Below are 144,179 nucleotides of genomic sequence, written 5' to 3'. Positions count from 1 at the left end.
TAGATATATAAACATGCATGTATATTTAGTATATATACATATTTAAAGCAATATGATAGTGTTTTATGGATATATATGCATATGTATATATGTACACATAGATCTATCTATCTATCTATCTATCTATCTATCTATCTATCTATCTATCTATCTATCTATCCATAGAGTGAATGAAAGTGCCAGATTCCAAGGACACCATGCTGACTCTTAGGTTGGACATTAACCTCTCATTGTACCAGGCAACTCTCTAAGACCAAGAGTTACATGTCTACATTGGAAAAGGAAGGTTTCTTTTTGTTAGTTCATTTTTAATACCTGAGACCAACCATTCATTGTATGACGTTGTTTCAGTCTTCTCACTATCCTCATGACCCCACTATGGATGTTCTTCCACTCACCCAGATGCCCTTCTAAAATGTGATACCTAGGTCTCAGCATGATAATACAGTTGTATTCTGATAGATCATTTTTTAAGTAACTGAAATAAAGATTTCAAACATGTGGACCACTTCCAAATGTAGCCTAAACCAAATTAAAATATAATTGGGAAATATTTAATAAAACAAGTGGTTTTTGCTTGCATGGCTCTCACTGAACTGTGCTCCTCTCCCATCTTGTCACAATAAACCTTTGCAATCTAGGTTGTCTTGGGCTGGAAATTTGTTCACTCTGTCTTTTTGTGGGTTCTGTTGCTCTAGAATTTGTTTAGAGCCATTTTTACAGGTATTTGGAGGGGTTTGGGGGAGAGTTCAAGCAGGTCACTGCTTTTACTCCACCATCTTGGCTCTGCCCCCTGTTCCCTCCTTTCTACTGGAATTGGACACGACTGCCCAATGCTAATGCAATCATATGCCCTAAACAAAGAAAAAAAATTGGCGAAGGTGCCTTTCTCCTCTGGAACCCAGAGATCTTTTGGGGGAGAATGGCAGAGAAATAGTAGAATTCTGCAATTAAATGTAACCTACGTTGTCCAACTCTTAAAATTTAAGTCTTATTCTCAGTATTATTTTATGTATTATATGGTCTCTGCTTAAAGACCTTTATGGAATTTATTACCTACTGATGTAGCTCATTTGATTTTGGGGTTTCTCAGTTAAGAAGTTTTCCCTTATATTGTCATGAAATCTGCTCCCTATAATTTCCACCTATTGATCCAAATCCTCCAGAGCCAACCGGAGTCCAATCTCTTGCTCTCTGACTACATTTCCACACCTCCATCACCATACCTCCATGTTCTCTCTAAATCTCTTCTTCAGAGAAAATATCCCCAATCTCTTCAACCATCCATTGTTTGACACTGTTTCAGTGATGAGCACACCATCCTCATCACCCCACTATGGATATTCTTCAGCTCACCTAGGTGTGCCCTCCTAAAATTGGTGCCTAGGTCTGGGCGTGATAATACAGATGTGTTCTGATTAATTGTGGATTAGCATACTAGTGAAATGGGCATTTGTTCCAGGTTCTCCAGAACTCTATTTGCAGTATATGTGTTTGTTTATGTACACATGAGAGTTCAATAAATTCTACTTCTGAATTTCCTTCCATTGAGCATTCCTCTTCTTTAACCTCCAGCTCACCCCTCTAATCCCTTTAGTCATTCTGAAAATGAGTATTGCTAAATTCTGCCTGCTTAGGTTCACTGTGTATAGCTCAAGTGCTTGCCTTGGTGAAGGTCCCCTTGGGGGACTATATTCTTAATGTTTCCTTTATCTAGTTAATTCCTTTTGAACAGGACACATTATCTCTTTGACTGAGTTCTGGGCAAGAGCTGTAGCCTCTAAGGGGAAGAAGGGAATCCTTTTGCTATGGAAAGTTTCATGCTTTTGGAAAGGAGTCCGGAATTTCAAATTGTTGATGTATTGGAAACTTTCATATAACCCAAGTTGAGTTATGGTAACTGACAAAATAATCCCTGTTTGCTACTCTCAGATGTGTTAATTCACAGGAAAATCAATGACACTTCCCAGTTTGTCTAGAGGGCAAATTTAAGTACAACCTATGGAACCTGACACTACTTAGATTCAGGAATCTTGAAAGAGTACTTTATAAAGCTAGGAATTAGAAGTATCAAAGAAAATTCTAGATTAGTTGGCTCTGAAAGGTGGGGAATAGATGAGTAAAGAAGTTGATCATGATTATTGACAACTATCAGAAAAGTTTAGACAGAGATGTCAAATGTGGTCAGCTGGCCTCATGGAGCTCACAACCCTGAGTGTGATCTGAACCAGATTAAAGTGTAGTTGCTATCTGATTTTAATTTATTCATGTATTCACAGAAAAAGAAAGACATAAACATCATCAATCAATATGTAGCCCACAAAGATCCTCATGCATGGTTTAGTGGTCCGTGTTTCTATTTGATTCTCACACCACTGGTTTAAATAATGTCTAAAAATTGCCACACTAAAGAGGTAAAAGAGCACAGACATGAGAACCAAGAGCAGCAATGGTTTGTGATACAAATTCATTTGTGAAACATTACGGGAGGGAATGATGGAAGACAATGCTAAATCGGGCTTAATATGACAGCTTCTTAGCCAGGGATGGAGTACTCAAAATTGGCTAAAATGATCTTGATTCAAAGAGTACTCTGATGACAATATCTTCTCTGTTTCATCCCTTATTGGTCTTCATTCAAGTGTTCTTCACCATGCTGTGCCCTCCTCCCATTTACTTAGATTTCCTCTCGTTTACTATAAAATGCTATGGCAGCCAGGTGGCAGAGTGAATAGAATGCTGGACCTGGCTTCAAGAAAACCTGAGTTTGAATTCTACCTTAGTCACTTAATAGTTGTGTGACCCTAAACAAATCACTAAACCGCTCTCAGCCTCAGTTTTATCATCTGTGGAATGGGAATCATAATAGCACCAACCTCATGGTACTGATGTGATAAAATAGGATTATATGTATATATGTCCATATGTATGTATATGTATACATATATATTCTAAATAGATGTTAGCACTTGTAATTCTGCTCCTAATTTTTAATTATATTGTTCTGTTTAGATGAAGTATACATTTCAGAGTTATATTCAGTCATTCTTCTTTTATCCAAGTCTCCATGATACCCATGAGTTCAAATTGGCCTCTTTGAATCTAGTTCATCTTACTTCTTAACCCACTTTGTGCATGTGAATATAGACATCTCAGACTATAGACTTTATTATTGGGTTCTTTCTTGGATTGTGTATCTTGTGAAATTTTGGATGTGTAAACTGCTGTTAATCTTCTTATACGATAGCTATTCTGTATATTATTTGCCTTTGCCAGTATGCATTTTATATACATATTATATGTACACAAGCATACATACATAAATGCTAATGTTTTTTTTCTTCTTTCAAGAATTCAAAGCAAACGCAAAGAATTCTTCATGGATCTTTCCTACCTTTTCAGGCTTCTTACAACTTAATCCCTCCCATATCCCCATTACTCTTCTTCGTTCCAGTCACACTGATCTCCTTATTTCTCAAACAAGACACATCATCTCTCTGTGCATTTCCACTCTCTGTCCCCCATGGATGGAATTATCTATCTCTTCATCATTATGTGTGGTTTACCTGACTTCTTTCAGAAGCTAAAACTGAATATGATGCATGAAATCTTTCTCAATCTGTCTCAATGGTAGTGCCTTCCCTCTAAGATTATCTCCAATTTATCTTGTATATATCTTGTTTGTGCATGGTTCTTTATATGCTATTCCTTCCATTAGACCTTGAACTCCTTGACAGTAGGAACTATCTTTCTTTGGCAAAGTAAGTGCTTAATAAATGCTTAATAAATTGACTTGGCTTTTCATTTATATTTTTTAATCATTGTGTAGATTATTTTCCTGGTTCTGTTTATTTCACTCCATATCAATTCATGTAAGTCTTCTCATGTTTCCCCAAGTTTCTCAAATTATAACTAAATAAATGAAAAAAAAGCATTTATTAAGTGTTTGCTATTTATTGTGTGCTAAGCACCCAGGATACAAATACAAGAATATAGGGAGTCCCTTTCTTGAGGAGCTTAGATTTTAATGGGGGAAATGATGTACATAGGGAAGCAGTGACCTAGGAGGAAAAAACAAACAAACAACAACTTTGTTCTGGAAAGTTACAGGGATGAGGAGTGCTTATTATTTTTCATGGTCAATAACATCATATTACTTTTGTATACCACAATTGTGGTCAAACATTTCTGCTGAGCATTCTGAATGGCCCTGTTCCCCTTAAATTTAATTTTATGCAAAGAAATTTTATATCTAAAGTGAGTCAGCTTCAGACCATTAAAAAACCCAAATGAACCTAATTATACCCATAAACTGAGTCCCAGGCTAATGTACTAGTGTATTAAATATTTTATATAGGGATTGAACTCTATTCCCAAGAGATGTGAGTGTGGCTTGAGAAAGACAGAAGCTTGTTCAAGTGACTGAAAACAATCTCAAGAATTAGAAAGAATACCAGGGCCCCTTGGCATTCTCTATTGCTTTGGTGATTTTAAGAATGACACTTTTGGTCAGGAATGCCTAGTCAATCACTTATAGATGGAATGAGGATATCAGCAGAGAAGAAAAGAAATGTTACTCCTTTTCAGAAGTGACACATTGACCTAAGAATCCACCCCCCCAACTTTGTCCTTTCTTTTTTTTTTTTTTAGGCAATTGGGGTTAAGTGACTTGCCCAGGGTCACACAGCTAGTAAATGTCAAGTGTTTGGTCTGAGGTCAGATTTGAACTCAGGTCCTCCTGACTTCAGGGCCAGTGCTCTAGCCACTGCGCAACCTAGCTGCCCCTGTCCTTTCTGATATGATGATATAACTTCATCATCAGGAAATTTGTCACCCTGCAAGATTTCATCGGCTAACCATCTTTTCATTTCCCACCTGGCTATACTAATTTGTACTTTTCCATTATATCCCTGAGCTGGGTATCTTTCTGCTCAGTCCCCCTTTCCAGTTTCCTTTTTTGTGTTGTTTCCCCTCATTAGATTGTAAGCTCCTTAGAGGCAGGGACTTTCTTTTTTTCTTATTTTATTCCCAAGACTTAGCACAGGACCTGGCACATAGTAGGAACATAATTAATGTTTATTGACTGAGTGTAGATTTTTCATGAAGCTTGACTTCTCATCTCTATTCTCACCTCCACATTACCCTCTTGTGTTAGCTTTTCACTACTGAAACAGAATACAGTTGAGGGGGAACATTTGTGAAGCTGGGACCAGGGTCTGTCAAAATTAATTCCCTCTGAGAATAACAAGGCTGGCTTGGTAAGAGATGATAGAATAATTTTTACTTGTCACCTATAATGAAAGAAAGGAGTGACTGATATGAAATGCATCTTGAAGAACTTCTCAATCTATTAGGTAGGGATTTGAAGGTCAGCCTGAGGTCTTTGTCCATCAGATTAAACTCCTGTTTGAAAGCTGTGTTAATAATGCTTCCTGACTACAACTAATCACCAACTTTTCCTTAAGTTAAACATTATTATTTCATATTTTTGAAGAACTAGTTTTTCTATCATTATTTTCCTATTTTCCACAGAAGAGAAGGGCAAAAGAGATCTGTTTTCTGCTAAAATTCAAATAACTTTTTGAATAGGTCATCTAAATAGGAGCAGGAGATAGAGATTGATTTCATAGAGGTCTTAATCTGATATTAAAGGAGGGGAGAGGGAAGGACAGATTGAGTCCTTCAAGATTCAGAATCACTGAATTCCAAAGCTGGAAGGGACCTTCTAGTACAAACCATACTTATGAAAGAATTTATTCTAAAACATACCTGACAAATAGTTATCCAGCTTCTGCTGGATGTGTAAGGAGATTAATATCTTCTGATATAACCTTTCCATTTCTGGCTAGCTGTAATTATTAGAAAATTTTTCCTTATGCCCCTTCCTAAATCATCTTTCTTAAACTTCTAACTATGACAACAGCTATCTCCTCTTGGGAGCCCTCCTTAACCAAGGCATTCTCCTCCCTCTCCTTCTCTTTACCAAAGTAAGTACTGTTACCCCCATTCTAATTACCTTTAGTGAGTCATTTTTTTCTTCATCTACATCTATTTCTCAGTAAACTCATTCACCATCAAGTTTCACCCATCACCCTTATAGAGATCAATGCCAATTTTCACTCCTTGTGCAGCCTTCCCATGTTGTCATTCTTCCATAACATGGGAGTTGGGATACCATCTATTATGTGTTGGGGGACTTCTTGATCTAATAGACACAAGAAAATAGGCTTCCTAGAAGGGGCTTCAGAAGAAATCCAACAATGATTGTATTCCTATCTCCAAATGGAAAACATTTATTGACTGAATTAAATCAGCTCGTATTTCTTCCAGATATGATTGTGCTTTTAGAAATGATGGGGATGGCTTCAGAGAAACCTGGGAAGATCAGTAAATACTGATACAGAATGACATAAACCAAAACGGCAGAACAATTTTTAAAATAACAGAAACATCATAAAACAAACTTTGAAAGATTTAAGAAATCTATTCAACATAAGGACAAACTATGATTCCAGAGAACTGATAATAAAGAATTCCACTCACCTCCTGAGAGGGAGAGGATGGGCTCAGATCTGTAACTTCTGGACATGGCCAATGTGGGCATTTGATTTGCTTGATTATGAATATTTTACAAAGTTCCCTTTTTCATTTTTTTCCAATGGGGAAGAAAGAAGTAGAAGAGAAAAAATTATTTTGCATTATTGACAAATCAAATTTACATTAAAAAATCTTTCCCACTCCCTTGATGTCCTAAAAGGTTTTTACATTTCACATTTCACTGCTTTTCTCCAAGGTTGAGACAAGAGTTTTTTTTTCCTTTTATTGTCTTGTTTCTCTCCTCCTGTTTATTTAAAATTCAGCTGAAAATTCAACTTTTTTTTGCCTCCACATCTTTGGATTTTCCCTGTTATGAATTGCTGCATTTAACTTTTCATTATTTATAGAAGAATGAAGGCATAAGTCACTGGCAGAAAGGAATTTCTATAAGTTGATGCCATAAAGAATTATATTTCTCCATAAAATTCTGGGTCTGAGTGGTGATAGCAAGTTAAACAAAAAACATGGGAAAATGTGTGGCTGCTCTTTTCTCTGGACCTTTCCCCCAAAATGGCATTTTCTCTTGGTGTTTCTAGACCTCTGTCCTTTTATCAAAGAATTAATAAGCAAGCATTCATTAAGCACTAACTCTGTTCCAGGTCTTCTTCTAGATACTTGATGAACATTTGAATGCAATTAGGTCAAATATATATTTGTAACTAGTGCTTTCTAGAGTGAGAGCTGTGCCTCATTCCTCATTCTCAAAAGCTGCTAGAAAATCTCCTTATTCAAAATACATCACAGAAAGAAGAGCTTCTTTTCCCAAGATGATTTCCATCAACGGTGTCACTCAAATGAGAAAATGGGCCCTTAAGCCACATAGAAGGATTCTTGTGCCATGTATTGTCTTAGTTTTCAAATGTAGTAGTATCTATATTTATTATATTTTTATTTATTTTATTAAATATTTCCCAGTATGGTTCAAGCAGTTCTGTATTTGACATTTCTGATTTAGATGCAGGCAGGAGAGTGGACTGGAAAATCTCTCAGGGATTTTTCCTACTTCATGCTCTTATAGCTGAAATGCTTTAAGAAAAATAAACATAAAGAAACATATCTAAGCCCAGAGATAAAATAAATATACTCTAGAACTTCTGTGGCAAATCTAATTGTCCATTTCAAGAGGAGACATCTGTCAGAGAGCTCAGCAGCTGCAAAGCTTCTCATAAAGGAATCATGGCCTTAATGGCCAGAGGCTACACCCAAATCAGAGCTAGATGACTTTCTCAGCCTGCTCTCTTTTCATGGAAAGCACATTTGATTTGGCAAATTATTCTCGAGGGGATGGGACTAAGGAAGAAAAGAGGTGGTCTTTAAAAAGATAATATAGTCATTTATCTCTGGGATGGGAGAAATGAAGACATAAAACCAGGAAAAGGAGACATGGCAGTACATTGGAAAAAATATTGACTCTGGAATTAGATATTATTGTTTAGTTATTTTTCAGTCATATCTGACTCCTCATGACCTGATTTGGGGTTTTCTTGGCAAAAAATACTGGAGTGGTTTGTTGTTCCTTCTTCAGTTCATTTTACAGATAAGGAAACTGAGGCAAACAGGGTTAAGTGATTTGCCCAGGGTCACATAGCTAGTAAATGTCTGAGGCCAGATTTGAACTCACAAAGATGAGTCTTCCTGACTTCTGGCTCAGCACTTTATCGATTGTGCCAACTAGCTGCTCTGGAGTCAGATGACCTGGGTTCAGATCTTGCTTCTGATAAATAATACCTGTGTGACCTTTGGCAAATCAGTCATTTAATCACAGGCTTCAAATTCTTTATTTATAAAATAAAGAGGTTAGATTACATGACTTATGAGGTCCCTCCCAATTCTAAATCTATGATGCTCACTTTCCTCATATCCTTACAGCTCCATAATTAACACAAATGCAAAAATGAAGGATAGAAAGATCCAATGGCCCATAGAATGGCAGATCAGTGTGTAACCCAGGACTTGAGCCTGGTTCATTTGTATGACTCTTCTCATTGGTGAAGAGAATGATTACTCAATGCTAAATGCCTATGTGAACTTGACAAAAATCATTCTCTCCATCAATGAGGAGATTATTATGTAAATTCACCACTTAAGTCTAGTTACAAGGGAATACACATAAAATTTCTAGTTATGATACGACTGCTTTTTACATTGATCTTGTCCAATATGCAAAGTTACTACTATAACCAAATCTTGTTTGTTTGTTTGTTTAAGATGAGGTGCCAGTAAATATTGAACAGAATAGGAATATGACATATATTGTGGCTGGAAGTGAGATATTGAATCTCAGAAAGGATTGAGAGTTTTCAACATAAGCTGAAACATTCTTTGTCCTTTCATAGTCTCTATTTTACTAACATTTTCTCTCAAGAATATAGAAAGTTTAACGAATCCTATTGACTCGCAGGTATAGGCTTACCTAAAGTTTCAGTGTTTGTCAATAGACTCAGGAGCTGAGATATATTCTTATTTAGTTCATTTCCATGTGTTTGGGGTCAATTTTTGTCATTTGAAAGGAACATTCTTTAAACTAATTGTAATGGATTTATCAGGGCAGCTAGGTGGCACAGTGGATAGAGAGTTGAGCCTAGAGTCAGGAAGACTTGAGTCCAAATCTGGCCTTAGATATTTACTAGCTGGCTGTATGATCCTGGGCAAGTCATTTCACCCTGTTTACCTCAGTTTCTTCATCTGTAAAATAAGCTGGGGAAGGAAATGGCAAACCACTTTAGTATCTCTAAGAAAACCCCAAATGGGGTCATGAAGAGTCGGGTACAACTAAAAAATGACTAAACAACAATGAATTTTTAACACAAAGGCAAAGCACCACATAACTGCAAATCAGCACACCCTTTGATAAATATTTTCCATGGGGTTTCTCCTGAGCCATCCTAAAGACATTCATTCTCCCCCACCCCACTTGTGAGGAGAAGTATGGCATAGTCGATGGAGGAATATGCCTTAAGTAAGTGCAATCAGAATTAGAGTTCTGATTTAGACACTTACTAGTTGTGTGGCCCTAGGCAAGTCATTAACTTCTCTCAATCTCAGTTTACTCATCCATAAAATGGGGATAAATAACGGTCCCAGGGATGTTGTGAAGATCAAATGAGAAAGTATATGCAAAAATTTTTTGCAAATCTTAAAAGGTTATATAAATGTTAGCTATCATCATTGTTGTCATTGTTGTCATCACCATTGTAACCCCTGGGATCTGGTTCTGCAATTCATCTGACTCTGAGTACTTTGTTGGAACCTGTTAGCCCATTGTGATAGACAGAGCCAGCACTTCCAAAAAGTCTCTTCTGAAGGACCTAGTGTACCTCATTTATTACAAATGAGGACAGACAGCACACAAATGGATTTTTCTGGTGAAAAATTACAGCTAGGTCAAAATCTGTCCAGACAACAAAGGATATAAGTGGAACTCGCGTAGTGAGTGTTGAGGAAATGAACCTACCTATAGGAAATTTAATGGAATTTGGGAAAAAATAATTCTGCAGAGTAATGTACAGAAGCTAACGTACAGAAGACCTTTATACCAGCAGTATTGTATATCCTTCCCAAATCAGGAGAGAACAGAGCCCATTTTTTCCATTTTTGATGCACTGAATATATTCTGCTATTTATTTCACATCATATACATATATGTATATATATATTACATTTGAATATCTTTATAAGAAAAGTGTCCACCAGATTGATTGCTGCTCCATGTAAACTATATGTTATTGAAGAAATCTGGTTACCTTCAGGAACACAGTGAAATTGGATAATATCCACTGAACTACACATTTTTGCCTTTGGCTCCATAATTTATCCATTGAGCATAAAGAATTATCTACAGCCAAACTAGGGACTCAATTTACATGTCTGTGTGATGTGAGGAAGACAGTTGATTACAGGGAATGCTGAGATTAAATAATATTCCCACTAAATGAATGAATGAATATGACTCTCTTCAACTTTGCTCAACAACTAGCCCAAACAACAAGCCCTATATAAAAATCAGCTCTGGGCAAAAACAAAACAAAACAAAACAAAACAAAACAAAAACCACCATGAGATGGCAGGCAGATAGGCAGAGAATGAAGGAAACTACTACAACAGAGCTAGTGTGGTATAGTGAGAAGTGAGAAGGGTTTGAAGTTATATGACATGGGATTCAATTCTGGCTTTGTCACTTAGAGACTCAGTTTCTTCCTCTGTAAAAGAGTTCAATTAGGTAGGCTCTAAGTTTCCTTCTAGCTTTAGAGTCTGGAAGAGAATTTTAAGATGATAATAAAATAGAACTAAACATGTAGATATACAATGAGACCAGAAAACTCACCTATTATCATCAAGACTGAAGTGGGTAGAAATGCCTTTTTGTATTTTTGACATGCACCCTGAAGACTACATATTGGATAGGAGGTAGTTATATTTAGTGGATAGATTCCTGGAGATAGAATTGGCCAGGATTTAAGTTACCACTGTGACCATGACAAACCCTCTAAATTTCAGAGAATAATAATATTTGCACTGATATCAGATAAATACAGAATGAGAGAGAGAGAAGAACTATTGGAAAGCCAATGTAATCCATTGGCATCCAAACAATGTCATGAGAATGAGAGGATGACTGTCAGCACATTGGGTGGATTCTGTGTGGTAGATTTGTTGGAGGGCAACAACAGGCAAACAGATGTTTAAATGCCTCCTATCAGGTATCAGGCACTAGGTATCAGGCACTGTGCTAAGCCCTGGGGATACAAATACAAGCAAAAAAAAGTCCCTACCCTCAAGAAGCTTACATTCTGATGGCGGGAAACAACATATAAAAGGAAGCTGAAAAGAAGGAGAGAAGAGGTACCCATGTGGGGGGAGCATCTTCCAGGGTAAAGTGGATATATTTCTGTCAGCTTCACCCCAAATAAAATGAGAGACCTTTTGCACTACACAACTTTAATCTTTGGCCTGCCTGTCTCAGGACAATTTCCGTGAAGTTAGTAGGCACAATTTCATGGGGCATACCCACCAGAAATACCTCTATGCAAACTGCTCCTTAACACAACCAAGAGACTGCATGGCTTTCAAAACTTGGAGGTTGGGTACATTCCTGCCTGCCAACTCAGGATGCTTTGGCATTCTAAAGTGTTTAGGAAGTGGTTTGGTGACTAACTACCCATCAGCAAAGGTGTGAATTAGGTGATCTTTGAAGATTCACTCCAGCTTCCTTCTCTCCAAAGCACCAGGTTTGGATTATATGATTTCCAAGACCTCTTTCAAATCTGGAACCTCTGATAGCCTATGAGAAGATCCCTTGCTCCCTGAAACAAACAATTGGGTTGCACTCCCTATTCCACTTTCTCACATTTTCCATCACATTTTCACTTTGCCTTATGAATTATATTAGAATTCCTCTTTCCAAAGGATATGGGACAGCTAGGAGGTGCAGTAGATAGAATACTGGACCTAGAATCAGGAAAACTCATCTTCCTGAGTTCAAATATGGTCTCAGACACTTACCAATTGTGTGACTCCAGGCAAATCACTTAAACCTGGTTGCCTCATTTCCTCATTTGTAAAATGAACTGGAGAAGGAAATGGCAAACCAACCCTTCCATTATCTTTGCCAAGAAAACCCCAAATAGAGTCACAAAGAGTCAAAAACAACTGAAAAACAACAACTTCAGAAGGATAAGCGGAGATAAATTACCATTATTATTATCCTCCTGAAAGCTCCCATGGCACAAAACTGTTTCATCTGGCTGCTGTTTTTGAGGAGGAGTCTAGGGTCATTGTGGGATTAAATAGGCTTAAGGGTCTTATTGGTCACTACAATGGGGTTGTCAGTTTCACAGGACAGATCCACAACCAAAGATCATTATCTGCATTCTTGATTTTTAATGTGTTTGGAGATTTGTATTCAAGAAAATCCAACAAACATTTTAGGAACTTTTTAGGGCCATTTGGATCTTTATTGTATTTATATTTTATTCTAATTTTTGCATATTTGTAAGCCCAATTTTTGGGGGGGGGATTGGGCAATGGGGTTAAGTGACTTGCCCAGGGTCACACAGCTAGTAAGTGTTATGTGTCCGAGGCTGGATTTGAACTCAGATCCTCCTGACTCCAAGGCCGGAGCTCTATCCATTGCACCACCTAGCTGCCCCCCCTTTTTTTGGAAGCCCAATTTCTAAAAAAAATAATAATAAGCTCTTTGAAGACAGGTGCCATTTCTCTGTTATAACAGTAACAAAAGCTGGCATCTATATAAGGCTTTAAGGTTTGCAATCTCTTTGAATCCTTACAAAAACCTTATGAGGTAAGTGCTATTATTCTCACTTTACAGATGAGAAAACTGAGGCTATAAGGTGGTAATTGACTTGCCCAGTGTTGCAGCCTAGCAATGACAACTGGAAGCTTGCAGTGTAGCTAGTGTTTGAGGAAAGATTAGAATTCAGATCTTCCTGACTATAGCATTCTATCTACTGTGACACCTAGCACAGTTTTTTTTAAATCCCCCATGATGCCTGGGAGAGGGCTGGGCATATAAGATTAATTGATTAATGCTTGTTAACTTAAATCATCTTTCTGTATATACATTAGAAATCCACAAAACATTCTTTTATTATGAAATGGACTGCTTTATTAATTGTCATTCATTCAGCAAATGTGTTATTAAGTATCTGTGCTAGGTACTACGGGAAATACAAGGGCATAGGAGAAGCCCTCTAGGATTTTAAAAGCTAGGGTCACAAGTCTAATTACATATATATATATATATATACACACATATATATATATACATAGATAGATAGATAGATAGATAGATAGATAGATAGATAGATGGAGATAGGTCTGTAGATATAGATATATAGACCTTGATATCTTGTGTGGGTGCATAAAAACATCACAACAATTTTATGGTATAATAGATAGTCTTCACAGGTTATTGTAAGGAAAAATTTATCACCCTGTGGTCAAGTGATGGGCCTTTCTGAACATAATTAGATAATGACATCACTCTGCCTAAGCCTTTCCTTCTTGGCAGCACGTACCAGACAATTCATTCCCTTGACATAGTCTTGACATAGCCTCCATAATGAGGCATCAGAGTAAGACTTTGTTAAAGGACCAGTATCTACAGTAAATATTTATCTAGATATCTAGATATATCGGTCCATGTGTGTATACCACATACAAATGTAACTATGTATATGTAAATTCATATTATATATATTTATGTATGTGCGAGTTTGCATATAATATATGTGTATATGTGTGTAATGTTCTACCTTTGAGGTCCTTAACACCAGCCTACATATGTAAAATGCTTCACAAATTTTAAATTGTTAGATAAAGGCCAGTTATCATTATAGTTGTGGTGTTTGTTATCATTACTACTAAACTGTCAAAATATATAGAAATAGGTAAAACCATTCTGAATGATCCTCTCATCATTGTGTGATATATATAGCGAAAAGGAATGAAAGTAAGAGAAATTGGGACTTGAAAAACAGGGCAAATATTAAATTCACAGAGGGGCCAGGCCATCAGAAGAGTGAGAAACCATACAAGTCAACACACATCAATAAGACATGGTAAGGAACAAGACAAGCATTAGAATGGACAAGATAGTAAGTCCTCTGCAGCCAGGAAATGCACCAGAGCTGGGGAGCAGGGACAAATCAGAGTAGAGAATAGTCAGAGCACCAGCACTGAGAAAAGGACCCATCCTAAGACAGTTTGCTGTCTCTGTTGCCTTTATTTTCCTTTAATTTTGGTAGAAGTCAGTACTGCTAGAACCTGGTCTGAAGATCTGGAGGTGGTGGGAATTGAAAATAGTTAACTGTGTAGGAAGTAAGAAGAGGGAGTAGAGAGTTTTCTAACAGAGGGAGTTTCCTGACAGTTTCATCAAAAACACATCCAAAAGAGGGCCATGAGCTATTTGTGTGGTTCTAAAAAAAATTAATTCAGCGATTCATATTAACAGAGGTTTTGAGGGTCTGAAAAAAGCCTCTAAAAAAACTGTTCAGAGCAATAGAAATTAGTCTTGGTTAGAAATTCTCCCTGATTTCATCTGCTCGTCCTCCCTCCTTTATTATCTGTCTCAATCTACCACCACTATCCCAACCTCCAAGTCTTACTTTTTCTAACACAACCCACTGATCTCTCTTCTGTGAACTCCTGTTACACACAGTCAACACATTTTAGTAGGATCTAAAGCTGGAAAGGACCCTAAAGATGATCTAGTACATTTTACAAGTGAAGAAACTGAGGATCAGAGAAGGAAAATTACTTTTCTAGGGTCATACAGATGAAGGAGCAGGGCTGGGATTTGAACCTAGTCCTCTGATAACTGAAAATACTAAGTTGTTTTCCAGTCATTTCCTGTGTATAAGTCTTACCTGCTCAACTACAATGAGCAAATCTTGAGTATAGGGCTTATACCTGATACTTCCTCTGTATGCCAATTAGTATTTATCTTAGTGCTGCGCACAGATGATTTCCAAAAGATAATTATTAATTACTCACTAACTTTGCTCTTTTGTCTGTTGCACAATGAGCCCTCATTTTGTTGATACTCTTGGTCTCTGGAGGAGGAAAGATACTTTCTCTGAGAGTCCCTGTTATGCCCCTACATTCTTTGACTTTGCTAGGCACTCAGAAAAAGGGGATGCCTCAGAAAGCATTATCAAAGACAATGTTTTACTGGCTTGTAACAGGCTCATTGTTGGCATGGCCCCTTATTTTTCTCTGTGCCCAGGATTCCAGAGAGTTTCAGCATTGTAAAGTCATACAAAAGATATTACCCAGGAACACCAGACCTGTTTTATCATGACAAGTTTCCACCTGTGGTCTATTCCTTCTCATCATTCTTCCTTTCTTCTCCTCTTCATTCTTTCTCTTCTTTGCTTCCTTCTTCTTCATCTTCCTCTTCATTATTCCTTCCTTGTTTCCTTCTTTCTTTCTGTCCTTCCTCCCTTCCTTTTTTCCCCTTCTTATTCCTGCTTCCATCCTTCTTTAGAATCCTCTGCTTTCTTTCCATCTTCTCCTCATCATTCTCTTTCTCTTCTTTCTTCTTCTTCTTTGCCATTTCTTCTGCCTTCTACTCTCCCCCCTCCAAGGAAAAACTTTGTACTGATTTGACCAATCTTAAAACACCATCAAAAAGACTCATGTTTTCATGCTTTTCTGAGCAGGTGTCTAGTAGCCCCACTCTGGGTAACAGGCAGGTAAATCCACAAGGTTTTCACCTGTAAGTGCTGTCTTTTTGTCCCATCAAATCAACTGCCCTGCATTTCTTCTCATGATGACATTGTTGGTCCTGAAGTATATTTAGGGATTTTTGCTGACTTTGGCCTTGTAGAGTTTACTGCTTCTTATATCAAAAGCCATTTCATGACATTATCTAGTTCCCTGGATAGGGATAGAATAATTAGACCAGGAAAGAACTCGCTTAACTGAGCAGTTGATCTAAGATCTGCCTGAGGCTATGGGGGCCACAGAAAGTGGAAAGTTAATGAGGTCGAGAAAGATGTGCCAATGACTTTGACTGAGATTTGGGACCAGAAAAAGAGAGGGCTGAGCTTTAGAAGTAACTTTCATTTTCATTAAAGCTTTCTCAGGGAGATGCTTGACATCTTTCCCTGGAGTTTAAAAATGATACATTTTTAAAAGAAGATAAAGGTGTAAAATAGAGTAGTGGTGAAAAGGAGAGGCAGTAAGAAGGCTAGGCTTCAAAGGGCCAGGAACAGGGAGGCTCAAGGCAAGTATTCAAATCAGATACATTATTGTGACTTGGAAGATGTCAAGTTTTCTAATTAATCTGATTGATAATTAGATACTGTCAAATTTCACTCAAGGAAATAGTTCTGATTCATATATACGTGAATTCAACAAACGGCTGCTATTAAATTTACTTAGAAGTAGAATATTATAATATTCCATAGAAGATAGAAAAGTTTCAGGTACTATATATTAGAATATTTCCACCGGCAGCATCAAAACTGCCTTCAAGTTTACAGTTTTTATTGGTCTCCACACATCTACAGGTAAAGAGAAGCAGGACCGAAGATGAGAGGTCTCTAAACCTGAGAGGTCTCTAAACCTTTGGTGTTGGCAGTATCTCTTCTTCCTCTTCTTCCCCCTCCCAGTGGTATCCCATCCCTAATTTTAGGCCCCCAGTCAAGCGCTGTTTCTAGTCCTTTGCTCCATCAACATCAAACCAGGAAGGACTGGATATCATTATTTAGGCTTTACTAGGCAAGGTTTAATAGGAAGCCTCTAGCATTACTGTGTTAACTCTCCCAAACAGCTGCATTTTCCTGTCTTCAATGTCTAACTATGAACAGAATTTGTTGTTTTATGTTAAAGGAATTTCAGACAAGAGAGGATGACAGGAAAAATCTGGGTAGTGAATTTATTCCTGGTGAATGAGACATCCTCCTTACTTCTGAAACTATAGACTCTATAGGTAATCCTCTTTTGTAGTATTTTTAAAAGCTGAATGAGGAAAACCCCCCTGTCCCTAAAAAATAAATGAATGAATGAATGAATGAATGAATGTTTTTTTTTCCTGCCCATCGTATGGAAAACAACAAAACCAAAAGATGTGCATAGTTAAGAAAAACAAGTTCCTGCATTGACCTTGGCCAAAAAAGTATGTCTCTTTCTAATCTTACCACCCTCTTCTTTTAATGCTCCCTCTCTCTACCTTTAATGCTGGCAAATCTAGAATCCATTCTCAATATGGTCTGTACCAATTCCCCTGGGCCTGAGTTTCCCTCAGGAAGTTCATGGCCTCGTAACCCAGAGTTTCTGCCATCTTACGACCTCTAGCACTGGGGTCACTGGAAAAAAGAAAGGAACAGGGAACAACTTTTCAAAGACTCCTAAGAAAGTATATACAATGGTAAGTGTATGTGGTGGGGTTGAGGAAATTAAAAAGAATGAAAGTACCTGGAAACTTTAATCTAAGAGTGTGGTAAAAGAGAGATATTTGAAGGTGATAGTATCCTAATTGTTGAGAAGTAAGATAGAATACTTTTCTCTTTTAAAATGAAATGAAAGAGGAGGGTAGAACTGGTCAATGAGTCCAGTCCTTATAAACATGTACAGCAAGCTTGAATGATGGAATCTCCACATAGGTCTTGGAAGATGCACAGATATTTTGTTAATTTCTTCTGTTCTGATAACCACATGATGAAGAGGAGGCTTTTTGATTGGCTTTGAATCCAGGTGCATTCAAAAGGGACTAACTCACTCAATTCTCATTCCCACCACAGTATTTTCTGGAGAAAGGCCAATACTTCTTGAAAATTTCCATAGATATAAAGATCTGAGTACTTTCTCTCCCTAACAGGGATACACTGACCCTTTCTTGCCTCACTGATTTTTCAAAAAGAAGAATGAGTTCATGATAGCCTGGAGAAGGGACTTCAGGCTTTTCCTTACCTAGAAATATAATGAAGCTAAGAGTACATGGCCCTGCTATTCCTTTTTTTTTTGTTGTGCCATTTTTTTCCTTATTATATATGGAATATTGGTGATATTTATGACACTGTGAACTTTTAAAAGCCAGGAGAAAAAGTGCCCAGAGGTTAAGGAGCTGGAGTCTATCCCAGAATTTGCTGGAAGCCAGATGGTTATGAGCAAAGTCCCAAATGACCCTGCTTAAACGTTAATTTGGTTGTACAAATACAATATAGAAACTATGTGAGGTTTGAACCCACTCTATCCCCAGGACCTGAGGTGGTATAGAAGAGAGTGTGCCCCGAGGTATCAGGGAAAATGAATGTGCCTTCAATCTTTGCTATATCTTTGCAGTAAATATTCCTTTGTAAAAGTTAAATGATATTAATTGCCTGAGTAAAACAGGATGCTTATAATTAATAGTGGTGGGTAACACACAGAAATGGGGTCTTGGACCAAAACCATTCTCCGAGGAACCCTAGAACAATGAAGGGAAAATGTAGGTGGCCTTGCTCTGGGGAATTGAGTCCAGAACACACTACTATAGATAGATATAGATATGTATTTTTAAAAATATTTTTATTTAGCGTTTTGTGTTCTAAATTCTATTCCTCCCTCTCTCTCTCTCCCCTTCCCCTCCCCCATCTCTGAGATGGCAAGCAATCAGATATAGGTTATACATGTGCAATTATGTAAAACATTTCCATATTAGTCATTTGTACAAGAAGACTCAAATAAGAGAAAAAAATGAAAGGAAGTAAAAAACAGTATGCTTAGATACAGATATAGGTATGGTATAAATAAAGATAAATTATATTATGTATGATGATATATAATATAGGACTATTTTATACAATGATAGTCATATTAATAACAGTGTAGCATAAGGGTTGACAACATATAATAATTATGTATGATGATATATAACATAGGACTATTTTATATAATGATAGTCATATTAATAACAGTGTAGCATAAAGGTTGGCAAACTAGTATGGTGGAACCAGATCCAGCCAACAGCCACATTTGGTGGCTGAGGTAAGAATATTTTATACATTTATAGATAAAATTGTTTGTTCTATGTTGTTTGCTTGTTTATTTTTGTGTTTATAAATTAGAAAACATTCTTATCAATGCCAGGTATAATACCTCCTCAGGGCTCATTTCCCCAATTTTCAAACCCTACACTTACAACAGTAATATACAAAACTTTCCTCACAACAACCCTGTGAGATAGATAATGCTACTAATATTATTTCCATTTTACAGATTGGGCAATTGATATTCAGGGAAGCAAAGTGTATTGCCCATAGTCATATAGCTATAAGTAGCATAGCCTACTCTTCCTTTTCCTTTCCTTTTAGTCTTCTTTCCCTTCAATTGTATAAGCATATGACCCCATGCAGACGATGATGATGAGGTGGATGAAGATGAGGATGATGAAGAGATCCAATCCACCATGCACTTATTAAACACCTACTATATTCCATGTGTAATTTTAGATGCTAAGAATACAAAGACAAAGTTAAAACCATTTGATGTCCCCAAGGAATTTATGTGCTACTTGGTCTAGGTGGTTGGTAGAACTACATACAAGCAGTTAATTTCATATATGATATTTTGATTTTGTTTATGATATGATATATGATAAATGATACATCATTTTATAAATGATAATTTGAGAAGAAAAGAACTACCATAAGAATGAGAGAAGACTTCCTTTAGGAGGTAGCTCATGAACTGACACCTTAATGGAAAATCGAGATTCTAGGAGGCTGGTGTGAGGAGGCAGTGTATTCTATGCATGAAGGGGGAAACAAAGGGAAAACTTGTGAAAGATCCCAACGGCCAAGATGAAATGGCAAGTTCAAAGAAAAACTAGCAAGCAGTCAGGATGAAATGTCTATTATATGAAGAGGGATACTATGTAACAAAATGGATTAGAACCAGATTATAAAAGGATATAAATACCAATCTGATGAGATTGCAATTTAACCAATAGGCAATAGGGAGTCACTGGGGTTCCTGAGCAAAAGCAAAGATAATAGTGACACTGATAGATGACAGAGATAGTGATTTGGAAAACTAAAAATTAGAGAAATCAGATCTTATTTGCCTACATAAAAATAATATGAGCAAAGTTCATATATTAGATCATAGATCTGGAAGTCACTTTAAAGATATTTCAGTGTAAACCTTCATTTTACAAAGGAGGAAACTAAGGCCAGAAAGTTTAAGTGGTTTGCTTAAGATCATACACATAGTGATTCGTAAATAAAAAAAAATAATACTAACATAATGTACAAATCTTTTTAGTTATAATTCAATTTTGAAAATGGCCATTGGAACTAGAATTGTCAACATCACCCAGCCATCCCAATAGAACACAAAGGCCTACTCAGCATGGGCATCATGCCATCTTCATGGTTGCCACAAACCCTAAGTTAATTAACGTAGCTTTGTAACTTGTCTTGAGGATGAGCTATCTCTACTTAAAGTCAAATCCATTTAATCCAGCTACCCAAGCAGGACACCAGGACTTAGACAGTAAAAGCTTCTTGCCATCAACTTGGATGCAGCCCAGTGTGCCCTGCACCCTTCCACCTGTCCTCCACTTGCTCATGGAACAAGGAATAACAAATCAGTTCTGCGACTGGGAATGGCACGATAATCTACTGGTCTATGGATTTCCCCATTTGGAATCACAATGATTCAGAATCCTAGGCTGCTGAGACAAAACTCACTTCTCTAGTCTCAATTCTTCATACCCTCATAACCATCCATTTTAGCCTGATGCCTTCCTGTCAATTCTGCTTATGAAACCTTTGTTCTAATCTTAACAAATTGCTCTTTGTATTAGATTTTATTATTATTGCTTGAGCAAGAGGGCAGATTTAGGTCTCTAGACCACAACTCAAAATTCACATACCTAAGGTTTAACACAAGCTTCCTTTCTAGGAAGGGATTTGGTGCTAGTGGATCAAAAAGAACTAGAGTCAATTCTGAGGATGCAGGAGACTGGCCCTTGAGACTCTGGACCATTTTGGGGTTGGTAGTCACATAACTGTTTGGATTGTAAATGGTCAAACTGGGTCCATTTACTTCTGTAGTTAAGACAACTGGATTCTCCAGACAATCCAGTTGCAATGACAGGCAGAAATAACTGATCTGAACTGAAAGTGGTTGAAGTAGAGCTTTAGTGAAGAGAGAGCCTTTGTTTCTAATTTCAGTTCAATCATTTTTTTTTCTTGGAAATCCTTAGGCTGGTCACTTGACCTGACTTGGCTTCACTCCTATTTGTAAAATAAGAGCATTTGACAGTTTTCTAATTCTCTGATGCTAAGTGCTCTGAGTGCAGTAGGGAGAAGAGGGATGAAGAAACAAAGCATATGTAATGGAAATCCCAGATATCACAAAAATTAAAACAATAACAGCAGTGACATTCACTCATATTTCTTTCCTAATAACAATAATTGAGGGGCAGTGTGGTACAGTGTGGTTCAAAAAATGACTTTGGAGTGAGGAAGACCAGGGTTCAAGTCCTGCCTCTGACACAGACTCCACCTCAGGCAGTCCTCGATGACAATTGGTGACAGACCAATTATATAACTACATTGGTGGAGAGTGGTCCCCATGCCAATGAATTAAGCAGAAAAACAATTAATCAATCAATAAACATTTTAGAAGCTTATTACACAGCAGCACTATGATAGGCACAAGTTTATAATAGGTAACATTTATATAGTGCTTCAAGGCTTGCCAATCTTACTACATTATCTCAATTGGTCCTGATAACAATTCTGTCAAGTGGTTGTTATTATTATCATCATTTTAAATATGAAGAAACTGAAACTGGATCTTTTATATCAAATTGTCCATTGAGTTCTGGTCTTTTTGTGAAAAGAAAAAAGAAATTTAAATGATAACTTTATTATGTATTTAAAAGGAATAGCAAGTTGGACACAATAGATTTGCAGTTTCATGTGCAATCATTTTTTATGTTATGTTGTGGAAATGTTTATTTTATTCCATAAATTAAAAATAAAAGAAATTTTTAAAATTACAAAAAGAAAAGAAAAGAAACTGAGGCTGGGAAAGCTTAAGTGACTTGCTCAGAGTCACAAATCTAGTAAACGTCTAAGGTGGGATTTCATCTCTGGTCTTTTTGATATCAAGTCCAGTTTTCAGTCTATCCACTATACCAAGCAAACTCTTAATAAACCAAGCTGCATCTTGGGCAAATCACTTAACATTCCTGTGCCTTAGTTTCCTCATCTATAAAATTATAAAATGAGCAGATTGGACTAGATGGTCTCTGAGATTCCTTTCATGTCTTTATCTATAATCCTATGATTCTGTGACCATGCTGACTAGGTCCACTATAAATTTATGTCACATAACCTCAACTGGGCCCCTCACTGCTTCAAGGCAATTATTTTACACCAGTTCCTCCTAGCCCTACCCTCTTGGCTAACAACATTGCCCCATATTTCACTGCAAAAATTGAAACTGAGGGTTTTCTTCTCTTCATCTCACATCACCCAGATGCCTTCTACCACTATTTTCTGCTTTGCTCATCTTGCATAATGACGTGGCCTTTGTACTTGCCAAGGCAAACACTTCTGTCTTCACAAACAAGCCATTGCAGCATGTCTTCTCCAGAAGATTTGTCCCATTATGATTCCTCATTCTCTCATTTATCTTTCCTCTCTTCCTGTTTACTGACTGCTTCCCTGCTACCTACAAACATGCCCATGTGTAACCCACCCCCCCAAAAAAAACAAAACTTTGATTGATCCTTCTATCTTTGATAACCATTGTCATATATATAAACATATATATACATATATATGGATAGATATATGTAGATAGATATAGATATAGATATATACTCCTCCCTTTTGTAGCTAAACTCCTTGAAAAAGTGGTCTACACAGGGACCTCCACTTCCTTTCTTCTCATTCTCTTCTTAACTCTCTGGCTTCTGACCTCATCATTCAACAAAAACCACTCTCAAGCTACTAAAACTCTCTTAATTACCAAATCTAATGGTCTTTTCTCAATCTTCATTCTTTTTTTTATCTCTCTCTGTGCCCTTTAACACTATTGATCACCCTTTCTCCTTGATGCTTTCTGTTCTCTAATTTTTTTCTTGATATTACACTTTCCTGGTTCTCCTACCTGACAATTCCTTAATCAGGCTCCTTTGTTGGATCTTAATCCATTTCATGCCCATTAACTGTAATCAGGCTCTGTCCTGGGCCCTCTTCTCTATACTAATCCAACTCCCACAGATTCAACTGTCATCTCTGGGCTGATGATTCTCAAAACTACTCATCCAGCCCTAACATCTGTGTTGACTCCCACTCTCACATCTCCAATTGCATATTGGATAACGCCAACGGGACATCTTATAGATGTGTTAAACTCAACGTTATAGAACTGAAATCCTATCTTTTCCATAAGCCCTGACCTCTACCTAATTCCTTATTACCATCCTCCCAATAACAGGCTTATAACCTAGGTGTCACTCACCTCCAATATCCAATCTGTTGCCAGTGTGTCAATTTTATATTTTTAATATCTCTTGAGTACACTCCCTTCTCCAGTCCCAGCTAAAACCCTACCTTCTATAGGTAGCTTTTTTCCAATCTTTCTTAATCCTAGGAGAGTGCCTTCCTCTCTTTTGATTACTTTTGATTACTTTTAATTTATCTTACATATGGCTTATTTTCACATACTTCTTTGCATATTGTCTCCCCCATTAAAAACATGAACTCGTTGAAGGCAGGGACTTTTGTCTTTTGTTTTTCTTTGTATCCTCAGTGCTTAGCACAGTGTCTGGCACATAGAATACACTTATTGTTGTCATTATTGTTCAGTGGTTTCAGTTGTATCTGACTCTTCACAACTCCATTTAGGGTTTTCTTGGCAAATATACCGGAGTGGTTTGCCACTTCCTTCTCCAGCTCATTTTACAAATGAGAAATTGAGATAAACAGGGTTAAGTGATTTGCTCAGGATCTCATAGCTAGCAAGTATCTGGGTATGGTTTGAATTCAGGTCCTCCTATCTCTGGAGCTAGGCATTCTATCCACTGTACCATCTAACTGCCCCTGAAGGCACTTATTAAATGCTTATTGACCAACTGTGATTATTGAGCAAGTTTTTTTTGTTTGTTTGTTTAGGTTTTTTATTTTTTTAATTTAATTTAATTTTTTTTTTTTTGGTGTGTGTATTGGGGGTATTACCACACTACCCACAGAGCACTATTGAGACACAATGAATGCTATGGTCCATTCCACTTATAAATCTACAACCCTGTCCAAAGCATAACCAGGAGCATTATGACTGAGTTTCTCATTTAAAGGAGAAGCTCTTTTGATATGAGAGACTCCAGGAGAGACTATGCTATGCTATAAAATTTAGAAGTACAAATATCAGCTATGACATGGGCTCTGACATTGAAAAAGAAAATAGAAAGGAGTGGAGTGGGAATTATTGATAGACCCTTTTCCCTAGCTCTGAAATGACTTTTAGACATCAAATGTCACTCAAAACATTAGCAAGGAAAGAAGAAACTTATTCTGAAAGAAAATGAGCCCTAGAGTGTCTCTAAAATATGCCATATTTTCAAAAGTTAATTATTCACCAGGTGAAAATATGATGTACCAAAGGATTGCTCTAAAATTGGATTTATAAGTAGCTTCAGTATCGATTTATATCAGTTCTAAAGGTCAAATTATTCCCTATGATCTTTATAGAAGAGTAATTTTTATATTTTGGAACTGTACCTTATACAGTCAGAGAAACCAGCATACACACATATATTCATATTTCAGTGTGATCTACATTAAACATTAAAAAAAAGAATTGTTCAGACTGCTAGGAACCTAAGCAAGAAAACACTGGTCTGAACTCTGATTTGACATGTGGAAATATTCTGTAGATTATGTATTTGTGCATGTGAATAGAGAAACTTTTATCTACTTTGTCTGACTTGAGGGGGTCTAAAAGGTTCTCTTGTTCCTAAATGTCTTACCCATTGGTGCCACTAGACTGAAGTTCCCCACACAAGACACTCAAAGGATTATTTCTTGAGAGATGGTAGGGAACTCAGAGGTCATATAGTTCAACCCTCTAATTTTGCAGATGAGGAAACTGAGCCCCAGAAAAGTGAAGAGACTTAGCCAAAATCACACAAGTCATTCCTTTGGTTCAAATCTTTCTCTACAGAAAGCTACCATTAAAATGAAAACATATTACTCACAAGGAGCTAATGTCTTAGCTCCTCAATATCCAGAAATAGATTACCATTAATTCATTAAGGTGGAATCCCTTTAAAATGAATATCATTGATGGCCCTTGCTCAAGGAACTTTAGGGGTTCTGGTCCCTGTGGGAAAAAATACAAATTACTATTTTGTAGTTAAAGCTCTTCACATTTAAGTCCCAACTCATATTACCAGAGATATTTTCCATTTCTATCCCACACACACTTTGTACTCCAAGCAACCAAATCTCCTTGCTATTAACCCTGCATGACATTTTGTCTTCTGATTTCATGCCTTTTTTCAGGCGTCCCCTGAATGGAATGTTTCTTTTTCTCCTTGGATTCCTTATTTCCCTTCAGGGCTCAAATCAGGTGCTTCCTCTTTTATGAAATCTTTTCTTATTCCTCCATTTGTGAGTTTATTCATTTGAAATTACTTTGTCTCAGGGACACCTAGGTGGCGCAGTGGATAGAGTACCAGCCCTGAAGTCAGGAGGACCTGAGTTCAAATCTGGCCTCAGACCAAACACTTGACACTTACTAGTTGTGTGACCCTGGGCAAGTCACCTAACCCCAATTGCCTAAAATGAAAAAAAACAAAAAAAAAGAAATTACTTTGTCTTCATGTTTTATGTTATTTCTATTTACTTATTTGTGTATACTCCTCCTCTTAAATGAAGTAGAATGTAAGTTTCATGAGGACAACTACTGTTTCATTTTTTATTATAATTATTCTTTGAATGAATGAACACCAATTTAATATAACAATGTAAGCCTATATTCAAGCTCAGACTCATAAACCTTATTTACAACATTTTGCAGATATTGTTCTGTCTTTTTAATCCTGTCTGACTCTTCATGACCCCTTTTTGGGATTTTCTTTGCAAAGATACTGGAGTGGTTTGCCATTTCCTTCTCCAGTTCATTTTACAGATGTGGAAACTGAGGCAAACAGGGTTAAGTGACTTTCCAGGGTTACACAGCTAGTAAGTGTCTGAAGTCAGACTTGGATAAAGGTCTTCCTGATTCCAGGCCTGGCACTTTATCCAGGGCACAACTTAGCTGTCCCCATTTTGCAGATATAGATACAACCAATTCTGTGAAATCAAAAATCCTGTATAGTATATGTCTTTCAATCCTATTATAGAGTGGATAGTCTACTTAATAAAGACAAAGCAATTTGTCTAGTCAATGAGAGGATTTAAACTAAGTGTGGAACTTGCACTGGAGTGATTTGCACAGAATTATGTTCCAATAGAGGAAACCAGGACATGCCCATAAATTATCAAGCTAGTTAAAACTGGAGCCATTTTAGAAATTGGAGTGGCTATGGTATTCTAGCTAATGTCTGTGAAGAGGACACAAGGAAGTGGGGAATAAAGAGGTCTTAGCCTCTGTCTTTGCTAAAGTTCGCTCCCACACACTTTGCCAGAGGAGGATCTTGTAAAGCTTTGAAAGCCCTAGAGGGTTTTGGGCTTCCCATCATCCTACTGGTATCTTAGCGGCATCCCTGAAGAGGCTGACAGCAGCACCTACGTTGGGAGCCAAACACAGACTGGATATAGTCTCATAGCTCCACAAAGATGCTAGCAAAGAAACTACCCCCTGCCTAAAGAAAACTTCTTAAGGACTCCATGAATGTGGAAAAAAAAAATGACATGCAGCAACCAGGAGCTGACTCTGTCACTAAAGAGAATGTTTTGTACCAACTTTTAAAATTTTATCACCCTCTTTCTAAATAACCCTTGAGGCTGGTTGACTAAATTGATTCTCAACTGTTGATCTTGGGAAGAAGAACCTTGGTGAGGGGTATTAAAGAATTACCCCTTGACTCTTTAAAGATAGCTGTAGTTTCCTGAGAGAGAGATATACCTTTACTCTTGGACCTGGATTCTGCAAAAATGGGAGTTGGAAAAAGGAACTGATGCAAACACAGTTAAGGAACTTGCCCAGAGTCATACAGCTAGTAAGTCTCTAAGGCTACATTTGACCTTACTAAGAGGAGTCTTCTTGACTCTAAGACTGGCACTCTGTCCATTATACCACCTAGCTGCCCTACTACAGTTTATATAGAATATATTTATTTTGGTTGCTCAGAGGTCTTTTTTGTCTACTTACTTATTCTTTGCACATATTTGTATATATTATTTAGGTACATGCTGTTTCCCCTAATAAAGTATAAGTTTCTAGAGAACAGGTACTGGTAAATTTCTGTCCTGGTATATCTAATGCCTTGCATGTAGTAGACACTAATTCAATGCTTAGTTGATTTCTAGTTCTGAAGGCTGAGTTGATAAATAGCTGACTTCCAGATAGTTGAGGTTTTACTCTAACAAATGTTTTACCTCTTCCTTATTGAGTAAAAAGAAATGACGTGACTGGATCAACGAATATTTAGAGTATAACATTCCAAAAGAACTCCAAGACCTAAGCCTTATCCACAAGGAACTTACAGAATCAGAGTTGAAGGGACTTCAGAGTGTATCTAGTCCAACCTGTTCCTAAACAAGAATGCCCTCGACTGCATTGTTAGGAAGTGGTCATTCCTCTTTAGTGAAGGGGAACTCACTGACTCCTGAAACAGCCAATTCTACTTTGGGATAACTGTGTCAGGAAGTTTTTTTTCTTTACATTGAGCTGTGATCTATGTTGTTTTTGCAACTTCTACCCATTACTTCTAAGGCTATCTTCTTGAGTTAAGCAAAGCGAGTCTGACTCCTCCTTCACTGGACATCCCTTCAAATGCTTGAAGACAGCAGATTTCCAGCTCCTCCCTGCACTTTGTACATCTTCTCTTCTCCAGAGTCAACATCCCCAGTTCTTTCAACTCCTCTTCATGTGGAATGACCTTGATAACCTTCACTGTCTTGACTGTTCTCTTTCCTTCAGTTTAGCAATGTCTGTCCTGAAATGTGGCATCCAGAATTGAACACAATCAATACTCCAGATGTGATCTGACCAGGGCAAAGCACAGTGGGGCATTCATCTCCCTAGTCCTGGACACAATGCTTCTCTCAATGAAGACGAAAATGGAATTAACATTTTTGACTCTCAAAGCCTACAGTTGACTCATATTGAACTTGCAATTCAAGAGGACCTCCAGAACTTTCCCATATGAGCTATTGTTTAGCTCTCTGGATTATGCTTCTGAGGCACATATATTCACCCTGAGTATAAAACTATACATTAACCTCTATTAAATTTTATCTCACTAGATTCAGCCAAATAGTCTAGCATGTTAAGATATTTTTCAATCCTGATTTAGTCATTCATCATAACAGCTATTCTGCCTAGATTATTGCCATGTATAATTCTGATGAGTATACCTTTTATGCCTTTATTTAGGAACCTGATAAAATTGTGGTTTTATTTATTTATTTATTTTGATTTATCAACAATCATTTCCATAAGCTTTTGAGTTTTAACATTTTCTCCCCCTCCTTCCCCACGATGGCACACAATCCGATATAGGCCATACATATACATTCCTATTAAACATATTTTCACATTAGTGATGTTGTAAGGAAGAATTAGAACCAATAGGAGGAACCACAAGAAAGAGAAAACAAAACAAAACAGAAGAAAAAAACAGAAAATAGTATGCTTTGGTCTGCATTCAAACTCTACAATTCTTTCTTTGGATGTGGATAGCATTTTCCATCAGGAGACATTTGGAGATGTCTTAGATCCTTGCATTGCTGAGAAGGGTTAAGTCTCCTATTTTGTTGAATGTCCATCTCCTCCCCTGAAAGATTATACTTTTTTTCACTGAGTAGTTGATCCTTGGTTGTAATCCAAGCTCCTTTGCCTTCCATGCCCCATGATCTTTTAATGTAAAAGCTGCAAGGTCCTGTGTAATCCTGACTGTGATTCCATGATATTTAAATTGTTTCTTTCTGGCTGCTTGCAGTATTTTCACTTTGACCTGGTAATTTTGGAATTTGGCCACCATATTCCTTGGTGTTTTCAATTTGGGATCTCTCTCAGAAAATGATGGGTGGATTCTTTCTCTGGGTATTTTACCCTCTGGTTCTAGGACCTCAGGGCAGTTTTCCTTGATGATTTCCTGAAAGATGCTGTCCAGGCTCTTTTTTCATTGTGATTTTCAGGTAGACAAATAACTCTCCTGGTTCTATTATCCATTCTAATTTTTAACAAATTGTTTTCTTCTATTAGATTTTGTACCTCCTTTTCCATTTGACCCATTTTATTTTTTAAGGAACTCTTTTCAGTGAGTTTTTGTGTCTCCTTTTCTGTTTGGCTAATTATGCTTTTTAAGGAGTTGTTTTCTTAGTTAATTTTTGTCCTGCCTTTTCCAAGCTATTGACTCTCTCTTTCATATATCTCATTTCTCTTCGCAATTTTTCTTCTACATCTCTTATTTGACCTTTAAAGTCCTTCTTTGGGCTTCAGACCAGTTCATAATCCCTTTTGAGATTCCAGGTGTGGGTTTGTTGACAATGTTGTCCACTTCAGAATTTCTACCTTGATCTTCATTGTTCCCATAATAAGAATCTATAGTACGTTTCTTTTTGCTCATGGTGTTTGCTTATTTCCTGGCTTTTAAAAAGATTGAACTCTCCTGCTGGGGAGTGGGGGGCACTAACCCAAACTTCTTGTGTTGGTCTAGTCACTGGCTTTGTGTACTGGGGCCTCTGATGCTGGGAGTTGGAAGCTGTAGAGTTCTGGCAGTTTACCTGGTGTTGGGATGGAATCAGCAACACTGGAACCCTAGGGGTAGGATTGGGTAGTCTGGCCCCTGGAGGTTGCCTGCTCACCCAGGGCTTTCCTTTCACTTTCTTTGGTTCCTTTCAGATGGATGTTTCTCTGCCTGGGGCTTTCCACATTGGAGTACTTCCCAGAGTTTTGCTGAGGCACTAGGAGATTTGAATACCCCTGAACGTGGTAGTTTTCTGAGCTGGTTTCCACTGGTTCCCCTGCCTGTACTGAGGCACTTGGGGATCCTGGTGTTGGTGCTTGTCTGCTTCACCAACTGGGGTTCAGGTTCTCTCCCTGGTATGCTGAGGTGGGGCTTTCTGCTAGCTTCCTGGGATGTGTCCTCTTGCTCCCCTATGCCCAAGGCAAGTGGAACCTTTCCTGTTAATCCCGTTAATCCTTACATTTCCCGGGCTGCAGGACTGCTGCACTTCATCTTTCTGCTGGTTCAGCTGTTCCAGGGTTTTCCCTGGAGTTATACTTTCTGGGCTTTCAGAGGTTAATAAGTGTAGGTGAGAGCAACTTACTTCTTATTCCACCATCTTGACTCCCGGAAGCCTATTTTCCCTGATAAAAATTGTTAAGTACATTACTATTCTGTCATGTCTGACTCTTCATGATCCCATTTGGCAAAGATGTTGGAGTGATTTGCTTTTTCCTTCTCATTTTACAGATGAGGAACTGAGACAGACAGGGTGAAATGATTTGCCCATGGTCACACAGGTCGTAAGTATCTGAGGCTAGATTTGAACTCATGAAGATGAGTCTTCCTACCACCAGTTCCAGTATTCCACACACTTTGCCACCTAACTGCTCCATAAAAATATGTTAAGTAACACAGGGATAAACAATAATGCCTGTGGCACTCCACTAGAGAGATCCTTCTATGTTGACATCAAACTGTTAAAGGTTACTTTGTGGTTTGGCTATTCAAACAGTTCTGAACTTACCTGACTGTAATTTCATTAAGCCAACATCTCTCCATCTTGTCCAGAAGAATAGTATGAGAGATTTCATCAAATGCTTTGCTAAAATCTAAGCAAACTATATCCACATTATTCCCATTATCCACTAGCCTAATAATCTTGCCAAAAATAGTAAATCTGGTATGTCTTGCATGACCATCCTTTTAATAGGAAGTTCTAAATGCTTATCAGGTATTGAAGTCAAATTTATTGATTGTAGACTCTACTCTTCATTTTTTGGAAAAAATTAGGGGTAGGATTGGGTAGTCTGGCCCCTGGAGGTTGCTTGCTCACCCAGGGCTTTCCTTTCACTTCCTTTGGTTCCTTTCAGATGGATGTTTCTCTGCCTGGGGCTTTCCACTTTGGAGCACTTCCCAGAGTTTTGCTGAGGCACTAGGAGATTTGAATACCCCTGAACGTGGTAGTTTTCTGAGCTGGTTTCCACTGGTTCCCCTGCCTGTACTGAGGCACTTGGGGATCCAATTTGTTATTTTCTTTCCCAATCCTTTAGTCTCCCTCCTGCTCTCCATGCCCTTTCAAAGATCTGTCACAATGATTCAACAATTCCATCTAACAGATCTTTTAATTTTCTTTTTTAAAATTTATTTATTTTGATTTATCAACAATCACTTCCATAAGCTTTTGAGTTTTAAACTTTTCTCCCCCTCTCTTTCCACCTCCCTCCCCAAGATGGCATGCAATCTGGTATGGGGTATACATATACATTTCTACTAAACATATTTTCACATTAGTCATGTTGTAAGGAAGAATTAGAACCGATAGGAGGAGCTACAAGGAAGAGAAAACAAAATAAAACAGAAGACAAAAAATAACAAATGGTATGCTTCAATCTGCATTCAAACTCCATAGTTCTTTCTTTGGATGGGGATAGCATTTTCCATCATGAGAACTTTGGATATGTCTTAGATCCTTGCATTGCTGAGAAGGGCTAAGTCTATCAACATCAGTCATTGCACAACGTGGCTGTTCTTGTGTACAGCATTCTCCTGGTTCTGTTCACTTCACTCAGCATCACTCCATGCAAGTCTTTCCAGTTTTTTTCTGAAGTCCATCTGCTCATCATTTCTTATAGCACAATAGTATTCCATTCCATTCATATTCAACTTGTTCAGCCATTCCCCAATTGATGGGCATACTCTCAATTTCCAATTCTTTGCCACCACAAAAAGAGCTGCTATAAATATTTTTGTACATGTGGGTATTTTTTTCCCACTTTTATGATCTCTTTGGAATACAGCCCTGGAAGTGCTATTGCTGGGTCAAAGGATCATATTTTTATAACCCTTTGGGCATAGTTCCAAATTGCTCTCCAAAATGGTTGGATCATTTCACAACTCCACCAACAATGCATTAGTGTTCCAATTTTCCAACATCTTCTCCAACATTTATCATTTTCCTGTTTTGTCATGTTGGCCAATCTGATAGGTGTGATGTGGTACCTCATAGTTGTTTTGATTTGCATTTCTCTAATCAATAGTGATTTAGAGCATTTTTTCATATGACTATAGGTGGCTTTAGTTTCTTCATCTGATAACTGCCTGTTCATATCCTTTGACCATTTATCAATTGGGGAATGACTTGTATTCCTATAAATTTGACTTAATTCTCTGTATATTTTAGAAACGAGGCCCTTATCAGAGACAGTGGCTGTAAAAATTCTTTTTCAGTTTTCTACTTCCCTCCTAATCATGGTTGCATTGGCTTTGTTTGTGCAAAACCTTTTCAATTTAATGTAATCAAAATTATCTATTTTGCATTTTGTAATGTTCTCTATCTCTTGTTTGGTCATGAATTCTGTTCTCCATAAGTCTGACAGGTAAATTATTCCTTGCTCTCTCAGTTTGCTTATAGTATCAGCATTTATATCTAAATCATGAACCCATTTTGACTTTATTTTCATATGTGGTCTGAGATTTTTGTCTATGCCTAGTTTCTGCCATAGTCTTTTCCAGTTTTCCCATAAGTTTTTGTCAAATAGTGAATTCTTATCCCAGAAGCTAGGGTCTTCGGGTTTATCAAATAGTAGATTACTATAGTCATTAACTACTGTGTCTTGCATACCTAACCTATTCCACTGATCGACCACTCTATTTCTTAGGCAGTACCAAGCAGTTTTGAGGAGTGCTACTTTGTAATACAATTTAAAGATCTTTTAATTTTCAAGAAGGAAGTTTAACTGGGTCTAGTGACATGAACTCATCAATAGCAACTGGAATTCTCTCTTACTATGTTCTTGTTCTGGATTTCAACTCCGTATTAGTCATTTCTAGTCCAACAGTCACTCTTTTCTCTTTTTAAAAAATTTTTTTTGGTTATATTTTAATTTCTGAACTGTCTCCCTCCCTACCACACCACCCCACACTAGAGAAGGCCAATTTTACGCACACACACACACACACACACACACACACACAAATATACACATATACATATCTAAAACCATACTATGCATGCTTCTGTTTATCAGTTCTTTATCTGGAAGTGCATAGGATGTCCCTTCATTAGTCCTTTATAATTGATTTGAATATTTATAATATTCAAAATAGCTTAGTCATTCACAGCTATTCTTTAAACAATATTGTTGTTACTGTATATAGTATTGTCTTGGTTCTGCTCATTTCATTTTTCATTATTTCATGCAAATCTTTCCATGTTTTTTTAAAGTCAACCTGCTTATCATTTCTTGCAGCACAGTAGTATTCCATCATAATCATATACCACAACTGTTTAGCCATTCTCCAGTTGATGGACATCCCCTCAGTTTCCAATTCTTTGTCACCACAAAGAGGACTGCTATAAATATTTTGGAACATATAGGTTCTTTTCCTTTTTCTCTGATCACCTTGGGAAACAGACCCAATTGTGGTATTACTGAGTCAAGTCAAGTAACCCTGCACAGTTTTATAACTATCTGAGCATAATTCCAGACTGCTCTCCAAAATGGTTGTATCAGTTCACATTTCCACCAATAGTGTATTAGTATTCCAATTTTTCTATATCCCTTCCAACATTTGTCATTTTCCCCTTCTATCATTTTAGCCAATTTGTTGGGTGTGAGATTATATCTCAAAATTGTTTTAATTTGCATTTCTTTGATCAGTAATGATCTAGAGCATTTTATATGACTAAATATTGCTTTGATTTCTTCATCCCCAAACTGCCTATTAACATTCTTTGACCATTTCTCAGTTGGAGGATGACTCATTCTTATAAATTTGACAAAGTTTTTTTATATATTTGAGATATGAGACCTTTATTTCAAAAACTGTCTATAAATTTTTTTTTCTAATCTTGGCTACATTTGTTTTACTTGTATAAAACTTTTTAAATTTAATGTAATCAAACATATCCATTTTATATCTCACAATATTCTCTATATCTTGTTTATGAATAAATTCTTCTCCTATCTATAATATTATTAGCAATATATTCCATATTCTTCTGATTTACTTATGATATTTCCTTTTTTATCTAGGTCATTTATCCATTTTGACCTTATCTTGGCAAATGGTATAAGATATTGGTATATATTTGGTTCCTGCCAGATTGCTTTCTAGTTTTCCCAACAATGTTTTTTTTTTCTTTTACCAAATAGTGAATTCTTATCCACAAAGCATAGATCTTTGCATTTGTCAAATACAAGGTTACTATAATCATTTATTACTGTGTATTGTACGTCTACTCTATTCCACTGATCCACCTTTTTATTTCTTAGCCAGTACCAGATAGTTTTGATAACTGAGTCCCCTCTTTTATTCTATCCCCTCACTCTATTTCTTTGTAAGTTAAGAAGATTTTATAACCTTCTATGTGTATATGTCATTCCCTCTTTAACCCAGTTCTGATGAGAATAAGATTCTGGCACTACCAATCCTCCCACCATCCTGTCCCCCACTGGAACAGTTTTCCCATTTGTGCCTCATTTGTATAAGATAAATGCTCCATTTTACCTCTTCCTATCCAATTTTATTTTTTAGGATCATCTCATCATACTCAACTCAACCCTAAGCCTTCTACCTATGTATGCTCTTTCAAACTACTCTAATAATGATAATACTCTTAAGATGTTTTCCCACATAAGAAATAAACAGTTTGACCTTATTATATCTCTTATAATTGGTCTTTCATTTTTATCTTCTTATGTTTCTCCTGATTTTTGTAGGTTAGATATTCTGTTCAGTTCTGATCTTTTCCCTAAGAACACCTCAAAGTCCTTTAATTCATTAGATATCCATTTTTTTTCCTTGCATGATTACACTCAGCTTTGCTGGGTAAGTTATTCTTGGTTGCAAACCCATTTCCTTCGGTCTTCATAATATCATGTTCCATACCCTTAATGCAGAAACTACTAAGTCTTTGGTTATCCTGATTGCAGCTACACAGTAATTGTTTAAATTGTTTCTTTCTAGTCTCTTGTAGTATTTTCTCCTTGAACTTGGAGCTTCAAAACTTAGCTACACTGTTCCTATGAGTTTTCAAAAATCATTCTTCTAAGCAAAGAAAATAGAGGTCAAAGCCAGATTGAATACTTCTGCCTTCAATTTATCATCTGTTACTATTATTCAATCTACATCAATTAGTGGTCTTTTATCCTTCTCTTTTCATCCCCAATGCAAATTTTAAAAATACAGTTAAAAGTTAATGCCTTCATTCCTTCCTGATATCTTGTTTTTCTTCTAAAATCATTTATAAGGTGTCTACCATATGCAAAATACCCTAGTGGACACTATGGGAGATGTAAAGGTAACTAAGACATGGTTCCTACCCTTATGCAATTCACAATTAATTTAATTGAGACAAACCACAATCAGAAGTCAAATATACACAATTGTATATGGATGGAAGTGTTTTACAACCATAAGAAAATTAGGGAACAATATTGTCTGAGATTCACAGAGGTACCCTTGACACTTAACCCCTGACTATTAGAATATGAGGTAGTGGTCTAGGATATTAGAGGGCTTGCTTTCTACTCAAGTGTAGATTAGTTGTGATAAAGAGCTAGGGAGAAGTAAAAATAATAATGGTGGAAGATTGGGCTTTGTCATGCACTGAAGAAGGTGGTGGTCCATAATGGCTTAGGTTCAACTGATGGATAGTATACCTGAAGAGTAACAGGCTGGATTCATGGACTTAACAAATGGTCTGGCTGATTTTTCCAGGCTATGGAATATCAGTACTCCACCAGTTATCCATGAGACCCAGTAAATTCTATAAACATACCCTGGGTTTCATAGGGTATGCTCTGTAGCCATCACATGGCACATGAAGCCTGGAGTACACCAACTGGTTGGAATTTGGGTCTCAGGATTTTCTAAGCATCGGATGTGTTTAGAAAGACATAATTTTAGCAGTTCATGAATAATAAGATTAAGAAAGGAATCACAAAATTCCCTACATTTTTAACCCATAAGTATTCATGACAAAAAAGCCTTGTAATATCCAACAATCAAAGCTGAACTGAGAAATTTGGGCCAACTTTCCAACCTGACCCTATTGTTCTATACTCAATATGTCATTTCATTTATATGTAACAAATATTTGGGGTTTTTTTTGTCCTAGGAAAAACTGCTAAAAAGACAAAGTTTAGCTTCTACCCTGCCTCTCTGAGATTTCTCACCCTGCCAGAAGAATAAAATGCACTCATGGTGCCTCCTGTATAACAGCTTAAAGTGTTATTATTGCCTACATAATTTTCATTTTACTGGAAATCAAAGTCAAATAGAAGAACTTCAGACATTATTTCCCAGTAATCTTGAAATCACATAACATAATAGATTATATACTATGTGTAAGGCTAGCCCTGAAGCCAATATCACTTCTCCAATGGCAATATTTTAACATCAAATTCTTCTCTTGGTCCTCACTTACTAAAATCACTGATATAACTTAAGATTTTAATGTAACCTGACTCATTTGCCTTTCTACAAGGCTCTCAGTATGGTAGACAAAGTATTTGTAAATGACTGGGAAGGGGAGAAGATGTAGAATAGGACAAGTATAATGAATCCTGATTTGCTTGGGAAGAAATAGCTCAGTATATTTAATGAAAAAGTTGACACATACATCAATGGGTTATATAAAAATAAATTAGCTAGACAGGAAAGAAGGCCCATAATCAGGTCCTCCTTAACTCTAAGATTGGTTCTTTATAAACTGTACTAAACAATCTCTCTATAGTATTATCTATATGTAACAATAATAACCCTCCTGTGTCCAGGTAGGCAAATATAATCTCCCTATCTACTAAAAATCCCTTCTCACCTTTGGATCTGTACACTGTGTTTTCGATCCCAGGGGAGCATGGGCTCTAATGAGAGGTGTTAGGCTCTTTATTGAACTCTAGATTTTTATAACTCTTCCTCCCTAGAGCCACAGGGAAAATCACTCAGAGCTTAGGTTTGGCCTATGACTAAGATCTCCTCAAAAAGAGGGGTGAGGAGTAGAAAGATACTCAATGTCTAATAGAAAATCAGGTAAAGAAAAGCTATTTGTTTCCTCTATAAAAGGGAATATTAAACCCAAAAGACTTACAAGCCCATATTAACAGCAATACTTAAACTAGCAGCAATAACGTTTAGCTATTATTATCCCAGGAGGTTGAAACTTAAATATCAGAATATGACACAGTTTTAAGGACTACTGAATTGGTATTTCATCTTGGCTCTATGAAACATAATTTCCTCCAAGTCCATATCTTCTGGCAGGTCAGTCCAGGAATTGGGCTCATCTTCATATGGGTGATCATCCTCTCCAATGTGGAAATGCCTCTAGATGACAGTCAGCTTCAACTGAGTGATCAAGGAGCTGACATATCTTAGCTGGCTCCAAGACTGGAAATGTCCATATCAGGATCACTGTTTAGTCACCTATGCTCAGATAAGAAATACAAAGAAGAAAAGGCAGTTAGGGGCATAAAGCCTAGGCTTAGCTCTCCTAGTTGAGTCTTGGTTATAACCATTAATGTGCTCATACAGGTCACATAGCCAGGCAGGAGAGAAGTGTGCTGTCTCTCCCTAGCCCCTCATTTGAATCCAGAAAGCCCAAAGAGGAACTTGCTACACATTCAAAAGAAAGGAAGAAAAAAGTTGTCTGGAAGACCTATCTCCTTTCCAATTGACATAGCATCCCAGTTTCCTGATGCTGACGTGGAGCAGGGAAAAAATCAAGAAATCAACCAATGCTTGCTGGTCAGACCACATGTTTCTGAGCTGATCAGGGCATCTACTCAAACCCCTCACCCCACCCCCACTGCCATTACATATAAAACAAGTATGCTTGCTGTTGCCCACACATACTTTCCTACTTCTGTTCATTTGCTAATTTCATTCTCACTGCTCGGAATGCAATAGGAGAGGAATTAAATTTGTTTTGTTTGGCCCCAGAGGACAGAATGGAGGGCAATGGATGGAAGTTACTCAATATAAGGAAAAACTTCCCAAGAACCTAAAAATGGAATAAGCTGCCTAAGGAGGTAGTGGATTTCCATCTTAGGAGGTCATCTATCAGGGATTATTAGGTTAATTGTAGAGTCCATTTCTGTTTAGGTACAGTTTGGACTGAATGACCTCTGAAGTCCTGTCTTACCCTACTATTCTATTCTTAAGTGAGGCTTGACTCTCTCACCTGTTGTTCTAACTAGTATGTAGGCCTAATCTGGCCAGTTAGGCAGTAACCTGAGTCCCCTACTCATTGGCAGAGCTGAACTATTGCTCATATCCTGGGCCCAATGGGTACTCAGATGATCCAGCTCATCAATACCAATCATTTCCCCAGGTTAGCTTTTAAGACTCCTCCTCAGGTGTCTTACCTGCTAAGGGCAATGGTTCTTTTGACAATTCAGATTCACAATAGAAAACATCTTACACATATGAGAATAATAAAAGGCAATTCTCGTCACGCAATAGGAAGGGTCATTTTATCACAATGACTACTGAACATAAGTGTTCATTTCTATAACTTTTATGATCCATGCTTCTATTCACAATGGAGTTGCAGGCTCATGTACTATATGTTGGAGGTCTCAGCCTTCCTGTAAAAAAAATGGAAAACCATCCTTCATTATTCCAAAGGGTATTACGACTCTAAAAATTTGACACAGCACATTCACCCCTCCAAGAATGAATCTAAAGCAGACAGAGGAACATTGGATAAGAATGTTTTTCAAGCATTTAAGCAACACAGGGAAATAGAACTATTTTTGCACATAAATCCTCCTCTCTGGTGATTTATGGCTGGGCAGATTTGGAAGGGCTTTGTGCAGCGGTAAAGAATGTGGTATGGAGAAGGAAGGCGGCTGCTTCTTAAATATTGAACTCTTGTTTCTGCCAATTGGGAATAAGCTAGGATTCTAGGATCACAATTCTGAGTCAAAATCTTCATTAACCTCAGTGGGAGAGGAGCTTTTGGATCAGGTCCAGAGTGAATTTGAATATAGGTCTGGAAATATTATAAGATTGACCTCCCATTTTCTCCTTGACACTTATCGTCTCTTTCTTCTTTGTTCATTAATAGCCTTCTTTACATAGTTTCAGCAATGTGAGCATTATGAACAGTAATATTACAAGTTACATTCAGAAGGAAGAAAAAGAAATCTTCATTCTATGAATATAATTGCAAGGCATCAAGGTGTAGGGGACAGAGGACTGGTCTGGAAGTGAGGGACATCAGGGTTCAATTTTTGTATCTAACTCATAATAGCTGTGGGACCATGGGCAAATTGCTAACAATCTTAGTCACTCAAGCAAATCTTTGAGACTTTGAGACAAATAGGTCACAAATAGGTTGTAATCTGCTAGGAAGTAAGATTTTTCACACCAAGAATTTTCCTGACTTATGAAATCACACACACACACACACATGCACTCGTACATATACACATACAAAAATATAAATGTTCATACATTATGCAGATATACATAATGTCTATTTATATATGAATAAGAATGAATATCTATAGATATATGCACATATGCATTATCTACATAATATATGTATATATAATCATAGTTGTATGCATATATGTATATATGTACATATTATATATATAATATACACCTATAATATATATTGGATTACATAGCCTCTGAGGACCTTTCCAGCTCTAGCTTTAGATCTATGATATTAATGGTGATGCAGACATTTAAACATGTGAATATGAATAACACATACTGGCTATGTAACATCTCTTAACTTCTTAATGCTTCCAGGCAATACTCTTGAGGAAGAGACAGAGAACAGAGATAGTGGCAAAGAAACAGAGACAAAAAAGAGACAGAGAGGCAGAGACAGAGAGAGAAAGAGACAAACCCATACACAGACAGAGGACAGAAAAAGACATAATGACAGAATCAGAGGAATGGAATATATATGTATAATATACACATATATGACATATGTGTGCATAAAATTCCTACCTACATATTTCTATGAAGCAAAAAAAAAATAGCGATCACATCCATGTATCTAAACTCCTCAGGATGAAATTGAAAGGAAGCATAAATAAGGTTCATTATCTGTCTACTACTGGTTATGCACAGAAAGAGACATAAGTAAGTTCTGAAGAGTTTCTGAAAGGAAATCAGGGGAGGTTTCAAGAAAATGTCAGTATCTGAACTGGATCTTGAAGGATGGGAAGTATTTGCACAGGAAATAGGCAGAGATTGTGGGAATATTAGAGAGGAGGAGAGACAACTTGCACATTCCAGACATAGGGATGAGTATAAGCAAAAGATTCCTAAGGAAGTTCAAGATGTAAGCAAGAAAGTATGGAATGTTTGTGGGAGAACTGTTTATCTTGGTTTTATTTCCATGATGCATGGTGACTGTGGAACATTGTTAAATGTTTGCTGGTATCAGTGACACTTCTGAAGTTTATTTATTTTGGGGAAAAACCCTTAATTTTCTTTTCATTTCACTTTAACTTTAAATAAATCATGCAACCAAAAGCAGTTGTATGTTGGTTAAGAAAAAAAACAAACTCAGGATGGTGGGAAAGTTGATGTCTTATCCAATCTTTTTTAATTACTTGGCTTAAGGATGTTCAGCACTTCTCTTGTAAAGGGCTCACAGGACCAGAGTCTCTATTATAATGCCATTACTAGGAGGTAGATAGGGATCAGGGAGGGTCATGTGAGACTACTTGGCATCCACCAATCACTTTTCCCTACACATTATATGCTTCCTCCTTAAGTATGGGACTTCTTTAGGAATCCTTTCCTGAAGTAGACTGTTCTATACTCCTGAAAAGCCCTCTCCTGGCTCCATCTCTGCTTGTTCAAACCTTTACCTTCCATCAAGATCCAGCTCAACTGTTACTTCTTTCTTGAAACCTCCACAAATTTCATGTGCCAGAATTTTCTGTTCTTTCCCAGAACTCTTTTTTCCTCTCTTATGCTGTGCCATCTTCCATACTACTACTAACAACTCACCTAAGAACTTAAGTTCCATAAGGGAATAGAGACATATTGCTACCTGGGCTACAAAGTTGTGGGAAAACCACAGTGATTTTTGCAAATAAGGATTTTTCTCTGAGCTGTAACTACCAGTTTTTTTTCTTTAAAGAGGGTGTCTGGGGGAGTAAACCTATGGTAAAGATGCTTCAGGGTATGATGGGTGGAGTAGGTCTTGGAGATAGTCACTGAAGGGAGAAGGTATGTTTCAGAATACCAGAAAGATTGATGGTACTGAAGGACTGGTCACTGCATGCAAATGAATAAGGGGATAGGAATAGCGAGCTTGACCCAGGGGAAGAAAGCATACCTCCCCACTCCCACCTATAACTTAATCATGACTGCCAGATACTGGTCAGTAAGGAGAGAGTTTGTCTGTATTTTTAGCCATTGAAAAGAAGTGTGCTAGGGGAAAATGCTTGCTATGGGAAGGTCCTATTGCTGCCCTCTAAATATTCTGCCATGGGGAAAAGCTCCAATAGCTCTGCCCTAGTTAAGGCTTCAGTTTTTGTTTCTATTGTTAGCTCTCAGTACCCCTGCCATGACCCTTACCTTCTCCTCTTTAATTAGGACTCCTGGGGTACAAGTTAACCTTAACCCTTCATGATATAAGAATTTGGTACAGGCCTATTCACCACTCTGTGACCCTATTATTGATTACTTTGAATTCATTGATATAACTGTTCATGTATGCTTAATGGAAAAGAAATGTATGTTTATATATACATATGTATATATGTATGTGTGTATATTTATATATGTGTATATATGTTTGTATGTGTATATATGTGTGTGTACATATATATATATCTAATCTATATTTATATCTCTCTCTCTCTGTGTATATGTGTGTGTGTGTGTGTGTGTGTGTATATATATATGTATGTATGTATATATATGTATATATATATGTCCCCCTGAGGGGAAAGAAGCCAAATTTGAGAAACAGAAGAAAGAGGCAAAGTGAAGACTGTGAAGGACAGATGAGAGATCTCCTCAGAGCTGTAGACATGTGGGGAAATTGGATACCCTAACATGTCCTTGATTCTCAGTGCCTGAAGTCCTAGAGACTGCTAAGAATGAACCACCTGAGAGATCATTCTTTTGGTTTAATTAAGATTTTTATCTTGTTTCTGAGTCGAAGAGTTCCCTCATTTTTGTGTGTTCTATCATCCAATAATAAACTGTACAACCTTCCTCTTACTGTTTAACTGCTTGTTTTGATAATTTTTCTCTATTCATGACTGCCTTTTGCATGATAAACATTCAGTAGGAAGAAGCTAAACTGGTTGAAAGTAAGTTAGCTGTTGCCTTTTCTTTGCAGCAACCAGAGAAGATGGCTTTTATCTTGAACACCTGTATGAGCATCATTTCCCTAGACTACAAATAGCTGAAGTGTGGTAGTAGAAGATTCTTGCCTGATACAACTCTTAGAGTGTGGAGAGAGAAGTGAGCATCCACCTGCAACTGTCCACCTACTCTCCAGAAAGGTGGAAATCCCTCTTCTAGGAGACTTGGGGGTTGGCTAGATCTCAGATCAGATATTTATTTAGATAAATCTCTGTTATATAGCCATTCTAGATCCCTGTGGCCCAGTACATTTGAGTCCACTAGCAGTCAACTGCCTACTTTTCCACTATAACATGACCTTTTTGGGTTGCTTAGTTCATATGTCACATGAATCCATAATATTAATATGCTAGATGCAGGCTGTTTCCTGTAACAAGAATATGTTAAGGAAGTCTTCTATGTTAGACACCATAGTTTTGTTTTGTTTTGTTTTTTTAATTTATAAAAGACAAAATTGGATCAATTCATTCATATAAAAATAGAAAGTTTTTATAAAACCAAAAACAAAAGGCCCAGTATAAGAAAGGGAAGAATATTTGCATTGAATATTTTTGATAAAAATTGACATTCAAAATCTATAAGGAAATGACCCATAAAAGCTATTCTTTAATAGATAAATGGTCAAGAGAAATGAACAGAGTTCTTGAAAGCAGAAACAAGGTAGCAACAACTATTTGAAAATGTGTTCAAATTGCTAACAATGAAGGAAAAACAATTTAAAATAATTCTAAGATATCTATCACTTTATACCCATCAAATTACCAAAGAAAATGAAATTCAGTGTTTGTATGGATATGGGAAAATTTTAGGCTAATCCGCCACATGGAGCTGCGAAATTGTCATACTGCTGTGGAAAGCAATGTGTATTATGTAAGAAAAGTCATGAACTTATTTATAACTTCTAACACAGTGATCCCTACTAGGTTTATACTCTTAGGATTTAGAGTGTTCAGAGGGTGACCTATTTATACAGAAACATTCCTTGTAGTGCTATTTATAAAACTACACAACAGAAACAAATTTTGTGCCCAACTTTTGGGAATGGTTAAACAAATGATGGTATATGGATGTCATTATACAGGGAGAAATCACAAATATGCAAAATTCAAACAATATAAGAAGAGACATGCAGTAAAGCAGAAAAAATAAAAAAAAAACAGAAGAGCAAAAATATAAATTGATCACAATATTCGTTTCCTACCCAGCTATGATCCTTTGGACTGGATTCCATCATGATCATCCCCTCTAGAATCTCATCATTAAGAAATTCATCATGTGGCAAGATTACATCATCCTCAGTACTCACACCTCATCATTACTCTCAATATTCTCTGCCCTTCTAATTGGAAAGTGGAGCAAAACTGCTCACAAAATCTCCATTTAAAATGGGCTCCAGACCAGGGAACTCTTCATTTTCCAACCACCTGTGTTCATTTGGACTGGACTTCATCATGACCATACCCCTATCCCATGAGTAATTCTCTCACTCTCCCTCCCTCAATTTCACCCCACTTCACCCTTTTCAACTTCCTTTTGTGTATTGTCTTCCCCCCATCCCACCCCGCAAGACTGTGAGCTCCTTGAGGACAGGGACTGTCTTTCTTTTTCATGTTTGTATCCTCAACACTTAGCACAGTGCCTGGAACATATGAGATGCTTAATAAATGTTTATTGATTGACTGACTGACAATGGTGTAAATAACATAAATCAACAACAAAATTCATGTTAAATACATTAGACAAATTTGGGACTATTTTGTTAAAATTAACATAAATATTTTTGTTCCTTTTGACAATCATAAAATAATAGATGTATAGTTATATGTAAAATGATTTATGATCCCTTTTTAATTTCTTTTTATAGCTATTTTGTTTTTGTGCTTTCTTTTCTCATTCATATATTTAAATGATTATACCTATGTATTTAAAATCAAAACATTTATTAATGTAAATCTTTGATATTTTGATAGATCTTTGGTCTCATAAATGTATTGTCTTTCCTATGGGGCAAGTTTCAGCCTTAGCTTGATTTTTCATCCTGTATAATTTTTATCCAGATCCTCCCTAAATCCTTCACAGAGGGTCTATACAGAGTGCGGGAGACTTTCCTTTCGATCAGGAGCTTTTATTTTATTTTTTAAAATAGCATTTTACTTTTTCCAATTATATGTAAAGACAATTTTTAACATTCATTTAAAAATATTGAGTTCTAAATTTTCTTCCTTTCTCCCCTCCCCCTCCCTAAAAAGGTAAGAATTTTAAATAGGTTATATATATGCAATCATGTAAAACATATTTCCATATTAGTCATACTGTGAAAGAAGAAACAGACCAAAAGGAAAAAAAAAACATGAAAAAGATAAAACAAGTGAAAATACTAGGCTTTGATCTGCATTCAGATCCCAACAGTTCTTTTTCTGGAGGTGGTATCATTTTCCATGATGAGTTCTTTGGAATTATCTTAGATCTTTGTATTGCTGAGAAGAGCTAAGTTGTTCATAGTTGATCATTGCACAACATTGCTGTTATTGGGTACAATGTTCTCCTGGTTCTGCTTACTTCTCTTTGCATCAGTTCACATAAGTTTTTCCAGATTTTTCTGAAATGCACCTGGTGTCATTTCTTATAACACAATAGTATTCCATTACATTCACATACCATAACTTGTTCAGCCATTTCTCAATAGATGGGCATCTCCTCAACTTCCAATTCTTTGATACCACAAAAAAAGCTGCTTGGAGAAAACCATATGCCACCTGCAATCAGGGGCATATAGAGATCCTTACTATCTAAAGGGAATCTCTCATTCATTCAAATTCCATTTTGGATACCAATACTACTTGTTTAAGTGTTTAAATATTAGCATTTATTTTCTCTGGATAATATTTAAACAGGAAACTTTAAAGGTTTTAATGTCCAGAGACTACTAGGTAGCATAATGGATGGAGCATGAGACTTGGAGTCAGAAAGACCTAGGTCAAAATCCTTCCTCAAATGCTTACCAGCTGTGTGACCTTAGGCAAGTCAATTACTCTTTCCATGCATCATTCCTTATCTAAAAGTCACAGAGGTAATGTGAGAGGTCAAATGAGTTAACACATGTAAATCACTTAGGAAACCTAAAGCATTATATAAATGGTAGCTATTAATATTTTTTCCTTGAGTGATCAAGTTTTGAAATCATTAAAACCATTCAAAAGAATACAGGTTCTGAATGAAATTTAAAAGGGGGAATTCAAAATGTTTTGAACAATCAAATTATTCTTGGAATAAATGTTTAGGTTCCTAAGGTGACATTGAAGGAACAATGAGAATTTGTTTATATCAGAGCTGATATATTTATATAAAACATATTTCTTTTCCAATGAGGTATTTTACATTTTCTTCTATTTTTTCATTCTTTTGATTTTGCTTAACTGATTCTTGATGTCTCATAGAGTCATTAGCTTCCACTTGCCCAATTCTAATTGTTAACAGATTGTTTACTTCAATTAGCTTTTGTACGTCCTTTTCTATTTGGCCCATTTTACTTCTTAAGGAATTGTTTTCTTTGGTGTATTTTTTTTTCCATTTGGCTAATTGTGTTTTTTAAGGAATTATTTTCTACAATCAATTTTTTTACATTTCTTTTCCAAGCTGTTGACCCTCTCTTGAATATCTCTCATTTCTTTTCCCAATTTTTCTTCTACCTCTCTTATATGACTTTTAAAATCCTTTTTGAGCTCTTCCAAGAGGGCTTTTTGGGCTTGAGACCAGTTCATATTTTTCTTTGAGGTTTTGGATGTGGGTATATTGACAATGTTACCCTCTTCTGAATTTGTGTTTTGATCTTCCCTGTCCCCATAGTAAGAATCTATGGTCATTGTCTATTTCTGCTTTTTGCTCATGGTGTTTGCCTATTTCGGGGCTTTTTAAGTTGAGCTCTTCTGCTGGAGCACAAGAGGCACTGGCCCAAGCTTCTTGTGCTGGGGGCTAGGGACCTGGTCCCTGGCTTTGTGTCTCAGGTGCTGGCAGCTGGAATCTGTAGGGTTCTGGCAGCTTACCTGGTGCTGAGCTGGGGTCAGTAACACTGAAGTTCTTGGGGTAAGTGGGTGGGATCTGGCCCCTGAAGGACGTCTGCATACCCAGGCTACTTTGAAGCACTGGGAAGTTTGGCTTCTGGAAGATGTCTCTCTGCCTGCAGTTTTGCTTTCGGCAGTAGTGCTGAAGCACAGGGAGGTTTGGCTTTTGGAGTCTACCAGTTCCCCTGCCTGTCCCAAGGCACTCAGAGGGTCCTGGTGTTGGTACTTGCCTGCTCTACCACCTTGGGACTCAGTGTCAGGCTCAGGATCTCATGCTATTTTGATGAGCTGAGGCTTGCCACTGGCTTGCTGGGATGCCTCCTGTCCTGTACTACTCCCCTTCCACCAGAGTGAGAGGAAACTTTCCTGTTAATCCCCCAGCTTCCTAGGCTAAAAGACTGCTGCACCCCATCTTTCTGTTGGCTCAGCTGTTTCAGAGTTTTTCCTGGTGTGATATTTTCTGGGTTTTTAGAGGTCAATAAGGGAGAGTGAGAGCAACTTAGTTCTTACTCTGCCATCTTGGCTCCTGGAAGTACTTTCTTAAAGCGTATTTCTTTATATTCACTCAATGGAAACAAGGTCTAATTTTCCATTATAGTAATTCATTAATTCTTATGGAGTTTATTTTAATCTAATGTTGTAAACTAAATAAACCACAATGAAGCCTACATTTATTCAAGAGTTTTGTACAATTAAGTGGATTTTCATTATGCTTAATAAATACACCCTCAATAGGAATGTAGCTCAGAAATAGTCTATTTATTAAAGTGTTTATCTTTTTTGTGCAAATGTTTAATTTGTCGTAAGTTTGGAAAGTTGTTTAGCTGGAAAAAAATCATACAGGTATCTTTTGGTTCTACCCTGGGGCTGAAGAAAAGAAACTCTGCACGGGTCTCAGGCCTTATTTACAAAAGAAAACGTTGTCATCTCTTTCCTGAGTATAATAGTCACCTTATAAATAGCCACTCACTCACTCTTTCAGGGTAAATCATAATTTATTGTCAAGTGAGCAACAAAGAGGTTGATTTCACTTATTATCCTTTGAGTGTATCATCAGGGGAGAGTAAAATGTTTCTGACAAGTATATTTGGGGCATATATTTAAGCTAGGCAACACAAAGAAAGACAACTACCACACTATTATGAAACATGACCCAGCAAGTTCCTTCTTCATTTACAAGACTAATTTCTATACCTGTGCCTGTGAGCACATGATCCCAGTTTTCTTCAAACTCCTCTCTAATGACTCCTTAAACCTGCATACAAAGATACACCTAACTTCCCCATCTTAGGAAAACATTTCACTTGACCCCCTCTCACTCCTCTGAATACTATTTTGTTTCTTTTTTCCTCCTTTCTTTCATTTCCCAACTTCTTGAATAAGAAATCTATAGCTACAGCACACATTTCCTTACCCAAGTCCCTTCAGTTACCTGCAATTTGATTTCCCACTCTACTAATGTCATTAAAGCATTCAAACAAAAGCGACTAATGATATTCTTATTACTAAATCCAAAGGCTTTTTTTCAGTCTCATCCTTGACATCTTTGCAACCTTCAACACTGCTACAAGTCCTACTGCATTTCCTGAAATTCATTTTTCCCTCGGATACCATAAAAATGTATTATCCAGGTTCAAAATGAAGTCACTTCAACCAACTATAGAGAGCCAGAAGAATTTTGTAGTGCTCTGCATAAAGTGGTGAATGTATATATTTCTTACAGGGATTAGTAATTGTTTCTTTACTGTACAGGCTGTTCTCTCTTTTTAAAGAGAGGAGAAAGGGGTTCAAAAATGTCTCTCCAATCCTTTTCAGGGACAATTACATGTTTTTCTTTTTAAAAAATGAAAGGGCTACAATGTGAAAATAATTTAGGAAAAAAAGATCTGAGAAGTCATAGGGAAATGTTGACTTATCAGATGACTGGAAGCTAGATGAATTTCATAAAAGGGAAAATGGAAAGAAAGGTCATACAGCATTTAGAACTAAGCAACATATGGGAACCTCTTCCTGAATAATAAGGAATGGATCCTCTAAAGGGTAAGAAGTTATTTGTATAATTTATGGAAATGATAATAGAGACCAGTTACCATCAGGTGAGAGATCATCACTTAAAGGTCAAAATAAGAAGAGATGAATAGTAGAGCATGGCAACTTTGCTGAGGAGTAATGAGGCAGCTAATTATTGAACTTGTAATGACAATTCAAGAGCTCTGCAATCTTCCCAGGGCATGTACCCAGGTCATGGAAGAGAGATCCATATGGCTTATCAAATCAGATGACTATGACCTACCCTGCATTCATTAGAGTATCTGCCTAGAAGAAATGTAGGCCTGGAACTCTGGCCTATGGAAGGTAAGAAAGAAAGAAGGAAGGAATGAAAGAAGGAAAGAAGGAAGGAAGGAAGAAAGGAAGGATGGAAGATGGAAGGAAGGAAGCATTTATTAAGCACTAGTGATGGTTGTGGATACCTTATTTCAAAGAAACAGGATATTTTTGAGATTTGAGTTGGAATAGCATTGTATGTTAAGAAAATATACTTATTTAAGGTAAGCCAGGAATCAGAAGAGAAAGTGGGGATGATCAAGTGATGATCACTGGTGGCAGAAACAAAAGTAATTTTATCGTTTGGATGTGCTACAGACTACTTAAACAGAAAGAAGAAGTAGGTAAGTAATTTGGGAAATGTTGCCGGTCTGGCATATAGTCCCAATATAATACTGATGGAGATTATTGATTATTTTGCCATTATTTCTCTCTGTCTCTGTCTCTGTCTCTCTCTCTCTCTTTCTTTCTCACCCCAGAAAGTAACTAACATGTCTTGACTTGATAATTTCATCCTTCAAAAGGCAGAGGAATCCATGAGGGAAATTGCTATTCTGGATCTTGCTCTCACCAATAAGGAAAAATGAACTGCCAGTAAAACTTTAGGGGAGAAATGACTATTCCATCTTAGAACTGGTGATAGATAAAGAAACAAAAGCTGAGCACAGCATGACACATGCCCTGCGTTTTTGGTAGAGAATATTTAAAAAAGGTACAGAGAGAATAGGTAGAATGCTATTTCTGAAATGATAAAGGGAGATTTAGTTCAGGAAGGATGAGAAATTTTAAGAAGGAAATGGTAACAATACAAAAACAATTCAATGTGGAGGGAAAAGAGAAGTAGCTTAAAGAGATCAATGTGAGGGCTTAAGGAATTCACCAATGAACTTAAATTTTAAAGTGACATGTACCAAAGATAGAAACAGGGGCAGGCAACAGAGGATGAATATGAAAACACTGCATGGTTCAGTAAGAATAGCGTAAGGAATACTAAAGCTCAGGATGAGTCAAAACTGGCAAGAATATTAAGGACAACAGAGAAGGAATTTTTTTTATTGTTTCTTAGTTATACTAGGAAAAAGAGAGGGATCAGACTGCTCCTTGGGGAGCATAGAACAACATTAATTGATATGGATAGAAGAGAGAATTGCTCAACTTTTATTTTGTTTATTATTTCTGCAAAGGAAAATAATCTTTGGACTACAAAGAACAGAACAACAATAGCTAACAGGGAGTGTACAAGATGAATATGGAGATAATAAGTGACTGCCTCACTGCCCTTTATGAGTTCAAGTCCCTAGACTCTAATGAACTGCATTCTTGGGTACAAAAAAATTGATGGCTATGACTACTGAAACTATTGTCAGTGACCTTTGGAAGATTTTGGAGACTAGGAGGCATGTACAGAACTAGAAGAACTCATGTGTCATCACCATTAAAAAAATACAGAATGGACAGCAATTAATACACCAGTGATATTGACTTCAGTTTTGTTTTGTAAGGAGGGTAGAAATCAAGAACAAATTATCAAAAGAATTGTTAGTGAAATCAAGAGAGGGAGGAGGTAGTTGCAAATGGCTAGCATATTTCTATCAACAAATCTTACTAGAGTAACATGATTTCATTTTTTGATAGGGTTATTAGAATGGTAGATCTGAGAAATGCTATAGATGTCTTTTAATTAGATTTAATTAGATTACCAGTGTTTCTTTATATTATGTAAGTCCTTACCCTGATGCTTAGCACATTGCCATTCACAAAGTAGGCATTCAATATTTTTAATGAATGAATGACTGAATAGTCAAATATGGTCTTCCCCATAGAATGTTTCTTATAATCTTCAATCAATCAATAAGTGATTGCTAAAAGCTTGCTATGTGCGAAGTTCTGGGCTAGCTGAGATTATACAGACAAAAATGGAATAGCCCCTTCTCTCAAACAGTTAATATTTGATTAGAGGAGATAACATGTACCCATTTAAGTGTATAAGAAATCTATAAAAAATAAAATGAGTAATTTTGGGAGGAAGAGCACTAGCAATTAAGAGATCAAGAAAGACTTAATACAGAGAATTATGCTTGAGTTGAATTTTGAAGGAAACAAAGCATTCAAAGAGGTGGTGATGAGGAAGTACATTCCAGGTAAAAGGAGAAGTTGGTAAAAGAACAGAAAAATGGGTGATGAAATATCATATGTAAGAAATAGAACAACCAATTTAGCTCTGCCAAAGACTGTGGGAAGTCTGGTAATATATAACAAGGCTAGAAAGATATATTGGGACCAGGTTTTGAAGGGCATTAAATGTTAGTCAAAAGAGTTTTTATTCACCCCTATAAATAATAGGGAGTCATTGGAATTTTACAGTGGGGGAGTGATGTGGTTAGATCTATGCTTTAGAAAAATCACTTTGGCAAGTATGTTGAGGGTAGATTAGAGTGAGGAGAAACTTGAGACCAGAAGACCAGAAGTCTATTGCACTTCCAAGTCAAATGACAAACAAGATAAAGAACCAGACATTTTATCTAATCCCTACTACACCTCAAACCTCACCAGAATAGGAGTTATGTGTGAAATAGCAGCAGTTTCAGCTGTTTCCGTGATCTGGGACACCAAGAATCCAAACAAAATAAAAACTCAATGAACTAATAGCAGAGAAGTAAAAAAAATGCTGAACTCCTACTTGTGAATTCATTCTGTGTACCTTCCACCATTGTCCACTTCGCTCCCAGAAACAAGGCCACACAGATGAACCCAACAACTTGTAATAGAACTCAATTCTATACCTTGGCCACACCAAGTTTCTTCTTGGTACCATGAAGATTGAAATGATAGAAATTTACTCAGGATATGAAAGCAGAGTGGCAGGGTTCTGTGCTACAACAGAGCTCATGTCAATATCAAAGGAAAGGAAGGAATTAGGCAGGACACATATCCAAATTTGCAACGGAATTTAACTCTACACCTTGACACTACCCCCTTCTAATGCCTTAGAGATTAAAACTCCAAACTGCAGAAAAGTGCTCAAGCTGTGATAGCAGCTTGTAGGTGTTCTGTGTTGCTGAGACAGAGAACTGAGGGAAAGGGTTAGACAGGTATATGGCTGTGGGGCATACTGGTTCTGCACCCCCATGTCACTTGGGACAGTCAGCAAGACTGTGAGATTAGAGGAGATAACAGTCCCCAGGGACATCATCATAAAAAGGGAGTGAGTCAGAAAGTGAGTAACATGAGAAAATAGGGGAAAAGACTGTAATTGCCACTAACACCTAGAGGAATAGGTGGATCCAGAGAATTGTGGGGTCCATGGAAGAAATTTTGAAGCAAATGCAAAAAAAATTACTAAGGAGAGGGGAAAGATCAATAAGGAAATCCAAAAGCAGAATAATGGGAAGATTTCTGCTATGTGGAAACATCCTCTCTATTTTTTTTTTAATTTTAGGCAATTGGGGTTGAGTGACTTGCCCTGGGTCCCACAACTAGTAAGTGTCAAGTGTTTGGTCTGAGGCCATATTTGAACTCAGGACCTCCTGGCTTTAGGGCCGGTGCTCTATCCATTGTGCTCCCTACCTGCCCCCCCATCCTCTCTATTACCAGTAAGAATTGGTCTTTCTAAGTATGAGGTACAACAGAAAGAAGGGAGAGTCCTGGGAGAATATTTACAAAGTATTGAAAGAAACTGTTTAGAAGAGGGAACCCAAAATAAGTACCTCAAATATTTTCATTCCATGAGGAATACAGAAATAAAAGAAGTATTAAATACATTTAATGACCATGAATCAAAAAATAAAAGTTTAGGATAGAGAAAAAGGAAAGATAAATAATGAAGAGAATGAGGAAATAAAATGCTTTTTTTAAAGAAAAAGATGCCAAAATTTAATTTAAAAAAATAAAAGAAGTTGAAAGGGAGAAGAGGAAGAGAATTCTATTTAACTACTTAACAGAGGAAAAATAAATACTTAGATAAAAGCAATAAAAAAAGTAAATAATAAATAAAACTTCAAAGCCAGAGTAAGAGGTAACAAATGGGTGGGCATCATGTCTCAAGGCTGAGGGGAAGAGAACTAGTAGGAATGTGGCTGCCTTTATATAGATTAAACTAAAACAACTAAAGAGATACAGCACTGTCTTAACAGAGGAAGAGGAAAATAAACACAATTTGGGGAAAAATTACATTAGAGATAAATGGAGGAAACTGTAAACCCAATTCTCATAACTTTAAATGTAAATGGATTAAACAATCAAATAAAACAAAGTTGTTGTTCAGTCATGTCTGACTCTTCATGACCTCATTTGGGGTTTTCTTGGCAAAGATATTGGAGTGGTCTGCCAATTCCTTTTCCACCTCATTTTACAGATAAGGAACTGAGACAGACAGAGTTAAGTGACTTGCCCAGGATCATACAGCTAATAAGTATCTGAGGCTAGATTTAAACTTATGAAGGTGAGTATTACTGATTCCAAGCCCAGTGCTCTATTAACTGTGCCACCTAGCTGCCCTGACAAAACAAACACAAAAAAGAGTAACAAACTGGATAAGAACACAAAGTACCACAATATTGCTTACAAGAAACACTTCTAATTCAAAAAGACATAGTGATAAATAAATAATAAAATGAAGGTCTGGATTTTTTTTTTATCATGCAGCTAATGTGTCAAAACTTAGGAGTTGAAATCATGCTATCAGGCAAATAAAAAGCAAGCATTCAAAACATTAAAAGGGGGTGGGAGATAAACATGGTAACCATAATATGTTGAAAGGAACAATGGAGAGCACAATTAATACTAAACTTACATGCTTCAGATGCCTTAACACCTAAATTCATAAAGAAAACAGGACTACAAGTAGTCATAGACTTTAATGCAGTAATAGCAAGAAACTCCAAAGCCCGTCTCTTAGTTTTGGATAAGAATAACAGGAAGATAAACAAACAAACAAAAAAAAAAACCCAGAACTGATCAAATTGCTGAAGAAACTAGAGATAAAGGCTTCTTCAAAATGGGACTACAAAAGGATATACATATTTCTCTTCACTATACGGAATTTTTTATAAATTAACTATTTATTGGGAGCACAGAGATACTGCAAATAAATATTAAAAAGACAAAAAGAGAAACTATATTATTTTTGAAAGAAATAAATTTTATTGGTATTCAATTTAACAGCTATTAAAAAAATGCTGAAATAACTCATCAAAAGGACTATCCTTGTTAAATGGACAAATGCAGTATAAGACTTAAAAATTTTTAAAAATTAGGTTATACTCTTCATTTATTTGGTCTCAGAGAAATGAAGTTTCTCATGTTAATTTTCTGGGTAATTAAAGTTCACCATGCAAAGTATCAATTTAAAAAATTTAACCATTTTAGATAGAAGTTTTTCTGTAACTGTATCCAGTATTTCCCTAACCTCTTAAACAGAGTACTTAATTCTTTCTTTGACTTAGGGCAATAATGATGCACAATCGTTTATTAGTACTAGGACTGGAGGAAAAATATCAGCACAATCAGTGAGGTTTGCAAGATTATTTATCTTTAATTAAATGGTAATGCTTTTTTCAGTTATTTTGCCTGCTTTTTACATAATCTGTGCGGCTGGTGGGGTTGGTCACATTCACCCTGCAGGGTCCCCCAGGGTGATCTCAATTGACTTCTCCCCAAGGCACAGGTCCAGCGGGGAGTCCATCCTCAGAAGCTGCAGGCAGTATGGGAGGCAGTGAGTGAATCTGCTAGTTCATCAGGGCCTTGTTGCCACCATTACGACTAGCTTCAAACCTCTCCCCCCCCCCCACCCCGCTTTCCCTCCTAGGAAATATAATCTTTACTAACCACAAAACAATGAAAGTAGAAATTGGTTTAGGGACCACAAGGAAAAGATGCAACCTCAATTAGAGACTCCTTAATGAAATCTTTATTTAGGGCTCAAATCCTAAATAATGAGCTTGTCGAAGAACAAATCATTGAAACCATAATTGTGTGAAAAAAAATAATAATGATGAAACAACATAACATAATTTATTGAATGTAGTTAAAGCAAAGCTGAGGGGCAAAAAATCTAATTAACAAATATGCATTAACAAAATAGAAAAAGAAAGAATTAATGAACTGAATTAAAATTTAAAAATATTGGAAAGGTGGAGAGAGGATTCTGGAAAAGATAACAGAGTAAGTAAGAAAACTTTCAGCTCTCCTAATTTCCTCCACAAAAAAAAAAGACAGAACATCCTCCCAGAATAGCAGAATTAAACACAGGATAAAGCACTTGTTCTCCTAAGACAATTTGAGAAGACCCTAGGAAAGACTCAACCTCCAGGGGCAGACTTTGTCCAGAGTGAAATGCAAACAACCTCTAGGCTATTTCTGCAGAATCAATAAACAGTAAGTTCTGGGGGAATCTGGGTTCAGAGTCAGTCTCAGCCTTAGAAATTTTCATCTCAAAGACACTGTAGGGGTCTGAAGGCTGAGCACTAGAAGATTAAAGGACCTGCCATCAAGGGATTCTAAGGTCCCAGGCTATAGCTGAGGAGAGAAGGAACTGGTGAGTGCGATAGAAAAGGGACAGGGAACTGGCTGGCTATGGATACTTGCAAGAGAGCAGACTCCCTGGTTTCACTTCCAGGACAGAGAGGATAGCTATAGTTTGCTGTCACCTAAGGGACTGCAGGGAGCAAGATCACTTACAGTACAGGGTAGCTGCGGGAATTAGCCATGGTTTAGGAGTGGAAAGGAGAACCCAAGGTTGGGCCCTGGGACAGACCTCAGAAAATAACAGTAAAAAGGACCTGAGGCTTGAAATATAATTTCTCCTATCTCAGGACTAGAACATGATTAGGCTAATAGCTACTAAAACCAAAATAAAACAAATAAATAAAATGAGTAAGCAAAGGAAACCAAACGAAATAACCCAACCACAGATCGCTACTATGGGGATAGAGAAGATCTGGGTTAATATTTAGAAGAAGATAATTAAACTAAAAAAGCCACTCATTTTTCAATGAGAAACATCAAATGGTCCCAAGCACAAAACGAGTTCTTGGAAAAACTTAAAAAGAACTCTAAAAATCAAATAAGAGAGATCAAGGAAAAATTAGAAAAATAAATAAGAGCAATTCAAGAAAATTATGAAAAATGTCAACCAATTAGAAATAGAGAACCAAAAACTTAAGGAAGAAAATATCTCCTTGAAAATAGAATTTGGCAAGAGTAAGCTGATAACATTCTAAGACAACAAGAAATCATAAAAGAAAATCAAAAGAATGAAAAAATTAGAAAAAGTGAAGCATCTCATCAGAAAAACAACTGCTCTAGAATACAGATTAAGGAGAAATAATGTAAGAATAGTTGGACTACCTGAAAATCATGATAAAAAGAATAAAAAAGAACAATAGTACAAGAAATTACAAAAGAAAATTGCCCTGAGATTCTAGAACAATAAGGCAAAGCAGAAATTAAAAAAAAATCCACTGATCACCACCTGAAAGAGATCCCAGGAGGAAAACTTACAGGAATATTATAGCCAAGTTTCAAAGCTCCCAGGTTAAGGAGAAAATACTGGAAGCAACAAGAAAAAAAACAATTTAAATATCATGGAGCTACAATAAGGATTACCCAAGACCTAGCAATTACTGCTCTGAAAGACCAGAGGTATTGGAATACTATCTTTCATAGATCAAAAGAGCTGAGGTTACAGCAAAACTTTGCTCAGCAAAGTATAATCCTAAATGGGAAAAAAAAGGACATTTAACTAACTGAAAGATTTTCAGGTTTTTTGTAACAAAAACTCGAGAACTTAAGGGAAAATTTGACATAAAACATCCAAGAGAAATATAAAGTAAACATTAAAGACCAATTATAAGGTATATATGAAAATATTAGCAGTATTCTTATAATTGTCATCATTATTTGGGTAGTTTGAAAGAAAGGTGTGGGCTGAGTGAAGTATGATGAGGTGATTCTAAAAAATAAACTAATAGGGAGAGATAAAAAGGAATAATTATCTCATACAAATGAGGCATAAAAGGAACAATTGATATAGAAGAAGCTAGTGGAGGGAAGGGTGGGTAGTGCTGGTATCTCACTCTCATTGGGAATGGATTAAAGAGGGGACAACACATGCACATATTATATATATATATATACGCACATGTGTATATGTGCATAAAAGTCTTCTAAATTCAGAAAGAAATGAGGGCAAGGGCATAGTGTGGAGGGAGAAGATAAGGGAGAAACTCTTGGAGGGGTGAGTAGGTTAAGGAGTAGGAGAGCAAGGTAGGTAGAAATAAAGCAGAGGAGTGAGGAAGGATAGGGTAAATAGGATGAGGAGAATAGTGAGGAAAAATACAGTATAAGCAACTGTAACTTAGAATGTGAATTGACATGAATTTACCCAAGAAACAGAACTAAATAGTAGATTAAAATTTGAATTCAACAACATGTTGCTTTCAGTAAACATAACAAAGAGAGAGACAAACAAAAATAAAATGAAAGGCAGGAGTAGAATTTAATGTCTAAAAAAAACCAGGGGTTGTAATCATAATCTTTGACAAAGTTAAAGTTAAAATAGATTTAATCAAAAGAGAAAAATAGAGAAACTGCTCTACCTGTCAGCAATATTATTCAATATTGTTTTAAGCCATTTAAAATAACTAGACAGTATAAAAACCTGAGCAGATACCTGTCAAAACAGACACAGAAACAATATGAACATAATTATAAAGCACTTTTTATACAAATAAAGTCAGATCAAAATAATAGAAGTAATATTTATTGTTCATGGGTAGGTAAAGCCAATATAATTTTTAAAATGATAATTTTACCTAACTAATCTACTTATTCAATGTCATTCCAATTAAATTATTGAAAAAAAGTCTTACTGAGTGAGAAAAAATAATAATAAAGCTCATTTGGATGAGCAAAAGGTCAGGAACTACAAAGGGAAAAAGGATGTAAAAGAAATAGATTCATCAATATCGTATCTTAAACTACATTATAAGATGAGGTCATTGTTGAAGTATAAAATAGATGATTTTGATTATTTTAAATTAAAATTTTCCTGTGCAAATAAAACCTATGTAGGCGAGAATAGAAAGAATACAAAAAATTGGGGGAAAAACTTTCATAGACAATTTCTCAGATAGAATGTGATTGAGATGGAATATTGCTATGCAAGTGTAGGAAATGATGGACTGGTTGATTTAGAAAAAAATTAAAATACTTAGACTTATGAAGGAAGATATTATCTGCCTTCAGAGAAAGAGATGACAAGTAGAAATAAGCATAGTAAGATCTTACATATATGTATATGAGTGTGTATGTGTATGTATGTGTATCTATGTTGATATCTATATCGATGGATACATATCCCCACTTAATTGTGGCCTTTTTTAGAGTGGGTGGAAGGGGGGAAGGAAAAAATAAAGCAATAAGTGCACAACAGAGAACAAAAGAAAACCTACAAGGAAGCAAAGAAAAACTGGTCAGTTTTGAAAACAATGTGTAGTATTTATTATATAGGTTTTTTTAAAATGGAAATTTATTCTTTTATATCTTATCCTCTCATGTTCAGCTGTTTACATGGCAATGTTTTTCTTTTTCTCTTCTCATTTTGTATTTGTTTAAAACAAATAAAAATTTACAAAAAATAAAAAAGATTATAATTGAAAAAAATATTGGAAAGGTAACAAATTTAAAATAATCACAAAACAGGAGATACTGAAATTAGAGGAAAAATACCTGAACTAGTAACCAAAAATTATAGAAATGATAAAATGAAAAGCTGATTCTTTGAAAAGACTATTAAAATTGAAAAACCTTTAGACAATCTGATTAAAAAGAAGAGGGCAAAAAATTGTTGTTGTTGTTGTTGTTGTGTTTGTCCTTTGTTCTCAAAGAGGATCATGACATCATAGAGGTGATGATATGACTTGAAATTGACTTTGTTTTGAGTATGGGAGGGCTATACAATGTCACCAGCCTCACTTTTTCTTCCAGAGCCATCTGAGTCCAGTGACCTGATATTCAAGATTATGGTAGATAGCTGTGGATGCAATGGGAGACCCTGGCCCTTCTAAGCTAAGGTCTTTTCAGGTTCTCACTTTGAGTAAGGCAACGCCTATTTAGTGAAAAGGCCTCTCTAAGAAGTGAGTCAAGTGATGATCCCTTTAATGAAAAAAAAAATCAGATTGAGAGGGGAAGACCTTCACAGTTGGTGGCCAAAAGAGAAACAGTTACTGTTTCATTCGCTCTGAGTCAAGATGGCCCAAAAAATAGCCATTAAGTGGTACTTAGGCAGGGACCTTTTGTTGTCTAATCTATGAACTTCTGAGTAAATTGGGTTTAAAGTTTGGTCTTTGAGAGAGAAATCTAGATAGTAAACCCTAGGTTAAATAGGCAGCTTTTGGCCACCAAAATGTACCTTCCTTTGGGCAAAAATAACAAATCAGCAAATTAATAAAAGAGCAAGATGAAATCACAAAAACACACTAAAAGAAAAAAAAATAATCAGAAACTATCATACACAGTTATATGCTAGGAAAACAGAAAACAAAAGGAATGAAGGAATGTATTCAGAAATAGCAATACCTGAATTGACAGAAAACCAAATAAAGATGTTAAATAATCCAATCTCAGAAGAGGAAATAGAACTATCAATAATGGAACTACCAAAATAAAAAATTTCTGGTCCTAATGGACTCACAAGAGAGTTCTACAAAACTTTTAAGGAATAGCAAACATCCATTCTATGTAAACTATTCTCAAAAACTGAAAAAAAATCACTTCATGCTTTTTAAAAATAGTCTTTACTTAAAATTATGAATTTAAAATTATCTTAATGAATTATTTTATTAAAATCATTTTATGAGAAAAACATTGTCCTAATATCTAAATCAGGGAAGCATAAATCATAGGAGAACTATAAACTAATATGATTAACAAATGTTGATTTAAAAATTTTAAATACAATTGTTTCAAATAGACAATAGTAATTTATTCAAGAAATATTCATATGATAAAGTTGAATTTGTTTCAAGGCCATAAGAATTGTTCAACAATAGGAAACCACAAATATATTTAATCATATTAAAAACAAAGACATCCAAAATCAGATGATTATTTCAATAGATGAAGCAAAAGCCTTTATGAAGTATGATATTCATTTATACTAAAATCCCTACAAAGGATAGGCATAAAGGAATTTTTTAATATCACAAAAAAATCTACAACTGAAAGTAAGCAATGTATACAATTGAGACAAACTAGAACTTTTTCCAATAAATATGGATATAAGTAAGGATGCCTACAATCCCATCATTTTATATAGTCCTGGAAATTCTATTAATGACAGTAAGATGAGAGGAAGAAATTAAAGGTATAAAGAGAAATAAAGAGAAGGTAAAACTATCCCTATTTGCTGATAATATGGTGGTATACTTAGAAAAACTTTGTGAATCAGCAAAGATATTAATCAAGACAATGGATAGTTTTAGCAAATTTCCAGGCTACAAAATAAACCCTCAAAGATAAATTGCATCTTTAAATAATGATGATGATGATGATGATGATGATGATGATGATGATGATAAAAATCCAAGTGACAATAGTCAGGGGAAAGGAATGGCAATAAGCATTTTATATGGTACCAGGCATTGTGGTAAAAGCTTTACAAATAGTATCTCATTTTATTCTCACAGGAACCCAGTGAAGTAGTTGCTATTATCCTCAATTTTACAGTTGAGGAAACTGAGGCTGACAGAGATTATACCCAAGGTCACACAGCTGTACGTGTTTGAGGCCATACTTGAATTTTGGTCTCCTTGATTCTAGGCCCAGAGTTCTATTCACTGCCTTACCTAGCTGCCTCAAAATAGAAAGGGAAGTTCCACCCCAAATTACTACAAAATACATAAAGTATCTGAGGAATCAATATACCAAAGCACACAAAAGACTTATATAGATCAATTACAAAATACTCCTCACAGCAATAAAGAAGAAAATAAATAGCTAAGAAAATATTCAGGTAACTAGGTGACATGGTAGATAGAGGGCTAGCCCTGGAGTAAGGAAGACCTGAGTTCATATTTAGACTCAGAAACTTAATAGCTATATTACTCCGGGCAAGTAACTTCTGTTTGCCTCAGTTTCTTCAACTGTAAAATAGGGATAATAACAGCACCGATCTCACGGGGATGTTGTGAGGATTGAATGAAGTATTTGTGAAGAACTTAGCACAGTGCCTAGCACACAATAGATGCTATATAAATGCTTATTCTTTTTATGCCCTCCCCCCTACAACAGACATACCCAGGCCATGTTAATATAATAAAGAGGACGATACAACTAAAGTTAATTTACACTTTTAATGCCGTACCCATTAAATTATCAAAGAGATACTTTACAGAACTTGCTAAAATAATAACAATTGATTTGGAAAAAAAATTAAAGATCTAGAATATCAAAAACAATAATGATAAGTGATAGGAACAATGGGGGAATAGCACTTCCCAACCTCAAACTGTATCATAAAGCAACACTGATCAAAATCTTTTGTAATTTGTTTAAAAATAGAGAGGTAGATTAAAGGAACAGGCAAGACAAAGGAGAATCAGAAAAAATGGAAAGCAATAATTCAATATGTGATGAAGCAGATATTATAAATTGCTTAGGAAAGAACCTTATTTGATCAAAAAACTGCTAGGAAAACTGGAAAGCAGTCTGGCAGAAATTAGATTTTAATAAACACTTCACATTATATCCTACCATACATTTTAAAGGCATATGCAACTTTAATATTAGATATCCAATTAAAAATTAGAAAAGAAACATTATATACGTATGTACATATATGATAACTATGAGCAAGAGATGCACTTTAATGAAATAAGGGATAGCAATTATTAATGATAAAAGAGATAACTTTGATTACATGAAAATAAAAAGCTTCTACACAGACAAAAACAAGGTACTTAGTATATTAAGGGAAATGATGTAATGAAAAATATTTTTATATGAAATTTCTCTGGCAAGGGTTTTGTATCCAAGATATATAAACAATGAACAGAGATGATATAGATATAAATGGTCAAAAGCCATCCTCCAAAGGATAAGGGGTCAAAGGATATGAACAAACAGTTCTCAAAAAATAAAGAATTGCTCAGTATTAACAATCATATGGAAGAATGTTCTATATCAATAATAATAATAAGATAAATGTTAGTGAAAAGAACCCTAAGGTTTCACCTCATCCCCTATACATTGGCCAAGATCACACAAGATAGCAATAGTTAATGTTGGAAGGATTAGGAAAAGATAGGTACAGTGGTGCATTATTGCTGCACAATTGTTGGTTTATCAATCATGAATCAGTGTTAACCATTTTGGAAAACAATTAGAAATTATGCAAATAAAATGACTAAAATGTCCATAGTTTTTGACCATAAATTACATTGCTGAGCTTATACCCCAAGGAAGTTATAGATAAGACAAAAGTCGTTATATATACCAAAATATTTAAAGCAGTGTTTTTTATGATAGCAAAGAATTAGAAACCAATTAGATACCTATTAAAGGGGAAAAGGCTAAAAAATTGTGATACCTAAATGTAATGAAGTACTACTGTTCTGTAAGAAATGATGAATTTGATGCATACAGAGAAGCATGGAAAGATTTTCAGATGCAGAGTGAAGTAAGTAGAGCCAAGAAAACAACATACAAATGTGACAGAAAGGAGAAGCACACATACAAAATTATCAAGAATAAACATGGCTTGAAAGTAAAAAAACGAAACTTTATTCCCACTTTACCTCTTTGTAGAACTGGGAGGTTCACAAGTGTTGTACATTGCATATATATTCAGGCATTTTTGGCAGGTTTCATTATGGGATTTCTTTCAGGAGTCAACTTTTGGATTCTTTCTAATTTCACATTGCCCTCTTGTTCTAATATTTCTGGACAATTATTTTTTAGTGATTTCTTGAAATCCAATAGGCAGACTTGGGTGTGGTTTTTGTTTATTGTTTGTTTTGGTCACGCATTTTAGGTAATCTTATGATTCAGTGTTTATCAGTGATCTTGATCAATAATCTTTCTCTGTATTTGATTCTTCTCTGGTATAAGTATCAGAAGCAGACTAGTTCCATAAAATGAATTAGTAGGATGCCTGTTTCCTCATTTTTTTCAAGCAACTGGTGTAATATTTGAACTAATTGTTCTTTGAATGTTTGATAGAATTTATAAATCCATCTGGTCTCAGAGTTGTTTCCTTTTGGAAGCTAATTTATGGTTTTTTAAACTACTTTTTTCAAAGATGGGGTTATTTAAAATTTCCATTTCTTGTTATGTTAAATTGGACATTTGATATTTCTATGCATTTGTTGTGAATTTTACTTTTAATTTTTTTAGTATTTTATTTTTCCCAATTACATGTCAAGATAACTTTTAGCATTCATTTTAGGACATTTTGGATAATAAACTTTTTCTGCCTCCCTTCCTCCCTCTCCTCCCTTTTCCCCAAAATGGTAGGCAATTTGATATAGGTTATCCATGTGCTATCATGTAAAACATATTTTCTTATTAGTCATAGTCATGAAAGAAGAAACAAATCAACAGGGACAAAACACAAAAAAAGAATAAATGGAAAAAAATATGCTTTGCACTGCATTCAGACTCAATCAGTTCTTTATTTGGATGTGGATAACATTTTCCTTCATGAGTCCTTTGTACTTGTCTTGGATCACTTGGTTGCCCTTTGGGCATAGTTCCAAACTGCTCTCCAAAATGGTTGGATCAGTACATAATCACATGAACAATTCATTAGTGTCGCCATTTTCCCACATCTTCTCCAACATTTGTCATTTTCCTTTTTTGTCATTTTGCAGACAATCTGTATTGGTATGAGGTGGTACCTCAGAGTTGTTTTAATTCATATTTCTCTGATCAAAAGTGATTTAGAGCACTTCTTTATATGCCTATAGATAGCATATATAGATATCCTTTGACCATTTATCAGTTGGGGAATATCTTGTATTCTTATAAATTTGACTCATTTCTCTATGTATTTGAGAAATGAGACCTTTATCAGAAACAATTGATATAGAGATTGTTTCCCAACTTTCTGCTTTCCTTCTAATCTTGGTTATGTTGATTTTATTTGTACAAAAACTTTTTATTTAATATAATCAAAATTATCTATTTTACATTTTGTAATACTCTTTATTTCTTCTTTGCTCATGAATTCCTCCCTTCCTCATAGATCTGACAAGTAGACTGTTCCTCGCTTTTCTAGTTTGCTTATGGTGTCACCCTTTAGGTCTAAATCATGCACCCATTTCGAACTTATCTTGGTATATGGTGTGAGATGTTGGCCTATACCTAGTTTGTGTCTTATTGTTTTTCCAGATTTCCTAGCAGTTTTTGTCAAGTCGTGAGATCTTATCCCAAAGGCTGGGGTCTTTGGGTTTATTAAACAGTAGATAAATTCCACTGATCCACCATTCTATTTCTTAACCAGTACCAGATAGTTTTGATGATTACTGCTTTATAATATAGTTTGAGATCTAGTATTGCTAGATAACCTTCTTTTGTCTCTGTCCCCTTACCTTTACTTTGTGTGTGTTTCTCTGCTTCAACTTAGTTTCTTATAAACAACCTATTGTAGGATTTTGGTTTTTGATCCACTCTGCTATGTGCTTCCATTTTATGGGAGAGTTCATCCCACTCACATTCACAGTTGTAATTACTGACTGTGTATTTCCTTCCACCCTGTCTTCTCCTGTTTGTCCTCTCTCCTCTCACCTTTTCCCTCCTCACCAGTGTTTTGCTTCTATCTACCACCTCCCCTGATCTGCCCTCCCTTCTGTCAGTCCCTCCTGCCCCTTTACTTAATCTTCTCCCTTCCTACTTCCTTGCCAGGTAAGATGGATTTCTATTTCCAAATGATTGTGTATATTATTCCCTCTCTGACCCAATACTGATGAGAGTAAGGTTCAAGCAATGTCCATAACCCACCCTCTTACCTTTTCCTCCACTGTAATACCTTTTGCACCTCTTCACATGAAATAATTTACCCTGTTCTACCTACCTCTCCCTTCCTTCTGAACTCAGTATACTCCTTTTTCTCATCTCTTAATTATTTTTATGTCATTCCCTCAAATTCACCCATACCCTGTCTATGTGTATTCCTTCTAGATGTACTATTAGCGATACAATTTTTAAGAATTACAAGAATCATCTTCCCACGTAGGAATGTAAACAGTTTAGCTCTATTGAATCCTTTATGTTTTCTTTTCCCTTTTAAACTCTTTGTGCTTCTCTTAGGTCTTGATATTAGAAACCAAATTTTTGGCTTAATTCTGGTCTTCTTCTGAAAGCTTAAAATACTTCTATTTCATTGAATGACCATTTTTTCCCTTGATGTATTATGCTTAGTTTAGCTGGGTACATGATTCTAGGACCTAGCTCTTTTGTTTTCCGGAATATCATGTCCCATGTTTTGATCTTTTAATGTTGTAGCTGCTAAGTCCTGTGTAATCCTAATTGTGGTTCCCTGATATTTGAATTCATTGTTTTTGGCCACTTCCAGTATTTTCTCCTTGACCTGATAGTTCTGAAATTTGGCTATAATATTCGTTGGAGTTTTTATTTTGGGATCTCTTTCCTGGGGTTATCAGTGAATTCTTTCAATGCCTATTTTGCCTTCTCTTTCCAGGATATCAGGGCAGTTTTCCTTGATAATTTCTTGAAAGATGCTATCCAGGTCCTCTTTTTGATTATGGCTTTCAAGTAGCCCAATGACTCTGACATTGTCTCTCCTGGATCTATTTTTAAGGTCAGTTGTTTTTTCCCATGAGGTATTTTATATTTTGTTCTATTTTTTCAGTCTTTTGAATTTGTTTGATTCTTGATATTTCATAGAGTCATTAGCTTCCCCTTGCCCAATTCTAACTATTAAATAGTTGTTTTCCTTTATTAGTTTTTGTACTTTCTTTTCCATTTGGCCAATTGTACTTTTGAAGGAGTTGCTTTCTTCAGTGGATTTTTTTTATCTCCTTTTCCATTTGTCCAAATCTACTTTTTTAAGAATATTTTTCCAAACTGTTGACTCTTTTTTCATAATTTTCTTGTTTCACTCTTATTTTTTTTCCCAGTTTTTCTTCTACCCCTCATACAATTTTTAAGTTCCTTTCTGAGCTCTTCTACAAGTTCTCTGGGGGAAAATTTCCAATTTTTCTTTGGGATTTTGCCCATAGGTGCTTTGACATTGTTGTCCTCTTCTAAATTTGTGTCTTGATCTTCCCTGTCACCACAATAACTTTCTATGGTCAGATTCTATTTTTTTTTTTGTTTTTTGCTCATCTTTGTTGGCCTTTTCCCTTTCTTTTAAAATAGAGCTCTGCTCTGGGGGTGGAAGGGATACTGTATCAGGCTTCTTGTGCCGGCTGTAGGCCCTATTTATTCAGCTGGTGCTTAATGTTGCCTTGAGGCCCATGGGAGACCCTCATGTCTGGGGCTGTGCTGAGATGGGGTGGGAGTGGCTGGCACTGCTGGAGGCCTTAGGGGTCTGGCAGCTTACTTGGTGCTGAGCTAGGTCCCAGTGTCGTCTCTGGCATGTGCTGAGACCAGTCAGTGTTCCCCAGGGACACATTGAAGCACATGGAGGTCTGGCCCTGAGGTTGCCTGTTTGCCTGGGGCTAAGCTAAAGCACTTGGTGGTTCTCACAGCTGGAGTCTGCCTGTTGTCCTGACAATGCTGAGGCACTTTGAGGGTCCTGGTGTTAGCATTTGTCTGCTCCACTACACTGGGACTCAGGATCTACCATTGGTTTGCTGAGGTGGGGCTTGTTGCTGGCTTGCTGGGATGTTTCCTGTCCTGGACTATGTTCCCCTTTTACACAAGTGAGACAGAAATTTTCTGCAAATCTTCCAAGTTTCTTGGGCTCAAAGATTGTTTCACCCTGTCTTTTTGCTGGTTTTGCTGTTTCAGGATTTGTTCTTGGGCTCTACTTTATGGTTGTTTGGAATTGAATATGTGAGAGTTATGGCAATTTACTACTTCCGCTGTCATCTTAGCTCCCAAGAAGGGAGAATCCTACTTTTAAATTTTTGATACTAGTAATTTGGTTTTCCTCTTTCTTTTTTCTAAAATCAAATTATCTAATAGTTTAACTACTTTGTTTATTTAAAATAGCTGAGTAACCTGAGGCACAGAGGCTGATAAAAAGAACACATTCTAAGCTAGGAGAAGAGCTAAAGATTGATATTAGGTTTGATTCCTTCCCAAAGGCAGAGCATCACTTACTACTACACATCTATTGCATGGTGTTCTCTCAGTATGAGGTGTTCAGGTAAAGATGAAAGTGGAGTCCTTACAAGTGTTTTCCAAATAATGGGGATTTCTAGTGAAAAATTCTTTGCTGTTTTGAACCATTAATATGTGCTGTGATGTAAAGACATAATATATTTCAATCTGACTTTCAAATGCATACTAAGATTTATAGGGTAGAATGTGCTAACAATTAAACAATATTCCCTTTTCTTCTCTCCGTGAATGGGGTAAATCCACAACCTAGAGAGGCTTGATGAGGTTTATCAGACTTAATCCAACTCCTCCAGTATGGAAATAGACTAATTCTTTAGATTTTATTGTAACCTATGTTTTCTTTTCTATTTATTTAAAATTTTATTTTTCCCCAATTACATGTAAAATATCTTTTAATATTTGTTTCTTACAACTTTGAGTTCCAAATTATCTTTCTTCCTCCCTTCCCTCACCCCTCATTGAGAAGACAAGCAATTTAACATAGGTTATATATGTGCAGTCATGCAAAACATATTTCTATATTAGCCATACTGTGGAAGAAAACACAGACCCCCAAAAAGAGAAAATAAAAAGAAAGAATGAAAGAAATGAAAGAAAGAAAGAAAAAGAAAGAAAGAAGGAAAGAAAGAAAGAAGGAAAGAAAGAAATAAAGAAAGAAAGAAAAAAAGAAAGAAAGAAAGAAAGAAAGAAAGAAAGAAAGAAAGAAAGAAAGAAAGAAAGAAAGAAAGAAAGAAAAAAAACAGTCTCCAATCTGCATTCAGACTCCATCAGTTATTTCTCTGGAGGTGAATATCATTTTTTTATCATCTGCCCTTAGGAAATGTCTTGTATCATTGTATTGCTGAGAATAGATAAGTCATTCACAACACATCAAACAATACTTCTGTTATTGTTCTCTTGGTTCTGCTCATTTCACTTTGCATCAGTTCACTTAAGTCTTTTCAGGTTTTTCTGAGAGCTTCCTGTTCATCATTTCTTATAGCATAATAGTTTTCCATTAAAATAATATATCACAACTTGGTCAGTCATTTCTAAATTGATGGATATCCCTTCAATTTCCAATTCTTTGCTACCACTAAAAATGCTGCTACAAATAGCCCTCCCCTTTTTTTTTCATTTCATTGGGATACATACTTAGTGGTGGTATTATTTGGTCAAAGGGTATGCATGGTTTTATAGCTCTTTGGGCATAGTTCCAAATTGTTCTACAGAATGGTTGAATCAGTAGACAACTTCACCAACAGTGCATTAGTGACTTAATTTTCCCATATCCCTTCCAATATATGTCATTTTCATTTTCTGACATATTGGCAAATCTGATATGTGTGGGATGGTAGCTCAGTGTGGTTTTAATTTGCATTTCTCTAATCAGTAGTAATTTAGAGCATTTTTTATATGATTATGGATAGCTTTGATTACTTCATCAGATAACTGTACATTCATATTTTTTGATCACTTATCAATTGGAGAATGGCTCTTATTTTTACAAATTTGACTCAGTTCTCTATATGTTTAAGAAAATGAGGACTTTATCAGAAATATTTGCTGTAAATTTATTTTGCAGTTATGATCATTATGTATTTCCCTCCATCTTCTTCCCCCATTTATATTACTACTGCTGCTGCTACTCCTGCTGCTGTTGCTGCTGCTGCTGCTACTACTACTACTACTACTACTACTACTACTACTACTACTACTTCTCTCCTTTCTCTCTCTTGTTCTCTCTTTCCCCCTCTCCCCCCTCTCATTTCACCCTGCCAATCCTCAAAAGTGTTTTACTTCTTACTATCATTTTTCCCAGTCTGCCCTTTCTTCTATTAGATTCCGCCCCATCCCATTTACCTTCTGTAGGGAAGATAGATTTCTATACTCAATTGAGTGTATATGTTATTCCCCCTTTGAGCCAATTCCAATAAGAGTAAGGTTTAAGTGCTCCCACCTACCTCCCTCATCTTTCCTTCCATTGTAAAAGTTCTTTTGTGCCATTTTTATGTGAGATAATTTACATTCTACCTGTCCCTCCCCTCTTCTCCTAGTGTATTTCTCTATCACCCTTTAATTTTATTTTTTAGCTATCATCCCATCATATTCAACTCATATCCATGCCCTCTGTTTAACTGCCCAAATAATTAGAAAATTCTTAGTTCTAGGTATCATCTTCCTATGTAAGAATGTAAACAGTTTAACCTTATTAAATTCCTTATGTTTTATCTTTCCTGTTTACCTTTCTATGCTCCTCTTGAGTCTTGTATTTGAAAGTCAAATTTCCTATTCAGCTCTGATTTTTTTCATCAGGAACACTTGAAAGTCCTCTGCTTCATTGAATAAACATTTCCTCCCCAAAGGATCATATTCAGTTTTGCTGGGTAGGTGAATCTTGGTTGTAATTCTATCTCTTTTGTCCTCTGGAATATCATATACCAAGCCTTCTGATCTTTCATTGTAGAGGCTGGCAAATCATGTGTTACCCTTGCTATGGATCCATGATATTTGAATTGTTTCTTTCTAGCTGCTTGTAATATTTTCTCCTTGACCTGGGAGTTCTGGAATCTGGCTTTAATATTTCTGGTGGTTTTATTTTCATGAGGTAATCTGTGGATTTTTTTCCATTTCTATATTACTTTCTGGTTCCAGAATATCAGAGTAGTTTTCCTTCATAATTTTTGAAAGATATCTATGCTTTTTTTTTAAACATGACTTTCAGGTAGTTCAATAATTCTTAAATTATCTCTCCTAGATCTATTTTCCAAATCAATTGTTTTTTTTCAATGAGATATTTAACATTTTCTTCTATTTTTTCATTCTTTTGGTTTTGTTTTGTTGCTACTTTTTTAGATGATGTTAATACATGTTTCTTCTTTCATTTAGTATTGTATCGGGGCAGCTAGGTGGTGCAGTGGATAGAGCACCAGCCCTGAAGTCAGGAGTACCTGAATTCAAATCCAGCCTCAGGCCAAACACTTGACACTTACTAGCTGTGTGACCCTGGGCAAGTCGCTTACCCCCAATCACCTTTAAAAAAACAAGGCATCATTTAGTATTGTATCTTTCCCAGTTACATATAAAAATAATTTTAACATCTGTTTTTAAAACTTTGAATTCCAAATTCTCTCCCTACACCCCTCATGGAGAAGGCAAGCAATTCAATATAGGTTATACATGTGAAGTCATGCAAAACGTATCTGTAATAGTCATATTGTAAAAGAAATCATAGACAAAAAAACTCAAGAAAAATAAAGTAAAAAAAAGTATGCTTCAATCTGTGTTCAGGCATCATTGTTTCTTTCTCTGGGGATGGATAGCATTTTTATCATAAGTCCTTAAGGGTCGTCTTGGATCATTATATTGCTGAGAATATTTAAGTCATTCACAGCTGGTCATCTTACAATATTGCTGTTACTTTGTACACAGTATATTTCACTTTGCATCAGCCCATGCAAATCTTTTCAGGTTTTTCTGAGAACATCCTCCTCATCATTTCTTACAGTACAATAGTATTCCATCATAATCACATACCACAACTTGTTCATCCATTCCCTGATTGATGAGGATCCCCTCAATTTCTAATTTTTTGCCCCCAGAAAAGAGCTGCTATTTTTTGTATATATAGGTCCTTTTTTTTATCTCTTTAGGGATACAGGTCTAGTGGCATTGCTAGGTCAAAGGGTATGCATGGTTTTATAGCCCTTTCAGCATAGTTCCAAATTGCTCTACAGAACGGTTGAATCAGTTCACAACTCCACCAATAGTTCATTAACGTCTCATTTTTCCCACAGGCCCTTCAACATTTGTCATTTACCTTTTCTGTCCTATTAGCCAATCTGATAGGTATGACATAGAGCCTCAGAATTATTTTAATTTACATTTTTCCAATCAATTGTTTTATTGCTTCTTGATGTCTCATGGACTCCTTGGCTTTCACTTGCCCAATTCTAACTTTTAAAGAATTATTTTCTTCATTGAGTTTCTGTACCTTCTTTCCCATTCCATTTGGAAATTCTGCTTTTTAATATATTCTTCTTTTCATTGGATTGTTGTGTCTCTTTTAACTTTTTGCCTATTCTGTTTTTTAAGGTGTTATTTTCTTCAGTGTTTTTTGTGCCTCTGTTAGCAAGTGATTGGCTCTTTTTAAAAATTATTTTCTTGTATCACTGTCATTTCTTTTCTTATTTTTCCTCTACCTTTCATGTTTGATTTTTCTAATCCTTTTTGAGCTCTTCCAGGACCTGAAACCAGTTCAGATTTTTCTTTGAGTCTTTGAATATACCAGCTTTGATTTTGTTCTTTACTTCTGAGTTTGTATTTTCATTTTCCCTGTCACTACAGTAATTTTCTATGGTCAGGAACTTTGTTGTTGTTGTTGTTTGCTCATCTTCCCACCACATTTCTTGACTTTTTGCTTTACCTTAGAGTTGGTCTCTGTTCCCATGGTGGCTTGGGCACGATTCCAAACTTCGGGTTTTTTGTGCTGCTGTTTTCAGAGCTAGTTCTAGGGGTCTGTAAGCTTTCAGTTCTTCCAAGGTGGTATGTTCTACATTGTCCTGGCCTGTGCTCTGGACGGTAAGCAACCACAGGTTCTTTTTTCCAACTTGAAACTCTGACCAGGGTTCTCATTCCCCTGAAATAGCAAGCTCTGGTATTATAGGGCTCCTCTTCACCCAGGAACTGAGACCCAGGGCTGCAACACAGATCTGAGGATGGTAAATGCAATAGAGTCTTGTTCCCATTGACAGCAGAGGGATCCTTGTAATCTTCTAACCCTTTTACCCTCCATCTTCTGAGAGCTCTGGAAGCAGCTGTTGTCTGCCACTGATTCGGTCACCCCAAGGCCTGCTGCTGGTTTCCTCCGGCATAGCCTGTACTGGTTCAACCTATGCTGCAGTGTACTCCACTCGACTACAACAGCTTCTTCTGCTGATCTTTTAGTTTGTCTTGGGCTGGAAAATTCTTTCACCTTCTCCTTTTGTGGGTTCTGTCATTCCAAAATTTGTTTTGAGGCATTACTTAAAGATGTTTAGAGGGGAATTCAGAAGACCTCATCTGAGAGCCCCTGCCTTTTGCTCACTGTCTTGGCTCTGCCAAACGATCTGTGTTTCTTATCATAATACTTTTTAAAAATTCAAACTTGTATCAGGACCAGAAACATGATTTTGAGCTAAACTTTTCCTGCAACTTTCTGTAAAGAGGTCAGAGAGAGAAATCAAACTGTTACAGGTTGCTTGGAAGAAGTGTAATCAAGGTCAACATCACTTCAGGTTGTAGATAATATAGCCATTACTACTTGCATAGACCAGTGGAGCTTGTGGGAGGAGATTAAAACATTTAAAGTACTCTAGTGTCTTTCAATTCCTTTGAATGGTAGAAACACATACCTTAGGAGATTTATTTCAGCCATATGGTTTGATAAGAGCTAAGAAATGGGTCTCTGACTATAAGTTAGATAATAGTTGAACTGGGAGGAAGTTAGAGGATAATGCAGTTAACAGAAGAATTTTAGAAAATTTTTCAAAGTGTAGTCGAATTCATCCTTGTCCTCTATACCTTCTGGTGCAGTTTGGTATAGAGGATCGGCTTGGTAGCTCCTGGCTAAGGGAAATGACAGGGGAGAGGATAGAGGATGAGGCCAAGATGGAAGAGAAAAGCCAGGAAGTTGCCTGAGCTCTTCCCAGTTTCCCTCAGAAACAATGTTAAATCAAGCCTCTAACAGAATTCCGGTTCTTCTAGGAGCCAAAATGATAAAGTAAGTAGTAAACTATTGTCTGTCTCCCATATTTACCTCTAGAACAGCCATAAAATAGCACCCCAGAACAAATCCTGGAACAGTGGAGCCTGCAAAAAGACAGGGTGAAGCAATATTTTAGCCCAGGAAACTTGGAGGATCAGCAAAAAAAGGTCCATCTAACTCAGGTAAAACGGCAGCACATTCCAGGACAGGAAGCATCCCAGAAAGCCTGCAGAAAGACCCACCTCAGAAAACTAGCTGGTGATCCTGAGCTCCAGGGTGGGAGAGCAGGCAAATACCAACACCAGAAACCCCCACATGCCTTAACATACCCAGGGAACTGCCAGACTCCAGTTCTAAGAACCACCACATGCTTCAGCACAGCCCAGAACAGATGGGCATCCTACAGCTGCTGGACTTCCCCATGCTCCCTGGCAGCCCTGGTTGGGCAGGTGTCCTGTGGTGGTCAAATCTCCAAGTCTGAAAGCAGATCAAAGCACACTATTTTCACTTTTTGTTGCTTTTCCCTTTGTTCTGTTTCTTCTTTCACAACATGACTAATATGGAAATATGTTTACATGATTGTACATGTATAACCTATATGACATTACTTGCTGTCTTGGTGAGGCAGGATGGCAGGGAGGCAGAAAAAAAAATGAAACTTAAAAAATATTTTTACATATAATTGGGAAAAAATGAAATACTATTTGTGTATGTGTGTGTGTGTGTGTGTGTGGCAGGGGAGGGAGGGAGGGAGGTTACAGGGAAGGCTACAGAGAGCTTTATAGACTGTGTCTGAGATAACTGACTCAGAAAGCTGAAGATATCTTCATAACTGACTTAGAGAGCTGAAGAAAGTTTTATAATTATTGGCTAAAAATGCTGATAGAAGATAGCTTTCTCTTTCAGAGAAAAATCTGACTAATCACTCCAGCTTTAATAGATAAGGTAGAGATTTGCAAGGGTCAGTGAAAATAACACTTTGGCTGAGGGCTATAATGGAGGCATAGAGGTGGGGAAAACAAAACAAAATAAAAAAATAAAATAACAAAATAAAAACAGCCCAACAGCATAGGCCAGAAAAGCTATAGGTCCTTCTCTGCTGAGGAGATATTTATTCACACACATTTCCCTTCCATTCTCTGCCTTGCCCCCAATAAATGGTGGTGGAGGTGGCTGGAATATCTAGTTAACAGATGAGCTGGAGAAAAGATGTGATGTCTGTTGGGAGTAGCAGATATGCCCAAAGAGGAGCAGCTGAGTCACAAGGCCTGTTGAGAATCAGTGTAGTACAAAACCTGGTTAAGAAGAGCAGAAATCCAGTGTCTGAAGGGAGACAGGGAAGACCAAGTCTTGGTGGGAGCAGATCTTGCAGAGATCAATTATGACAATATCATCAGTTTAACAGTGCCAATGGTATGAGTTGACCCTCCAAGCACGTGCCCTGAATGTGTATCTCCTTACACCAATGTCCTAGATGATAGGTTTCCCATATGTGAATGTTCCACACATAATCCTTTAAAAGGTCCATTCTTCCTTAGGAGTTGAGTATGTGTTTGTGGGAGGATGCCCTCAAAGTTAAGAGGAGGAAAATTGTTGTTATTGTTTATTTCTATTTTTAAATGCCTTTTTGTGAATTATTTGTCATATGGCTAATTGACAAAAGTAAAACACATGTATGAGGGCTCATGATGGAACGGATTCTAGTGGATTAGAGTGGAGGCAGCTATGTGGCATGGTGCTAGAGCTGGTGTCAGGAAGACATGAGTTCAAATCTGCTTTTAGATATTTACTAGCTGTCTGACCCTGGGCAAGCGACAATTTCTATTTGTCTCAGCTTTCTCAATTGCAAAATGAGACGATAACAGCATCTACCTGGCAGGATTGTTTTGAAGACCAAATGGGATACTTAGCATAGTACATGAAATATTTTATATCAGTGCTTATTCCCTTTCTTTCCTTTCCTCATCTTACCCACAAAACATCTAGACATGGGGTTGCTAACTGGGGAACCTAAAAGAGAAGATTTCTTTGAATTACATGTTTGTTCTCAGATCTCAAAACTATCAATTAAAAAGATGTGCTTCAGGGAAGAATGAACTGACCTAGAAGAAGCATTTAATAATGGAAATGGGCAGAAATTACAATTAGGAGACCTGAGTTCTAGACACAGCCCTGCTAACAATTACTCATGTGATCTGTTTGCCTTTTTTGTTTGTTTGTCTTACAGTATATTGAATTGACTTAGAGTGTGTAGTGCAAAGAGCATTGAACTTGGTGTTTCAAAGAGGAATTCAAATCCAGGCTCTTTCACTTACTACCTGCCTGACCTTGGATAAATGACCTCACCTTTCTAGTCCTCACTTCATATATAAAAGGAGATTATTGGACTGGGTGAACTTTAATTTGCTATTTGGCTCTATGATCTACTGACATAGAGGCAGCATGGTATTTTCTAAGAAGTACTAAACTAGTAAACTTAAGATGACTTCAGTTCTTACCTTTGCTACTTACTACCTCTGGGGCATAGAATAAATCCTTTAATTTCTTGGAGTTTCATTTCCTAGTCTACAAAATTATAATCCTTGTACTCCCTACCTACAAGGAAATTGACTTGTAAATTTTAAAATGTTTTTTTTTTCAATTATCAAGCATTTATTTTTCTCTTCAATCTCACCCTACCTTCTGGAAAGAACAAGAGAAAGAAAAAAAGAATGAAAAAGAAAGAAAGAAAGACAGAGAGAGAGAGGAAGGAAGAAATGAAAGAAGGAAGAAAGGAAGGAAAGAAGGAAGGAAAGAAGAAGGAAGGAAGGAGGGAGGGAGGGAAAAGGAAGAAGAGGAGGAGGAAGAGGAGGAAAAAGAAGAAGAAGAAGACAAAGAATACTTGTGTTATAGAAACATAGACAAAAGAAAGTCCCACATTGGCCAACTCCACAAATGTATTTCTCATTCTTCATTTTCTTTCTGAGGTAGGCATTGTTCTTCATCATCAGTCCTCTGGAATCATAGTTGATCATTGTATTGATCAGAGTTTTTAAGCCTTTCTGAATTGCTTGTTTTTTATAATATCGATGTTATAATGTAAATCATTGTCTAGGTTCTGTTCATTTCAATCTATATTTGTCCATGAATCTTCCCAGGTCTCTCTGAAACTGTCTATGTGTTCATTTCTTACAACACAATAACATTATCTATTACATTTACATACCATAATTTGTTATATACCTGTGAAACTGAAACAATGCTTTAAAAGATTTTGTAATTTCATTGGTTTGGGTGCTTTCTATAATAACGTAGATTGTAACCTCTCCATTCCTTAGTGCATGGTTTTATGAGTTGTTATGGCCAAAAAATTCATGCTATTCAGCCTTCTGATCTGAGTACAATAGGGAGTTAATGATTGACAGAAATCCAAGCAATTGTTACAAAAATGTAAATTTAAAAAATGAAATACCAAAATGCCTCTTACAATCAAAATTATTTCTACTAGCCTTTGGCATTAAACAAAACATGATATGGTTATTAATAGTCAAAAGAGCAAATGTGGTTTGCAAAAGATAAAGAAGAAAACTTTTTTGAGGAGTTTAGGCAATAAGGCAACTGACTTAAAAGCATTATTAATTCATTTGCTGGAATTAAGAAAATGAGACCCATTCATGAACTTTTTCTTGAAGTAGTTATTGTAGGCAATTGGAGACTTCGGGTCCTGTGAAGGTGAGCCCTTCTTCCATTCAAAGTGCTAATCCCTTGTGTATAAAATACCTAGGTCCATAATCAATACAGAACTTCCACTTTCTTCAAACAAGGAGGAGCTTCCTTTGGGATTGGGCAGCAACTGTGGCTACAACTGAGGAACAGATTGTCAAAAATAGAAGCGCAGTCAGCTGTTTGTGCTCCATATGGAGTTCTGAAACAGGAACATATGTTGGTGTTTGGGATTCAGTCAGCCTACAGCAATATGGCAACATTCCGGCTCTGGGCTTCAATGAAACAGAGGCTGCTATCATTGTTTACACAGGTAGAGCCAGGAAAATTGAAGGCTCTTTCAAACTTCAGCCATCTATTCCTTTATCCTTCTCCTAAAGGCAGAAGGGAAATGGTATCAATGAAGTTGGTGCCAGAGGACTCATAACTTTATTTCATCTGGTTCCCTGATATCTTCTGGACATTTCTGCTACTTTCCCCATCTCTAACTCCTCCACACCTCATCTTTTCTCCTCTTTTCCCCAACTTTTTTCCCTTTCCACAAAATAAATAAAACTCTATTTTTTTACTCAATATGTTTTTATTTTATTTTTTTAATTTTTAATTAATTTATTTTGAATTATCAACAATCACTTCCACAAGCTTTTGAGTTTTAAATTTTTCTCCCTCTCCCTCCCCACCTTCCTCCCCAAGATGGCACACAATCTGATATAGGCTATACATATATATACATTCCTATTAAACATATTTTTACATTAGTGATGTTGTAGGTAAGAATTAGAACCAATAGGAGAAATCACTAGAAAGAGGAAACAAAACTCAACAGAAGAAAAAAATAGCAAATAGTATGCTTCAATCTGTATTGAAACTCCATAATTCTTTCTTTGGATACGGATACCATTTTCCAACATGAGGCTTTTGCAGATATCTTAGAACCTTGCATTGGTGAAAAGGGCTAAGTCTATCAATGTTAGTCATTGCACAACAAGGCTGTTACTGTGTACAATGTTCTCTTGGTTCTGCTCACTTCACTCAGTATCAGACCATACAAGTCTTTCCAGGTTTTTCTGAAGTCTGCCTGCTCATCATTTCTTATAGCACAATAATATTCCATTACATTCATATACCACAACTTGTTCATCCATTCCCCAATTGATGGGCATCCTCTCAATTTCCAATTCTTTGCCACCACAAAAAGAGCTGTTATAAATATTTTTGTACATGTGGGTCCTTTTCCCATTTGTATAATCTCTTTGGGATATAGCCCTAGAAGTGCTATTGCTGGGTCAAAGGGTACTGCTCCCTTCCCCCAGGGCAAGAGGGGGTCTTTCCCATTAATCCCTCCAGCTACCTGGGCTACAGGACTGCTGCATCCCATCTTTCATCTGGTTCAGCTGTTCCAGGGTTTTTCCTGGGGTGATATTTTCTAGGTTTTCAGAGATTATTACAAAAGAGTAAGAGCAACTTACCTCTTACTTCGCCATCTTGGCTCCCACTCTATTTTGAAAATATATTTGGAAAACAACCCCCTCTTCCATTTCATCTCCACATCAGAGAGTAGAAATAACCTGGGGTTTTCAAGGGTCATGTTAAAGGCCTGACAAGCTCAGTCAGGTTCTACTAAGTTGGAAAGGCTTTGAAGTTGGGCCTGGTCCAATTGTGCTTCTGTCATTTAAGGAAAAGACTCCATAACTGCAACAGTGCTCATCAACAGAGTCATCAAGTGACGATTTTTTTTCATACATAGCAAATCATGAAATTGTTTACTAAGGCGAAGAAGGGATTATAATTTTTGTTGGTAAAGGATTTGTTAAGCTATGAGTAAATGCCTAGATGATACATTTATTACTCTGGATTTTCTTTTGCCGCATGGCATCACCCACATCAACAACAATAACTAACACTTATATAGCACTTTGGATAGCTAGATGGCACAGTGGATTGAGTGCTGGGCCTAAAGTCAGGATGATTCATCTTCCAGTGTTCAAATCTGTTTTTGTTTTGTTTTGCTAGGCAATGGGGTTAAGTAACTTGCCCAGGGTCACACAGCTAGTAAGTGTTATATATCTGAGGCCAGATTTGAATTCAGGTCCTCATGACTCCAGGGCCGGTGCTTTATCCACTGTGCCACCCAACTGCCCCACATTGTTCAAATCTGGCTTCAGACACATACTAACTATGTGACCTTTGGCAAGCAATTTAACCCTCTCTGCCTCAGTTCCTTATCTGTACAAATGAGCTGGAGAAGGAAATGTCAAACCACTCCAGCATCTTTGCCAAGAAAACTCCAAAAGGGGTAACAAACAGCTGGACACAACTAAAAAAAAAATTAAATGACTACAAAATACAGCGCTTTGAAGTTTGCAAAGCACTTTACATATTTTACATCATCTTTAACTAGAAGAGACTGTTACTGATTCCACTTAAAGTATAATGTGACATTGGTAACCCGCATTTGGTCAAGTTCCTTAACTTCTCAGAGTATCATTTTGTTTTCATCTTCAAAAGGAGAGTGTTAAACTAGATAATTCTTACTCCAAAATTCTATAATTTTCTTTTTAAACACTACTCCTTGAGGGAGGAGATGGTAATTTTCCCATGTGCTAACTATAATACTTAAATGTATCTGAATTCAACAGTGAATTTCAACACTGGCCAAAGTACTCAACAAAATCCAAATGCATTCATTAGGCATCTAGTCTGTGCAATGTGCTATGCTAGGTTCAGGGGTAGATGAAAGATAAATGAGGCCCAGTTCCTGTCTTCAAGGACCTTACATAGGAGATAAGATTTATATAAACATATGAAGCAGACTGTGAAAAGTGCTATCAGAAAAGAATGTGCAAAATGCTAGAGGAGCACAGGAAAAGAAAAAAAAAACTTCTCTTTGGTGAGATCACGGATGACTTTGCAAAAATAGATGGAGATGAAGGAAGAATATTCAGACACAGAAAAGAAATAAAAGTGAGATGGTATCAAGGAAGAGGGATGGCATTTTTAGCACAAGAAACAGCATGAAGAAAGATATACATGTACAAGATCATGAGACTTACAGAGATCACAGTCTAGAGGACTTAACTCAAGTTTGGAACAGATGATTAATCTGCCCTGCCATATGCCATGCCATCCAATCTCCACCTCCCAACACCTTCCATCACCTCCTCTGTAATAGGTAATAGGTATTGGACCCACAAGTTTGACTACCTATTCAGTTCTGGATCTTCTCTGTACTGAGAAATTATGACTTGCCCAAGGTAATACAGCCAAAATGCATTAAAGGTAGGATTGGAACACAGGTCTTCCTGGCTACAAGGCCAGCTCTCTATCTACTACCTTACAACACTTCCTCTGAAAGACATAAACAAATCAACACTGCCATTGTTACTTCTGGAAATGGTGTGTATGGGTATAAGTGTGTTTGTGTGTCTGTGTGTATGTGTGTGTGTGTGTCACAGAAACAGAGACAGACAGACAGACAGACAGAGGTGGTGGTGAGGAAAAAAGATAAAGCATAAAATGCTGCTTATCTGTCAACAGGTATTTATTAAACACCTAATATGTTCTTGGCATTGTCCTAGTTGCTGGGGATATAATTCAACATGAGACAGTGCCTGCCCTGTGGGAGTTTACATTCTGAAAGGGTGATAGGAAGAAGGGAGGAAGCAAGCATTTATTAAGTGATTACTGTGGGCCAGACACAATGATAAGCACTATATAAATGGTTAGTTGGTTGTTTCCTTCATTCTCGAAGAGGACCAAAATTACATCACTACGTTAGAGTCAAGTTACAGGGTGTCTGACTGTGGCTGATTAGACCAATACAAGCTCAGAATGCTCTACCACAGGTTGGGCACAAATAGTCCATGTGAACATTTGGGGCAGATTCTCTAAATTTGTGCATCTTGTGTTTCTCTTGAGCTATTTCAGTTCTGTTTTGCTCATAGAGCACAGCACCTTCTCTGATGTGGGCACACCATGCTGAGCGGTCCTGTGTCAGTGTCTCCCATGTCACACAATCAATTCCTAAGTCATTAACAGAAACCTTGAGAGTATCTTTGTATCGCTTCTTCTGACCACCATGTGAACACTTGCCCTGTGTGACTTCTCTATAAAATAGTCTTTTTGGCAAGAGTACATTATGAATTCAAACAACGTGGCCAGCTGATTGGAGTTGCACTCTCTGAAGCAGAGTTTAGATGCTTGCAAATTTAGTTCAAGAAAGGACCTCAGTGTTTGGTATCTTATCCTGCTGGGACATCTTCAGAATCTTCCTAAGACAATTCAAATAGAAGAGATTCAGTTTCTTGGCATGGCACTGGTATACTGTCCAGATTTCAAAGGGAATACAACAATATACATAGGCATAAAACTACATATAGGCATGCAACTATATATATATATATATATATATATATATAATCTCATTCAATCTTCACAATATCCCTGGGAAGTATATGCCATTATATCTACATTATACAGGTGAGGAAACTATGGAAGAGAGAGATTAAGTATCTTGCCCAGTGTCACATAGCTACTAAGTGTCTAAGGCTGGATTTGAACTCAGGTCTTTCTGGCTCTAGGTCCACCATTTTATCCAGTACAACATCTAGATATAAGGCAATGAGAACCAAGGAAGGAATTTTTGATGTAGGCAGAGAGATACAGGGATGTGATAGAGCCACAGGGTAGCACATTGTCATTTATTTTTATGTTGTTAGTTACTATCATTTCACCTCACTCATAAAATCTCCCTACATAGAATCATAATTGCTCTAGCCCACCATATGTGTTTCCAGATGAACGCTTGGCTTTCTCTTTGGTGCTTAACATGTGTCTTAAAGGCAGATACTGGCTTTTGTATCATAAAAGTTTCATTACTCAAGTGGGAGTGCGGCATAGCAGAAAGTGTTACAACCTGGGATCCAATCCCTCTTCTGCCAGCTATGAATTGTATATGTATATATGTATATATGTGTATATATATATATATACACACACACACACACACACATACATATATATACATACATACATACATACATATATATATATATATATATATATATATGAGTAAATAACTTGAGCAAGTAATTTACCTACCTCTCTGGGTCTCAGTTTCCTCTCTTTTACAAAATGAGAGGGCTGTACCATATGATCTCCGAGGACTCTTTTGGCTCTAGATCTGTAGTTCTCTGATTGTGATATCCAACATCAAACACAGTGTTTAGCAAGTATTTGCAGCTGTTACTGAAGTAAATAACAGATCACTTCAATCTCTACTTTAGTGACTATTTTTAATTCCCTAACTCACCTAGTCAATCCATCAATAAATTGATAAACATTTATTAAGTGACTACTATGTCACAGGCACTGTGCTAGGTGCTAGAGATACAAAAGGAGGCAAAAAACAGTCTGTGCCCTCAAGGAGCTTACAATCTGAATGGGGGTAGACAACACATAAACAAATATACACTAAGAAAATTATACACAGGATAAATAGGAAAGAGGGAATTAAGAGAGGTTGGAACATGCTTCCTGTAAAAAGTACGATTTTACTTGGGACTTAAAGAATGTTATGGAAGTCAATAGGTCTAGTAGAGGAGGGAGACCATTCCAGGCATGGAGAACAGCTAGAAAAAAATGCATAGAACCTAGAGATGGAGTGTCTTGCTCATGGAACAGTCAGAAGACATGTGTCATAGTATTAAAGAGTACATTTTGGGGTATAAGGTCTTCACAAGAGCAGATAATGAGCAGCACAGCCAGATTTCAATGGCTTTCCATAGAAATACTAATGAAGAGTGTAATGTATAAGTAGTGGAGCAATGTCATCAAAGGGAGAAATAAGGTACATGAATTATAGAAAGGTGGATGAAGGATTGGTGTGTTTCTGAACAAAGATTTGAAATTCCCTCTCTTTTAAAATACAAACCTTCAAAATGAGCATCCTTTATCTGACGTCTTTGAATTTGTTTTTTTAATATTTTGGTAACTTTCATTTTTTATTAATTATTAGGTTTCCTTTGTAATCTTATGTACTTTATGCATTGAAAACATTATTCTGAGAAGTTCACCATAGCTTTCAGCCAGACAGCCAAAACAGCCCAAGACACAAGAAAGGTTAGGAATCTTGAGGATACAGTACTCAGAGAGTAGAGGCATGGGAGTCAGAAGACCTGCCTTCACTTCCTGGCTTTGCTGCTCACTAGCTTCATTACCCTGGGTAAGTCACTTTCCCTCTCTGACATTTTTCCTTCTATGTAGAATGGAAGGGTTTGGACTACCCATTCTAAATGTATTTTCCAACTCTTGATTTATATTTCTGTCTACATTAATAAAATACTATGGTTTCTGTGAGAAACATCCCCATTAATCTGTTGTACATCAACATCCATTTCTTTGGGCTGTTTGATTGTGGTGTTCACTAGACTTTGGAAGCTCAAAGCCTGCTAAAGAATGTCAACATTCAAAAACTTTTAAGGGTGTCCTTTCACCACATTTAGGTCCACCCCCCTTTCATCTGGGCTGTTCACACAAATAGCGATTGTGTCAAATTGGCAAATATATTTATTCCTGGGGCTGTGCTATGGTAACTAAATGGGTGAGGGTAAATGACAGGAGGATCTAAAAGAACAAATGTTAGCATATTCCTGGATTTTCATATTAACAACCTTTCCTTTCCCTTTCATGCTAAAACCACATCTAAACTATTCCCTTCTCCTTAATGTACCTGGAACATCCCTTCACACTTTCTTAGCAAGTTTTCCAGGGGTCACGAACTATTTACAGCATATATTTGGGGCATGTAACTCATCTAATGGCTAATAAAAATGAAAACAGCACCTGATGCTAACACAGCAGTTTTATGTCTTAAAATAGGACTCCCACTTGTCTTAGCTTATTGGATATTTACAAAAATCTTATGAGGGCAGAGAGTATTACACAACAATTCCTATTCCTAGCATGATATAGTGGAGAGACTGATGGAATTATCGTCAGATTAATGCAACAGAGTTCAAACCCTAGCTCCCCTACTTATGTGACCTGGGAGAAGTTGCTTATTTCTATCTCATTTTCTTCATCAGTAAAAGCAGGAGGTTAAACTAGATCAGAGGTGTCAAACTGGAAGCCCAGGGCAGCCAGAATCAGATTAAAATGTAACTGGAAAATACTTAATACTCACATGCACACACACAAGTAATACAACATAGATAATGTTAATTTGTGGTTTTCTAAGTCAATATGAGACCCATAGGGATTTGTTTCTATTTGAGTTTGATATCACTGGACCTCCAGAAGACCTCTTAGATTGCTTCTAACCCTAAATCTTTTAAACTTTTATGTGATGGACTTGGACCCAAACCTCTTTATCCTGACTTTAAATCCAATGCTCATCCCCTGTACTGTGTAGCACTGGGAGAAAAGAAAGAATGAAAGCATTACTGGTACTGAGTCCAATTTACCAAAATCTGTTTCAGTCTACTTCAGTCTATCCTGATGCCTAAGTGGACCTATCACTAAAAGTGAAAGATATTCATTCTTATTGGAGACATACACATAAACATACATACATTATTGGAGTCATATATATAACAGTAATACATATGTATTATACACAATACATATACAGACACAATATATATTACATATAATATTTAAAATATTTCACATTATATATTTTAAATGTTTGCTTCAAATATTATATATAACATATACATATATCTGTGTGCTTTTTGTCAAGAAATGTCAAAATATGCAAATTTGCTGATCTTTGATAGGCATTTAGACTAACACACACTGACAGCTTTGGGGCTAGTGCTTCTTAAATGACTGCATAATTCAAGGAAAATGTTAAATTCAGGATAGTCCCTCAATGAGGACAGTATCTATAACACTTATCCCAGTCTTGTTCTATGTCTTTGGTAAATCAGCTTGACCTCTCTAGGAGCGATGGCCATCTTACTAGTAAGATTCATGACTCATCTCCCAGCAGCTCCTTTGGTGAAGCATATCCAATAACTGACTGTAAAACCTATCAAAAATGTTGTTAATGTGAAGACTGAGCTGGAAGGAAACTTCAGTGAGTCGGTGGAGTTTCTATTTTTTGTTTTTCCATTTTAGGCTTTAGAAGTAAAACCATATTGTAAAAAAAAAAAGGGGGGGGGCTTTTTCAGGAAAGTTGGAGGTTCTGATTAGCCTATCTTCAATCTATCTTCATGCCCAAGTTAAGCTGCCACTAAAAGTGAAAGATACTCATTATGATTAGAGTTACATTTTTTAAATGCATGTGGTTTTCTATTCAGCATCTATATCTCCTAGATAGCTTCATTCAATAGCATTTACAATCATTTGTAATTCTACAATCCTATACAATTTGCTTTGTCCTTAGCTGGCTTTTCACTCTCTGATTTCTTGGTTGGCAACATTTTTGCCAACTCTGACATGGGAGTGTGTGAGACAAATATATCCCTCCTGCCTGTGAAAGCTGGGAGTTTTGTGGTCACTTCTGGATTGGTGCTAAATAAAAATGTCACATAAGTTACCAGCTAAATAGAAGCAATTCACACAATACAATGGATTTAATTCCAGAGGCATTTGTCAGAATAATACTGTTCTCTGTGCAGATCAGGAATTGAGGGGAGATAGCTTCATTTCAGAAATGATTCTTCATGGTTTCATGAGGATGTGTCTAGGGGAAAGAAATAGGATTGATTGCTCAGGTGAATATGGATTCTAGACGTGAAGGATCTAAAAGGGCTACAATTTGATAGTGTGAAGTTGAAAATCAATGTTCTCTTTCTGAAGACATTGTTAAGCAGAGATCCATTTCTTGTCAGTTATTCCTTGACTTTGCAAGCTTGTGGGGTTATTTGGGCTGCGGGAAAGAATTCTTTGCAGGACGTGATCCTTTATTTAGTTGGTTGGCATTCCATCTGTAGGCTGGTGGCTCAGAATATATTTTGCACCAAAGTCACAGCTTTCAAGAACTTAGAAAAGGAAAAATACAGCAAAAAGAGCTCACATTCCAGTTCTCCAATGAGAAAGATGCAATTCGCCAAACACTGATTGGCTCCCAGTATGTGTCAGGCACTGTGCCAGGCACTGAAGATACAAAAATGAAAAATAACACAATTCTTGTCCTCAAGAAGCTTAAAAACTAGCAGCAAGGACATGACAATGTGGAAATAATGTAAATTCCTTGAGGTCAAGGGTCGTTTTGTGTTTGTCTTTGCATCCAACTATCTAGTGCCTTGACATATAGTAGGCACTTAATTACTAGACATATATATGAATCAAAAAGCATTTAGTAAATGCTCTATGCCAAGCACAGTGCTGAGTTCAGGGGATGCAAATACAAAGATGAAGACAGTCAGTTGCTCCTTCAAGAAGCTTACAATCAAATAGAGGAAATAATACTTATAGAGGACTGATCACCAGAGAGGGGTATTTTGGTTTATAATCTTACAAGGATGCTGAGTGGGACCATGGGGCACAATCTTTCCAGTAGCAATGGTAGTGTAGATTTGATTGTATTTCCAAAACTGAAAATTGTGGAGTTGGGGGAAAGGATCAGAGCAGGGAGGCCCAGCTATAGCTATTGAAAAAATGGCTTGGAAATGGTATGACTGGAGGCTACCTAGATAGAGTGAGACCCATGAGATTCTCACCAATCAGGCTACTGGGAACTAGGATATGAAGTCTGAAACTAAAAGGATTTAGTACTCCAGGGCATGTTCTCTGGTCCAGGTTTATTGAATTGTATTGGATTGAACTGATTGTCCCTGGGCATCGGGATTATAGTCAAAGGAAGGTGACACACACTTAGCCAAATTAAAGCTGTATAAACATTCATCAGCCATCTCTAGTCTCTCACAGCTGGTTGCTGTAGAACAGCTGGGGACAGTAGTGGAACTGGGAATGGTTCTATGCATGAATAAAAGCAGAAGAATGGCAATGCCTCTAGGAACCAATACAAGAAACTCTTCCATTCTGATAATGAAGAATTGGGCCAGCTTCTAGTCATTAAAGAGTAAGGCAGGGGCCAGAGCCAAGATGGGAGAGTAAAGGCAGGGACTCTCCTGAGCTCTCCCCCAAAACCCTCCAAATATCTTTTAAAATTACTCTAAGCAAATTTTAGAGCAGCAGAACCCACAAAAAGACAGAGTGAAACACATTTCCAGCCCAAGACAACATGGAAGGTTGACAGGAAAGGTCTGTTGCACCAGGCTGAGAGAGGAGCACAGGGCAGTGCAGGCTGCACCAGCACAGACCAGGCCCCAGCAAGCCCAGAGCAGGCCTCAGGGGATTGAATCACTGGCAGCAGTGGTGGTTTCCAGACTTCTCAACCCACAGATGCCAAAGACAGCTTAGGAGGCCAGCAGAAAAGGTCTGCTGATCTGGGTGAGAGAGGAGCACAGCCTAGAGCAGGCCGTGCCAGCACAGCCCCTGCCCCACCAAACTAGGAGCAGGCCTTGGGAGTGACTGAATCAGCAGTGGCAGTGGCAGTGGCTGCTTCTGGAGCTCTCAGCCCACAGACAGTAAGGGGATCGAACAACTGGTCAGAAGGAGATTACGGGGTAATATGTGGTAATGGCACTGAGGCAGGACTATGTTGCTTTGCTTATACTTGGATCCAGGTCGTAGTCCTGGGGCGAGGAGAAGCACTAGCACAACAGAGCTTGCAGCAGTAGTGGAGGAAGGACCCTCCTCACAGTTCCAGGGCAGAAAAGAGTGCTTGTGGTTACTCACAGAGCAGTAGAGGAGTAATCACCTCCCCTTAGTTCATAGTTCATGGAAGAACTGAAAACTTACAGGTCCCTAGACCTGTATCTCTGAAAAAGCTGCACAAAACCCTGAAGCTTGGGACAATTTATCTTCCACATTGGAAACAAGGCCCCAGAGCCCTGCCTTAACAAAGAGTTAAAAAGTCAAGTAATATTCTGAGAAAGTGAGCAAACAATGGAAAAAAACTCTGACTATTGAAACTTACTTTGGTGATAAGGAAGATCAAAACATACACTCAGAAGACAACAACAAAGTCAAAGCTCCTACATCCAAAGCCTCCAAGAAAAATATGAACTGGTCTCAGGCCATGGAAGAGCTCAAAAAGGATTTCGAAAATCAAGTAAGAGAGATAGAGGAAAAATTGGGAAGAGAAATGAGAGTGATGCAAGAAAATCATGAAAAACCAGTCAACAGCTTACTAAAAAAAATGCTGAAGAAAATAACACCTTAAAAAATAGACTAGACCAAATGGCAAAAGAGGCCCCAAAAGCCAATGAAGAGAATGCCTTAAAAAGCAGAATTGGCCAAATGGAAAAGGAGATACAAAAACTCACTGAAGAAAATAAATCCTTAACAATTAGAATGGAGGGGCAGCTGGGTGGTGCAGTAGATAGAGCTCTAGCTTTGGAGTCAGAAGGACCTGAGTTCAAATCCATCCTTAGACACTTGACACTTACTAGCTGTGTGACCTTGGGCAAGTCACTTAACCCTGATTGCCTCACCAAAAAGCAAAACATAAAAAAAAAATGGAATGGAGCAAATGGAAGCTAATGACTTTATGAAAAATCAAAAAAAATTATAAACCAAAATCAAAAGAGTGAAAAAATAGAAGAAAATGTGAAATATCTCATTGGAAAAACAACTGACCTGGAAAACAGATTCAGGAGAGAGAATTTAAAATTGTTGGACTACCTGAAAATCATGATTAAAAAAAGAGCCTAGACATCATCTTTCAAAAAATTATCAAAGAAAACTGCCCTGATATTCTAGAATCAGAGGGTAAAATAGAAATGGAAAGAATCCACTGAGCACCTCCTGAAAGTGAGCTCCAAAGGAAAACTCCCAGGAATATTATAGCCAAATTCCAGGGTTCCCAGGTCAAGTAGAAAGTATTACAAGCAGCCAGAAAGAAACAATTCAAGTGTTGTGGAGCTGCAATCAGGATAACACAAGATTTAGCAGCTTCTACATTAAAGGATCAGAGGGCTTAGAATATGATATTTTGGAGGGCAAAGGAGTTAGGATTACAGTCAAGAATCACCTACCCAGAAAAACTGAGTATAATCCATGATGGGAAAAAATGGACATGAATTCTTAAGAAAAGACCAGAGCTAAAAAGAAAATTTGACTTTCAAATACAAGACTCAAGAGAAGTATGAAAAGGTAAACAGTAAAGAGAAATCATAAGGGTCTTATTAAAGTTAAACTGTTTACATTCCTACATGGAATGTAACAAGTATTTCTAACTCACAAGACCTCTCTCGTTATTAGGGTAGTTAGAAGGAGTATACATAGACAGAGGACACAGGTGTGAGTTGAATATGAAGGGATGATATGTAAAAAGTACAATTAAGGGGGGAGAGAGAGGAATGTATGGGGAGAAAGAGAAAGGGAGAGGTAGAATGGGGTAAATTTTCTCACATAAAAGAGGCAAAAAAAAACTTTTACAGTGGAGGCGAAGAAGAGGAAGGTGAGGGGAATGAGTGAGCCTTACTCTCCTCAGAATTAACTCAACAAGGGAATAACATACACACTCAACTGGGTATCAAAATCTATCTTACCCTATAGGAAAGTAGGAGGGAAGGGGATAAGAGAAGAGGAGGATGATAGAAGGGAGGGTGGATTGGGGGAGAGGGTAGTCAAAATCAAAACACTTTTGAGGAGGGACATGGTGAAAGGAGGGAGAGAATAGAATGAATGGGGTGGAAATAGGATGGAGGAAATATAGTTTTTCACAACATGACTATCATGGAAATGTTTGGCATGACTACACATGTATAACATATATTGAATTCCTTGCCTTCTCAATGGAGAGGGGGTAGGGAGGGAGGAAGGGAGAGAATTTGAAGCTCAAAGTTTTAAAAATGAATGTTAAAATTGTTTTTACATGTAACTGGGGGAAAATAAAATACTAAATAAAAATTTTTAAAAAGTAAGACAGAGATGTTTCTCTGAGAGACAAACCACAAGTGAGACTCTGTTGTGGAATTATGCCTTGCAATCTCTAGTGGCTAGGTCCTTTTCCTCTACTTGTTATGAATCTGCATGTTTCCTTCTGGGCCAGTGGCTCAGTTTTATTTTTTGTTTGTTTGTTTTATTTTGAGAGGATGGATCTGATTCTTTATTTCTCAACAAGAAGGCACTTTGTAGATCTATGATTGTGTGTGTATCCATTAATTATTTGAGGTCAATTAATTAGATCTTCCTGATTCCAAGACCAGCACTCTATCTATGACACCGTGACAGCCCTCAAGTTGTGCCATCTGGATCTAAGAGGAACACGTCCAATCCCTGTTCTATATACAATCCTTTAAATATTTGAAAACATATATCATGTTCTATCCAAGTAAGACATCCCTAATTCCTTTAATGACTTATATTGCATGACTTTAGATTCTGTCATGTTCTTTCAGAAACATTTTAGCTTCTTAATATATGTTCACAATAGTATGTATGTGGTCTGACCAAGACCACAGAGTACAGTAGGACTATAGTCTTCCATGTCCCAGACATCATACTTCCATTAATGCATACAAAGAAGGGCAATATCACATTTTTAACCATATCAAGTGAACACTCCACTAAAATTACCATGTCATTCTCACATGAACTGTTGCCTAGCATATTTCTTCCATTATGTATGTAGGTAGTTAATTTTTGGAACCAAGCAATGTCAAGTAATCAATTCATTTATTAAGCACTGATGGTATGCCAAGTACCGTGCTAGTCACTGAGAATACAAAACCAAAAATGAAATAATTATCCCCTTCAAAAAGTTGTATTCATAGAAGACATATGCTACTTTATCTCTATTATATTCATCTTGTTAGCATCAAATCACCTTTTTAACCTTTAGGGAACATTTTAGATATTGTTTCTGTCACTTAATGTAGTAACAAGTCTTTTTGCTTTGTCATCCACAAAGTCTTTAATTATGTCATTTATGCATCTACCTAAGCAATTGATAAAATGTTGAAAAGAACATAGTTAAGGATAAAGTTTTGAGGTCCTCTATTACAGACTCTCCCTCTCACCTCCAGGTTCATAGTGACCTATTAATCAATACTCTTTGAGGTAGTTGCCCTTCTAGAGATCTAGGGCTTCAACCAATTTTGAATCAACCTAATTCAGTTGTCCTGTAGCCTGTATCTCTCCATCTTAATAATGTACTTTTTCAAATGACCTGTTGAAGTCTTGAGCATGTCATGAAGTCAATGACCATGGCATTTTCTGATAGACCAGAATAAGTAATGGTGAGTGAAGTTTGTTGTGTTTTGTTCTTAATGAACCCATGATGGCTCAAAATCATCTTTTTGATACTGCATTTTAGAATTCTTGTCAGAAATCAAAGCCAAATCCACCATTCTATAATCTGAAGCATTCACCTTCTTTTTTTTGTAAAATCAAGACCATGTTTACTTGTAAGTTTTTCAACTCACTATATTCATTATTTCTTAGAGCACATTAATATTCTTTCACATTCATGTACCACAGTCACTGTTCTTTTCAAATGATACCTAATGGTAACATAGGAACAACATATGTGTGTTCTTTTACCACTTTGGGATGTGACTTGAACATCTGGTGACTTGAAATTTTTAAAGGTAGCTCAGTGGTCTTACTCTTTTTTCATTTGCTTTGGAGTTCAATTTCTTTCTTAAACATTTTTCTTCTAACTATCCCATTATTTTTTTCCTTCTAATTATCCTAATGTTCCTTGAAAGAAAAAAAACAGCATTCAAAAGATAAGATATCCTTCTCTTCATCATGAATTATTATGTTATGAACCTTTCTACATTTAGCAAAATGCCAATGCATTTCTATATCTTCCTTTTCCCCAACATAGCTTTGTTTTGGGCTTTAGCCTTTATGACATGAAGGACTTTAGGACTATGTCACTCTTTTTGCATTAGTCCTCAGACTTTGATGATGTATCTTCTATACTTTTAATATTTGAATTCATTATTTAGACCCTAAGACTATTTTTTCTTACTTACATTTATATAATTTATGTGAATGTTTTTATTTTATTTTACTTATTTATATTTACAGAATATTTATATTCTTTAGACAGCTTCTCTTTTTCTTACTCATCAGAATCACTTACATTTGTGTCATTAGAATTTTTCTTGAGAATTTCTCATCCCACGTGAACCATTTTTTCCCTTAGAAACTATTGGACCTTGAACCCTTGTCAAACTTTTCTCTGATTTCTTTGATATCTATTCTTCCTGTGTCTTTGAGACATTTCAGACTGTGCCTGGACTTCTCTTTTTTGTGTCTATCAGGAACGCCAATAACAAGAGTTCTTAATCTCATGTTTGTAAACTTATTTAATTGACAATATTTTGATAACTCTATTTTCCACATAATTGATTTCCTTTGTAATGCTAGTATTTTATTTTAAGCATTTAAAAACATTGTTCTGAGAGGGGTTACAAAGTTTCACCAGCCTGCAAAAGAGGTCCATCACTCATAAAATAAAGTTAAGAACTCTGTCTAAAATAAAGTTTCTTCCCAAGGTTCCTGCCATTTTTATCACAGTAACCAGTCCATGGTTATTGGTAAGAATCATAGAATCTGAGTTGGAAGAATCCTCAGAGGCCATTTTGGCAAATTTGTACAAGAAAAGAATCCCTTTTGCAATCTTCCTGCAATCAAGTTCTTCTTGAAAACTCCCAAGGAAAGAGGATTCATTGCTTTCTATGGCAAATCATCCCATTTTTGGATAACTCTAATCGTGGACTTGACTGAGCAACAATAGGAGACCCTGTTCAGCTTCAGACTCCATTCCTGCCTCACAATATGAGACTTAGAATGGGCTGCACCTGCCATCCTCTATTTATTCAGGAAGCTTGGATGAAGAAAGGAAGAGATCTCAGTTATGAGGAAGACTGAGACCAGGAGATCTTTTGAGCAAAGGAATGCTGAGCTGCAGTGGGCTATTCTGTGATTGTCCTCACTAAGTTTAGCATTAATATGGTGAGGCCCATGAAATTGTATGCTATTAGATTACATAAAGGGTGGGGGAAGGAATTTTAAAATTGAGCAAGTCGAAGTTCCTTTGCTGATCAGAGTGGTACTGGGCCCATAAACAGCCCCTGCACTTCCACCCTGGGAAGGACAGAGAGATCCAAAGAAAGAGAGAAGAAAGAGACAGAAACAGAGTGAAAGTCAGACAGAGAGAGACATACAGAAATGGAAAAGAAAGAAGGAAGGAAGGGAATGAGGGAGGAAAGAAGGAACTAAAAAGGAAAGAAGGAAGGAAAGAAGGAAGAAAAAAGGAAAGAAGGAAGGAAGGAAAGAAGGAAGAAAAAAAGGAAAGAAATCCCCACTTGATAAATGGTCAAAGGATATGAACAGGAAGTTCTCAAATGAAGAAATTAAAGCCATCTATAGTCATATGAAAAAATGCTCTAAATCACTATTGATTAGAGAAATGCAAACCAAAACAACCCTGAGGTACCACATCACACCTATCAGATTGGCCAAGATGACAAAAGAAGAAAATGATGGATGTTGGAGAAGATGTGGGTAAAGTTGGAACACTAATGCAGTGTTGGTGGAGTTGTGAAATGATACAACCATTTTGCAGAGCAATTAGGAACTACACCCAAAGGGCTATAAAAATATGCATACCCTTTGACCTAGCAATAGCACTTCTAGGGCTACAAAGAGATTATACAAATGGGAAAAGGACCCACATGTACAAAAATATTTATAGCAGCTCTTTTTGTGGTGGTAAAGAGTTGGAAATTGAGAAGATGCCCATCAATTGCGGAATGGCTGAACAAGTTGTGGTATATGAATGTAATGGAATACTATTGTGCTATAAGAAATGATGAACAAGCTGACTTCAGAAAAACCTGGAAAGACTTGTATGGTCTGATACTGAGTGAAGTGAGCAGAACCAGGAGAACGTTGTACACAATAACAGTCATGTTGTGCGATGACTAATATTGATAAACTTAACCCTTCCCAGAAATACAAAGATCTAAGACATCTCCAAAGGCCTCACGATGGAAAATGCTAACCACATCCAAAGAAAGAACTATGGCGTTTGAATGCAGATCGAAGCATGCTATTTGCTATTTTTTTTCTTCTGTTTTGTTCTGTTTCCTCTTTCTGGTGGTTCCTCCTATTGGTTCTAATTCTTACTTACAACATCACTAATGTGAAAATATGTTTAATAGGAATGTATATGTATAGCCTATATCAGATTGTGTGCCCTCTTGGGGAGGGTAGTGGGGAGGAAGGGGGAGAAAAATTAAAATTTTAATTAAAATTTAATTAAAATTAAAAATTTTAAACTCAAAAGCATATGGAAGTGATTGTTGATAAATCAAAATAAATTAATAAAAAAAAAGGAAAGAAGGAAGGAAGGAAGGAAGGAAGGACAATTTTCTCAGGGAACAGATGGTTTTGGTTAAGGTTGAGAGATAGAATAACCACTGTGTATTTCTGTGTCTACACTATACATTTTTGGTTGTTAATTCCTAAAAAGCAGAGATATATGTCTCCATAACTCCTTCATGTATCTTACCATAGTAGTATTGCAATCTGGCACTTTAGGACTGCTGTTTTATGGGGGAAATGCCAAATGAAATGTTGGCAGTCATATTTAGGAGGAAATACAAAGAACTATTATTTGTACTGAGAACTCAAGTAAGTAGTTGTAGTAATCAGGGGTCTCCCAATCTGCTCTAAAGCTCACTTCATTGAAACATGAATGGAACTATACTTGATTCCCCTGGTCACTTCTGATGATATATATATGGCTCAACACTAAAGGACTTGCATTTTGAGATGATGAAGAACCCTTTATTAGTTCTTTAGTCCCCATGACAGTGGCAAAGTATGCCTGTGTTAAAGGGTCATGGAAACTAGGTCAGGTAAAAAAAATCCTGTCCTCTCAATAGATTTAATGCGAGGGAAAACATGCACCTTGGCTTTCTTCTTCCTCTCTCTTCATATGTGGCATGGGACTCAAGACTTCCCACTAGTTAGGGGTGTGCTTCTCCCCCTGGAATCAACATGGGCTCCTCCTCATGCCAATTACAGTATGCATTGCTTAAGCAACTACTATCTTCTGTTTTGTGTGTGTTTTACCTCAAGCATAAGTGACCAACAAAATGGGTTCATGATTCAGATATAAAGGCTGATACTATAAGCAAACTGGGAGAGCAAGGAATAGTTTACCTGTCAGATTTATGGAGAACAGAAGAATTCACGGCCAAACAGGAGACAGAGAACATTACAAAATGCAAAATGGATTATTTTGATTACATTAAATTGAAAAGTTTTTACACAAACAAAGCCAATGCAACCAAGATTAGGAGTGAAGTAGAAAACTGGGAAAGAATTTTTCCAACCAGTGTCTCTGATAAGGGCCTCATTTCTAAAATATATACAGAATTAAGTCAAATTTATAAGAATACAAGTCACTCCTCGATTGCTCTACATCACTATTGATTAGAGAAATGCAAATCAAAACAACTCTGAGGTACCACATCACACCTATCAGATTGGCCAACATGACAAAACTGGAAAATGATAAATGTTGGAGATGTGGGAAAATTGGAATACTAATGCATTGTTGGTGGAGTTGTGAAATGATCCAACCATTTTGAAGAGCAATTTGGAACTATGCCCAAAGGGCTATAAAAATGTGCATACCCTTTGACCCATTACATGATCCTTCCCAGGGCTCTGGGGTAGAAATATAAAGAATTAGAGAAATGAGAACAGAGCCTAATACTTCTTTATAGAGCCAGTATCTCCCAGCACTGAACTTCGTCATCATGAGCCCATAGATATAGGTGCCCTTTAGGGGCAGAAGGTAAGAACTCCAATCCCCTGTTGGGCCAGTGGGCCTCTTACACAAAGAACAGGATATAATAATCCAGGCTTGGTATGCCCAGGGATATATTACAGATCATAATTTTTTATAGCTGGAAGGAATCTCAACAATCTTGGTACCATGGAAAGATTAATTGATTTGAAGTTTGAGTATCTGGATTCAAATTCTAACTCTTCAACTTATTACTTGTGTGACCTTGGGCAAGTCACTTAGCTCTTTGGGTCCCAGTTTCCTCAACCGTAAAATGATAGAGTTGGACTTAATGACATCAAAGTTTCCTTTGAATCCTAAAACTTTGCTTCTATAGTTATCTAGTCAAACCTTCTCACTTTAATCAATCAATAAATCAATCGACAAATATTTATTAATCACATGCCACATGCCAAGTACTGTGCTAACCTCTGGACATACAAATGCTAAAAAAAAGTTAAAATTAAAACAAGCCTTATTCTTTTTTTCTTTTTTTAAATTTATTGTGATTTATCAATAATCACTTCCATATGCTTTTGAGTTTAAAATTTTTCTCCCCCTTCTTCCCTACCACCCTCTCCAAGACGGCGCACAATCTGATATAAGCTATACATTTACATTCATGTTAAACATATTTTCATGTTAGTGATGTTGTAAGTAGAAATTAAAACCAATAGGAGGAACCATCAGAAAGAGGAAACAAAACTCAACAGAAGAGAAAAAAAGTAACAATTCGGCTTCCATAGTTCTTTCTTTGGATGTGGATAGCATTTTCCATCACAAGGCCTCTGGAGAACAAGCCTTATTCTTAAGGAAGATACATTCAATTAGGAGAGATGTCATGTGCATATAAAAGTATACACAATGAATACAAAGTATTTTATTTAACAATATGTGTGTGGAGAACAGAAAAAAAGTCAATTGGACTGCACTATGCGGTGAGAAAAGGGAAGTATTATATATTGGTGCTAGAAAGATAAGTTGGGAACAAGTTATGAATGGCTTTAAAAGCCAAACATAGGGATTTACATTTTATTCTACAGGTAATAGGGAGCCACTGAAGATTATTGAGTAGGGAAGTGAAATGGTGAGATCTGGACTTAGAGAAAATCATTTTATAAATGAAGAATCTGAGGTCCATAGAAATTAAATGACTTGGTCAGGCTGATGAACTAGCTATTTAGAGATAAAGGTGGAATTAGAACCCCGGTCTCTATTTCCTAGGCCAGCACTCTTCCTGTAACACCATTCTGCCATCCCTCCAAATATAGAAATCTCCCTTCTAAACAACCCCAACTTTTTGCTTAATATACCCTCTTATTATAAACCTTTGTTTACTATACATCTTCACTCTTTTCCCTTCAGCATAACTGATCTTCGAGATTAACTCATGTCAAACAATCAAGAAGAGGATTCTTGTGTATATCCTTTCAGATTTTGTGTAGCAAAGAAAGTCATCCTTTGCTTCATTCTCTCCACCCCCGCCCCCACACCCCACCAACCTTACAACTTTCATTTACTAGTCTGGAGATTGGAAATTTCAAGGTTTATTTAACTCAGTGCTTGTGTCTGGAATTTTGTGCTACTCAATAGTCTTGATTTGTATTCTGAACACATCAGCAGCCAGCAGATAATGAATGAAAACTTTCTGAATAGATTTAGTAGGGATAATGCTGTGTTCAGGTCAGAACACAGGATGAGGGCTAAGGATATCTTGCATTCTCCCTTGGCCACTGATTGACTATGTAAACTTGGGCGTTATATTTAGCCTTCTAAATCTCAGTGTCCTCCCATGCAAAACAACGATAATAATAGTGTATTTGATTGTGAAGTGCTTTGGCAACCTTGTAGGGAAAACACTGCAAGTGTACAGATTTATTATTCATGAGATTTATGAGATGTTTCAACTGCAGCTGGGTTGTTTTTATATAAAAAGATTATAACACAAATGAAGCCATTGATATTGTGTTACTGAAAAAATCCCAGTGAAGCTTTGCTGATGGACTAAATAAGCTTAAAAGCACACACTAACTTTTTCATTATTGTTGCTGCTCTCAACATCGATCTCTCAACATCTCTCAATGTTGCTCTCAACATTGCTTTCACAGTGATCATCAAAACATGGGCCACGTCTATAAAAATTGCAGCACTAATTTGACTTGATCTTCCAGAAGGATGAGGCACCCAACAAACAAACAAAATCAGCAAACAGGTATTTCAGTCATCTCCATAACCACAATAAACAGATGCAGCCCAGATATATTGACTCTTGACATAACTAGATTGGATTAAACTTTGGGAGGTTGCCCCGTTGTTTGGCAATTAATTTACAAATCATCCATTTGAGCCATTACATAGATTTCCACAATGTTGATAAAATAGAATCCTAGAGTTGAGAGAGACCTCAGACCTCAGAGCTCATACAACAGTACCTCCTCAGGCAGTGTTCTGTAGACAATCTGGAGTCAGTCAATCAATAAATATTTAGTAAGTGCCTACTATGCACCAGGCACTGTGCTAAGCACTAAGGATAGAACTAGAGGCAAAAGACAGATCCTGCCCTCAAGGAGTTTATAATCTGATGGAGGAGAAACATGAAAACAAATATTTTCAAAGCAAGCTATATACAAGATAGACAGGAAATAATTAACAAAAGGAGAGAATTAAAACTGGAGTTTGTATCTTACTTCAGACACTTATTTACAGTGTGACCATGATGTCTCAGACTCAGTATACTCATCTGTAAATAGAGATAAAAAGAACACCAACCTCATATGATTCTTGTGAGGCTCAAATGAAGTAACGTATAAAATGTGACCATAAATCTTGAACAATGATACAGTTATTATTATTATTTCAAATGAGAAAACTGAGGCACAGAGAGGTTAAGTAATTTGCCCAAGATCGCACAGCTATCTGACAACAGAGCCAGAACTAAAATCTAGTTCTCTTGATCCTAAATTCAGGTGGCATTCCACTGAACTATGCTCTTTATTTATTTATCTTACCAAACAGTTCACCATTTCACCTTTCTTCCATTTATCATAATATAAATTAATTTGAAAATTGAAGGTAGCATAGTCCAGTAGAAGGACCTAAATTCTGGAGTCAGAAGTGGTTTTTGTTGTCATTCAGGCATTTCTAACTCTCTGTGACCCCATTTGGGGTTTTCTTGGCAAAGATACTGGAGTGGTTTGCCACTTCCCTTTCCAGCTCATATTACAGATAAGGAAACTGAGACAAACAGGGTTAAGTAACTTCCCTAGGATCACATAGCAAGTAAGTACCTGAGGTCAAATTTAAGCTCATGAAGATGACTTGAGGTCCAACACTCTATCAACTGCACTACCTAGCTGCAATATTCAAATCCCACCTCTTATTCTTAACATCTATGTGACCTTGAGACAGTCACAACTTCCCAGGCCCTCAGTTTTCTCACATGTAAAATGATGGGGGACGGGCTCTAGATCATAAGAACTTCCATCTAACTTCCTCTGAAAATCGTGGACACACCTCATCCTTTAAGAAAAATAGGTTTTCTGTTCAGTGAAATATATCTGTTGTGGGATTAAATGCTAAACTTACCCAGTAAGGGACTGGTGATATGACAGGTTAATATTTCCAGTAGAGCTTGGATATGATATCTTAGGAAATGTGGTGAACCTTGATGAAGAAGGGAGGGTGATCACACATCTGTGATAATGGGAGTTCTGTAGCAAGGACATAAAGCAATTGTTTAGATGGGTTGTACCTATCCTTAGTAGAGTCCACAAAACTTGGAGTAAAGGCACCGTAAACAAACCTGATTTTCTCCTGGGAGTAAAGGATCTCTGTTAAATATGTAGGGATAAAAGAGATCTTTTTTTCAAATAAAAGAGATGTTTTTGCTTTTCCTCTGGGCTTTCCTCCCTATCATAGAGCTAAATAGATCTGAGAATCCCCAGAAGCCCAACTGTGACTCAGAACGTGCTGGTGGATGTGAAGATTTGTATGGGTAAACCACTTCCACACTGCATTAGGACTAAGGACTGTCTAACAAAGATAGAGCAATTGAATAGATTGATCATCTGACATCACTCAGGATTGCTTTGGGGTAGTGTTTTCTACTAACATAGAACCAGAAGCTTTTCTTGGCCTTAGGCACTTAGCTATCCATGTTGTTTATGAATAATATTAAAGAAAATGTGAGAATGCACAGCCAAGCCTTGTCATATATACCAAAGGTCAACTTGAACAAGTCTGATCAAATAAGAAAAAGTAATTCAGGATGTGCAGGCTAGTAGAAATATTCATTATTTTGGTCACCAGGGATTCAAGTATGGGGCTGTTAGCAGGAGTATGCCTAAGAGAAAAGAGATACGGAGAGCATGGATGTTCCATTTCTGAGTTAAGTGAGGGATAAAACAGAAATTTTTAGGTGACCAAGAGAGAAAAAAAGGCAGTAAAGAACATTCATGACCTTCATAAACTGGAAATACTATATTGAAGGAGTAGGTTGCAAGCTGCAATGACCTACTAGTTCTGCAACCAAGGGCACATCACTTAACTCTCTGATTCTCAGTTTCCTTATCTGTAAAAAAAAAAAAAGTAGCATTTACATAACCTACCTTAGAAGCCTGTGAAGGGAGCACTTTGTAACTGAAAGAATGATATGAATGAATTACTGCTACTGTTATGATTATTCCTCCCCACAGTTGTACTCTAATGCTTTATCACAGTAAGCAAATGACTCTGGGATCTCAAAGGTGTTGCTGCTGGAGCACAAACTCTGGTAGGTTCTGCAAAGTTACAAAGACTGAATAGGAGCATTGGTGGTGTCTGCTCTGTAAGGAATAGACTGGTTAAGATCAGAAGGCTCATTATCAAATGATTGACCACTAAATCTTAATGTTTTGGCCAGTGGAATTCATGAAAAAGATTTTTAAAAGCAAAAAATATCTCTATTCCTTCCATTTCCTCAGTGAATGTGATGGAAAGATAGAAAAAAGGACAGAAGGGGTACAGAATTCACAAAGTTCTTAGAGCTACTACAAATGTTAGTTTAACTGTTAGTAATCTTAATGGGCTTTCTCCATCCTGTGGCTAATGAAACAATATGCTTCAAGAGAGTCTAAATCATATCCATATTAATTGTCTTGAAATACATTATAAAAGACAAAGTTTCAGCTAAATACGAACAGGCAGTTTTCAGATGAAGAAATCAAAATGAAAAAGTTTCCTAAATCATTAGTGATTAGAAAAATGCAAATTAAAACAATCTTGAGATGTCATTTTACACCTATCAGATTGGTTAAAATGATTGAAGGGGGAAAAGACAATTGTTGGAGGGGGTGTGGAAAAATAGAGAAGGAAGGAGTCTGATGTAGTTGATTTCGTCAAATACCCTGAGACAAATTAATTTCCTTGGACACAAGTTCATTTTACCTTACAGTGTTCTTGGTGAGCATAAACCAAATGACATGTTTTCCCTGTATTCAATCACTTGCTATGTTTTGTCAGTTTTACCTCTGCAATATCTCTCATCTCTCACCAATCTTAACCCATTCACATCTTAACTGCTCTAGTACACTCCCTCATCACTTCTTTACCTGCATGACTGTAATGACCTTTTAATTTTTCTCCCAGCATCTTCCTTATCTTCTTCTCTATTCAATGTTCCACATAGCAAATTAAAAATCTCCTTAAGACTGCCTGTGTCATTTTCTTGCTTGAGAAGCATCCATGGATCCTATTGCCTCTAGAATAAAATACAAACTCCTTTATTTGGAATTTGAGCCTCTCACAGACTGTCCCCACCTGTATTTTCAGGCTGATTACACATTACTTAATTTAATTCAATTCATAAGCCCATAGGAGCATAGATTTAGAGGTGGGATGGACCTTACAGGTGAATCTGGCAACCATTTAAGTAACTATAACTGATGTTGGAGGTTCAAAGACAAAAATAAGGCAAGAATGAGGACATCAACTATGTTTCCAGAAGGAAAATAATGTACAAAGATGAAATGGAACAGAACTATTGCAATGGTGATTGATCTTAATCCAAACAATAATAGAACTACCATATTTAGCCTCTATCACCTCAATACTCAAAGTACTGTGAAAAGAAGCAACAATGGTACTTAAGATAAAGTGGAAAAAAGATAAAATCAGGACAAGTGGCTGTTCTTGAACAAATAAAGAAGAATTCTATGCTGAGGTAACATAATTTTATATTATTTTGTCTTTATTTTTAACATTATTTTAAATTTTTTTTAGTTCCAAATTCTCTCCCTCTCTCCAGCTCCTCCCTCACCCATTGAAAAGGCAAGACATAGGGTAACATAATTTTAAAAATATTTAAAGATTCATATTCAAGATGTTTTACAGAGGGCAAAATTCTAAAAGAATGAAAAGATCACAGATGGCACATTTTCTTAAGTGACAAAGAAGATATCATCAACTGCTAACCAATATGTCTACATTTTATTTCCATAAAAGCTTTAAGAAAATGATGTATGTATACAGCTAGGGTAACTGTGATGGAATATGAGATGGGAATGGGAAAGACTTTTCAGACAGTTTTCAATGGCCAATCATATCTTTATAGTCATAAAACTCACTGAAGATAAGTGAATATGCTACTGAATGCTACCTGTTATTTTAAAAAGCAATTAGCTCAGTAGACAAAAATGCAGCTTTAAATGCTCTTCTCAAACAATGTTTATCCCTAAAATATGTTAAAATAATATGACTCTGTGACAGATGTGATCACAGGAAAAACATTATTCAATGATTTAGTGAATATCGATATCATGAGCATACAAGGATTAAAGATGTCTGAAAGTGTTGTGAAAGATGTCTTAAATGAAGAGGGATTGCATATTGAATACTAAATGCTCCCATTTGCATGTGACATTACAGTAATTTTATCAAGCTCCAAGAGAACATAGTTCCCTCAATGAAATCCCTGTTATATTCCTTAAATAGACTATGCCATCCACAATTGAAAACAAAGTGGGTGAGAAATAAATAATATGTAGGATATGACATCCAATTGAAAATGTAGCCTATTAGGTAAGACTGTCAATATATATCTTATACTAATGCTGAAATGGTCAATAAGCTGTGCCCAGAATTGAATAATAAGAAATCAGGCCAAAATGCATTTTAGAAATATCATCTTTTGAATGATCCCAAGCTACTCCCTCCTGCAAATGCCCACCTTTTAAAACCAATATTCTCCCAGGAATGCTATGAGGCTGCAAATTAAAGAATAGTAATAGTTACTAGAATTTATGTAGTATGGTATGGTTTTCAGAAACACTTTATACACATCCCATTTATTCTGCTATTATTAGCGAAGGCTGCTCTTATTATCCCTATTTTATAGTTAGGGAAACTGAGACTGAGAGAGGTTAAATAACATCCTCAGGGTCACACACCCAACAAATAGAACATTATCATCTCAAAAAAAAAACCCAGCAGAATTTTAGGTAATCTAAACACAACGGAAAAATATTTGATGTAAGCAGGAATGAATCATATTACTAATGCTGACTTGGCTTGCAGAGTTTTATCATCAAGGCTATATAAGACTAACCTAAGAGTGTTGATCTTTGAAAGCCAAGAACTTAAACACAGAAAATAATAACAGATAACTAGGTGGCACAGTGAATAGAATGCTGGGCCTGCAGTCATGAAGACCCAAGTTCAAACCTAGCCTCAGATTCTCTGATCCTGGGAAAGTCACTTAACTTCTGTCTGTCTCAGCTTCCTCATTTGTAAAATGGGAATAATAGCATCTACATCCCAGCACTCTCATAAGAAAACAAATGAGATATTTGTAAAGTGCTTTACCAACCTTAAAATGCTATCAATAATATTTCACATTCACATAATATTTTAAGGCTTGTCGAACACTTAACATGTACTATCTTATTTGATTTCCATAAAAAAAACACTATGAGGTAGGTACTATTTTTATCCCCACTTAGTAGATGAAGAAATTAAAACAAAGAAGTTAATTGACTTCCCCAGAATTACATAGCTAATAAGTGTTTAGAGTCATATTTGAACTTGGCGTCTTGATGATTCCCACACTCAGAGTTTTAGCCTCCATAACACCAAGCTGCCTCCAGGTGATTCTTTTCTAATTCATGCAAGGGACTTTTTCAATCTCATAAAGGCATCATCTAGTTTGACCACTACCACAGTGGTCCTGGACTTTCAAAGGCCTACTCTCTTTTACTGGAAAAGGAGGTGGGTCAGTCATATATGAAGAATGAGGGTTAATAGCCTCAAGTGTTGTCCTAATAGCATGGACCTCCAGCACTTTGGTTGGATCTTCTCTGGAGGTTTAACAGAAAGCCATGGTCAAGAAATGCAGAGGACAAGAAGCTACAGAGGGTTTCAGTCTATACCATAGGAGGAAGTACATACGCTATTGATATTGCAGATCCAAAGTTTGGAGGAAAGAGGCAGTAGAAAGCCAATTATTCACTACTGGAACCCTGACCATTCTGCAATGAAATCATCTCCATACCAATCACTCCAAGAAATTCTTGCTCCTTCTGCCCCTGAAACTAAGCACAAATGGAACTCATAAAATCAGATGCCATAGCCATGGGGAAAGCTGGCACTTCTTCAAAAATATTGGCAAATAAATATCCCAAGGTGCATTCAGTTAGATTTCTAGAAACAGAAGAAGATAAGGGACACTAATCATCAGTTAATTTATAATTATTAATATAAAGGGATCATTTATAAAGTATATGAAATTATTGTATGCTCTACGGAAGTACAGTTAATTGCAATGCATTTCATTTTATTTAATTTTTCAATTAGATTGGTATTTCCCTTCATGAGTTACCCCCATAACATACAACTTTTTTCAACCTTTCACGGATCTAGAAGATTAATTTCATATCTTGAAGATAGTCTAGTTATTTTGAATACATTAAATGCTCCTTACAGTTATTAGCCATCTTTCATCCTCAGATTTCAAAGTGATTCATAGACTTTAATATTGAAAACTCTCAAATACCTCCTTTGAAAGAAAGGAATAGCAAGCATTGTGGTCTCTTCACAGAGGGCAAAACATCAGTCACTGATTAAAGGGAATCAAGTTGTTAAAAAGCATGTCATAATTGAGGCCTGGCTATTGGTTCTATTGTATCTCTGTGTAACTCCATAGCACAATCATGAGATAAACAAAGGTCCTGCCTTTATTTGATCCAACTGTGAATAGCAAAGAGGTTTTTTATTTGTTTGTTTTGTTTTGGACAGTGAGGTGCAGGAGAAAGGATATTGGTCTAGGAGCCTGGAAATCTGGCTTTCCATTCTGACTCTTCCATTGACTTGTATAATCCTGAGGAAGTACTTTCAACTCTCTGAGAGCCAGTTTCCTCATCTGTAATACGAAGAGTGTGGGCCAGATTATCTCTTAGCAGCCTTCAATCCAAAAGTGTAATTCAATTAAATAAACATTTACCAAGCTCCTACTATGTTCAAGGAACCATGCTAGGGATATTGTTCCTATCCTCCGGTTTACATGGGTGGAGAGAAGGGAGAAGGAACATGATACATGTACCTAAAGAGATCAATTAAAATGAAATCTATGCCATACTTTGAAGGAAGATGGAGATTTTAAGAGGTGTAGGTGAAGAAAGAGAGCACTCCAGACACGAGGGACAGCTTGTTCAAAGAAGATAGGGCACAAGGAAAAATGAGTAGGCCAATTTGAAACTGAGATGGAAAGTGTCTGAAGTAGAGTAATATAAAACAACTGGAAAGGTAGGTGGGAGTCATTTTGTGGAGGGCTTTAAATGCCAGGATGGGGAGTTTACATTTTGTACAGAGCCAACACTGAAGATGTTTGAAAAGGAGAGTGAAATAGGCAGGTCTGTGTTTTCACATTTCTATTGAACAGCTGTGTGGAGGATAGACAGGAGATGCGGAAAGACTAAAAGTAGGGCAACCAAATAGGAAGTTATTACAGTAGTCCAGGAGAGAGATGATGAGTGATTGATCAAGCCTGATGGCAATGTAAGTGAAAAGAAAAGGAAATATGTGAGATATTGTAAAAGGAGAATTGATCAAACTTGACAATTTCCAGTCTTATGTTTATAGGATTCTATCCAAATACTCCCCTTAAGCCTGTGTGGATTCCCATCATGCTTTATACTCATTAGGCTATACAGCAGCTTGATTCAACACTGCTTATTTATCTCCATGTTGCAGGTGAAGAGTAAAGGTTGGAAGAGAAGTGACTGATGGAATCCTTCTATCTTCACTGGTTCTAATTGATTGGGGAGTTTAATTTATGATTTCTTATATATGCCCAAGTATTTTTTTAAACCATGGTTTACATGGAGTCCCATGATTTTTAAATTATCTCTCAACCATTTTTCTAGGTCAAGTGTTTATGGTATCATATTATCTTAAATTTTCTTCTATTTTTTCCACCTTTTGATGTTGTTCTAATATTCTTGCTGCCTTGTAGTCATTAATGTCTCTTTGCTTTATTCTCATTTTTAAGGAGTTCATTACTTGGGTAAAGTTTGCAACTTTCCCTTCTAAGCTATTTATTGGCAGTCATGCAGGTAAGAGGAGAACCAAGGAATTAGGATCAAATGATAATGGGTGTGTATATGTACATATAAATGTATATTACATATATATATATACATACATACATACACACAATTCTTTGCAAACATAAAGTGCTATTTAAATGCTAGCTACTACTATTATTTTTATTTCCCCTGGAGTTTTTATTTCCTTTTTAATCTCTTACTTTCTTTTAGGTATTTATGTACCCTTGTGGAAAATATTTTTTTCCTTTGAGTCTCTGACAGCAGTTATTAATGAAGTCACTACTTTTATCTTGGAGAGCTCTAGATTTTCAAGATTTTTTTTTTTGCTGTGGCAATCAGGGTTAAGTGACTTGCCCAGGGTCACACAGCTAGTAAGTGCCAAGTGTCTGAGGCTACATTTGAACTCAGGTCCTCCTTGACTCCAAGGTCGGAGCTCTATCCACTGTACCGCCTAGCTACCCCTCAAGAATTTTTGATACTGGTGTCTTCTTTCATGTACTCATCTCCAGCTTTATTTGTGAAATTGCAATTTTGTGATTGAGCTAGGCTCTGCCTCCTGATCCCTTTTTTTTTTTTTTTTTTTGGTTGGGGTGGTCAGCATTGCTTATTCTCACCCTAGGTCACCTGGGTTTCTATGATGAAATCTTCCTTCCAGGGTTAGGCCGCCTGGTTTCTTGAGGTTCAGAGCACTGGAACTTCAGGGCTTTCTATGTAATTTCAGACCCCAGTGCTAGGGACCTCAGAGCCCTTGGGTGTCATAGTCAGACACCTAGATGCCCACATTGGTCACTGCTATTCTCCAAGGCTTCTAAAGTACTCCAACCCCCAGCCCATGGGTTTATGACAACAATGGGTTTTCTCTTTACCCTTGTGGCCTAAGGATAGAAAGTCCATCAGGTTCTATGATGTTTGGCCTTTCTCCCATCTAATAGCAGCCTTTTTTTTTCCTGCCATGTTGCTGGCTTGATTACAGCCTTCTTTCTTTTTGCTCATGAGCTGTCAGTGGATTTTTTGTGCAGTCCTGGGGTAAAAGAAGTTAGTTTATCTTCTTATTGCAATTTTTGGTCATTATTCATTATTTTGCAATTGCTAGAGTAGGTGTGAGCTAGGCAACCTGCCTCTATTCTTTCCCAAAAGTTCCCCCTCCTCATTTTCTGTTGAATTGACCTTTGACTGCAGGTCCAGGGAAAACTCAAGGAGCACAAATCAATTTGACAGTTTTTCAGACCTCTTTGACCTTTGACTAAACATGCTAACAATGTTATTGTTGTTGTTCGGTCTTTCAGTTGTGTCTGGCCCTTTGTGACTCCATTTAGGGTTTTTTTGGCAAAGATACCAAAGTTGTTTGCCATTTTCTTTTCCAGCTCATTTGACAGATGAGAAACTGAGGCAAACAGGTGATTTGCTCAGGGTCACACAGACAGTAAGTGTCTGAGGTCAGATTTGAATTCGGGTCTTCCTGACTCCAGGTCTGGTTTTCTATCCACTGTTACATCTAGCTGCCCATGCATATATAATATTACTATAATATATCAATATATTATTAAATATATATTAAATATAATATATAATGAATATGATATTAGTATTCAAATGGGAATGTTAGACTTGGAAAATACGTTGGAAATAATCTAATACAATCCCTCCTTTTAAAGATAAAGAAACTATGGTGCAGGAAGGGAATGTGACTTCTCCAATACCATATTGCCACATGCCCTGAATCTAGTGGTCTTACTACTATACCACATTGCCTCTCCACTTCATCAACACGTAGGATTTTTACACTGAGGCCTTTTAATAAAGCCGGAGCTAAAGTCCCACCAAGGTGAATAGCTCATGAAAGAATAAGTTGGGTTTACAATATCCTTTGGGTCTACAAAACTATCTACTGATGGCCTGCAATTTTGTTTATTACTGTGCTGATAAATTACTTCTGACACATGTGATTAAAACAGAAGATTCTAGCATTAACTCCAATCAATACAAATGTGCTCTCTGAGCAGTGATTTGCAATTGACAGTGGGTATTAGGCTCATTACGCCCTATGGTTTTTCCCCTGTGAAAATGATTTTCATTCTGGAAAGAAAAAGGGAGTTTCAAATGTGAAACTGAATCTAAAATGAAATCGTATTACCTCTGCCTGGGAGATCCCCGATTGCCAACTGAACGAGATGCTAGAAAGTAGTTTCTCTTGGATACTACAAGTTGCATGGAAATGTATTTCTCAAAACAAAGGGCTATGCCTTGAGGAGTATTGTAGTACAAGGGAAAAAGCCCTGTACTTGGAGTTGGAACACACGAGTTTGAGCCCCAGTTCTGTTCTATATATGCAGATAAAGGTTAAGAGACTTGACACAAATCACACAGCTAGTGAGTGTCTGAGACCACATTTGAACTCAGGTCTTTCTAACTTTAGATTCAGTGCTCTATCTACCCACTATCACCTAGATGTCTCTAACTACATTACTGGAAAATGTTTCCACACTGGGAGATCCTCATGTTGAAAACTCACAGAATTTGAACGAGGTCGGGGATTGGAGGGGAGGAACCCTCTTAGTATTATCTGCCAACACTGAATTTACAGAATTACAGATTTTGATAGTTGGAAAGGACTTCAGTGGCCATCTAGCCCAATTCATACTCAAAGGGAATCCTCACTATAACATATATGATAAGCAGTTATACAGACTCTATAAGACAGAAGTCTTATAGGTTGCTGTGAAGAAAGGGTTTTGAAAACCATGAAACACTTATGTAAATATGAATTATTATTAATAATGATCATGGTGTTGATCAAAAAAAAAAAAACCAAACATGGTCTTGCCTTGGAAGAGCTTACCTATCTCTAAATATGCAACTTTCATGAAGAAAAACATATCAAAGGACAAGCAAAGGCAGCTAGAGCTACATAAGTATTGAACAGGTTGCCAAATTAAATGTACATAAATATACATAATAAACTCAAATACGCATAATACCTATAAAACAGAAACTCTTCAATAACTCATTACAACAATTCAGAAAAAAAAAGAACAGGTCAAAGCCTCCCAAACATAATAAATTACAATTTAGTAAAAGCTATCACATGGTTAGCCTATAATGTAGACTGAGTGTACTAACACTAGCAGTGTAAGAAGCTGGATAAGGACATTTTATGCCACATATTTATTCAATCAATCAATCAATGAGCATTTTTAAATTATCTACTATATGCCCTGAACTGTGCTAGGTGTGGGAGATATGAAAGCAAAAATGAAACAGACCTCGTCCTCAGGGAGCTTACATTCTAGTTAAGGAGATTAAATGTACACATGAAATTATGTAGAATATATACCAAAATAATAATAATAGAATGTAATTAAAGGTAGGAGAAACCAAGGGAAGATCTCCTTTCTCCACCACATTTCCTGCTACCATCCAATAGTGAGAGCGTTTTAAGATGCCACAGATTCAATAGACTTAGGGAATTTTAAAATTTTAAAAGAACCCTTGGAAAGAGCTCTCCCAGTCTCCTTATTTTGCAGGTGAGCAGATATGTGAAATGACTTACGATCCAGATCAAGTGTAAAATCAGGGTCTGGAAACTACCTCTTCTGAATCCAAGGCTAGTGCTTTTCCCAGTGAGCAACATAGACACTACTCAAATTTGCGAGCATATCTGTAAATACTTTCTCTCCATGTTCATTCACATATAGGTGCACAGTATAAATAGAAACCAAAGTTCTGAAAGTGACACTTTGTGATATCATTCTTTCTCAAGACAAGTGCTTCACTAGATTCCCTTTGCTGTCAGATCATCTCTCGAAATGATGCCTGGAATACTTTAGGGAAGTATTTGCTGTCTATGCAATTCTGGGCCTTCTTTTCTTTTTCTATTTCTGTCCATCTCCTTCCCTTTCTTCCTACCAGCAGGCAACTTTCAGGTTTCTTTGTGTATTTTAATGGTTACATTTTTTCCTTCAGTAAAAATTTATTTATGAACTTTCTGCCTCTCCCAGAGTATTATAAAAACTAAACTTACTACTGTGATTTTTTTTGAGTCTAAAAAACCGTATAGTTCTTTATAGCTAAAACAACATTTTACACATATATTATCTAATTTGACCCTTGCTATAACCTTCTGAGGTAGGTAAAGCAGATGTTAGATCTCCTGAGAGGCAGCCTGGCTTAATGGGAAATGTACTTGAAGTGGAGTTAGGAAGTCCAGATTCAAATTCTGCCTCAAATATTTGCTAAGTGACCATTAACACAGATCACTTAACCTCTCTGAGACTTAGTTTCTCCATCTATAAAATGGGGCTAATACTAGTTAGTGCCCATTTCCAGAGTTTTAAGGATCATAAGTTATAATGCATGTAAAGCACTTAGCAGAGTTCAAAATGTTATATAAATGTCAGCCATTATTCTTTCTGTTTTATAGCTTCCTGAGAGGTAGCAGAGAGTGGATAGAGAGCTGGCCTTTAGGTCCTGCCTCTGACATGTACCAGATACATGACCCTAGGCAAGTAACTTACACTCTCAGTGGCCTAAGATTACAAATTTTAGAGAAGATGCCAATCTATATTGATAGAAAGAGTTTCCTTACCTAAGAGATCCCTATTCCAGTGAAAACATAAGTCCAGTCTTTATCCCCATGCTATTTTACTGATGCAGATACTGAGCAGAGGATGAAGGGAGATGCAGTGACTTGTTCAAAGTCACTAAGTTATTAAGTGGCAGAGTCAAGATTAGAGTCCAGGCCTTTTTACCTAGACAACCTGCATGCTCTTTGCATTAGTCAAATCTGCCCCTCACTTGCGCTTTTGCTTTGCAGAGGTGGAGTGGGAGGTGGAGAAAGGCGATTGTGAGTTGAGAGGAATCCTGCCATGTATGACTCATGAGAACCCAGGCTCAAAAATCCAAAATCTTGTACCAGATATAAATGAACCAGTGAATATATTAAGTAGCAAACATTTTTTTAAAGAATTTGCCAAAAGGAGGTAAACACAAATTAGCATAGCTTAGAAAACATGAAAAATGAAGAAGACCATTAAGGTTTTTCCCTACTCTTCATTCAGACCTCTGGCTGTGGGGCTTCTAGGTTCTATTAAACTTAGGCAGTTGGAGGCCTTGCTCATTCTAGAGCTCTGACCCAAAGTTCACTGCTGAAGGAATATCTTATTTGGTTCATCAAAGCACTTTTATACCGATAACATTCATTAATCTGGAAAGCAAAGATCCAGAAAGCTCAAAGCAGTTTTATTTTTGCCCAAATCCACTCTGCTTTTATGAAAGAGGCATAACAAACACACTGAATTCTGCTCATACTTTCAACTGTTTCTTTTGGAGCTTCTGCTCTCCTATCAACAAACTTCCTTTTATCCCTCCTCAATCTTGATATTAACTGAAACCTGGTTGGCATCTTAGGAATCTTTCCTTTCACCGCCCTCCCCTGCCCTTACTTATGCTGACAGGACAGTTGATACTCATTACTGATCCTCATAGAAGCTGTGACCTACTCCATTGCTGACCTTTCTTGGTAAGCCTGATGTGTCCCCCACCCCCTCAACCCCCACATCCACTACTCACATATTGGTGCCAGAAGGAGTGTAGATACTCCATCATCTTTACCCCTTAACTCAGAATTTCTTAAGCAATCTACCAATCTTAACCTTGCCGGTAGCAGGCATTACAGGTGTGCATGCACATAGTATCTTAGGAGAGTCATTAACATTTAAAGCTTTTGTTCCGTCTTCTCTTGCAAGTCCATGAAGAGCAGTTGGAATACTTCTCCACCCCCCACCATGTCACTTCAATGCATTTACTTGCCAAGGTCACTTAGCAGTCTCTCATTCCTTTGAAATTCACGACATCATTTAGATTCATCCTCTCCTGATCCTCATTGCTACCAACTTCTGACATTTAAGATGCCATCCCACCTTCCTCAAGGTCTTAGAATTTGTATTAATTTTCCTTTCCTCATTATCTTTGATGGTTTCAGTACTGATTCACAATTGTAACCATTCTGACATTTTGGCTTCTAAATTCCTTCACCTCATACACCCCTATGTTTTCCACCTTTGCTCTACTTTTGCTACCAACAAGAGTGGTCATGTTTTACACTTGAGTATCCATTTAAATTGCTCAGCTTATGTGATCTTGAATTTTGAAATTGCCCTCTTTGACCATAATTTCTTATCCTTCAAACTCTACCATTACCTTACTTCTCTTGAAAGTGCTCTTGCTGTGGTCACTAATGTTTCCATCCCTTCCCATTCTTCCATTTTACTACCTATGTTCTGATTTCACATTCCTGTCTTCACAATTTAAAACCCATTATCAGCAATTTTAATGATTAACTCCTCACTGCTGTTGAAGCTCTTGCCCTCCTGACTAACTACTATTCCTAACTTACTAATCACCAACCCTAGAATACCCCTACCCTTCTCTCTCTCTCTCTCTCTCTCTCTCTCTCTCTCTCTCTCTCTCTCTCTCTCTCTCTCTCTCTCTCTCTCTGTGTGTGTGTGTGTGTGTGTCTCTCTCTCCCCCTTTTTAATCCTGAGTATCAAGGTACTGATGAAAGAAGTCAGGAAACTAACTGATTAACTGAGTCACAAATGTGAGTTATTTAATTTCAAAGGGAGTGGGGACATGTGTAGCAGTCAGTCAAGTCAATAAACATTTATTAAGTGCCTACTATATGTCAGGCACTGTGCCAAGAACTGAAGATACAAAGAAAGGCAGAAGACTGTACCACCTCTTTAGGAGTTTATGATGTAATGAAGAAGACAATGTGAAAAGAACTGTACACAAACAAGATATATGTAAGATAACTTGGAGATAAGAGAGGAAAGGCAACAGGAGAGACAATTAATAATAATAATGATAATAATATTTAAATAGCACTTTAAGGTTTACAAATGCTTTGCAAATATCATCTAAATATCATTTATTTGATCCCCACCACAACCATGGGAGGCAGATGTTTTTATTCCCATTTTACACATGCAAAGAGATCTTGTGCATGCCCAGATCATCTAAGGTAGAGGTATATATGTGAGAGATCCTAGAGATGTGCTTCTGGGAGAAGACATTCTGCATCCTCTTACCATGTGGATGTAAACAGACTGTGTCTTTAAAACTATAAGTTGGGGATTATCTATCTCTCTCTTTCCATCTGTGTCCAGAGGAAATAAAGATTCTGTTCACCCAGAACACTGCCATCATGAACTAAACTGGGTACAGGAGGTACTACTTTCTCCTCTTCCCTTTTAATTTCTGTGGCCCTGAAACAATTGGCTTGGGGTTTCATTCTGGTCTGTTGCAGTTTTCAGTTCTAGATACAGGTAGCAGAGTCTCTGGAACTGGAGTTAAGCCACAGTGACATAGAAGCAGGATTCCAGACTGAATATTGCTGCCTCCAAGACCACCATGGCTTGGGCCCAGAGCCTAGGACAGTGCTACTACACATAGCCTGAGTATTTAAAACTGTTTGATAATTCTTCAGTTATATCCTTATTAATGTCTTACCATTCCCCACAGTGATTATTTCAATTTTTTTTTCTCCTCTCACTTGTCACTGTACCTCACCCCTATCCTGATAGTAATCACAGATGATTTTATTTTATAATAAAATCACTGAGCTTGAAGCCATACCACAGTGATACTTTCACCTCCACAACTCTGCTTTTCAAATCTTCATTAACTTTTTTGGGGGGTTCCTTCTCCTGATCAGAGAAAAAGGAATTTCTGCCTCTCACCTGTGCCACTGCTCCCACTTCTCTCCTGATTCCTCTGAGACCTTACTCCATCATTCATTACTTCTCATTCATGCATGTTCAACCTCTCTTGCTACCAGTTCCTTTCCATTTGCCTAAAAACATGTTCAAGTCTCCTGCCTCCCCCCTAAAAAAACACAAGAGAAGGGATGGAAGGAAAGAAGGAAGGAAGGAAGGAAGGAGGAAGGAAAGAGGAAGGGAGGGAGGGAGGAAAAGAAAAAATGCATTTCTTTTTTTTCTATCCCTTCTAGCTGCTTCCCTTTAATAAACTCAAATGTCATCATTTGTGATAAAATCTGATATTGCTCTATCACCTTAAGGTTTACAAAGTGATTTACACATAAGAACTATATAAATATTAGCTGTTACTTTTATTACAACTACTGCCACTACTATCACCACCATATTATACTGTCTACCTATCAAACTCTGTGCCCCTGGGCAACTCACTTTAACTCTACCTCAGTTTCTTCAAATGTAAAATGGGGATAATAATAGCACCTACCACACAGGGTTATTGTGAGGATCAAATGAGATAATATTTGTAAAGCACTTAGCATAGTACCTGGCACATAGTAGGCATTTAATAAATGCATGTTCCAGGGGCAGCTAGGTGGCACAATGGATAGAGCACTGGCCAGGGAGTTAGAAGGACCTAAGTTCAAATCCGGCCTCAGACCCATAACACTCACTAGCTGTGTGACCCTGGGCAAGTCACTTAACCCCACTGCCTGGCCAAAAAAATAAAAATAAAAAATAAATGCACGTTCCTTCTCTCTATCTTCTATTTCTTTTCTTTTTGTTTTTAGAGGAGAGGACCCATGTAAAACTTCAGGAACTTGAGAAATCCATGTCTGAACAGTTGAGTTATTCAGGTACTAAGACCATTTGTAATATTTTAGCCTTCACTTGCCAAAGTTCTATCTATGCTGGGTATATCTCAACTTTAATAAGAGCTAGAGAGCTGTTACCCTCCTACTGAGTTTAATCATATTGACTCCAGAAAACTATTTACCTTGAGAATGTTTGCTTTGTTTTGACTGCCGTAATTTTTCATATTGGAAAACTGTCCATTTATAAAATATTAACAACTTCTACAGGAAAAAAACAAAAAGATAACTTTTTCTATATTTTTAAATTTTTGTTAATTTAATTTTTAATTTATGGAATAAAACAAGCATTTCCATAACATAGTATAATTTTAAAAAGATGATTGCACATGAAACTGCAAGTCTATTATGTACAACTTGCAATATATAATAATATCATATAAATTTATATTTCCTTTTCTTTCCTTCCCCATCCTCCCCCCTGTCCTAGGAATGGCTACCATTAGACACAATTATGTATATATACATTTTATATATATGTAAAATCATTCCATATATACCTCTATTTATCAGTTCTTTCTCTGGGTGCAAGTAGCATCTTCCTTCATAGTTAATTTGGGCATTTATAATAGTCAAAATGACTTATTCATTTAAAGTCATTCTTAAAACAATATCGCTTACTGTATACAACATTCTCTTGGTTCTGCTCATTTCATTCTTCATTATTTTGTGCAAGTCTAACCATGTTTTTTCTAAAATCACTGAGCTCATCGTTTCTTATAGCACAGTAGTATTCCATCACAATCATATACTACAACTTGTTCAGCATTTCCCAATTGACAGTCATTCCTTCAATTTCCAGTTCTTTGCTGCCACAAAGAGAACTGCTTTGAATATTTTAGAACATATAGATTCTTTTCTTTTTTTCCCTAATCATCTTTGGAAATAGATCTAGTAATGATATGGCTGGGTCAAGAGATAACTTTTAAAGATAACTTTTTAAAAAGCAGCAATGTACCAGCAATTTTATCATATAAATTTGGCATGCATTACTGATACACTAATCAAGAGCAAAAAATACAAAATATAGCAAAATATAGACTGAAAAATAACAAAACTGACTTTGTTCTTGGTTCTAACTTACAAAATTAGAAACTACACAGGACAGCTCTAGATAAGAAAAAGTTATGATGTCAGAAAATAAGTATTCTACCATTTTCAGAGCCTGTACTACAGACTTAGAAGTTGTACAAAAGAAATAGAAAACAAAATCCCTGATCTTAGTTAACAATTGAAAAGAGGAATAAAACCACATGAAAGTTATTACAATGTAATTTATCAAAAACATCACAGCAGGACTTTTGTGAGCAGAGCCAAGATGAAAGCCTCTCTCAACATTCCCTTCCAAAGAACTTTAAAATAATGTCTCAAATCAAAATTGGGGGGGGGGGGGGTGGAAGGAGGGGAACAGAGCCAACAAAAGGCCAGAGTGAAACAGTCTTCCAGCCCAAGACAAACTTAGGAGGCAGAAGGATAGATCTGTGACACTAGGGTGAAGGCTGGCCCAGAGCCCATGTGGACGCAATATTGGAGAGAGGTTGGACTAGGTAGTGATGACAAGCAGCAGCAGCTTCAGAATCCCTCAAGCCAGATACAATAAGAGGACCTGGAAACTGATCAGAAAGAGATTATAGGAGACTCCTGTGCTAGCATTAGACACCAGACCAGATGCTGTTTAGCAACTCCATTGCCTATATCCACTTCCAGTTCACAATTCAAGGGTGGAGAGGACTTTTGGTCAAGAGGCAGTAGGGGACCTGGAGAAAAGTAGTGAGTATTATCTTTATGAATCAGGCAGCCTTCCTGAGCAAATAATAGATTGCAGATCAAAAAAGCAGTGGCCACACCCAACAAGAATTCATGGAAAACCTAAAAGAAATTATTTTCAACATCAAATAAGACTGGGAGAGGAAAAATTAGGTAAAGAAAATAGAATGGGGGAAGAAAATTATGAAGAGATGATTAACAGCTTAGTAAAAAGAGGTACAAAAATACTGAAGAAAATAGCACCTTAAAAATAGCCAAATAGAAAAAGAGGTACAAAACTTCACCAATAAAAATAACTCCTTAAAAAGCAGGATTGGCCAAATGGAAAAAAAAAGATACAAAAAAGCTCAACAAAGAAAATAATTGCTTAAAAATTAGAATTGGACAAGTTAAAGCTAGTAACTCCATGAAACATCAAGAAAAAAAAGGAAAAAGAAGGGGAAAATGAAAGAAAATGTGAAATATCTCATCAGAAAAACAACTGACCTGAAAAAATAAATTGGGGAGATAATTTAAGAATTAATAGAATACCTGAAAGCCATGATTAAAGAAAGCACCTAGACAAAATATTTTAAGAAATTGTAAAGAAAAACTGCCATGATAACCTAGAACCAGAAGGTGAAACAGAAATTGAAATGATCTACTGAGCATAGCTGAAAGAAAGCCCAAAATAAAAACTGGCAAGAATATGATAGCCCAATTCCAGAGCTCTTGGCTCAAAATGAAAATACTTTAAGCAGTCAGAAAGAATCCATTCAAATATCATGGAGTCACAGTCAGGATCACATGAGATTTAGAAGGTACCATATTAAAGGAGTGAATGGCCTGGAAAATGATATCCCGAAAGGCAAAAAACCTGACATTACAACCAATAACTAACCCAGCAAAACTGAGTATAATTCTTCCAGGGAAAAAAATTATTTTTAATGAAATAGAGGACTTTCCAGCATTCTTGATGAAAAGATCAGAGCTGACTAGAAAATCTCACTTTCAAATGTGACTCAAGAAAAGCATGAAAAGGTAATCATAAGGGACTCAATAAGGTTAAACAACTTACCTTTCTATATGGGAAGATGTTACATATACGTACATACATATATAATATATGCATATATAATACATGTATCTTCTAAGAACTTTTATTATTATTAGGGCAGTTAGAGGAATTCTACACAGAAAGAGGGTGAAGGAGTAAATCGATTTTATTGGGATGGTATGAAAAAAATGAAAGTTTAGAGCATATTTTTCATATGACTATAAATTGTATTGATTTCTTCATTGAAAAACTGCCTGTTCATATCTTTTGACCGTTTATCGATTGGGGGAATGACTCATATTTTTATAGATTTGACAAAGTTCTTTATATAATTGAGATGTGAGACATATCTGAGAAACTGTCTATAAATTTTCTGCTTTCCTTCTAATCTTAGCTACATTTGTTTGATTTTTACAAAACCTTTTTAATTTAATGTAAATGAAATTATCCATTTTACACCTAACTTTGCTCACTATCTCTTGTTTATTCATAAATTGTTTACCTATCCATAAGTCTGATAAGTAATATGTTCCATCTTCTAATTTTCTTGTAATATCTCTTTATATCTAGGTCATGTATCCATCTTGATCTTATCTTGGTAAATGGTGTAAGCTATTGGTCTGTGCCCAGTTTCTGCCATTCTGTTTCCAGTTTTCCCAACAACTTTTGCCAAATAATGAATTCTTATCCTAAAATCTTAAGTGTTTATACTTGTCAGATATCAGGTTATTATATTTATTGCTGCTGTAAATTGTATGTCTATTCTGTTCCATTGGTCTACCTTTCTCTTTCTTAACTAGTACCAGATAGTTTAGATAATTACTACTTTATAATATAATTTAAGATCTGGTGCTGCTAAACTTCCTTCTTTTACATTTTCTTTTCATTATTTCCTTTGATATTCTTGATTTTTTGTTCTTCCAAATGAATTGTTATTATTTTTTTAATTTGGTAAAAATTTTGGTAATTTAAATGGGATGGCATTAATATGTAAATTAGTTTAGATAAAATTGTCATTTTTATCATATTGAACCTGCCTGCCAATTAAAAAATAATATTTCTCCACTTATTTAAATATGATTTTATTTGTATAAAACATAAAGAAAAAATGAAGATTTGAGAAATAGGTATGCAGTGGGAGAAGGAGGAAGGAAGAAGAACTGGAAAATTATCTCACATAAAAGAGGTACACAATGAAGAACTTTTACATTAGAGGGAAAAATGGGGGAGTCAACAATATTTGAACCTCATTCTCATCTAAATTGTTTTACAAATGGAAGCACACACATATACATACATACACACATCCTCAGTTAGACAGAGAAATCTATCTTACATAATAGGTTAGGAGAGGAAGGGAATAAGAAAAGAGGGAAAGAGAGGGTGAATAAATGAAGGCAGTGGTCAAAAGCAAAACAGAATTTGGAAGAGAGATAAAAAGGATAAAAAGAGAGATTAAAGGATAAAGAGAGAGATAGAATCATAAACAGAAGAAAATAGTATGGAGGGAAATGCACAGTTAATAATCATAACTGTGAGTATAAATGAGATGAATTATCCCATAAAACAGAAGTAGATAGTAGAATGGTTTGGAACAGATCTGCACAGCTTGGCAGTAGGTAGAGGCCAAAGTTAAAGTAGGCTAAACTTTGGGCCACACATAAGTTAGATTAGAGACAGATGGTTGGTTGCCACAGTTCACGTGACAAACAAGAGAGAGTGTGCAGTGGCAACCCTATATTTTTTGCAGGCCCCCAAAAATCCTTTGGTGGGACACAAACAGCCCATGGGCTGTATGTTGTGCAGGCCTGGTTTAGAAACTAGAATCAAACAATGCCTTGCTTATAAAAAACACACTTGAAACATAGAGACACACATAGAACTAAAATAAGGAGCTGGAGCAGAATCTATTATGCTTCCACTGAAGTAAAAAAGGCAGGTGTAATAGTCATGATTTCAAAAAAAGCAGAAAAGAGATAAGCAGGGATAAGCACATCTTGCTAAAAGGTACCATAGATAATGAAATAATCAATACTAACCACATATACTTCAAATGACATAGCATACAAATTCTTAAAAGAAAAGTTAAATGAAGTAAAGGAGAAAATAGTAAAACTATACTAGTAGGGGACCTCAACTTTCCCTTCTTAGAGCTAGATAAGTTGAACCATAAAATAAATAAGAAAGAAATTAAGGAAATGAATAGAATCTTAGAAAAGACAGACATAATAGACCTCTGGAGGAAATTGAATGGTAATAGAAAGAAAGTTACCTTTTTCTCAACAGCACATAGCAAATTTACAAAAATTGACCATGTATTAGGGCATAAAAATCTCATAACAAAATGCAGAAAAGCAGAAATGTTAAATGCATGCTTTTCTAGACCATAATGAAATAAAGATTACATTTAATAAATGTCTGTGGAAGCATAGATTAAAAGCTAATTGGAAACTAATTAATCTAATCCGAAAGAATGAGTGGGTCAAAGAACAAATCACAGAAACAATTATTTCATTAAAGAGAATGACAACAATGAAACAACATACCAAAACTTGGGAGATGGAGTCAAAACAGAATTTAGAAGAAAATTTATATCTTTAAATACATACATTAATAAAAGAAAGAACAGATCAAGGAAATGGGCATACAACTAAAATAATTGAAAAATAACAAATTAAAAATCCCAAGTAAACACAAAATGAAAATCAAATGAGGTTTTAATAAAATTGAAAGTAAAAAATATTAGTGAACCAATAAACAAAACTAGGAGCTAGTTTATGGGAAAAAAAGGAAAGAGATAAACCATTGATTAATTGATTTTTTAAAAAGAAAGAAGAGGGACTAACCTAAGCTCTCTCCCAAACCCCTCCAAATACCTTTTAAAGATGACTCTAAACAAATTCTAGAGCAACAGAACCCACTAAATGACAGAGTGAAAAAAATATCCAGCCCAAGACACCTTGGAAGGTCAGCAGGAAAGATCTGTTACATGAGGGTGAGAGAGGAATGCAGTCCAGTGCAGGCTGTCACAGCACAGACCAGGGCCCAGCAAGCCAGGGGCAGGCCTTGGGATGACTGAACTGACAGTGGGCAGTAGCAGCAGCTGCTTCCAGAGCTCTCAGTCCACAGGGAGGGGGAGGGGGTTAACAACTGGTCAGAAGGAGATTACAATAGAGTCTTTGCTGGCACTGAGACAGAACTCTTGCTTTGCCCAATCTTGAATCCTGGGTGGCAGTCTGAGGGTGAAGAGGAGCACTAGCACAGCAGAGCTTGCAGCAGCAGTGCAAGGGGGACACCCCTCACAGTTTTAGAGCAGACAAGAGTGCTTATGTTTGCTCACAGACCAGAGCACAGGCTAGGAGAGTAGTAAACAGCTCTCCTTAGATCATACCATCTTGGAAGAACTGAAAACTTACAGGTCCCTAGAAGTATCTCTGAAAATAGCTGCACAAAACCCCTGAAGCTTGGGACAGTGCACTCTCCCTGGAAGCAGAGCCCTACTTTAATGAAGAGCTAAAAGTCAACTGATAGGCTGGGAAAATTAGCAAGCAATGGGGAAAAAAAAACAAAACCTTTGATTATTGAAAGTTACTATGGTGACAAGGTAGATCAACACACACACACACACACACACACACAGAAAAAGAGAGAGAGATAGACAGACAGACAGACAGACAGACTCAGAAGAAGACAATAAAGTGAAAACTCCTACATCCAAAGCCTCCAAGAAAAATAGGAATTGGTCACAGGCTGTGGAAGAGCTCAAAAAGGATTTTGAAAATCAAGTAAGAGGTAGAGGAAAAATTGAGAAGAGAAATGAGAGTGATGTAAGAAAATCACGAAAAATCCACCTATCACCTTCTGAAGAAAATCTCAAAATGAAAACTCCCAGGAATATTATAGCCAAATTCCAGAGTTCCCAGGTCCAGTAGAAAATATTGCAAGCAGCCAGAAAGAAACAATTCAAGTATCATGGAGCCATAGCCACAAGATTTAGCAGCTTCTACATTAAAGGATCAGAGGGCTTAGAATATGGTATTTTGGAGGGCAAAGGAGCTAGGATCACAACCAAGAATCACTTACTCAGCAAAACTGAGTATAATCTTTCAGGGGAAAAAAATGGATATTCAATGAGATAGATAACTTCCAAGTATTCTTGATGAAAAGACCAAAGCTGAATAGAAAATTTGACTTTCAAATACAAGACTCAAGAGAAACATAAAAAGGTAAACAGGAAAAAGAATTCATAAGGGACTTAATACTTTTAAATGGTTTACCTTCCTACATGGGAAAATTATATTTGTAACTCATAAGACCTTTGTCATTATTAGGGTAGTGAGAAGGAGTATATATAGGCAGAGGACACAGGTGTGAGTTGAATATGAAAGGATGATATCTAAAAAATAAAATTAAGGGGAAAGAGAGAAATGTACTGGGAGAATGAGAAAGGGAGAGGTAGAATGGGGTAAATTGTCTCACATAAAAGAGGCAAAAAAAAGCTTTTACAGTGGAGGGGAAAAGGGGGAAGGTGAGGGAGAGTAAGAGAACCTTACTTTCATCAGAATTGACTCAAAGAGGGAATAACATACACACTCAATTGGGTATAGAAATCTATGTTACCTTACAGAAAAGTAGGAGGGAAAAGGGATAAGAGAAGGGAGTGTTACTAGAAGGGAGGGTAAATTAGGGGAGGGGGTAGTCAGAAGTAAAACACTTTTGAGGAGGGACAGGGTAAAAGAAAAGAGAATAGAATAAACCAGGGGGAGATGGAGATAGGATGGAGGAAAATGCAGTTAGCAATAGTAACTGTAAAAAAAAAAAATTTGGAGTGAGTTTCCCTGGTAAAGGCCTCATTTCTCGAACATATGGAGAACTGAGTTAAATTTATAAAAAAAAAAAGAGCCATTCCCCAACTGATAAATGATCAAAAGATATGATCAGTTTTCTGATGAAGTAATCAAAGCTATCTATAGCCATATGAAAAAATACTCTAACTTACTATTGATTAGAGAAATGCAAATTAAAACAATTCTGGGGTACTACCCCATATCCATTAGAGTGGCTAATAGGACAGAATAAGTAAATAGCAAATGTTGGGGGGGGGATGCGGGAAAAATGAGACATTAATGCACTATTGGTAGAGTCGTGAACTGATTCAACCACTCTGTAGAGCTTGGAACTATGCCCAAGGGGCTATAAAACCATGCATACCCATTGAGCTAGCATACCACTACTAGGTCTGTATCCCAAAAGAGATAAAAAACAGAAAGGATAAGGACCTATATGTACAAAAATATTTATAGCAGTTTTCTTTTTTTCTGGGAGCAAAGAATTAGAAATTGAGGGTGTGCTCATCAATTGGGGAATGGCTGAACAAGTTGTGGTATGTGATTATGATGGAATATTATTGTACTATAAGATATTATGAGCAGGATACTCTCAGAGAAACCTGGAAAGACTCACATGGGCTGATGCAAAGTGAAATGCACTGTATACAAAGTAAGAGCAATATTGTGAGATGACTAGTTGTGAATGACTTAGCTATTCTCAGCAACACAACGATCCAAGACAACTTTGAAGGACTTATGAAAAATGCTATCCCTCTCCAGAGAAAGAACTGATAATGTCTGAATACAGCATGAAATATCCTTTTTTAACTTTATTTTTCTTGAGTTTCTTTGTCTGTTTTCTTTCACAGCATGACTATTATGAATGTTTTGCATGACTACACATGTAAACCCTATATCAAATTGCTGGCCTTCTTAATGGAGTGGGGAGTGACAAAGGGAAAGAATCTGGAACTCAGAGTTTTAAAAATGAATGTTAAAAACTGTTTTGACATGTAACTAGGAAAATAAAGTACTAAATAAAGCTAAAAGAAAAAAAGAAAGAAAGAAAACAAATGACTAGTATCGAAAATGAAAAGAGTGAATGCACCACCAATGAAAAATTTTTAAAAAATTATTGGCAATTATCTAACTGTATGCCAGTAAAACTGACAAACTAAGTGAAATGGATGAATCTTTACAAAAATATACACTATTTAGATTAACAGAAAAGGAAATTGAACAAGATATAAATGAGATCTCTAAGACAAAATCCTCAGGTTCAGGTGGATTTACAAGTGAATTCTACCAAATATTTAAGGAATTATTCATCCCAATACTATAAAAACTGTTTATAAAAAGTAGGTAAAGAAGGAGTCCTATCCAATTCCTCTTATGACAAAAATATGGTTTTGATACCTAAACCCAGGAGAACAAAAACAGAGAAGGAAAACTATAGACCAATTTCCTTAATGAATATTGATACAAAAATCTAAAATAAAATACTAGTAAGGGGATTACAGTAATATATCATAAAGATCATTTACCTTGACCAGGTGGGATTTATAACAGGAATGCAGAACTGATTCAATATTAGGGAAAAATAAGCATAATTGACCATATCAATAACAAAAAAACAACAAAAATCATTTGATTTTCTCAATAGATGCAGAAAAAGCCTTTGACAAAATACAACACCCACTCCTACTAAAAACACTGAAAAGTATAAGAAAAAAATGGAGCTTTTCTTAAAATGATAAGTAGTATCTATTAAATACAAGAACAAACATCTACTATGGGGATCAATGTGAAGCCTTCTTAATAAGATCAAAGTTAAGCAAAGATAGCCATCATCACCAATATTATTCAATATTGTATTAGAAATATTAGCTATGGCAATAAGGCAAGAAAAAGGAATTGGAGTAATAAAAATAGCCATTGAGCAAACAAAACTATCATTCTTTGTCAGTGATATAATGTTATACTTAGAGAACCCTAGAGAATAAACAAAAAAAAAAAACTAGTTGAAATAATTAACAACTTTAACAAAGTTGCAGGATACAAAATAAACCCACAGAAGTCATCAGCATGTCTGTATCCTACCATCATGAAGGAAGTTTCGTTTGAAATATCTGCAGACAATATATAATACTTTGGAGTCTACTGCCAAGTCAAACCCAGGAATTATATGAACACAATTACAAAACATTTCACACAAATAAAGAAAACAATTGGAGAAATATTAATTGCTCATAGCTATCCATCTTCAGAGAAAGAACTAATCAACTCTGAGTGCAGATTGAATTTTTCTTACTTTATTTTTCCTGCTCTGTGTGTTTTCTTTTACAACATGATTAATATGGAAATATGACTTCACATGTATAATTTATATCATATTCCTTGCCTTCCCAAGGGGTGGAGGGGGGACAAGAGGAAGGGAGATAATTTGGAATTCAGAGTTTTAAAAAAATGAATGTTAAATTTTTGCACATGTAATTGGAAATATTTAATGAAATAAATATTTTTTTTAAAGAAACCCTCACAACAAATTCTGTTGAAACTCATGGCATAAGCGCTCCCTCTGAGGACATAAAGTGAAGGACCGTTCAGAGTCATCTCATAACCTAGAGCCTATAGGATGTGACTTATAAAGCCTTATCTTGAACTACTCTGAATGTGAGAATGGATTGGAATCGAGTTCAATCACCCACGTCTATAACAGCACAAATCAGGCTTAGGCTTATAGGATTTAGAAATGGAAGTGAGTTTGGAGAACATATAACATAATTAAAATTTGGGGTTTTAATGGATTGTAAATTCAATGTAAATCAACAGATTCGTATGGCAGTCAGAAAAAGTTAGTATGATTGTACGCTTAATTAAAAGAGGCATCCTGACAAATAATTGATAAATAGAAGTATACATAGAATGATTTTACACATATACATGTTTGTATCTAATGGTAGCCATCTCTAGGGTGAAGGGAGGGAAGAAAAAAAGGAAGAAAAAAGAAATTTACATGATATAAACATGTAAACAAACATGTAAATAAACATTTACATGTTTAAAAGGAATAGCAAATTGTACATAATAGATTTGCAGTTTCATGTGCAATCATTTTTATTATACTATGTTATAGAAATACTTGTTTTATCCCATAAGTAAAAAATAAAATAAATTTAAAAATTTAAAAAGAGAGAGGCATAGTTTCTAGGAATAAAGAGGTGATATTCTCTTTGTACTCTTCTTTGGTCAGATCATTATTGGAATATTGTGTTCACTCTTGGGCACTTCATTTTTGAAGAGGGCACTGGTAAGCTAGAAAGCATCTTGGTGAAGAGCCTTATCTTCAAAGAGGAACTGGGGATGTTTATCTTGGAGAACAGAAGGCTGAGAGGTGAGGTATAATAATTTTTTAAAGTATTTGAAGGGCTATCACCTCAGTGAGGGACTAGATTGGTTTTATTTGGCTCCAAAGAGTAAAACTTGGCAATAGAGAGAAGCTGCCAAAAAAAAAAAAAAAAGAAAATGTAAGTTTAACGTAAGGAAAAATTTACTGACAATTAGAGCTATCCAAAAGTGGAATGGATTGCCCCATGAATTAATTGTTTCCCTCTCAGTGAAGGTCTTCAAGTAAATGCTGGATGACTACTTTTTGGATCTATTGCAGAGGAAACATCTTTTTTTCAAGGGTTAGGTTGGGTGGCCACTGAGTTCCCTTGTAACTATAAAATCCTGGGATCCTGGGACTTCCAACTCATTTTCCAGGTGAAGTAATTGAGCCCCAGAGTTTAATTGATTTCTCCAAGATCATACACGTAGTAAAAAACAGAAGTAGGATTCAAAACCAGCTCCTTTGAATCCAACAGGGTTGTTTTAGACTATTAATTCAGATTCTGCCTAATTATAACTGTGAAAACAGGAAAATCAGTGTGTCTAGGCCTCAGCTTCTCTTGTAAAAGATACGCTTTAGCTCACTAGACAGGCTACCCTTTAAGGTTCTGTTATAGTTGACTCTTGTCATAGAGTCCCATGAATCAAAGCCCGGATGGCAAACTCAACAGCGTATTTGAAACAGATGGCTACACCAGATGACTGAATATGTATTATGTTCTGTCCCTGTGAAACAACTTTTTAATATACTGCCTGTCAAATGATTGAAAATGACTCATACAAATTCGCAAAATTTGTTATATTTACAATAAAATATACATAAGAAATAAATGTGAATGCCAGCTGAGTCTCTTCCAAAGAAATAAAAATATTAAGACAACATAACCTAATGTATGTCCTCAGAACAATTCTGTAAGGTTATTTAAAAATCATGATCTGGGCCTGCAGTAAGCAAGGCCTTAGCATTCTGAGAAGACCCTCCATAATTGGAATGCAAAGCAGGTGGGAGCAAACAAGACCACAAGACCACAGGTGTAGCAGGAGGGTAAGAAGGCAAAGAAAAGGGAGGAGAAAATGACCCTTGGGGTGGGCAGGTGGGCATTCTCATTTTAGCAGAGTCTGACTCAAATTCTGCTTGACCAATCCCATAAGACTGTCTGTTCAATCCCCGGACTGCCTGAGAAAAATCACTTGTTAGATTCCAATGAGCAAAGCAAGTAAAAATAAAAACTAAACAAACACAAAATGAGTTAAATATCCCCCCGATGAAGATCCAAGGTCCTTTCCACATGGTATTCAAAGAAGGCTTCATTTCTTTCCTGCTCATGTCAAACCAGTCTTTTAAAACAGTTCAGGGAGATTCTGTTCTTAGTCCTCCAAATGTTAAGGGAGAGAAGAGACATTCAGGCTATTTAACAAGTCATGTCCATATGGTTCTGTGTTTACTCAACTGTCTTCAGGCTCTGGGCACTGAATCGGGCAGGATTCGGGCTTGTAAGTGATGATGGAAAAGAAAAGCCAGCTGTGATGAACCATGTTGTTTTTGCAGCTTCAAAATGGTCACTAGGTAGGAGGAGATGTTTAGATGAGGTACCTGCTGTCAGGTGATAAGCACCTGGGGGAAGAAAGTAACACCTAAGTTACACAAGAGATTTTCAAAGGTGTTAGAGCTAATTTTTGTTTTCCCCTGCACTTTCTTTTATGATGCATGGTATTTCTTAAATACGAATGTTTTACTGGAAGATAATTTTTCCTGATTCCAGTACAGGCATAAAGATGGTAAGGTGCTGACACTTCCCTACCCTACTCCATGTTTGTAGGAAGATTTACATCCTATTTCCTCTGAGAATCCTCAAAGCCTTTCATTATATTATCTTAGGTCTTCTCTGGGAAGGAAGGTATGATTATGTCCATTTTTCTCATGGACAGAAAACGAAGCAGTGCAGGGTGAAGTGGGTATGGATCAGTGGCAAGCCTGGTCTCCTGAACCTCCATTCTCTCATTTCCTGCCCTGAATCTCCTCTTTTTGTTTCCTTCACTTCTCCAGTCAGAGAACCATCTGAATTCCAAGTCTCCTATTTCTAAACATCATTATAACTGCCAACTTCACCATCCAGGAGAACCATTGCCATCCAGGACACAGAACATGTCCAAAGTGGCCATGTCAGAGAATTCCAAAAGGCTGGGCTTTAGGCTCAGGTGCAAACTGAATTCAAAGCTCATACCTCATGACTCATGCTTTTTCATTGCATCTGCAACTGACTAATATTTTCTGCATAAGAATTAGGCACATTTCACTGCAGTGTTTCCAGTACACAATGCGTATTCATGGCTTCTCCTTTGACATGGCATTATGCAAGTCCAATCTAATCTTGTTTCAAAGGTTTAACCCCTAATGTTAACAAGCTGTATACAAATCCTGCTGCTCTGTTGTGAGCCAGGTATGGATATAGGCCCTTGTTATCCTTTACCAATCCTGAATCATTTATGTCTCATCATTTCTTCCTATTGAACTTTCAATGGCATTTCAAATCAGATTTAGGGCTTGGTTTTATAGTGCTTTGGAAGCTGAACAGCCTTACTTTTAGGAATTTTATTTCCTATAGAGCTGTGCTCACAAATAACAAAGGAGGACATGTCAAGAGTGTCATCTAAGCCTGAATCTCAGGCATTCTCTTCCTCTATAGGTGTACAGGATTTAAAGCTCGAAGGGACAATAAGGATCTTCTAATATAGGGGAATACTGGTAAATATTTAACAACTGGGATCTCCAGAGTAGGAAAAAAGGAATGTACATACACTTTAAGTTAAATCTGTCTTATTAATGATTTTTTAAGTCTAGGCAATCAATAAAACAAAAAACCAAGACCTGATTTGTAGTGATTCCTGTTTTCTGAGGCATACAAATGGTCACACTAAAGATTTACTAATTTTCTCTACCAAGCCATTGGAGCTGGATAGAATTTAACTCCTTTGCTTTGAAATGAGAAAACTAATTACTGGAAGGAGGAGGTAACTTACTCAAGGTCACAAAAGTAGTAAGAAAGTCAGGATTTGAATCCAGATTCTCTGACTCCTCATACAATGATCTTTCCACAATATACCAGCTATATTTGATTAAATTCACTAGGCATTTATTAAATACTCACCACAGGCCATACATGGACCAAGATAAAACAGTTCCTGACTTTAAGGTCCCTTAAGACCTATAGGGAAACAGCATGCTCAGAGATAAGTACAGTCACAAATTACAAAGTTAATACAAACTAATTTCAGTAGTTTTACTTGAATGATAAAGTCTGAAGCCGGAGAAGCAAGAACTGGGGTGGGGGGATCAGGAAAGGTCTGATGTAGGAAGTGACACTTATCTTGAGCCTTGGAACATAGGGACATAAGGATTCAAAGATGGGAGAAAAACACACCAGGCATGGGAGACAGCCTATGCAAATGCCTAGAGGTGGGAGATGGAATGGAATGTACAGGAAAAAGGAAATAAGTGAACTTAGTTGGAATATAGAATGTGCTAGAGGGAGTAATGTATAATTTGATAAATCTGGAAAGATAGGTTGGAATCATATTGTGAAGAACTTTGAATGTCAAAAAATAGCTGTGTGACCCTGGGCAAGTCACTTATCCCCATTTGCCTCGCCAAAAAGAAAAAAGGAGTTTCTATTTTATTGTACAGATAACGGGGTTCCATTAGAGTTTCTTGCACAAAGGAGTGACATGGTCATACCTCTGTTTCAAGGATATCAGTCTGGCAGCTGTGTGGAAAATGAATTAGAAAGGAGATGTGTGGGTAACGCTTAGACAACTGCTGTAATAGTCTGTTGTTGTTGCTGTTGTTGAGTCATTTCAGTCTTGTCCAAATCTTCATGACCCCATTTGAACTTTTCTTGGCAAAGATACTGGAAAGGTTTGCCATTTCCTTCTCCAGCTCATTTTATAGATGAGGAAACTGAGTCAAACAGGGTTAAGTGACTTGCCCAGGGTCACACAGCTAGTAGATGTTTAAGGCCAGATTTAAACTCATGAAGATGACTGTTCAAGTCATGCTTTATCTCATTAGCTATGTGACCTTGAGCAAAAGAGTCTCTGGGCTTCAGTTTCCTCAACTGTAAGATGACAGGGTTGAACTAAGTAACCTTTAACTAAATAACCTTTAGTGCTTTAATGATAGCAAAGGTTTTTTTTTTTCATGAATGCTTTGTGAAGCATGTGGAGTAAATATTAGGCCCATTATATAGATGAGAAAATTGAAGAAGAGTGAGGTTAAATGATATTGAAGGAAGGTGGGAGAAAATTAATTGAAACATCTTTAAAAGTCTTATCTAAATAACAGAGTATCTTGAACACTCTCTACCATGACTTCCTGAGGTTAATAGTGAAAGTTTGGTCAGACTCTGTTATAGTTAAAGAGAAAAAAATGTTTGTATGACCTTTTCTCAAATAGGTTAACAATATACACTTCTCCCAATTGGTGCCCCCTTACTTCTACTCTTAAGTTTTTCTGGGATTTCTAAGGTCTGGATCTTTGGTTAAATTTCTACCTTCTATAAGAAGCGTTTGACAATCCCCCTTAGAAGGTAGTGCCTTTCCTCTGAGATTGCCTCTAATTTGTACAGAATAATTTGTTTATATGTTGTTTGCATGTCATCTACCCTATTAGAATATGAGCTCCAACAGAGCAAGAATTGTTTTTGCCTACCTTTTATTCGGTCCTCCCAGCACTTGCTACAATGCCTGGCACAAAGTAGATGCCTAATAAATGCTTGCTGAGGGATTGATTCCATGTCTGGAATCCTTCCAATTTCTTAGGTGATTATTGTCTCCTTGCATTTTATCTTAGGCATAGGAAAGAGTTGGACCCACCTGAATGAGATCTCTACCTATAAAACATATGTGCAGTTCTGTAAGTAGCTGACACGATCCCCAAATTGGGCCACGACCTCAGAACTACTCAGAATTTCTTGGACTGTCATGAAGCATGGACCCAGGAAACTTATACCATGTGAACTCCATCTTTCTATGTTTGACTTAAAATCACTGAGGCAGCTAAGGAGCGCAGCAGATAGAGCACCAGCCCTGGATTCAGGAGGACCTGAGATCAAATCCGGCCTCAGACACATAACACTTACTAACTGTGTGACCCTGGGCAAGTCACTTAACCCCATTGCCTAGCCAAAAATAAAAATAAAAAATAAATAAAAATCATTATACTCAGTGCTCATGGAGCCATCCCTACCATCCCATTCCTGGATCTTTCCAGTCCCATTTTGGAGGTTTTATTTCCAGCTTAGTGTTAGGGAGATTGAAGAATTGCCCTGGTTTAGAGGTGCCAGTCATGTCCTGGCCACATTGTGAGGAGCTTATTTGTCTGCATTTATATCCTTGTTTTTCTTGACTCACGTTATTTTGGATGTCTTTAATTAAGCCATTGTAGCCTTTTTTTGGGTGCCTTCTCTAAAACATGAATGAATGAATGATGGATGGATGGATGGATGAATGGATGAATGAGGTTATATTAAACACACCAAGTACTAACACTTGCTAAGCACTAGATATTCAAATACAAAAGTAAGACAGTTCTTGATCTCAAGAAGCTTATATTATAATAGGAGGAGACAACACATATATGCGGATGTTGGCCAGAAAAGTTGCTTTTGGTCTGATGAATATAAAAAGTCAATTGATTCTCCCTTTCTGAGAAATAGGAAATATCTGGGGAAGTATATACATATTGGTTGATATGAAGATGAGGAGACTTAGTCCCAAGGAGTTTAGATCTAAGCATCTCACTTAACTTCTCCCAGAGATGGTCTCTGGAGGTCTGGTTTGGTGGGTGGACCACAGCAGTAGCAAGACAGAGAATGTCAGTTAAAGGGCCCATCACTTTCTGTTTTAATTGGCTTATTTAATTCCCCTGCAACACTCTTTTTCATTTCAACAGTAGACCCTGATAGTCTCATTTTACAGAAGAAGAAAATAAGGCTCAAAGGAGTTAGTTGACTTAGCCAGGGTTACACAGTAATTCATTGGCAGAAGCTGGCCTCAAACCTGACTCTTCTGGGTTTCTACTATATCATAGTGCATCTCTTTAGCACTGATTTTTCACTCAGTCAATATTATTATTGAGTCCTTAGCTGAGTGCAGATAACTTTTTATTAAGTGGATTTCTATTCTTCTTGCACCCTTCCCACTCAGTGACTATATGCTAAGGATGTAATTAAAAGTGGGAAAAAGAGGGGAGCCTATCTGTACAAAAATATTCATAGTAGTTATATATACAAAAAAACCCCAACAATCTAGAAATAATCTACATGTCAATCAGTTGAGGAAGAACTGAATAATGTTGGCATATCAATATAATAGAATACTATTGTGCCATAAAATAAAAAATTTGAAAAATATAAAAATATGGAAAGACATGAAATGATGCAGAATGAAGGAAAGCAAGCTCAGAATAACCAAATTGCCTTTAAATGAGTAAAACATAATAAAAGTAGCAACAATCCAAATGTACCAAATATATTGAAGAAGAAGAAAAAAGAAAGCAAGGATAGATAAGGTTTTCTTAAATGAGCAATGAAAAGAAATAGGAAAAATAGAATAGTAAAGACAAGAGATTTCTTCAAGAAAATTAGAGCTATCAAGGGAAAGTTTCATGCGAAAATGGACATGATAAAAAGAATGGTACATATCCAACAGAAGGCATAAAAGATTAAGAAAAGGTGGCAAGAATACACAAAAGAATTATACAAGAAAGATCTTAACATCACGATAACCATGAAGATGTGGTTACTGATCTAAAGTCAGACATCTTGGAGAACGAAGTCAAACGAGTCTTAGGAAATACTGCTAACAATAAGGTTAGTGGATCTGATGGAATTACAGCTAGACTATTTAAAATCCTAAAAGGTGATGTTGCTGTTAAAGTGCTGCCCTCAATATGCCAGAAAAATTTGGAAAACACAACGTGGGCCACTGGATTAGAAAAGATCTATTTAAGTCCCAATCCTAAAGAAGGGAGACGCCAAGGAATATTCAAATTACTAAACAATTGTCCATTTCACATGCCAGCAAGGTGATGCTTAAGATTCTGCAAGCTAGATTTCAATAATATGTGAATTGAGAATTTCCAAAAGAGCAGGCTGGTTTTCAAAGAGGCAGATGAACTAGGGACCAAGTTGCCAACATTCACTAGGTTATGGAGGAAGCAAGGGAATTTCAGAAAAAAAAATATTCACTTCTGTTTCATTAACTATATTGAAGCCTTTGACTGTGTGGGTCACAGCAAAATGTGGCATGTCCTCAAAGAGATGTGAGTACCAAATCATCTTATTTGTCTCACAAGAAAACTGTATGTTGGCCAAGAAACAACCATTAGAACCAAACATAGAACAACTGATTGGATTAAGATTGGAAAAGGAGTACAACAAGGCTGTACATTGTCACCTTGTTTATTTAACTTATATACAAAGTACAACATATGGAATGTCAAGCTGGATGAATCAAAAGCTGGAATTAAGGTTTCTGGGATAAATATCAACAATCTCAAATATGCAGATGATACCACTCTGATGCAGAAAGTAAAGGGGAATTAAGAAGCCTCTTGATAAGGATGAAAGAGGAAAAGTTGGCTAGAAGCTCAACATTCAAAACACTAAGACCTCGGTAACAGATCCCACCACTTTTTGAAAAATAGTGGGATAAAAAATGAAAGCAGTATCAGGTTTTATATTCTTGGACTCAACGATCACTGCAGATGGTGACTGTAGCCATAAAATTGAAAGACGTTTGCTCCTTGATGGGAAAGCTATGGCAAATCTGGACAGCATACTGAAAAACAGAAATATCACCTTGCTGACAAAAGTCTATAGTCTAAGCTATGTTTTTTTCCCCCAGTAGTAATGTACATTACTCATGTTTTTCCTTTAACCTGAAGTATCAGTCTTCATCCTCTTCACCTATTTAATTCATTCTCTTCTTTTAAACCCAACTGAAATATCATCCTTTCCATGAAATCTACATTCATCTCAAATTATTGACCATTTTGAAGACAACTTGGAAATGCAAGAGAAGCTCATTTAGTGTCAAATGCAATTTTTATATTAAGATGAAGGGCATCTGGGGCTGACTCTAAACTCCATGTTCATTTCCATGCTTGCTCCCTTTTGAGAGAAACTTGTTACTTTTTTTGTTTTTGTTTTGTTTTGTTTTGTTTTTTTGTTAGGCAATGGAGTTAAGTGACTTGCCCAGGGTCACACAGCTAGTAAGTATTATGTGTCTGAGGCTAGATTTGAACTCAGGTCCTCCTGAATCCAGGGCCAGTGCTCCATCCACTGTACCTCCTAGCTGCCCCAAAACTTATTACTTTTTTAAAGGCAAAAACAGTGAAAGTTCCTAGGCACCAGCTTATTCACAGAGAATAATTTAACTACTAGGAAAATTGTTCTCAAGTTTATGAAGCTCTAGGGGATGGAGGTGTGGAAGACAAAAGAATGTAAGTTCCTTGAGGACAGAAACAGTTTTACTTTTGTCTGTATATCCTTAGTACCTAGCACAGTTCTTTGCACATAATGTTGTTGTTATTCAGTCATTTCAGTTTTGTCCTACACTTCATAATCCCATTTAGGGTTTTCTTGGCAAGATACTTTTTACAGATGTGAGGTAACTGAAGTAAACAGGGTTAAGTGACTTTCCCAGGGTCACAAAGCTGGTAAGTGCCCAAGGCAAAATTTGAACTCAGGGAGGTGAGTCTTCCTGGCTCCAGTTCTGGAGCCAGGAAATTTTTGAGGTAGTATTTTCATAATATTTGAGGTTTTATTAAAACACAGGTCTTTCTGAATCCAATCCCAGCATTCTATCCACCAGTCAAAATGTATTTAAATTTTCACTATTTTTCTTAAATCATTTTACTGTTCCAAGTAATAACTACACAATTCACTTGAACTGCATTATCCCAGTGGGAATGACCCAGGAAATTCTTGGGCTGTCCAAGCTGTACTAATACTCGCTGGAGAGGAAGGCTATTAGAGTTATCAATATTCCCCTAGTATGTTCTGTCAGCCTTGACATTCCCACGACTTGTATGCATTCTGTTGAAAGTGACACTGACAACATGTGTAATCATTCACTCCCAAGGAAATCTGTGTTGCTGTTCTGTGAACTTTGGTCAACGCATGGGAAGGAAGAAGGATGTGCTGGGTCCTTTCAGACAGAAGCTGTATTTATGGGAACATTCTTTCAGCACTCATTTTTTTGGCAGATGCTGGAAGCCTGTGGTCCCATTGTAGCAAATGCTGTTTTACTTTGCTATTTACTTTGATGAAGTCAGGGCAGAAGTAGCCAACTGGAAAATTGTCTATGGTTGATGATACGGGCAATCAAAGTAGATGGAGATGAAATCAAGTCCTTCCTATAGTACATACTATGGTTTGTAAGTGATTGTTAGTATTGTTGAAAAGGTGCTGTACTGACAGTCTGGGAGATGGAGATTTTATGCCCAACCAGAGAAAGACAACTAAAGAGGCAGCAGGCTGGTGATATTCAGAGTAACCTACTGCTGTCTAGTAAAGAGCACTGGGGTCATTCTCCCCAATGTCTCTCATGTTGGTAACCTCCTTTCAACTGTCACTGACAGGACCCTAGTCTAGCCTTTATTACATCTCACTTGGATTCTTGTAGATAGATAGATGAATAAATAGACAGACAGACAGATAGATAGATGGATGGATGGATGGATAGAAGGATAGATGATAGATAGACAGATGGATAGATAGATAGATAGACAGATAAAGCACTTACTAAAATCCAGAAATTGTGCTAAACAGCAGGGATACAAATCCAAGGAACAAGGTATTCTCTGCTGTTAAGAAGCTTATATCTAATGGAAGAAGGCAACACATAAACAGGTGCTGGAAAGGGAGAGGTAAAGGAAAATTGAATGGAAACATTGTCAGGAGATAGCTGGGAAATTACATGGAGGTTTGGGTCCTAGCAAGATAAAAGAAAAACTCACCTATCAGAGTTAAGGGACCCAGGAGCAAAGTGGGTCCAACGGGAGGAGGGAAAAAGAGATGAGGGTCCTAGAGTAGGGCCATGGTGAGGAAATCTCTGAATTGCCTCCTAACTGTTTTCTCAGCATCTAAGTTCACCCCCTTCTAAGCCTTCACCCAACTGCCAAAGAAGACTTCCCAATGCAGTTCTTTAAGCTAGTCCCTTGAGAGGCAGCATGGCATAGGAGATGGAGAGCTTCCTTAAGAGTCAGGAAGACCTGAGTTCAGGTTCTGTCTCTGTGTGACCTTGGTGTTGGCAATTTCTCAGTGCTCCAAGCAATTCTAAGCCTATAAATTGAAGAAATGTTACTAATATGCATGGGTAGAGATGTTTTCTCACTAGGTATTCCTATGGTAATTAAGTAACAGGTCAGGACAGAAAAAGAAAATCTGGCTCCTTACTCAGACCCCAAATCTTTCAGTTACCTTTTCTACTGATTAATATAATCTCCTTATTCTGCCACTCCACAGTCCTGCTCCAACTTTATTGCTCCATGTTCCCAAGCTAGCTGACTAAATCACCATACCTCATTACTAATCCACCCTATTCTATCTCCATGCTTCTCAACAACTATTCTCCATATCTGGAATGGATTCTCCCCATCCCTTTGAAATCCCTCACTCTCTCTAGAGCCCATTCATTAGGGTCCTCTTCCATGAAGCCTTCCCTGTTCTCCCTAACTGAAAATGATCCCTCCCTCATCAAATTTCTCATGAGTTTTGTTTCAGTCTCACCTTTTCTGCTTCTGCTCTTACCACTATCAGTCAATCAGGCAAGTCCAGGCAATGATAATAATAACATTTACCTTTCAGGGTTGTTGTGAGGATAAAATGAGATATTTTTAAAGTGCATAACACAGGACCAGACACATAATAGGCAATTAATAAATTATTGTTAAATCAAAATTTCTTGATTAAAAATAAAACTATAATGGGCAGCTAGGTGGCACAGTGGATAGAGCACTGGTTTTGGAGTCAGGAGGACCTGAGTTCAAATCCATCCTCAGACACTTGATACTTACTAACTGTGTGATCCTCAGCAAGCCACTTAACCTCATTGCCTAGCCAAAAATAAATAAATAAAAATAAAATTATAAACCCTATGAATATTTGAACCCGAATGAAAATTCTAAGCAAGAAGATTCAAACATTGATGAAAAAATACTGAGAGACAGCTTGAGTAGTAAAAGTTACCTGGACTGAGAATGATGAGACCTGGTTTTTAGTCCCAGATCTGCTACTATTTAGCTTCAGACCTAGATGAAATCACCTAGTCTCTCTGGTATCTATTTCCTCATTTCTAAAAATGAGGAGGTTGGACTTAAATGATCTATAAGATCCTTTCTAGACATACATTTTGGTAACCAATAACTTATCAACCTTTATCAACTCCTATTCTTCTTGGGACATATGGGGTAGTAATAATGCTTTCTTTTTCCTTTCAATGCACTTCAAAATGCACATACACAAACATACACTGACTTACAAGATTAGAATGTGATTATGATTTCAATCTAGGCTAACACCCTGATAGAGATTCTAGTCTTATTTTTAACCTGTAGTCACCAAATCACGTTTAAAAGTGCGAGGAATTTTAGAGAATGATTGAGTTTCACTCCATCATTTTGTACATGAGGTAAATGAGTCAGCCCTGGAGAAAATAAGTGATTTGCCCAAGGTCACAAAGGTAGCCAAGAATATACCCAAGTTTCAAACCCCTCTTGATGTTATCTCAGTGTCTATCTAGAGCTGTGTGTGGTCTAATGTAGTTTGGCCTTGTTTTCAGTGGACACTTTATTCTTTATCAACAAGGAATGCAATGTTTCATCTGAGCCTGACATAACAGATTTGGGATTTGGCTGGGAACTCTTATCTAGCTTATCAGCTCTGAAGGTCAGAGTTAAGTCTGAGAATCCAAGTGCTATTTTCTGATGCTGAGAGAGACTCAGTCACTGTTCATCAGAAACATCACCAGCCTTCCTTGTCTTGGGAAGTAAATGCATTTCTTGTTGTAGTTGATTTATTATCATCTTTCCTTGGCTTGTGTAATGGCCTGCCTACTCTGTGATACTGTAGGGATTGATTTTTTTTTTCTCTTGTAAAAGACAAAAACAACCTTGCTTTCTTTGAAAAATGATCCTTCCTGAGATTTGTGACCTTTGGAGCTCTGTGGGATTTACCATCCTGGATCCCAATGTAATACCTAATAGAAAGGAATGTTTGTGTCACAGGCTCTTCCCCCCTACCCCAAGGAACAGCACCCCACTGTCACTGAGGCAGAGAAACAAGGATTTCATCCTTTGGTTAACTTCAGAATAAAGATTGGGAATATAAAGATAGATTCCCTAAGAGCCTCTTTTGCTCAGGTTCAGTATCCTGGAATTATCTCTTTAACATTTACCATCCTCTCATTCCTTCTTCCAAAGCAAATCTAAGATCCACTCTCTTTTCTCTAGCCCTACAATCAAATTTGGAGTCTAATCACTAGATATCTCATACTGTCATAACCACAGCCATAAGCTACCAACCTTTCAGGTCCTCATCACCTCTCACCTAGACAATTGTGATGATAGCCCCAACTCATCTCTCTGCCTCGAGTGTCTCACTTCTCCAGTTCATCTTCCACATAAACTGCCAAAGGGATTTTTGTTAAGCACAGGTCTGACTATGTCATTCCTCCATATAAAAAGCTACAGTGGCTCCTCCTATTGCCTCTAGGATCAAATATAAACTTCCCTGTTTAACTTTTAAAGCTCTTCACATCTTCATCCAAACCTATCTTTCCACACTCATTATACATTATTATCAGAGCTTCAGACAACTAAGATCACAATACAGCCAAAAACAAATTCCAACCTTAAGCAGTGGAGGAAGTTTTCACATTGGGAATTTCCTACATGGATAAAATGTGCTGTCTAGCACATGGGGTTATAGAGAGCATCAAATAAGATGATGTTTTAAAGCACAGTATAACTAAAACCTACTATTCAAAGTAATTTTAAAATACTAAGCACCTAAATATGTAAAATACTATGTTCAGTGCTCAATATATACAAAGATAGATATGACATTGGCCCTGTTCTCCAGGAGCATGGCATTGTAGAAATAGGCCAGAATTTGTAGTAAGAGAATGAGAGTTTGAATTCCAGCTCTGCTACTTACCCCCTAAGTGACTCTCATTAAGTTATCTCCTCTCCAAAAACCTCAGTTTCCTCATACCTATATTGAAAAAGGAGCATCCTGGGCCGTCACTAGGTGTCATGACCTTTGTTTTTCTTCTGGAGTTCCATGACTCTGGAGGAGAGAGTGTGGCTGATGACTTTGCACAGCTCTGCCCTATTCATATTCCATGTAAGTGAAGACATCCCCCTCATGATATCATTGGTCCTCTTTGAGAACAAAGGACAAACAACAACAATGAAAAGGTCAGACTACATGAAAACTAAGGTCCCTTCCAACTCTGAATGTTATGATCCTAATGGGGAGGACAAATACTTAAATAATTATTATACAATGAAGAGCTGGAGAAGTGCAAAGGAAAGAGAGATCAAAGAAAACCTTATTTCAGGTAGCTAGCAAGGAGGAAATCACAGAAGTCCTCATGCAGGTTGCATATCAATTAGGTCTTTTGGAAAGGAAGGACTTCAAAAGATATAGAGAGGAATAGTACAAGTAGTCAATCAATAAACATTTATCAAGCACCTATTCTGTGCCAGGCAGAAGTCATTATCATTAGAAGTCTATAGTGAAATGACTCCTCAACAATATCAGAATAACATCCAATAGCTAGAAAATAGATGTCATGGAAGATATTATAGTGAGTCTCATATGATGACTTTGGTAGCACTAATATGATGTCTCTAACATCTATGCAAAGAGAAGTCCTTAGTGTTCCCAGCACTCATTGCCTATGATAAATTGCTAAGTGAGTGTATAAATACACATAGGAAATAATACTTTGGGTTCTCCTTGAAGCTTGTTGATAGTCTCAAAAAACAGTTGTCTCTGTGATTTTCTGTTCCTTTTTTTAGGAGACATCTGGCAAGGGAAGAATTGAAAAAGGTGTTAAAATGTATTTATCAATGAGCCTGCTAGATGAGACTGACAACATTGATGTAAAACTCTTGAGCTACTGCTGGAACATTCCATATTAGTTGAAGATTAATTAATTAATCCATTGAAGATTAGAGGAAATTGATGCCTGGATGCCATTCCTTTGGATAATTAAACCATTCTCTACTTTATGCAATAGGGGGAACATGGTCAGATAAGCAGTGTCATTGTGCATTAGTCTATTCCTAACCACATTTAGATCTAAATATACTCCTATACCCTTAAGCATGTAACCAGGCACACATGCATAAAATTTCTGTGGTATGAATTTATCTTAGAGCCTTTTTATCTGATGCCTTGAGTAGAATGTGTTTTACTTCATTTTATTTTCATTCCCCAGCCATAAAAGGGATGTCCAAATAATCTTTGTATAGTGGTGAGGGTGGGGTTATTGTTGAGTTGTTTCAGTTGTGTTTGACTCTTTGTGACCCTATTTGGTGTTAGATTTGAACTCATGAAGATGAGTCTTTCTGATTCCAAGCCCAGTACTCTATCCATTGTGCCACCTAGCTGCCAGGTGGGGGTGGGGTGCGGGTCTCAATTCCTCTCAGGAGTTAAGGAAACCATTTGGTGCCAATGCAACTAGGCAACTATGACTTCCTGATGAGGGTTTAAGTACATCACTGTCTATTTAAGTATAGATATAATAGTCTAGGCTACTCTCTGTGTAACTTATATATGCTTGAACACATCAGTATTGCTTGTCTTAAACTGTAATCTACTAAAGAGCACAAACTATATATGTAGATCTAGGCTAGGTATAGGAATTTTGCATTGAGTTGCTTGGTTTAATTTCTAATAAGTCTGCTCCTTTAATACAAAGAAGATGAACAGCTGGCACACACCAGCTTGCCACTGAAATTATGATCTATTGGAACATATGTTCAGTGCAACGAATGGTCATTTTCCTGCTAGTCCTCAGTTCCTCTGCCTGACCTTGCTTCTTCAGCTTTTTTCTGGTGCTAGCTCATCCACAGATCATTGATTATATCTTATCTTTATTCTACCTACTCTAATGTAACAACCTAGCTTATCCTCTTTGGTATGATCACTCCCTCCAACTGTCTTGTTTGATTCTGGTTCATACTTTTCACGTACTTCTCATTTTTCTTATTTCTTATGGTGCTGTCAAGTGGCTCAGTGGATAGAGCACTGGGCTTGGAATCAGGAAGACTCATCTTCCTGAATTCAAATCCAGCCTCAGACACTAGCTGTCTGACCCTGGGTAAGTCATGTATTCCTGTTTGACTCAATTTCCTCATCTGTAAAATAAGCTGGAGAATGAAATGGCAAACCACTCCAGTATCTCTGCCAAGAAAACCCCAAATGGCGGCATGGAGAGTCACAACGACAACAAACAAATAGTGATATTCAAGCCACACCAAGTCCTGCGCTGGCCATGTCCAATGTGCCTCCTACTGCACCCTGAGTCCATCACCTCTTCTTTTTTTTTTTTTTTTTTTTGCTTTTTGGTGAGGTGATTGAGGTTAAGTGACTTGCCCAGGGCCACACGTTATTCTAAAAAAAAAAAACTAGCAGATATGATTTGGACCTTCTGTCATAGATTTCTGAGGAATTGTGAGGATGTACTAGAACACAGGAAAAGGACAAACATTGTCTCTGTTTTTTTTCCAAAAGAGAAAAGAGATGGATTCAAAAACTATAGACTGGAAGAATGGACTAAAACTAACAAGATGAACTCATTGAAATAAATATAAAGTCTTGCCTTTAGTTTCAAGAACTGAAACACACAAATGAGGGATGAGAAGACTGGGTTTATCAGAAGTTCCTTTGAAAAAGATTAGAGTTCAATATTCATCAACAGCATGAAGTGTCTGCAAAGAAATGTAACATGATCTTAGACTACATTAATGGAAACAAAATGTCCAGAACAAAAGTGATATCATTCAGTTGACGTCGTGCTGCTCAGACAATACCTAGAGTAGTGTTTAAGATGCAGAACAACTTTCTAACAATAGAGTTATTAGAAAGTCAGAGAAATATCACAGAATAAGTAAATGTGATTTTCAAGAGGTAGCTGGGTGGTGCAATATGTAGAGGGTTGGCCTTGAACTCAAGAAGACCAAAGTTCAAATCCTGACTCAGACTGTTACAAGTGTGTGACCTTGAGCAAGTCACTTAATCTTTCTCAGCCTTAGTTTCCTCATCTCCTCATCCTCTGCCTCAGGGTATAAAGTGGGGATCATAACAGTACGTACCTCACAGGGTTTTTGCAAGGATCAAATGGCATAACATATGTAAAACACTTTGCATACCTTAAAGTGTTAAGTAAATACTAGCTATTATTATTTTAGCAACATATTTGACAGAAAGCTTCAGAAGATATGGCATGTATACAAGCAAATGGAATATAAATTGGAATATTACCAGTGCATAGAACTCAAAGAAAGATAAGAAATTGAAGAGGGAGGGATCAAAGAAGCTCCATGGAAGATGTGGCTTGGCATCTGAACTGAGTGTTGAATTATCTCAACAACCAGAGATATAGTTACTGATATTCCCTTTTCCAGAGATGAGGAATGACTTGTATGATTTCATGGATATAGTAGAAGATTTGGGAATAGAAAGCAGTTAAGATTAGTTGGAATATTGGGTCCACAACTTGCATTTTGTCTCTCCCATTAGAAGGGGATTTCCTTGAGGTGCTGACTGACTAGAGGAAGGAGAGGCAGTGGTAGCAGCAGAAGCAGATATACATGAATATATACACATACATACAAACACAATATACATATGTATATGTAATTTACAGTATACACACATGTATAATATATACATATGTATGTATACACATGTGTATATATATGCATATACTAATATGTGTATTAAAACACATCAATTGATCAAAGTATTTACATTGTATACAAGTAAAAGGATATATGTCATTATTTCATAGGATTTTCATTTCAGATTAAGATCATGAGTCTTATGTTCAGATAACCATTGTTCTAGGTTCCTTGCAATCATCAACATTTGGTTTGTGCCTTTTGTTAATTTTTTTACAGATGCTAAGATGAGGCAGCTGGGTGGTACAGTGAATAGGATACCAAGCCTAGAGTCAAAAAGACCTGCTTTTAAATCCAGCCTCAGACACTTACTAGCTGTGTGACCTTAGACAAAGCCATTAAAAGAGACTATTTGCCTCTGTCTCTGTTTCCTCAACTAAAAAAAGCAACACCTATTTCACAGGTTATTGTGAGAATCAAATGAGATAATATTTATCATAGTGCCTAACTCATACTAAGCACTACAAAAATGTTGTTACTATTGTTATTGTTATTATAGAAATGATTGTTCCTTTTCCTTCCCTTACCCTTAATGTGTATGAAAAGATAGAGATATTACATTTCTAAAACATAGAATATTAGAGATAAAGGCCCTTAGAGGTCATCATTTTCTATAAATTGGAAAATTGAGGTCCAAAGTGACTTCTGTCAAACCCAAGTCTCCTTGTTCTGTACTTTTTCCTCTAATTTTTGCAAATGTTTACAGAATCACAGATGTAGAATTTCAATGAACTTTATAGGCTATCTAGTTGAATTCTTTAATTCTATGGAGAAGGAAACTGGCCCAAAGACGCAAAAGACATTACCCAAAGTCACACATGCAGAGAGCAGCAGAACTAGGATTTGAACCCAGAACCTCTGATTCCAGTGCTCTTAATGGCAGGAGAATGCTAGTTCCTGGTAATGCAATAAACTTCTCTTGTGGCCTAGATTGCACCTCTGCTTCCTCTCTAATGCCTTCCTGGCCACCCCTAGAAATGGCATCTAATGACTCCCAAGGCAAACACTTGAAGGCCCAAGCTGGTTGGTTGTTAGGGTATAGAAGGTTCAAAGAAAGCAGTTGAGGCTAAAGGCCACTTCCTAGCTTAGGCCCTGCTATTTCATTTTTACTTCCATCACAATGTGTAGTGCGGAGGGTAAACACAGCTGTGCATGTTTGTCAAAGATTATTC

The sequence above is a fragment of the Vombatus ursinus genome, unplaced genomic scaffold (genome assembly GCF_900497805.2).
Source record: "Vombatus ursinus unplaced genomic scaffold, bare-nosed wombat genome assembly UNPS02007612.1, whole genome shotgun sequence".
In the NCBI taxonomy this organism is placed as follows: domain Eukaryota; kingdom Metazoa; phylum Chordata; class Mammalia; order Diprotodontia; family Vombatidae; genus Vombatus; species Vombatus ursinus.
The sequence above is the reverse complement of the archived record's forward strand: the minus strand, read 5'-3'. Positions refer to the sequence as shown.